The 144,179-nt window shown below is 40.2% G+C and overlaps 1 protein-coding gene across 3 annotated transcripts; it reads right to left on the bottom strand.

Annotated features, from left to right (window-relative positions):
- Nucleotides 1–131,619: 131,619 nt before the first annotated feature.
- On the bottom strand, nucleotides 131,620–135,365 carry LOC147633571 (MND1-interacting protein 1-like). 3 transcript variants are annotated; one of them, XM_086806682.1, is made up of 3 exons: nucleotides 135,071–135,365; nucleotides 132,523–134,892; nucleotides 131,620–132,335 (listed from the first exon to the last, which is right to left on the bottom strand). In XM_086806682.1, the coding sequence occupies exons 2-3, from the start codon at nucleotides 134,863–134,865 to the stop codon at nucleotides 131,817–131,819; spliced, it is 2,862 nt and encodes a 953-aa protein (XP_086662808.1). In that variant the 5' UTR covers nucleotides 134,866–134,892; nucleotides 135,071–135,365; the 3' UTR covers nucleotides 131,620–131,816. The 3 variants fall into 3 exon arrangements, with proteins under 3 accessions (XP_086662808.1, XP_086662806.1, XP_086662807.1); XM_086806680.1 differs by having other exon boundaries at nucleotides 132,523–134,946; nucleotides 135,071–135,296; XM_086806681.1 differs by having other exon boundaries at nucleotides 132,523–134,983; nucleotides 135,071–135,221.
- Nucleotides 135,366–144,179: the final 8,814 nt, after the last annotated feature.

Raw genomic sequence — 144,179 nt, 5'->3', positions numbered from 1 at the left:
ATTTGCATCTGAGGTCGTTTCGGGCTCCGTTTTTGCAATTCAAGTTCTACACAGGTGTTTTCGTCATTTTCTGCAGAAATTTCGACAGTGCAGTTTTCTGCAAAACAGGCATACGTGTTCTATTGTGGACCGTGCTACATAGCACAAGTTGTCTTCTGCTCAGTCTTTGCTTCATTACAGGTAGCTTTTGCATCAGTTTCAGTCAGTGGCCATGGCTGATAACAGCAATGATGTATTTCGCATGTTGTCTGCTGAAGACAAACTGGATGGAGACAACAACTACCCACTTTGGGCATACATGATGCAGCATGTTTTGGTTGCAAAAGGAGTGTGGAACATTGTGCAGGGTATGGATGTACGTCCAGGTTCTGTGGATGTAGGATCTGTTGAGGTTGTTGCAGGTTCTAGCAGCTCTACTGTTGCTGCTGTTTTACCCACTGCTGAACAAGCTCGTTGGGATGGTAAAGATGCGCAGGCTCATGCCTTGATTGCACTTTCTGTTAAACGTAACATCACCCCACATATTCGTTCAGCTAAAGCAGCAAAACAGGCTTGGGATATTCTAGATGGTTTGTATGCAGGTCGTAACGAGGCAAAAATTGCTTACCTGCGTAAAGAGCTAGAATTGAAGATTATGCAAGAAGATGATGACATGAATGTTTTTCTTGCTGAGATTAAAGATCTCAAAGAAGAGTTGATTTCTGCAAGTGAGATTATTCCTGATCATTCTCTTGTGCAGACTGTTCTTGATGCTTTACCTGAGACATATCAGACTTTTGCTTCCACGTGGAGACTTCTTAATGAGGACAGACCTAATGCTGTCAAGTATGATACTTTAGTCAACAAACTCTTGCAAGAAGCGCAGTCCAGGCAAAACAGGGCCAGGCAGCATCAAACATTTATTGCTGCCCAGCAGCAAAGAAGAAGTGGTAAGGCAGCCCCTTCCACTGTTTCTTTTCCTATTAGTAGGTCTACAACTTCTTCTCCTTTCACAGGTAGCAACAATAAGTCTGAGAAGGCTCTTGATAAAATCAAGAAAAAGACAAGGTGCAACTATTGTAAGGCAAATGATCATGTCATTAAGAATTGCCCTAAGCTAAAGGCTAAAGAGGCAAAGAAGAAAGAGTCAAATGCAGCCACAATAGTGGATGCTTCTACAAATGCAGATTCTGCAAATGTTGTGCAGGATACAGAATGGGCGTTTAACGTGTATTGCCAATATGACCCATGTGTACATGATGCATGTTTGGCAGTTTTAGTTGATTCTAATGTATGGTATTTTGACAGTGGTGCTACAAAGCACATTACCTCGCATCGTGATATGTTCACTTGTCTTGAGGCTGTCTCTAATGGGAATACTGTCACATGTGCCAATAATGCTTCTTACCCAGTGAAGGGCGTTGGTAAAATTATGCTTACTGCTGCAAATGGCAGTGCTTTCACACTTTCAAATGCTTTGTATGTGCCAGGGATAAAGAAGAATCTATTGTCTGTCTCTGCGCTTGCTAGACTTGGATTTGTAGTCAAATTTGTGGATGACAGATGTACTGTTCATGATTTGACTTCTGGTGATACGATTATTGCATCTGGCACCTTGTTTCGTGGGCTGTGTAGGCTCAATTCTTATGACAAGTGTGTGGAAGATTTAGCAAATGTAGTTTTTGATGAAAAGGCAGTTTCGGATGCAAAACTATGGCATGCTCGTTTTGGTCATCTGAACTTTGCTAGTTTGCTGCGTTTGCAGAAATTTGATATGGTTGCTTCATTGCCCCCTCTTCAGGCACCATTGAAACATGTTTGTGAAGGCTGTATTTTGGGCAAAATGCAGCGTTCTACGTTTCCAAAGGATGGTTCTGTGCAGGCCACTCGCAAATTGCAACTTGTACATAGTGATGTATGTAGGCCTATGCAAACTCCGTCATTTGGTAAACACTTGTACTTCGTGACTTTCATTGATGATTACTCAAGGCATGCATGGGTATATCCACTGAAGGCAAAGTCCGAAGTGTTTTTGTGCTTCAAACAGTCTTTTCTTTTATGGTTGAAAATGTATCCAATTGTACTGTGGGCACCCTCCGTTCTGATCGAGGGGGGGAGTACATGTCTAAAGAGTTTGATGCATTTCTGGCTAGTCGTGGGATAAAACACCAATGTACAGTGCCGTATACCCCTCAGCAAAATGGTGTTGCTGAGAGAAAAAACAGGTCACTTATGGAGATGGCACGATGTATGGTCAAGAGCCAAGCTTTGCCACATGCATTTTGGCTTGAGGCTGTCATGTGTGCTGCATATATACTCAATAGGTGTCCCACTAAGGCCTTGCAGTCTATTACTCCATACGAAGCTTGGCATGGCAGGAAGCCTTCTACTGGTCACTTGCGTGTCTTTGGTTGCTTGGCCTATGCTTTAGTGCCTGTGCAACAACACAAGAAATTGGATGATAAGGCAGTCTATTACTCCATACGAAGCTTGGCATGGCAGGAAGCCTTCTACTGGTCACTTGCGTGTCTTTGGTTGCTTGGCCTATGCTTTAGTGCCTGTGCAACAACGCAAGAAATTGGATGATAAGGCTGTCAAATGCATTTTTGTTGGCTACAGTGCTAAGAGCAAGGGTTATAGATTGTATCATCCGCAGTCAAAGCGTATCTTGATTAGTCGAGATGTTGTTTTTGAGGAAGATGCTGTGCAGCCTTTGTTATCATGTACTAAAGAGACAGGTGTGAGCTCACGAGATGTATTTGATACATTTTTGCCTCTCTTTACAGGTGGGAATTCAAATGTAAGTCCTAATGAGGCAAATATTCAGCCTATGCAGATTTCAAACGACATCATAGATCAGCCTATTTCTGATGCAGATTTACAGGATGTAATTCATGAGGATAGGGCTAAAAATGAGCAAGCTAGAGGTATGCCAAAATGGCTGGTGCAAACCTTGCGTGATAGTAAGATTGATGGACCTATGACTAATCGTACTCATTCAGGTTTTCAGCATGCCTCTTATACATCAGATTGTTATGCTTTGGCTGTGTCTAGTATGTGTGAAGAGGAAGAACCTCTTTCATTTGATGAGGCACAAAATTCAGAAAATTGGTTGGCTGCAATGCAAAGTGAATATGATGCTATAATGAAGAATGGTACATGGTCTTTGTGTGATTTGCCTATTGGTAAAAAGGCCATTGGATGTAAGTGGGTTTTTAAGTTGAAACAAAAGCCAGATGGCAGTGTTGATCGCTATAAGGCTAGGCTTGTTGCAAAGGGTTATGCTCAAGAAAAGGGCATTGATTTTGATGAGACCTTTGCTCCGACTTGTCGTATGACTACCATTCGTAGCATTTGTGCATTGGCAGCTCATAATGGTTGGAATGTACATCAGTTGGATATAAAGACTGCGTTCTTTAATGGAGATTTGCATGAGGAGGTGTATGTATCGTAGCCTCGTGGTTTTGTTCAAAGAGGGCAGGAAAACAAAGTGTGCAGGTTGAAAAAGGCTTTATATGGTTTAAAGCAAGCTCCACGAGCTTGGTATGAAAAGATACATGCATATCTGACTACACATGGTTTTCAAAATAGTCCAACAGAAAGCACTTTGTATGTTAAACGTGTGGATGATGTACATCTAATCATTGCTCTCTATGTCGATGACATGCTGCTCACAAGACCAAATGAGAGTCATATTGCTGATTTTAAGGCTGACTTGAATGCCTCTTTTGAGATGTCAGATTTGGGACATTTGCATAATTATTTGGGGATACAATTTAAGCAGTGTGATGGAGGTATTGCTTTGTGTCAGACAAAGTATATTGAGACATTGTTGCGGAGATTTGGCCTTGAAGACTGCAAGCCTATTGCTACTCCAATGGAGACAGGTTTGAAATTGAGTCTTCATGATGCTGGAGATCACTTTGATGTCACACTCTATCAGACAGCTGTTGGTTGCCTCATTTATGTATGCATTACGAGGCCGGACATTCAGTTTGCAGTCTCACAGGTGAGCAGGTTTATGCATAGCCCAGGGTCTCAGCATTGGAAGGCAGTTAAATGCATCTTTCGCTACTTGAGTGGCACCATACATCTTGGGTTGTTTTATCCCAAGGGAGGATCGTTGCCACCAGATTTACATGCCTTTTCGGACTCAGATTGGGCTGGCTGCTATGACACAAGAGTGTCCACAAGTGGTTTTTGTTTCATGCTCGATAGCTCATGCATATCTTGGTTGAGCAAGAAGCAACCTACTGTGGCCACTTCTAGTTGTGAAGCTGAGTACAGGGCAGCTTTCACAGCTACGGTTGAGTGTGTGTGGCTCAGACAGCTTATGGCTGATTTGGGTGTTGGGCCACCTCTATCTACACTAACAGTTAGAGCGCATTGGCAGTTGCGAGAAACCCAATTTTTCATGCTCGCACAAAGCACATTGAGGTGCATTATCACTATGTCAGGGAGAGACTCTCAGCAGGAGAGATCAACTTGGCCTATGTGACAACACAGGACAACCTCGCCGATCTTTTCACAAAGGCGCTTCCTTGTGAGAAGTTTGAAGCTTTCCGCAAAGCTTTGGGCTTGCTCCCCTTTGTGGATTGATCTACTTCGGGCATGGCACTCCCCTATACATGAATGCCAGCTCTTGTTCACACCATCACTCCCAGGGGGGATTTGTTGCCATATACATAGGCAGTGATGTGTGTGAACACACTTAGGACCGCCGGGGCACTTTTTCCCTCTTAGGAGGTTTTTTACCCCGGCTTGTATATATGCCCATCATTCTAGGGCTAACTTATCTTTTGTACATTGACACAATCTAATACACTTTTGTGTTGTGTGTATTTTTGCTTCTTCTTCTCCAAGCTTTGTGTGCTTTCCTGCAACCCTAATTCTAACAGATTAGATACAGAGTCCCGAAGGAAAGTTAATAGCAAAAAATGAGGCCCTTACCCATAGGACGAGGTTTTAGAGGTAATAAGAGATGATTAGATACAGAGTCCCGAAGAATAGGGTGGCTTTAGCTGTGGTTGGAGAGTGTGCTACAATGCCATGCTGCTGTTGCACTCAATGTTGGGACTACCTTAGAAAATTTAAGCATGCACTTCTTCTTTTAATGATATCTCAGTTTCCTTATACATTCACTCATAGCACATATGTAATTTTTTGTATGTGTAAAATACACAATAGCAAAATATACAAATTTGGATATACGACTATTCATGGATACAACCATTGAAGATCTAATCAATTAATATTGGGCAACGAGAGCCTGATGTGCCATGTGTTTGTGTCTCCTCCACAATGGCCATCACTGCCACTCTGTGTGCATGGGCAGCTAGAACGCAACTATCCTCAATAAGCCAATCCTTGATAGCCTCCTACAAGCAACCCAACACCATACCTGCTCTAGCACATTCCAATGTGGTTCCTTTTACAAATGGATCTAACAAGGTGCTGGAATAGGAGATTTGGAATTGTGCTCTGATGTGTCTCTGCACCTTTCACAGTTCATGTAGAATAGACTAGTGCTGTTTGTACCTTCGAGTCCTCATTGACCAAAGGCTGGGTATGTTTTTGCTCGGTGCAACTTTTTAACCTATTTTAAGATCTTTGGATGAGGAGGCCATCACAGTCTTCTTTGTCTATGCCATCTATAATAAAATCAGAGACGGATGGCTCAAATGACTAATCGAAAACTTTTTTTAGATATAAAAATCACTACATAATAAGGAAAATGTTTTAGATAAAAATCACAACGCGATAGGCAGACATCCAACACATTTAATTCCCCACATTACATTATACTGAATTCACAATCAAGGAAACTTTAACACATAAAATTGGCTAAAATGACTAATAGGGATTTTTTTGGGGATAAAAATCACTACAACAAGATAGGTAAACATTTAGCACATTCAATCCCCCACATCATCTTGTATTGAAATCAAGGAAACTTCAACATGAAAAATTGGCTCAAATGACTAACAAAGAAAACTTTTTGGATAAAAATCACTATAATGCAAGAGGAAGACATCCAACACATTCAATCCCCCGCATTGTGTTGTACTGAATTCACAATCAAGGAAACTCCAACACGTAAAATTGGCTCAAATGACTAATAAGGAAAACTTTTTGGATAAAAATCACTTTAATGCGATAGACAAACATATAACACATTCAATCCCCCACATCGCGTTATACTGAATTCATAATAAAGGAAACTCCAAAATGCATAATGATGCTTCTACACGTGTTAAACACCTATTTAACAAGTACGTGTACCAAATCAATACAGGAGAACAAGTGTATAGGGTGCTATCCTCATGTTGTAATGATTGTACTAGTGGAAGAGAGGTAATGGAGTCTACAAAAGTATGTAAGAAATTTCCTTATTCAATACAACACAATATGGTTGAACATGAATGCAAAGATCTAGCTACGTTGTGAATTGGACATGTGAGTTATTAAACATTGGATTGAGAAATAAAAACTTACACATCAATAGAAATGTTGTCCACAAGAATGAGTAGATGATGAAGAGTAGACCAAAAAAATGGCATAGATGACGAAGAGTAGACCATAAAAATGGCATAGATGATGAAGAGTAGACCATGCGGATGGATACAAACAAAAATATGATGTGCTGTTTTTAGAAAAGCTTGCTGCTAAATTTGACTAAGGTTTAATAGAAGAGGTCACACCTTAAGTAGGTGTGACACCACACGATGATGTCAGAAGTAATGACATTAGCTACATGTGGCATGCAAATGATGAATGATATCAAATGCATGAGTGATATGTGTCTGTTGGCACACATGTGAAAGAACAAGAGTACCACGAGTAAAGAATAAGGAATAATGCAATTTAACATGCATTATTTATATCGTGACTTTCACTTTCCTCCTCCTGTAAAATAGCGTGATATCTATTATCTTCCTGATATTGATCCATGACAATCTCCACTCCTTTGCAAATTTTAAGGTGTGTTTTTAAATTTAATGGTCTTAGAATGTTCTTTGTCATAATTGAAAAATGATTGTGAGCGTAAGTCCTATGCCTAAGAAAATCATGTATATTGCAATTTAGTGCGAATATGGAACCCTATCACCGGACCATAATTGCGTTGTAATGAAAAATTGTAGTATCCTAATAAGCTTTTAAGCCAGTTGTTAGTGGTTGTTGCATATTTGTGCAACATAGACATTGTATATTGCAATTTAGTACAACGCAATATAAGGCTTCACTCGCCAACATCGACCCTAAATCGCACTGTATTGACTTGAATATAGAAGGTCAGTATAAACATTATCTAGATATCTTGGGGGATACCTTGTCAGGTGTGGAATGCAGACAAAATCATGCTTCTAGAGAAGTAGTTAGTGATGAAAATCTTCAGGCAAGGCCCCGGAGCGTATGCTCTAAGGAGTAAATATCCTATATCGCATATGGATTAACATGTGGGATCAAGGATTCCAATAAGCTAAGTGTGTTGAGATATCGAGCTTAACTAGTGCTATGGGTGGACATTGATTACCTGCATAGGTGTGATAGCTTCCGTAGTTATGCCACTGGCATGGTTGGTGAGATTATGGTCAATACGCTACCTGTGGATGATAGTCTGTGTGACAACCACTTTGGAGTACTAGAGTTATGGCATAGTTATAGAGCCAGCTCATATAGTCGGGTTCACACTATAGACCGACCACTTTGTATGTTGTAGGAGAGTACTTTTACTTTATGAATGTACTCTTATCTTTTAGTTATATGGTTGTAGAGAAGAGAAGAAGAAAGAAGAAAATTCAGCTATCCATATCTCTTGTGTCTTGCACTCTCTTGTGTGTGTGTGTGTGTGTGTGTGTGTGTGTGCTTGCTTGCAAGGAACTCAAGCTCTCTCTCTCCCCCACATTCTCTTTATGGTGTCAGAGCTCCGGTTCGTGTGAGAGCTAAGGACGCAATCAAGAGGCAAGAGCAAGCAAGCAAGGAAGCGATACACGCGTAAGAGCATTATCATCTCTTTCCCTTCTTGGTTTAGGTACAACACCCCTTGGTAGCTCCGGGAGCTACACATCTCTGATTGAGGAGCTATCTCTGCAGGCTTGGAATCTTAGCACACCTGGACCCTATACCAAGTTTCCCTCTTACTTGGTAGCCCGCAACCAGTGCCTCAAGTCCCTAACTCATAGTCCTTGACACTCTCTCTCTATTCGTCCAAGGCTACCTACAAGTGCCTGTAACTTTGACTAAAGTGCTCACACATACATCTACCACATGGCCTACATCATCAGTGGCTCAGAGAGGTGGTTTTACTCTATTGGGTAGGTTACATTGGGTTGTGGGGTTTCTCTCTTTCTCTCCCAAAGAAGATATTCTGACTCCTCTTCCTTAGGAGTCTCCATGAAATTTGCCGATGCCGATCCTTCTTCATTTGATTTGCTATAGTAGTCTCTAGCCATGTGTACTGGCTTCCCACAGTTGTGGCAAGTGAAGTTCCTTCTTCCTCCCTTGCCTCTCTTCCTCATCCTCATCCTCGTGCAAGGCCTTCTTGGGTGTAGAGTGCTTTCTCCTCTCCAGTTGTTGGGTCCAATCCTTTCTTCTCTTTGACCTTGTTCTCTTGCTCTAGTAGAGCTTCTTCTATCTCATGCAACTTCAAATCTGGTACATTCCTTAAGGTTGTCATAATGTTCTCATACTCTCCCTTGTCCACACTCTTTAGAAGCACTGTTAGTTCCTTGTCATCTTCTACTTTCTTCCTAATGGCTGCAAGTTGTTGTTTGATGCTTTTGTATTTGTTCAAGTGTGTGGTTAGAGGTTCACTTTCCTTCATGTTGTCATGTTTGTAGAATTGCATTAGCAAATTTATCTTTGAATTCTTTGCTTGAGTGCCAAATAATTTGTTAAGTTCATCCCATGCATCTTTAGCTTGTTGTATCCCTGCAATTTGGTGAATGATTTCATCATTTAAGCTAAGTGCAATGAGTCCTAATGCTTTCTCATTTCTTCTCTTCTATTAATTCTCCCCAGTCTCCTCTGGACATTCATCTCTTCCCTCAACTAGCCCCCATAGATTCTTCCTCATAAGCAAATACATGGTTTTTGTTTGTCATATATGGAATTGCTCCATGTTGAATTTAGCTACTTCTTGTGCAATACTCATGATGATGTGAAGGGGGCCTTACCTCTTGATCTAATTAAATATTCAAGGGCAATGTCTACCCTTTTACAACTCCAATTTGGTGTTTAATGATGATTACAACAAGTTTACAAACATGAATACACCAAAATTTGCATAAAACCAAGGATAGTTGGTTTTGTACTAGATGGTTGGGACATCAAACCAACTTCAAATTTCAATCTAAATTGATAGAGATCTATATTAGATACCCAATGGTAAGTTTGAACCATAAATTTCACCAAAATTTAGTGATTAGTGCTAATTAATCACTAATTAGTGAGATTAATCTCCTATTTTGTGTGCAAAAAATAGAGTGTATGGAGAGGCCAGATTTGCTGCCTGAGAGTTCAAATGAGCTCAAATCCTTTTAAGGGCATCAATAGCAGCTAGTCGAGTAGAGGATCAAGCTCAAAAATATAATATTTGACCAAATATTGAATGCTTAATCTTTGTTTTACCAAAATCACTTGTAGATTTGATCCAGAGCTTGATGTAGCTTCTACTTGAGGAGTTCAAAAATATGAGGCCACTTGCATGTTTAGCACACCGAAAAACCCCTTAGGCTAGCTCCAATGGTTCCAATTCAAAGGCATGATGGCGATTTTGCAATTTCTTTGAGAAAAAAAGGTGCCAGCAAATTGTGCTTCCCAATCGCATTTGTTGGTGGTTTGAGGTTTTGAAGTGCCACACCTAGGTGCTAGGGTGTTGGCAAGATGGTGTGTGAGTTTTGCAGGCAATGGAGCTATGTGGAGGGAGAGATCTAGGCTCCATTGAGTGTAGGTACTGTAGAAAGTGAAAAAATGGCTGATAAGGCTATTAGCACACCTAATTAGTAATTAAGAAGGTGATTAGGCTTAAAACATTAATTGAATGCTAAGCTAGGCTCTGATACCAAGTTGAATTTGCAACAATGTGATGGGCTATGGTGGATCAAATGCAAGAGTCAACATGATTAGCGAGCAATTAGAGTGATTAAAGCAAGATTAGTGCACAATGAATCTAATAGTATAATGTAGGCATGGATACTCAAAAACCAACAAATTCTCATTATGCCAATGCGTCAATTTATAGCTTTTACATCCACAAGGTGCCAAGCACCCACTCCATTGATTTCTCCTTGATTTGTGCCACCTGCCCTACATCTGGGGGGGGCACCTTTTCCTTGAATCTTTCCACACCCCTATATTCACTAATTCTACTCTTGATTCTCTCATTCAGTAGATTCTTCTCACCTTTTCATTGGTACCCACTCAATTATAGACTCCCTTATACAATCTCTAGCTAAGGGCTTGTTCCCACACACACCCATTCACTTGCATATTTCAACATTTGCTTTGCACAAAAGCTGATGATTCTGCGTTTCATGACAGAAAATGTATTTTTGGAGCGGGTTCTTATTGTGGCACAAAAAAGTTGGTTTTGTGTCCAATTGAGACAAGCAATACATCATTGTTTCTCCGTGTTAAGGTGTTTTAAGACATAGAATGAGTCAACAAGGATTGTGTAAAGAAAAAGAGAAAAGATATCACAGTGGTGCAAATGGGATGTCTAGATTTCATATCCTTTTTCAAAGACAAAATCAAGAGCTTCATGGTGCATAAATTCATCTATAGGTGGCAAGCTCAACACTTCAAAGACTATCTGACAAGGTTTCATGATGATGTAGTGGTATCAGTGATTGACTTTGTAGAGAACTACTCGTTTAAGGAACAAAATGAGATTCAGTCTATGTGTTGGTACTGTGAGTAGGTCACAATATTAGTACAAATTACTTATATTCATGCCAATAAAGATGATGTGAAAAAGACATATCACTTCTATATCTCTGATGATAAAACACGTGACACATTGTTCATATAGCATTGTTTGCTTTTGCATGACAGGTCGCTTAAGGATCAAGGGCATGAGTTAAAATGTCATTGGGTGTAGTTAGATGGTTGTGCAACACAATTCAAGGTGAAGCATCCATTCTATTTTATGGCGAGATACTTTGCCACGACTGGCTTGGAGATGTCGTGGAATTTTCCATGTTTAGGGCACAGAAAGGGAGAACAGGATGTAGCAAGTGCAGTCATAAAACGAGACTTGACACATGAACAACTAAAACCAAATGTATGGGTGCTAAAATGTGCACATGATTGTGCTACTTTCTTGAGGACACAATTTTCTCACAACACAATGATGTGCATAAGGTCTTCTGGGAGATCAAGGTAGGTGATGTGTCATGAGAAAATATGTGGGATTATAAGCGCAGAGACAAGTCCCACTCTATGCATTTAGTGATGGATATTCAACCACCATTCATACATATGCTATAAGATGTCAACCACTATCATGTTTTTGTTATCAATGTATGGATGGGCATTGGACAAGATGCAAGAATAAGCTAGTTGTACACAGAACTGGGAGTACCGCACTATTAAACCCTTGGTTGATGCTGAATAGGATGACGGTAGCTTAAGTGATGAGGATGATACCGATGTCCCATTGTATGTAGGTCACCTAGATGCCTTGTGTGTGCGAGACAACTTTGGTATAAATATGCAGGACATCCAGAATGGTATATATTTCTACATCATTAAGTGCATTGCACAAAGGAAAAACTTGGTAGAGCACGATAATACAATTGGGGTAATGTTTTGGCTACACGTTCATTGGTGATTACATGACACTACTACAAAAAACTCCATGACGATGCTGCTTATAGACAAGCCTCTTGTTTTCATGTATTCACACTTGGTCTTTGGGTCATCAAGTTCCATATGGAGCCTATACTTGGTCATACAGACCTTTATAGGTTGGATCAAAAAATCGATGAAAGTATTTATAATAGCATGCCTTTTAACCTATAGTTTGATCCTACTTGCCTCATGCCTTTTGACCTATATAGTTCTCCTCCTCTTGAAAGTTAGGTGCTTGGACTTCTTTTGTTAGGGTGAAATTTAAGCAATTCTTTTTTGTGCCTTTACTCATGTTTTATCTACTGTGCACCTTGAGCTCCTACTTCATCCCATGTGGGCAGTTTTATCTCCACATGTCTCTCTTGTACAATGATTTGCTTTTAGTATAAATTTCTACTCTTCTTTTAAAAAAAATGATAAATGTGTGAGTTGAAATACACCAAAATCTACAAGGACCAAATTGCCATATATATTCATATCAGTGTAGCAAGTCCTTTACAATCTTCGTTCATATGGAAATTACATAGGTATACAAAGTTGACACAAAAAATGACAGTATAGTCTTTGCAATTAAAATATCATTACCCAGCCTAATGGCTTAATCTCACTTTGAGCATTGCGGCTACTTGTACTTTCAACCTTGCCTCGCTTGGCTTCTCCTTTGCTGGGAATCTCTATAAGCAATCCACTCCTTATAACTCATTTCTAAACCTGCTTCTAGGTTGTTTTCACAGTTTCCACTGTCCTTAATTGTTTTTTATCTGAATGCATACCTCAAGGATCCACCTTTGCCCACTCTCTAGGTTCCTTTGAGTTCACCCACTTGTACAGCCACTACCCCAGATCTTGCATTAATAACTTGCCAAAGCGTTCCTTATCCAAATAAGTCATACCCGGCACGACAACGAAAGTTCCCTCTGGATTTCCAAAGACCTTGTAGAAAGAGTCGTCTACTATTAGGGTACTCGACTTGTTGAACTCTAGCTGATACCTCCAAAACTACTGCAGGTTCTTTAAAAGTATTTACTTACCCCCAGGAAAGGGGAGGCTACACACTCTGCATCTCTCGTGCCCCATATATCCCTACACATATCTAGAGACATTTGGCAAGCAAAGTTGTAACCTCTTCTCCACATTGTACGCCCTTGAACAGCTCCAGAGATGAACACATTGGGAAGCATGCTGGCATGCATCAAGAACTGCTCTACATCTTTCCTCACATAGTACCACTTATGCCCGTCTCTGACCCGAGTGACATCATGAAGACTAAATTCTAGTATAGATTGCTATCGTTGACATCAAATACATACATCAGGGTATTATTCATGTCTACATCTTTCCTCACATAGTACCACTTATGCCCGTCTCTGACCTGAGTGACATCATGAAGACTAAATTCTAGTATAGATTGCTATCGTTGACATCAAATACATACATCAGGGTATTATTCATGTCTATAATTAAAGTCTTGTCTCCCTTCATCATGCCTTCCCTAAACTGCACCAGCATCTCATGCTTTGGCGGTTGCCTATCAAATCACTTCAACTTCAGCCTCTTTCACTTCTTGAATCTTTACCCCTATATAAATACAAAGTATTGCAAATCATTAAGGAAAAAAGCAACATAATTTTTTATGGTGTAGGTGAATGGCTGCATAGAGACATGATATGACCATATTGAAATGACAAGTAAGAGTCCCATTGAATAGGGCCATGCAAGACACGTTGAGCAAGAAACAAAATATTTCATTACATGGTCTAGAAAGAGGCATATGCAAAGGCTGGTTGCTTGATACAAAGAAGATAACCATCAAAGTAGGGGTAGTGAAAACACGACAACCTTAGAGCTTTTTACATGCCCGTGACTTGGGCGGACAAGAATGAGATGCCATAGGATGAGTGGGCATAGTAATTTTTTTTGGTCGTGGAGTAGAAACTCCTGGCTGAGCAGCAGCACCGCATTTGCTGAGTCACGCACACTAACATCTTTCTGGCCTTTCACATCAACAACTTTAGCCTTCTTCGTTGGTACACCTGGATCACTGCTATCATTCGCTCGCTTCTAACTCATCTTGGAAGCCATGTGTCTCTCTGAGTGTGCAGTCTAGCTCATCTAAACTTGTGGGAGATCCAATATCCTTTTCTGTGTTTCCCCCCTCTTTATCTGCACCCTGTTATGTGCCAGTGTCCTGCCCCTTCACCTACCATTGATACATATGCTATAAGATGTCGACCACTATCATGTTTTTGTTATCAATGTATAAACTTCTACTCTTCTTTTAAAAAAAATGATGAATGTGTGAGTTGAAATACACCAAAATCTACAAGGACCGAATTGCCATATATATTCATATTAGTGCAGCAAATCCTTTACAATATTTGTTCATATGGAAATTACATAGGTATACAAAGTTGACACAAAAAATGACAGTATAGTCTTTGCAATTAAAATATCATTGCCCAGCCTAATGGCTTAATCTCACTTTGAGCATTGCGGCTACTTGTACTTTCAACCTTGCCTTGCTTGGCTTCTCCTTTGTTGGGAATCTCTATAACCAATCCACTCCTTATAACTCATTTCTAAACCTGCTTCTAGGTTGCTTTCACAGTTTCCACTGTCCTTAATTGTTTTTTATATCACTGCATACCCCAAGGATCCACCTTTGCCCACTCTCTAGGTTCCATTGAGTTCACCCACTTGTACAGCCACTACCCCATATCTTGCATTAATAACTTGCCAAAGCATTCCTTATCCAAATAAGTCATACCTAGCACAACAACAAAAGTTCCCTCTGGATTTCCAAAGACCTTGTAGAAAGAGTCGTGTACTATTAGGGTATTCGACTCGTTGAACTCTAGCTGATACCTCCAAAACTACTGCAAGTTCTTTAAAAGTATTTACTTACCCCCAGGAAAGGGGAGGCTACACACTCTCTGCATCTCTCGTGCCCCATATATCCCTACAAATATCTAGAGACATTTGGCAAGCAAAGTTGTAACCTCTTCTCCACATTGTACGCCCTTGAACAGCCCCAGAGATGAACACATTGGGAAGCATGCTGGCATGCATTAAGAACTGCTCTACATCTTTCCTCACATAGTACCACTTATGCCCGTCTCTGACCCGAGTGACATCATGAAGACTAAATTCTAGTATAGATTTCTATCGTTGACATCAAATACATACATTAGGATATTATTCATGTCTATAATTAAAGTCTTGTCTCCCTTCATCATGCCTTCCCTAAACTGCACCACCATCTCATGTTTTGGTGGTTGCCTATCAATCACTTCAACTTCAGCCTCTTTCACTTCTCGAATCTTTACCCCTATATAAATACAAAGTATTACAAATCATTAAGGAAAAAAGAAACATAATGTTTTATGGTGTAGGTGAATGGCTGCATAGAGACATGATGAGACCATATTGAAATGACAAGTAAGAGTCCCATTGAATAGGGCCATGCAAGACACGTTGAGCAAGAAACAAAATATTTCATTACATGGTCTAGAAAGAGGCATATGCAAAGGTTGGTAGCTTGTTACAAAGAAGATAACCATCAAAGTAGGGGTAGCAAAAACACAACAGCCTTAGAGCTTTTTACATGCCCGTGACTTGGGCGGACAAGAATGAGATGCCATAGGATGAGTGGGCGTAGTAATTTTTTTTGGTCGTGGAGTAGAAACTCCTGGCTGAGCAGCAGCACTGCATTTGCTGGAGTCGCGCACACTAACATCTTTCTGACCTTTCACATCAACAACTTTAGCCTTCTTCGTTGGTACACCTGGATCACTGCTATCATTTGCTCACTTCTGACTCATCTTGGAAGCCATCTGTCTCTCTCAGTGTGCAGTCTAGCTCATCTAAACTTGTGGGAGATCCAATATCCTTTTCTATGTTTCCCCCCTCTTTATCTGCACCCTGTTATGTGCCAGTGTCCTGCCCCTTCACCTACCACTTGCTTTGTTTTAGTAAGATCCTTATGTGTAGCATCATCCTCTGCTTGATGTAGAATGATGTCTGCCACATCAGCACCTTGTTGTGCATGTCTCATCTCTTCGTTCTCCATTATATTACTCCCATCATCTAACTTTTATGGAGAAGCCAGACCTGGTTCTGGAGTTGGCTGTGGAGTGCATTTTTGGCCCGTTTTTTATAGGAGACTCTTTAACTATTTGAGGCTTCTCTAGCTCTGTACCTATCTACACATTGCTCTTAACTATTACTTCAAAAGAAGTTGCGGTTGTAGTATCCTCCACCAGTGTGTCCATGATTTGCTTGCTCTACTGAATGACTTTTGCTCAAAAAAGTAATGTAAGATTCCTCCCTCCAGCTTTTGAGGTGTAAAGGTGTAAGAACCTCCCCTTCTGTTCTTGTAATTATTCCCCTCTCTGAAATAGAAGAAAGATCTTGTTTTACCTTGTTTTGGTCTAGTGAGAGAAAAAGTCAATCCTAAATTAAGATATCTTTGGATATAAAAATCCTCCTAGTGTCTAAAATGGATTCCCCTGAAATAGAAATTCAAAATGAACTTTCCAATGTGCAATTGGAATTAATTGAAAATGTGTATAAAGGACCTTAGCCTAAGTGTCTACATTTTTAGAATTTTTTGGATTATGGTCCAATTAAGGTTCCAATGGGCCAATTGGATTAATCCAAGTGTGGGGATGAGATAAATCCAAAAGAATAAAAGAAAATATCCAAAAATGAGTAAATTCTCACATAAGATGAAGAGTTGACTGAGTACAAGGTTTATTAGTTAAAAACTATGAGATATTACTAAAAAAATGAGATATTTTGAAATAATGATGCATTTTTGACACCTTAGAGGAGAGGGGGACTCTTGAGGTAGGCGCATATTTCACACATGTGGAAGGGTTTTTAATTCAAAAAAAATTGTGATATTTTTATCTCTCCTCTCTCCTAGATCAAACCAAATTAAAAAGGGAGCCAAACTGGACTAAATCTTGTCTAAATTGAGTCAAATTGAACTTGGAAAATTCTAGAACCCAGTTGGACCTGGTTAGTGGCCTCCCTCACCTATAAATAGATCCTTAGTCTTTTGTAAAAAAATCTATGATCTATACCATGCTAGTATTACATTAAAATAATCATATTTTCTATTATCCCTTAAAAATCCTCTACTTTTGGAGAGCTTGGAGCTTCTCTCTCTCTTCAACTCTTTTTGCTTTCTTCTCAACTCATTAACCCAATTTATTGATTGGGGGCTTCCTTCTAAGATAAAGAAGCAAGCCAAACCTAAAGGTAAGAAGAATTTCAGGGTTTTTTGTTAATATTCTCAATGATTTCACTTCTCAACCCCTCTCAAGCATGAGAAGTCTCTAATTAATTATTTTTAATGCAAATCAAGCTTTCTCTAAAGAGTTTTAATGATTAATCATAAAAAAGTTAATCTTTATGCTTAATTTGAATGCTTTTTATGTATATCTCTCTCTCCCAAAAGAATAGTCATTCCTATGACTAAATCTTTAGCAAATTAATGCTTCTCATTGATAAATTCTTAATTCAAAATCAAACTCTAATCTTGTTAAGCTAGAGGTTAAGAAAATGGTTTTTTTATGTTTTTATGATAATAAAATTATGGTAAAATCTTATAAGTAGTTAAAAACTACTTTAAGTGATTATAAATGTGAAAGAGATAAATCCTATCATTTTGGAAAAAGAAGAATAGTAGAAATAGCCTAATCTAGTAGATTTATCATAATTAAGATTATGATTATGGCTAAATTTATGTTTTAATTCCATAAATTGGATTTAAGTTTATGAATAGATCTTCCATCATAATTGTATTGCAATGTCTTATTATTTTTTAGGAAAATTAAAAACTATGAGTAATACCAGTGAAGCTACGGCAAACATTTTGGAAAATAATACATATCTTATTTTTATGCATATAATGCTAAAAGAGGACTTCCTACCATATTCTAGGATTGGACATCCTATTCTAAAAGAATGATTTTCATCAAATTCATGGGAAACTAATTTTTAGTGTTTATGCATAAATAATTAATTAAAGAAAAGAAGAATTTTTGGTAATTTTATTTTTATGCAAAAGAGGAATTCCCATGATAATGGAGATCCATGTAATTAAATGGAAAAAGAGAAATTTTGGTATATTAAAATAATGGATAATTTTATTAAATTTTAAGAGAAATTTTAGATAAATTTATTTTATGCATGAGAAATATCTAAATGATAAAAGAGGAATTCCCATAACATTTGGAATTCAATCATTTAAATGGTAAAAGTGGAATTCTTGGCACATTTGAAATAATGGATATTTTTATTAAAGAAAAGTGCTCTCTAGGATCCTAAATACAATAAAAAGTGCTTTGGGCACTAGAAAAATTCTTCTGGGCACTACAAAAGTGCTTTGTGCTCTATAACATGCATCCGTGAGACACAATGAATTGCTTTTAGCGACTTTAAATTTATTTTATCAAACTTTTAAAGTGCTTAGTAAAACACTTAGCAGAAAAATCTTTTCAGTGAGAAACTCATAATTTTGTTACATGTAATTCTTGAAACGTGTCTTTGTTGCTAGATAATGTATGTGGATCCACGCCACAGAAGGACAACCCTTTCTCGCATGCTTCGATCTACCCTTGCACGTGCCCTATTTGCACACTATCCGGAGAAGGTGTTGCTCTTATTTCCTCAAGCAGTCTTTTCAAGCTGTCCAACTCAGTCATGAACATTTGTGCCACTGCCGAGGCTCCTTCTTGGCGTAATATGTTGTCTCTCTTTCTCTCATAATCAGCTTTTCAAAGGCTCAAAATTTGTGCTTTCTCTAGAATAGTTTCTTTTGCTCTTTAGTGGATCATGTTTACCTACTGAATTATCTTGGAAGTAGCCAATGCCCGAAGTGGTTTGATGTCCTCACGCTTAGAAGGTCCACCCCCCGAAGTACCCTTCTCTGAGAATGCAACTCCTTAGCTGTGTAGCAAAACGTAGCCAAATGAGGATATTCATAATCCTTTGCCGTCCTCTTACCAGCCCCTGAAGGGAAAACTAGAAGACACCAATCTAGAAGCCAAAAAATTAAGACCTTTAACATGCATGAGCCAAAAAACATCAAAACTATAAACATGTATCACCATGACCTTTAGGAATCAATGTTAACAAAGGAAATACTTGGTTTCGGGGCCTGTACATAGTAGAGGACTTAGGATTGTTCTTCTTAGTTGGAGTCCTCATATGGCAGTGCTGCTGTGGGGGAACTGAGTTAAAGAAGCAATGCTAAATAAGGCAATTAAGGGTCTCAGAAAATAGAGGGATGGAGTCACTCGTGCGTGCAAATTCGAAGGTATCATGAAAAAGTGGCACAAAGTGAACCTTGGTATGGTTTCATGATTACATATGAAACAACTAAAACGTGCGTAGTTATTACATTATTTTTGGTTTTTTTGGTTTTCTATTTGGGGTTTTCAAGGATCCTAAACCACTTTTCTAGAACTACTAAAATAGTGGACTTTTGGTACCACCTAACCATGCTTTCACCCTCATTTGTTCAAAATGGGTGCTTGTGTATCTACTACTTTTTTCCTTTCCTTTAGAGAAGTCATTTACATGTTTTACTCCAACCTTTGATTTTGATGTCCATTGACATGTTCTTTTGTTTCCATTCCTTTGCTTATATTGGGTTCTTGTGTATCTGCTATGAGAGATCCCCCGCCCTCTCAGCGATGCCCCCTCTTCTAGAACTACTAAAATAGTGGACTTTTGGTACCACCTAACCATGCTTTTACCCTTCTTTGTTCATAATGGGCGCTTGTGTATCTACTAATTTTTTCCTTTCCTTTAGAGAAGTCATTTACATGTTTTACTCCAACCTTTGATTTTGATGTCCATTGACATGTTCTTTTGTTTCCATTCCTTTGCTTATATTGGGTGCTTGTGTATCTGCTATGAGAGATCCCCCGCCCTCTCCGCGATGCCCCCTCCGGGGTTGTTGGCAGCAGAAGTAGCAGCATCAGCCTCTCGCATAGGGCGGGGAATTCCCACTTGTTGGGGCCTCACCCACAGATGTCCAGACAAGAGACTAGCCTGACAGTTCCTCCAAAACCGAGCTCGAAAAAACTTCCCTCGCCCGGAAGGCAATGACGATTCCACCAGGAAAATCATCTAATGGGAATTTTACCCAATGAGTCAAGGCCCTAACTAGCTTATCTAATCCAATCAAACCAGTAGGTCACATGGCCAGATCAAGGAAGGGACTTGCACTTGGTTCATAGAAATCATCGCTTTTTTCCCTTAAGCAAGGAACAGCCCGCTAAATTCTTTCCCACAGAACAAGGGTCTTCCTGGGACTTATTCTAGCTAACGTAACTAAATCGTATCTATCTATAATGTAACTAAATCGTATCTATCTATAATGCAGGAATCCACTGATCCACCCCAACCAGCCCATGGGTAAAATCGTATCTATCTATAATGCAGGAATCCACCGATCCACCCCAACCGCCCAACCACTGTATTGGTGGGATCCCTTATATAAAAATTTGGTTATGTTTTGTCCTGGGTACCAGGGAAAAGAGTTCCCAGGCCCCCTAGCCGATGCTTCAAGCAAAATTCAAGGTAGTCACACCACTTACACACCCAATATGAAATTGCCTTTTTCACAGATTTGGCTGTCTTTGAAACAATCTTTTAATGAAACCATAGTATTACTGATCATAATCCTCCAAAATATCCAGTCCATTGATTTACAAAAAATATCATCCGAACTCTCCGTTGAAGACTAGCTAGTCAACCCCAACGAGATCCAATCTTAAATTCCAGTTCACATAGATAATTTCTTTCCAGTCCATCCATATCTTCCTCGACATATGCATGGGTGTCCTAGCAATCACCTGGTCAGAACCCTCTAGGATCCTACTTAGGTGTCCTAGCACTTCACTCAAGGACCGCGTTGTCGATCCTCGCCCATCGTACACCGAAAGCACACCATTTTAACCATACCGAGGTTGGTAAAGACCTCGACAGGCTTTGCCCACGCAAACGACATTCTTTGATGACTCCCCACCAGTTGTTGCACGAATCTCTCCTTAGTTAAACATAAGCCAAATGCTTCCTCTAGCATTCTGGCGTAAAATAGTCCTTTTTCAAAAACAGAGTTTCTATGCAAGTAAGAATTTTTCCGTTTTGAGTTTGATTCCACAAAACCCTTTTCCTCGAAAATCCAACTTTCTTAATGAAGATCCCCAATCTCATGTCAGGGTAATCCACCCATCAATTTTAATGAATTTCTAGTTCAATTCTCTATGATATCGGGTCTAGGAAAATTTCTCTAATTCGACTGATAGTCTATTCTTCGTAAACGAAGATTTTGAATTGGTTACGAGGTTTTGCTTGATTCAGATTTCAAGAGATGGGCAAGTAATTTACTGGCCCACCATTCTCATGGTCGTGGTCTACCCAAAAATTATTCGGTTTACTTCTAACCTTGATTCCTAAGAATTTTTCTTTTAATTAACTTATAAATTAACGGTGACTTCCAACCATAAGGGAAGATCCAATTTTATAAAAATTCATTCTTTTTGACCACAATAGATTTAAAAATAGTTCTATTCGAAAATAATGGGATTTTATAAAAACAACTCTTTTTCCAATACTCCATTTGTGAATCTTCATACATTGATTTATTCGTATAAAAATATCTTAAAATATTATTTTCATCAAATTGATCTTCAACATTAATATCCCATAATTTCCTACATGAAATCATGGTGAAAACTTCTCTTTTACATCTAAATTAATTTATGTATTTTTTTACTTAAAATAAAATGAAAATTTCTCTTTTAAATAAATAAAAATATCCATAATTTAGAATATGCCAAAAATTTCTCTTTTAGCATTAAATGTTTGCATCTAGAATATCATGGGAATTCCTCTTTTTACATCTAAAGTTTAATGCATGACAATAAATATATAAAAAATTTCTTTTTTTTAAATTAAATAATTATGCATAAATACAAAAAAGTATTTTCCATAAATATGATAAAAATCATTCTTTTTGCATAAAATATGTAAACCTAGAATATGATAGGAATTCCTCTTTTTGCTTTATTAAAATTATGCATAAAAATAAGATTTATATTTTTTAAAAGAAAATTTACCATAGCTTTGCTACAATTACTAAGAATATTCAATTTTCTATTTTAAAATGAATACCTGTAATGAAAATATGATAGGAACTCCTCTTTTAGACTAAAATTAAACTATGCATACATAGTATAATTATAACCATAATTATGATTAGTTCTCTTGGTTAAACTAAAATAACAATTCATCATTTCTAAAAATGTTAGCATAACCCTATGAGTTAATATGATTTTTCTATATCGTAAACAAGTTTAAAAGAAATAATCATCCTTTTTTCTAGTTTAAAAAGCATAAAAATAACTAATATCTTTCTCTAGAGTGCAAGCCTAGAGTTTGGATTAAGATAAAGATATTATCATTAAGAATCATCCTTTTACCAAGGATCTAGCCATAAGAATGACTAATCTTTCCAAAAGAGAGATTTTCCATAAGAATGACTAATCTTTTCAAAAGAGAGATTTTCTTAAAGAAAACATTATAATTAAGCATAGAGATTAATCTTATTCTAATTAAATATTATGAATCTTTGGAAAGCTTGATTTGAAGAAAAATCCATTGATTTGAAAACATTATGAATCTTTGGAAAGCTTGATTTGAAGAAAAATCCATTGATTTGAAAGCTTCTTAAGCTTTAGAGGGATTGAGAATAAGAAAATCATTGAGAGAATTAAAAAAAAACCATTAAATTAGGTTTACCTTTCTTTGAATATGGATTGATTATTTGTTGGCTAGAAGTGAATCCCCCAAGCAAGTACTTGGCCACCAAGAGGGGTAGGGTAATCTCCAAGAGAGGATGGAGAATAGAGAAGCTCCAAAGCTCCCAAGAGAAGAGGCAAATTAGAGGGATAATAGAAATATACTAAATTAGAGATAATATTGGCATGGTATTACTCAAAGATGAAAGAACAAATTAGAGGGATAATAGAAATATACTAATTTAGAGATAATATTGGCATGGTATTACTAAAAGATGAAAGAACAAAGGAATAAGGGTCTATTTATAGGTGAGGGAGGCCACTAACCAAGTCCAACTAGGTTCTAGAGCCTTCCAGCTTCAGTTTGGACCCAATTCTGACAAGATTTGGATCAATTTGGCTCCCTTTTTGATCCAGTTTGCACCAGGAGAGAGGAGAGATGAAATATCTTGATTATTTTGAATTAAAAATCCAAACAATGATGATAAAAAAAGGCACCTACCTCAAGTGGCTTTGGCTTCTACTTTTAGTTAAATGGCGTAATGTGGTGCATTAACAACTTCTACCCAATATCAGAGAAGTCAGACAGGGTTTCGATGAAAATTTTGAGTTCTTTTCTACTTCCGTGGTGGCAATTAGTTCTTATGGCCCTTTATCTTACTTATTGAAGATGGTAAAAAAATCTTGAAAGGAAAGACGAACTACTGCGAAAGCATTTGCCAAGGATGTTTTCATTAATCAAGAACGAAAGTTGGGGGCTCAAAGACGATTAGATACCATCCTAGTCTCAACCATAAATGATGCCGACTAGGGATTGGCGGATGTTACTTCGATGACTCCACCAGCACCTTATGAGAAATCAAAGTTTTTGGGTTCCGGGGGGAGTATGGTCGCAAGGCTGAAACTTAAAGGAATTGATGGAAGGGCACCACCAGGAGTGGAGCCTGCGGCTTAATTTGACTCAACACGGGGAAACTTACCAGGTCCAGACATAGTAAGGATTGACAGATTGAGAGCTCTTTCTTGATTCTATGGGTGGTGGTGCATGGCCGTTCTTAGTTGGTGGAGTGATTTTTCTGGCTCCCCCTACCTAGACACTGCACACTTCTCCAACGAGTGTGTGTAGAGGAAAAACTAGAAGTGTGGAGATAGTGTTCGAGTTCCAATTTAAGTGTCGAGTCATACATGGATGAAGTTTTACCAACCCAAAAATTTAGATTTGAGAAATCTTTAGGCTAGTTCAAACAAGCTCCTATATGCCCATTTGGGACACAAATACATTTCCGTGTTTGAATTATGAGTAGCAAGGATGTCAAGGCATCCAATCTTGTTCCAGAGAAAAGTGCCTATTTTTTAGTGAAAGCTAAAAATAGGTTTATCCAAAGGAGATTTCATCTTGGTTCTTCACATAAATATTTATGTGCATCTACCTTACTACCACCAAGATTTTAAAATTTAAGTGAAATTGCTAAACAGTGCAAAAAGTAAATTTTTTTGATTAAACCTTCCCCTACCTGCGTCAAAATTTATTTTTAGACACAAATAGCTTAAAAAGCATATGTAAAAATTATTCCATTCACAAAGCATAACTAGCCATGATTTGAGAAATTAAATTAAATAATTTAAAAGCTTATTTTAGGCCAAAAAAGCATGTTTTTAAGCTAAAATTCATAAAAAATAGTGAAAATTGAGATAAAGGAGGATTTTAAAGAAACATTGGTCTTAAAACAACCATGAGACATGAAAATCAATAAGTTATAAACTTAGCCCATGATTTATGATTGAAAATTCTCAAAAATATATTTTTACTTAAAAAATAAGCAGAAAGATAGTAAAAATCAAGCTATCAGCATGTGTTAAATAGGTGTAGAAGCATAATCATTAGGTTGTAAACAGGCATAGAAGCATAGAGGAAAAAATTTATTTGTTTCACAAAAGTTATAGGTTGAATTTCATTAAAAAATGACATGCCCCTAGATTACCGAAAATGTTTTTTGTGAACATTTATGAAAGGCACCTGATATGTACAGGTAGGAAAAATTCAGCAAATCGATTTGTTTATGGTTATTTGTAAGTGACTTTTTATCAATTTACTCACTTTTCATGTAAAAATAGCTCATGGATTTGTAAAAAATCAAGAAAATTAGTAAAATTGCTAAAACTAGCAAAACGATTTAAAAAATGAATCAAAATGTGAAAACTAATTTAATACCATCAATTAAGCTTAAAAATATTAATTGGCACTCTTAATCCCAAAAATAACAATTGAGCTTATTAAGTGGGTCCCAACTCTAGTTATTAGAATGAGTTGAGACTTGGTAGGATTATTGATGTTGAATAATCAAGGCCTGGTACCACATCTTATGTCCATCAATATTGTTCACATCTTCAATTCTCTCAGTGTTAACGTCCTCGTTGAGTCCCTCGAGTCACAGTTTACAGTTTTTTAACTCATTGTATAGGGGGATTTCTAGCATCTTTTGGAAATATCCAAAAGTATCTTTTACCCAATGGAAGTGACGTTGAGGTAGTTTGAAGTACACTCTAACCCAATATTAATTTCTAGAGGCATCTGATATGTGTAAGTACCTTTTCTAGTCAAGTGTACGTGAGGTTTTTGCTTATGCATATAATTTTGCAGAATTTACACAAATATTGACACAAAAGCAGGGAATTGCTAAAAATAATAATCTCCATTTACCAAAATAGGTCAAGATTTTATACATGGTACACTGTTATCAAGCTATTTATTAAACTAACTCTGTTTGCATGCCAAAAATAGCAAGCGTAGATGTCTAGTAAGGTTTTGGCATGATCTTATGGCAAATTTGTGCCAAATGCCCACTTCAACAATTTTTAAACATGTCTAGGTATGTCCATTTGACTCCCCATTTGATTTGAGGTAAGTTTGGCATGTAAACAACATACCTTTTTGGTCCCCTATAGAGAAAATTGATATCCACAAGGTGTTTTTAGCATGCGTGAATAGCTTGGCTCTTTGTACTTATGTGCAATTTAAGTTCCTAGATAGCTCCTAAATGTAAGCAAACTTCATACACTTGTGATATGTGTTGAAATATGTAAGCTTGGTTTATATGTATGTGTTTATATGTATGTGGGAAATCACTCTAAAAGTGCCAGATATGGGGTTGTGTGAGTTGTGGTCATTCATGTGAAAACGAGAGTGCCACATGTAAAGTTGGATGGGTCAATGGCTATCTATTATATAGAAGCCTCATATGTATGGACATGCATATGCAATAGATTATTTTTGAGTGTGCTACTCTCTCTCTCTCTCTCTCTCTCTCTCTCTCTCTCTCTCTAGCCATGGAGTTCTTGGTGTGATTTAATATACCTTAATCTTATGCTTAATATTATGAGGTTATTTGATTAAGAATTATTTTTTATTTTAATATACCTGGAATGAAGGGATGTAATGCATGAAAAATATGAGTAATCACCATGTAAACATGATGCCTAAGTGTGTTTAGTCTCTCACCAAGAGAATGGAAATAGCCTTCCACAAGCCAAGAGAGAAGCCATGAGCTCCAAGAAACATAAGTTTCCATTTCTAAAAATGATCATCAAAATCCCTTCCCAAAGATTTTGTCCTCAAAATCAATAACATGTACAATCTCAAAGTATGAGACTCTAATGTAATCAATGGGAAGTGGTTAAGAGTTCTCAAGTACATCCAAAGCACATATACAATGAAAATCCGGATGTATACAAGTCCACAAAGCTTCAAGCCCAAAGTGTATGAGTGGGACTGTTATGACAGCCCTTTTAGTCGATGAAGACCCTTGAAAATCCTTCATTTAGACTCCATATATTGGGCTGAAAATGATATGTACACTCAGCCATATGTAGCCCACATCATAATCTTTCATTAGGATACGCCATGAAGCTTGTTGGAGTAGAAAAATAGGCCCAATAGTAGACCTTCCCAAAGCTGTCCAGAAATTACAGCATGTATACTTCTCCTCATATTACCCAATTTGCTCAAGTAAACCATACCACTTGGTCACGGAAAGTCATCCACAAGTAAGCCATGTTGTTGGACATACTCCAATGATTGCCAAGTAGCCTCATCCATGGGTAATTGCTTCCATTTGACAAGGTATTCATCAATATTCCGATTCCTCAACTCTCTTGTCCTCTTGCCAATAACCCTCTCCGGCTCATAAATGATCTCACCTTCTTCATTCATGGGTGGAAGCTCTTCCATCTCTTGAGGCAAAGATCCCATAAACCTCTTAAGGTTAGATACATGAAACACATTATGGATCCTTGTCGAAGAAGGCAAATCCAACTTGTAGGCCAAATCACCAACCCTCTTGATAATCAAGTATGGTCCATAATACCTATGAGCCAATTTTGAGTTGGTTACACCTTTGAGAGTGTTATGCCGTCTCTTGGGAAGCTTCAATAGCACATAATCACCCTCTTGAAACTCCACATTCCTTCTATGAACATCCGCATTAGCCTTCATGACATCTTGAGCCTTCTTCATATTGTCCTTGCAAAGTTGAAGAAGTTGTCTCATTCTTTCCAACTCTTCTTTTGCCAATGGATTGACCACTTTGTCTTCATGGAAGGCTATCGATGGCACATGTACTTGATATCCATAGAGAGCCTCAAATGGTGACATGCCAATACTCAAATGCTTGCTTGAATTATGGCAAAATTCAGCAAGATAAAGCCACTCATCCCAAGATGTTTGCATGTCATGACAATAGTGCCTCAAGTACACCTCAAGCCATTTGTTTGTGCACTCCGTTTGCCCATCCGTTTGAGGGTGATAGGCCGTAGATGGAGTGATTTGAGTACCCAAGCTCTCATATAATGACCTCCAAAAAGTCCCCATGAACTTGGTATCTCGATCACAAACTATGTTGAGTGGCAAGCCATGTATCTTGAATACATGTTCCAAAAATTGCTTGGCAATATGAGATGCTCCATAAGTGGTCTTTGAAGCAATGAAATGGGCTGATTTTGTAAGCCTATCAATCACCACAAATATTTGATCCCATCCATGCTTTGTCTTTGGTAGACCCGTGATGAAGTCCATAGAAATGTGAGTCCATTTACCATCCGGAATAGGTAATGGATGAAGTAAACCACTTGGGAGTTGATGGCTATCCTTATTCTTTTGACAAGAAGCACATTCCATCACAAACTTCTTCACATCTCCCCATATACCTTTCCAATAAAAACTCTTGCTCACTTTATCATAGGTTTTGAGTACGCCAAGATGGCCCGAAAGTGGTGAAGAATGCATCTCATGAAGCACCTTTGGTATGTAGAATGAGGTAGGAACCAAATACACCTTATCCTTGTACCACAAGAGACCATTGTGAAGCTTGTAATGAGGAAACTCTCCACCATCACCTTGCTGTAATTTGGTATAAATATGGGCAGCACCTTCATTGATGAGGTATTCCTCTTGAATCCCCTTGATCCATTCACTATATACCTCCATGATTGAAGTTGTAGCGCATGCCCACATTCTAGACAATGCATCCGCCACTACATTGTCCTTCCCGAGTGTGTAGGATATCTCAAAATCATATCCTTGAAGTGTGGCCAGCCATCTCTTTTGCTTTGGAGAAAGATTTGGTTGGGAGAGGAAAAATTTCAGCACCCTATGATCACTTCTCACCTTGAAATGAGCACCATAAAGATAGTGATGCCACTTCTTGATGGCATGAAGTATGGCTAGCATCTCTTGCTCATAAACATGAAGCCCCATCTCCTTTTCGGTAAGCTTTCTGCTTTCAAATGCAATGACTCCATGCTCTTGATACAAAACTGCCCCAATTCCTCTACCACTTGCATCCGCCCTCACATAAAATGTCTTAAAATCCGGACATACAAGTATAGGGGCTGAAGTGAGCAACTCCTTGAGCTCATTGAAGCTCTTGTTGGCAATGGAATCCCAAAAGAAAGCCTCCCTCTTGAGCAAGTCGGTAAGAGGTGCCGCAATGGATGCATAATGTTGCATGAATCTTCTATAGAAAGAAGATAATCCCAAAAATCCTCTCAATTGAGTTGTATTGCTTGGTGTTGGCCACTCTTTGACACATGCCACTTTCTTAGGATCAGCCCTTATGCCATTCTCACCCACCAAGTGTCCAAGATATTCCACTTCATTGACCATGAATGTGCATTTGCTCTCCTTTGCATAAAGCTTGTGCTTCCTCAACACTTCAAACACTTGCTTCACATGACATAGATGTTCCCCTTTGCTCTTGCTATAGATCAAGATGTCATCGAAGAACACTAGCACAAACTTGAAAAGAAGGGGAGCCAATATCCGATTCATCAATGCTTGAAAAGTGGCCGGAGCATTTGTAAGACCAAAGGGCATCACCATGAAGTGAAACAATCCCCTTTCCGTCCTAAATGCTGTCTTCTCTTCATCACCTTCCTTCATCCTTATTTGATGATATCCCGATCTCAAATCAATCTTGGTGAAGAACTTTGCCCCTTTGAGCTCATCAAGAAGATCATCAATGCGAGGTATGGGATACCTATTCTTGATTGTGACCTTGTTCAAGTCACGATAATCAATGCACATGCGAAAGGATCCATCCTTCTTCTTCACCAAGAGAACGGGAGATGCAAATGGAGATTGTGAAGGTTGAATAAGACCCATAGCAAGCAAATCTTGCACTTGCTTAGCCACTTCCTCTCTTTCTACCTTAGACAAACGGTAAGGAGGCTTGTTGACAACCTTTGCATTCGGTTCAAGTACTATGGCATGGTCAATCTCCCTCTTAGGTGGTAGACTCTTTGGCACTTGCAAAATATCTTCATACTCCTTAAGAAGAGTTGCCATTTCCTCATCTATGTGCTGTCCACTGCCATCCATCCCCTCTTGGGTAACATGTAACACATAGATAGTGCCAAAAGCCTTAATCTCTTTCTTGAGTCGCCTTGGAGTGATCAAAGAGAGCTTCTTAGGTGCATTTGCAGCAAGTACCACTTGTTGCCCATGATGTAGAAAGCTCATGAAACCCTTGTTGAAGGTTCATGTGAATGTCACCAAGTGAAGCCAACCAATCACACCCCATGATAATGTCGATGGGACCCATATCCAAAACCACCAAATCACCTTCCCAAGTATATGAAGAGGATAAAACCACTTTTGTAGAAGGGCAAACCAAGCTAGTCTTCTCACTTTCCCCATTTGCCACTTGCACTTGGAACGTTGTAGGTGTCTTCTTTGTGTTGAGTTTGAGAGAGTTGATGGATTTAGAGTTGATGAAGCTATGAGTGCTCCCGGAATCCACAAGAATATGTGCAACCCTCCCATTGATGGTCCCCACCAACCTTAGTGTGCTTGGGTTCTTGCAACCCGCCAACAACTCTTGTGAGATAGAGCATATGCAAGCTGAAATTTCTGCATTGGTAGGCATGTCTCCGTCCACAAGGCTTTCCTTAACTCCACCTCCCGGATCAAACGGAAACTCACCATCCTCCGTGATGAAAGAATGGTCTTCAAGTGACTCCTCATGTGCTTCTTCATTGCAATCCTCCCATTCCTCAATGTCATGAGAGTCATCCTTGTTCTCTTCCTCATCCATGAGGATCATAGTGGCCACAATCTTCTTTGATTTGCACACATGCCCGGGTGACCACCTTTCTTTGCACTTGAAACATAGCCCTTTGCTTCTCAACTCCTCAATCTTTGGATCATCCATTCTTTGAGTCTTCTTGAAGGGTTGAAAGGGCTTCTTCTTCATGAAGTCACTACTCTTTTTGGCATCAAATTGATGTATCCCATTCTTTGGCTGTCCACCCCGAAATGATGTAGGAGTTCTTGGATTAGAGGATGGTAATGTAGAGGTAGGACCTTTCCCAAAATTGTAAGAAGTAGTGGTTGGTTTGAGTGTGTCTTTGGTGAAGGTCATGGGCTGAGACCTCTTGTACTTTGGCTCATAGAGTTTGGCTAACCTCATAGCTTCTTTGAGAGAGCTAGGCCTTTGAGCCGACACATCCGCCTTGATGAAGTGTTCAAGCCCATGCACAAACTTTTTCATCTTCATGTCTTCACTCAAGCCTTCCACGTACATTGAAAGCTTCAAAAATCTCTTGATGTAACCTCTCACCATCATCCCCTTTTGAGAAAGCTCATACCATTCTTCATGGTATCGGTCGAGCACTAAGGGTGAAATGAAGGCCAAGTTCATCTCCCGCTTCAATCCTTCCCAAGTTGATGGCGTGTTCCCTTGTTTGACCAAGTGCCTCCACCATTGATGAGCATAATCTTCAAGATGTAAGGAGAAAAATTGTACCATATCACGCTCACTTTTTGGGTAAAGTTGGAAATAGGTGTCAAGCTTGGTAGCCCACTCCTCCAACTCTTGCGGAGATGACCCGTCACCTTTGAACTTTGATAGTGAGATTTTGTCTTTGACATCCTTGGAAGATATGTGGGATGGGTTATCATATTGGGTAGAGGGCTTGAATCTTTGCATCTTCGAGTATGACTCCATAAATTATGCAAAGTCTTTGTAATCCCTCTTGATGATATTCGACAATTCCATCCACTTCTCGTGAGCATCCCTTTGTCTTTGGGCAAAGGACATTTGATTCCAATCGAGTGCAATCTCCTCATCATTCACAAACACCTCATCCTCTTCCCTTGAATGCATTGCCCTAGAAAAGGTAGGACCCTTTGATGCATTGAGGTGAGACAAACCCGAATGAAAAGAAGGAGGAAACATGTCCTTGACAAGAGGTCTCCGTGCATCCGCCATGAATCCCCGAGTGGATGCTCCCAATGGATCCTCTTGTACGGCCTTCATGGAATCCTCATTCAAGATGCCCTTGCCTTTTCTTTGCTCATAGTCACCATAATTCCCATGCTTTTCTTGTGCTTGAGACTTCCCAAACTTGTCCTCCATCACACCAATCCGTGAGGATAATGTTTCAAAATGAGAATCAAGCTTGGAGTCTAAGGTCTCCAACCGTTGTACAAGCATTTGCATGAGGGTGTCATGGTTAACCGCCGCTTGTGTCCCTTGAGAAATTTGATTATGTACATTGCCCCCATTGTCTTCATTGATGAATGCATCCCTTGCATCCATATTACCTTCCATGTCCTCATCACCAATGATCATTTCTTGCACAACATCCCCACCCTTGCGTGGTCTTCCCTTCGGCATAGTGAAGAAATGCAAGATGTTGGTAGAATGCCCAAATGATGTCGGAATTGGACAAAAGAAGGTTCTATGGGTAGGTAATGGTGTCTACTATCCTCCCAAATGAACACAGTAAGAATTAGGTGTGGGCAAGTACTCTCTGTTTTAGGGTTTGTGCGGGACAGCTTAAAGTAGTAATTTGGCTCTAAAACGCAAAATATATGTCGAAATTAGGATTTTGACGGCTCTATAGAAAGCTAACGGAAGATAGAACCTATCCCTAAAAGCATTTTGATTCAGTCAAAGTGGAAGTATATTCTGTTTGACTTTGACCAGAAAGTCAACATGACTACTTTGACCGAGATTGTGATATCCGATTAAGGGGTTCTATGGCTCATTTGAAAACTCTCAAGGAGTAGAATAGAGTCATGTAATCACTCGGACCTAATCCCAAAAACCCTAGGATTGAATTAGGGTTTTGTAAAATCCCAGAAATTCTCAAAATTCGGTCCCAAAGCTCAATCCGGCTACAAATGATTGGTGTTTCTCCCCTTGGTAGTTGTGAATAACTCTTCAAGTGTATGCATGGGGTAAATCTCCAATCAATAAGCTTGTTTGGCTCCCTTGTTGGAAAAATTCCGCCAGAGTCTCCTTTGTAATTGGAACCAAATCTCAAATGAAAATGCAACTTCTCAAATCACAATGCAATACTCTTTGTATCCCACAATGTCATGAAAGATCATATGCACTCTTTGTCCATCAAAGCATTTGCAATATCCACACAATATGACAGAAAAGGGGCCCCATTGCCCAAATGCATCCACAAAGTCGATGGTGAGGATTGTTGAGGACGCGCGTTGAAGCTTGCCGATCTCCCAGCCAAGCTCTTCTCACCCCTTCACCGAGTTTTCCTCCAAGGTGAAGGTTGAGGCCATTTCTTCACACCGGTGTACCTCATCCCCCTTAGTACCGCTTTACCAAGCAATCACGGCACAAAGAGTTCAAGCCATTCTCCCCTTGGCCTCTCCAACCAATGCCAAGGTACCCTCACACATTGCTAGATTCTATAGAAACTTGAAGTGGTAGCAATGGTGAGTGTAGGTACAAAATGATGTGGATAATATCAAATGATAGAACAAGTTTGTTGGCTTACAAGTATTGAGCATGACTCATGCCCTTTTACAATTTAGAACTCATCAATAAAGCATGGACTCATGCCTCAATCCATCATCCAAAAGCTCCAACACAAACCAACAATTCATAATGCCCTCACCATGGCATTTGCATAAGCATTTGTTAACCACAATCAAGGCATTTGCAATTGCATTCCAACAATCCCTTTCACATCATATTGACAAATGCATGCTTCCAAAACTTATGCTCTCTTATGCCCATGTGTAAAACATAGCATTGGCATGGCTATGTATAGCATCCATAGTGTCCATATGGCATCAAGATGAGCATGAGGGACTCCAAAAACATTGCATAAGCTTGCTATTCCATCAATGGCATGCCAAATGAGACATAATGAAGAAAATCCCCCAAAATGTGATCTATGAATTGGCCAAGCTCATGTGGAATCAATTCCTTTCACCATTGCCATCAATAATGCATGGAGAAGCAATATTGGCATGTGAATGGTCAAGATTTAATGGTTAATTTCTGAAAATTAGGGGAGTATCACTGATCATAATCCTCCAAAATATCCAGTTGAATCCTAATTTCCAATTTTTCCTTCATCGATGTACCTACGGCATCATTGGCAACCAGAATGCTCACCTTCTGTCCACTTAGGGGCCTTTTCGATAATTCCTATCTCATAGTACCCGACAATATATTCACTTATAAAAATCAAATTGGAATCTCCTTTGAAGATCACCAAGATCAACCACCAACAGATCCATATAAAAGAGCCATGGACTCATCCGTTTGAGGACCAGCACGGTCAATCAACCAGATCCATGCCCGAATTCAGAAAACAACTCTTACTCCTTGATCCAAATATCTTCCCTGATGCACGTGTGGGTATCTTCGGCGACCCAGAGCCCGAGCACCGTATGGTCAGCACCCTCTAGGATCCTTCGCAGGTCACCTAGAGCTTCACTCATAGGCCGCTTCCTTGGTCCCTCATCCACCGTACTGGAATCTCACCATTTAAATCAAACCAAGGCTGGTCAAGACCTTGGCCAACCTTGCTACGTGAGACGTCCTCCATTGACTCTTCGTCAGCTGTTGCAACTTTCTCATATTAGGTCTCCACGACCTCATTCACAAGATGGTCAAAATGCTTCCCCAACATTCTTGACATAAAATAGTCATTTAAAAACAGGTCATAAATACAGTTTCTATAATGAACGCTCGTCTTTCCACATTGTTCCACATAAATCCTCATTTATTTTATATGTATTCCCATTCTTATCACATCATTTATTTCATATGTATTCCCATTCTTATCACATCATTTTTCATCTCATCACATCTTTCCTCATTTATTCGCATCAGATCTCATCCACTTACATCTACCCATATCCACATCTCATCACATCATATTCATTCACATCACATATCACTCACATCTATCCCAATTTACATCACATCTCATTCACTCACATCCCGTATCACATGACATCACATCTCATTCATTCACATCCCGATTCACATCACATCACATCTATTCACATCCATCACATTCATTTACATCACATCCATCACATCACATTTATTCATTTATATCCATTCTTCACATACACATTCATATCCATTCTTCACATACACAGTCACATCCATCACATCACATTTATTCATTTATATCCATTCTTCACATACACATTCATATCCATTCTTCACATACACAGTCACATCCATTTTCACATACATATTCACATCCATTTTCACATACACATTCACATCCATATTCATCACATACACATACACATCCATATTCATCACATACACATCCGCATCCATTTTCTATGCAAGTTTTCGGTTTGATTTTTCTTTTGAATATAAGGAGTATTTCCTGAATCAATATCCCCAAACTTCTTGATTGGAATTCTGAATTTCATACCAGAATTCCTTGAATTCTATAACCTTGATCCACATATCAATTCAAAGAGTGTCAAACTTAGTTTCAGATTTGGCGGGTGTTTTGAGTATATTTTTCTAAACTGGTCACACCTTCTTTCCTCAAAACTAACAAAAGAGTTTGGTCTTGGTCATAGTCTGATTCAAGGTTCGAGTCGGATAAGATTTTTCCTGAACTATTTTTCTCGAAAAGGTTAGGTAATTCAGTTACTATTTTACTGAATTTCTTTCTTTGAATATTCATTTAACTGATTTCTAAAATAGTTACAAATTCCAATGAGGAATAATTAATCATTTATTTGAATATTTAGATCTCGATAGATTTCTTGAATTTTCTTTTTACAATCCGTGTGAATATAAAACGATAGAAATTTCTCTCTTAGAGTATTTAATTATTCATTTATCAAATACTCATAGAATTTAAACATAGAATTTAAGAGAGTTCTAATCTTGATATAAAAATTCTTTATGCATCTATTTATGCATAAAAATCAACTTCAATGGGAATAACACTTTTATAAAAGAAATCCTTTTATGCATCTATTTATGCATAAAATCAAATTTGGTAGGAATAACACTTCTAAAAAAAGAAGAATTTCTTTATGCATCTATTTATGCATAAAAACCAATTTTTATAAGAATAACGCTTTTATAATAATAAAAATTTCTTTATGCATCTTTCTATGCATAAAAATCAAATTTAATAAGAATAACACTTTTGTAATAAAAAAAATTCCTTTATGCATCTTTCTATGCATAAAAATCAAATTTAATAAGAATAACACTTTTATGATAAAAAATTATTTATGCATCTTTCTATGCATAAAAATCAAATTTAATAAGAATAACACTTTTGTAATAAAAAAATTCCTTTATGCATCTTTCTATGCATAAAAATCAAATTTAATAAGAATAACACTTTTATAATAAAAAAAAATTTCTTTATGCATCTTTCTATGCATAGAAATAAAATTTAATAAGAATAACACTTTTATAATAAAAATTTTCCTTTATGCATCTTTATATTCATAGAAATCAAATTTAATAAGAATAACACTTTTATAATAAAAATTTTCCTTTATGCATCTTTCTATGCATAGAAATCAAATTTAATATTCCTTTATGCATCTTTATATGCATAAAAATCAAATTTAATAAGAATAACACTTTTATAATAAAAAAATTCTTTTATGCATCTTTCTATGCATAGAAATCAAATTTAATAAAGCACCATTATCAATAATGAATCGTGTATATCATAGCATGTCTCCATCACAGTATCGCCTTTTTATGCGTACGCGATTGAGGTAGTGACTTTTGGAGCCGAGACGCTCTATGTATATATCAAAAACTTTTGATAATAAATGATGTTTTACAAAAGATTCTAAATTATTTTCGTGGCTATGAATATTGGTTAATAAAATTATTAGAGTGAATCTTATTTTCAAGAATTATGATGAAATATTTATTTATTTAAGAAATAAATCTCAAAAATTAAATAATCATAAATCTGATGACAAAGTTAAGTTGACAAAAATCTCGTTTCTCAGAATCATGAGGCGCGTGGCCTATGGTGGGTAGGCAGCCGGATCCTCTTACCGATGGGGTGAAGACTTAGATTCGGACGTTCGTAAAGCCCTACACCAATCCGGACGTTTGTAAAGCCCTACACCAATCCCAACCTGGTCCATTCAAGGGTGAAGGGAAACAGTTAGGAGAAACAGTGGAAAAATGGATCGAGGCAATGGAAGAATATTTTGATGTAAGTGGTTATAATGAGAGGAGCAAGATGTAACTGGTTATAATGAGAGGAGCAAGATGGCTCTTACCAGATTGAAAATTATGGAAATGGCCAGGGGGGTCGCACGGATGAACCATTGCAAGACAAACTGTCTCGACCGAAATACCCAGACGACCTGGTCAGATCTTAAAGCTACCTTAGGAAGAGGTTCTGGGCTTCCTGGAAACCAAAATGAATGAGTTCTTGGAACTGAAGCAAGATAGCCGGACAATTGAAGAATACCATCAGGCATTTGCCCTTCTCCTCAAATATTCTCCACTTTTGGATGAAGAGTAGCAGATTCATTCAAGGGATGAACAAGCCATTGGACACTTTAGTACATGCAAGATAGATTCTTTGGCCCTGTTGCTACCTACTTATGCAAGAAAGCAAAATTCCTTAGGAGTTGAACCGAGTTCAAGGGTACAGCCTGGATAAAGGAGTTATGTATTATAATAGCAGGCTATGCATTCCCAATGATGAGGGAACTAAGGGTCAAATTTTGAATGAAGCCCATGATAGCCTTATAGCAGGACATCCAGGTTTTATCAAGACCTACATGTCTGTAAAGAAAAGCTTCTATTGGCATGGACTAAAAAAAGGATGTACTTAACCATGTACGTCAATGCTTGATTTGTCAGAAAGTCAAAGCAGAGAGAGTAAAAATGCCTGGGAAGTTACATCCATTAGACATCCCCTAGATGAAGTGGGAATGTATCAGTATGGATTTTATTACTGGACTACCTTCAGTGCAATCAGGTTACAACTCCATCTTCGTGGTAGTTGATAGACTAACCAAAGTTTCCCATTTGATTCTAGTAAAAGAAACCTACACTACAGTGGATGTGACCAGAGTGTTCCTCAAAGAAATCTTCATATTGCATGGCCTACCCAGGAGAATAGTAAGTGATCGAGATCCCAAGTTCACGTCAAGATTTTGGATTGCATTCTTTGAAGTAGTAGGAACTTTCTTGGATCTCAGCATAGCTTACTACCCCGAGACCTCTGCACGTAGTCGAGTTCACCTACAATGCTTCTTATCACCGAAGTATTAGGATGAGCCCCTTCAAAGCTCTGTATGGACAAGATTGCCTAACACCATTAACTTAGTCCGATCCATTAATTAGGATCGAGATGTCCGGACAGATGCTTGATGACATGGAGCAACAGGAGATGCAGTCAATCCGCAAAGATATAAAAGCTGCCCAGGATAGACAGAAGCAGTATGCAAATAAGAAGAGGTCAGATAGAAAAATCAAAGAAGCAGATATGGTCTTCATTAGAGCATGCCCCAAAAGAAGTTCTCTATCTCTTGGAAAGTACAAGAAGTTATCCCCCCAGATATACTGTGGGCCATATCTAATTTCAAAGAAAGTAGGTGACTTAGCTTATGAACTTCTTCTGCCTCCTCATCTCAAAGTACATAATGTATTTCATGTTAGCTTACTTAAGAAGTATGTACTGAGTCCAAATCATGTGCTTATTAATGATGAACTCTTAACTTCTTTAACCCAAGGGCAGATGGAACTCTAACTTGAAGAAATCCTTGATGTTCGAGAGAAGGTTCTCAGGAATAAAATTTTGAGAGAATTATTAGTCAAATGGAAGTTCTATCCTTTTGAAGACGCCACCTGGGAGAAAGAAGCCGAACTGATGCAAGATTACCCCCAGTTTGCGAGATGACGACATCTCACGTTTTTCAAGTGGCAGAGGATGTAAGATTCCTTCCGAGCCCCTCAAGATGTCCAGTTTCTTCCCCTGTAATCAATCCCCTTTTCAGAATAATAAAGGATCTTATTTCTACCTGAGAGAGAGAAAATATTCTAGAGAGAGGTAATTTAGTTTTTAGATATCTTTGGATGGAAAAATATCCTTTCTTATTAAAATAAATTTCCCCGAAAGAGAAGTTTAAAAAGAAATTCCTAAGGTGCATTAGAAATAAATTCCTAAGGTGCATTAGAAATAAATTCCTAAGGTGCATTAGAAATAAATTATGATCTACACAAAAGACCTTAGCCTAAGGGTCCAGATTTTTTGAAAATTTTGGATTAAGATTCTTATGGACCAATAAGATTAATCCAAATGCAGGGGAGGAGATAAATTGAAGAATAAAAGAAAAACCCCCCAAAAATGAGTAAATGCTCACATAAGATGAAGAGTGGACTAAGGGCCAAATAAAACTATTAAAAAAACTGAATTTTGACACCTCAGTGTGGGGGATCTCCCCTCATGAAGGAGGCGCCTATTTCACATGTGTGGAGGAGTTTTAAACTAAAAAATAATAAGATATTTTCATCTCTCCTCTCTCCTATTTCAAGTCTAGTTCCAAAAAGTAAGCTGAACTGACCCAAAAATGGTAAAAAATTGACCAAACTCATCTGGAAAATTCTAGAACCAGTTTGCTTGGTTAGAGGCTCACTTTTTCCTATAAATAGAAGCCTCCCCCTTTGTAAAAGCTTAATGGTGTTTATGCATTGTTACTCTACTCCTACCCAGAGCCATTTACATTGAATTTTCTTGATAATCCAATTGTTTTTGGCTTAATCCTCTCCAAAGTAATTGGTGGCCACTCTTGCTTCAAACAAGAGTAGAACCCTCAATCCCTCAAGCCAAAGGAAAGCTTACATCTACATGTAAGTTAAATTTTCTTACTTTTTTAATTTTAAATCTATGGTTTTCTTGATTATCTTGTTTTATAGATGATTGAAGTAAATTCTAATGCTATTCCTTGATGAAAAGGCCACCCCCTTCTCTTCTTTACATTCCAGTCTTTCTTTATCCTAGAATGATTAACAAATAGATTAATTAAACTTTTCTTATTATTTACTCTCTTGATTTCTAAAAATTGACTAGATTAAAGTCCTATACATCTAGATTAGGTTAATTTAAGTTGATATTAGAATGATAAAAATGAGAAATGGTCAGCCATACAAAGGAGGTTATGGTGGTAAAATTTTCCAGAATTTTATGGAAAAGAAAGTTTGTTTTTATGTTATTCCAAAAGAGTAATTCCCACCGTTTGTGCATTCTAAAAGAAATATTCTAATTTATTCCATGTACATATTCACCTATGAATATGCATGGATATCCCTGATATTATTAATTATTAAATTTAATTTCTATGCATAGAAAGATGTATAATGAAAAATTTCTTTATTATAAAGGTGTTATTTTCATTGAATTTAATTTCTATGCATAGAAAGATGCATAATGGAAATTTTTTATTATAAAAGTGTTATTTTAATTGAATTTAATTTCTATGCATAGAAAGATGAATAATGGAATTTTTTTATATTATAAAAGTGTTATTTTCATTGAATTTAATTTCTATGCATAATGGAAATTTTTTATATTATAAAAGTGTTATTTTCATTGAATTTAATTTCAATGCATAGAAAGATGCATATTTTTTATTATAAAAGTGTTATCTTCATTGAATTTAATTTCTGTGCATAGAAAGATGCATAATGGAAATTTTTTATATTATAAAAGTGTTAGTTTCATTGAATTTAATTTCTATGCATAGAAAAATGCATAATGGAATTTTTTTATTATAAAAGTGTTATTTTCATTAAATTTAATTTCTATGCATAGAAAGATGCATAATGGAAATTTTTAATTATAAAAGTGTTATTTTCATTGAATTTAATTTCTATGCATAGAAAGATGCATAATGAATTTTTTTATTATTATAAAAGTGTTATTTTAATTGAATTTAATTTCTATGCAAAGAAAGATGCATAATGGAATTTTTTTATTATAAAAGTGTTATTTTTATTAAATTTAATTTCTATGCATAGAAAGATGCATAATGTAAATTTTTTATTATAAAAGTATTTTTTTCATTGAATTTAAATTCTATGCATAGAAAGATGCATAATGGAAATTTTTTTATTATAAAAGTTTTATTTTCATTGAATTTAATTTCAATGCATAAAAAGATGCATAATGGAATTTTTTTATTATAAAAGTGTTATTTTCATTGAATTTAATTTCTATGCAAAGAAAGATGCATAATGGAATTTTTTCTTTATAAAAGTGTTATTTTCCTTGAATTTGAATTTATGCATAAATAGATGCATAAAAGGATTTTCTTTTATATAAAAGTGTTATTCCCATTAAAGTTGATTTTTATGCATAAATAGATGCATAAAGAATTTTTATATCAAAATTATAATTCTCTTTAATTCTATGTTTAATTTATATGAGTATTTGATAAATGAATAAGTAAATACTCTAAGAGAGAAATTTCTATCATTTTATACTCACAGATTGTAAAAAGAAAATTCAGGAAATCTATTGAGATCGAAATATTTAGATAAATGATTAATTTATTCCTCATTGGAATTCATAACTAATTTAAAAATTAGTTAAGTGAATATTCAAAGAAAGAAATTCAGTAAAATAGTAACTGAATTATCAAACCCCTTTTCAAGAAAGATAGTTCAAGAAAAATCTTATCAGACTCGAACCTTGAATCAGACTATGACCAAGACCAAACTCTTTCGTCAATTTCGAGGAAAGAAGATGTGACCAGTTTAGGAAAATACACTCAAATCTCCCGCCAAACCTAAAACTAAGTTTGAGACCCTTTGAATTGATCTGTGGATCAAGGTTACAGAATTCAAGAAATTCTGTTATGAAATTCAGTAATTCGATCAAGAAGTTTTGGGGATATTGATTCAAGAAATACTCCTTATATTCAAAATAAAATCAAACTGAAAACTTACATAGAAACCCTATTTTCTTAAAGGACTGTCTTACGCCAGAATGCTGGAGGGAGCATTTGGTATATGTTTTTCTAAGGGAAGTTCGGTTGCAACAGCTGGTGGGGAGAGTGTTCAAAGGATAGCTCATGCGGTAAAGCCTACCCAAGTCTTGACCAGCCTCGGTACAGTTAAAATGGTGCGCTTTCCGGTGTACGATGGACGAGGGCCGATGAAGCGATCCTCCCTGAGTGAAGTGCCAGGACACCTAAGGAGGATCCTGGAGGGTTCTCGCCAGGTGATACACGGGCTTGCAGTGCTTAGGACACCCATGCGTATGTTGTGGAAGATATGTATAATGGACAAATGATTATTGTAATCTGTTCCTGGATCTCATTGCTGACCAACTAGTCTCAATAGAGAGTCCAGAGTGATACTATTTTTTTGAGAAACAAGGGACTGGATGGAAATTTTGAGTTATGACATCTGTAAAAACCAATAACTATTTGTCAATGGATTGTTTTATAAATTAAAGTTTTAAAGAGGAGTGTGTGCGTATCTTTATTCGAAAGCAAAAGTATGGGTGGGTGAGTAATTGTTTGGTTTTACCGATTCCAGTGGTTGGGTGGTGGCTAACCCATGGGCCGGATGGCTGGAATCAGTGGAGTTTTAATAATGAAATCGAAATAATAGGAATATGCTTAGAATTCGAGTAGTTAAATAAAAACCTGAAGACTTTCTCAAATGATTAGATCAATGGCTGTGCCTGATTTCGGTTAGGAAAAAAGCGTTGATGCTTCAAGTTAAGTCTGTAATAGTTTTCCTTCTATCTAGTTTAATTAGGTGAAGGATAGTTTAGTTCTCTTGACCCCGTTATAGAAAATTCGTTAAGAAAATCAAAAAGGTGGAATCGTCCTCATTTTTCGGGCAAGGAAAATTTTCCCGATTTTGGTTTCGAAATGACCACCAGATTAGTCTCGTGTTCGGATATTTGAGGGCGAGGCCCCGAGTGGGAAACCCTGCCCCGCTCAAGAGGAAGCTACTTCCGCTGCTAGCAACCGAGAATTCGGTGCGCGGAGGGGGCAGATGGGTCTCACAATATCTATGTGCATTCAATGCTCAAGAAAAAGAAGTTGTGAAGCACATGGATTGGCAAAATTATAATAAGGAGACATGTATTTGGCATTTTGAGATGTAAATAGCAGCTTGGGAGCAAGCACAAGCATTGATTTAAAGCCATTTGATGCATTGCAAAAGAGGTAAATTTGCAGGTTTGGAAGCCTCTACAAAACACTGGGTATATGCCCAAAATTGAAGCCATTGACGGGAGATTAATGCAAAAATGGAAGCTCACCAAGGTTCATTGCTAAGCATTGTGCATGCTTGGTTGTGTGCACAAGCACTCCAAAAACCCCACAGCAGTAGGCGGCATGGAAAATCCAAGACTAAGGAGCCAAAGACAACCACCCAGCTTGTCTCTACCCCACCATCAACTCCCCTTTATTATGGGAGTCAGCGGATCTAGAGGACCTCATCGCATGAGTTCAAACCCGTTCCTTCCTCCAATCCTCCTATTCCAAAAAGCACGTAAGAGAGACCATTCCCATGAGCTCTTGAGAGGATGTAGACACTACAACTAAGTGATAGAAAAGAGAGGACTCCCATCGCAACAATGAAGAGCCATATAAGTTGTAGACACTACAACTAAGTGATAGAAAAGAGAGGACTCCCATCGCAACAATGAAGAGCCATATAAGTTGATCTAGTTGTAGCGCAAGAAATGGATGATGCCGTAGCAAAATGGGTAGTAGTTAATGAGCTGGAGAAGGGTTAAAACCAACTAGAGGAGTACTTGAAGCAAGAGGAGCAGGAGGCCTATGAGATGGAGTCCTATGTGTCTAACCTATGATATCCTCTCTTCCTAGATTATGGAGCACAAATTTCACATGCAAGCCTTTGACAATGTCTTATTTAAAAAACATGTACTTGTCACTACAAAATTGAATGCACAACTGATGGTGGAAAAGATGGATCACAACAAAAAGGAATACTTACGTCAGCGGCCAACACAACTCTATCTCAACAGGTGCAAGAGCTTCTCAATCAGCTTGAATCCCAAAGATAGGAAGCAAAGAGGAAGAAAAGGCTCGCAATACACAATAAAACTTCAAGTGGAGAATATGGAGGAGAAGCATAGAACCAAAGTGGTCGAAGTACAAGTTAACCAGGTGTTGGATCTCTAGTCCAAGTTATCCAATGCCAATGGTGGTTGCAAATCCCTAAAACACTACTTGGAAGCAAAAGACAAAGAGTTAAAGACCTCTAAAGCTGGGTTACAGGCACACATGGAGGCGTTACAAGGGCAGCTAGGGTAGGACAAGGATATATATGAAATCATTTGTGCCAACTATGACATACAGGTTAAGGACGTGCAGGTGATATTGTAGGAACTACAAACCAAAAAGGTGACTAGGTTGGCTAGCCACCAATAAGTCATCTCTCATCTTAACAACAAGTAGATAATGGATGCCCATACCATCCCATCAAGACTACGAGCTAAGATGAGAGTGCTGCAACAAGACAATGATGGCCTCCTCCTCCAAACTCTTTAACTGCAAGAAGCTCACCACCAAATGGAGTTACAAGTTTCCCATGCTAAGTAAGCTCAAGAGGATAAACTTACTGCCTTTCAACAACAACTGCAGAAACAAGTAGAACCTACTACTACCAAAGCAGTAGAGGATGATACATATAGTAAGCTCGTTAGCCCCACTAGTGGCTGACCTTCAAGTAGTTCCTCGAGCCCCTCAATGAACTTTCTCCCTATTGTTTGCTTTATTATAACACTCTATTTATGCCAATACAATATTAACTTAAGTCAGGAACTAACTAGGGGGACTTAGCACTAATATGACAAAATACTACTTAATATGTTGACCCCATCATTATTATGGCTATATTAACCCGGGGGGGAGGGGACCTCAAACTTAATGAGCTCAATCCATGTATATCTACTCCCTACACCCTATAGTGCTAAATTTCCAATCAATGTGCAAAGTACTAATTAATTTTACTAACTTTAGTGAGGGGGATGAGCATATTGACTTAATGAAACCATCGATTCCCAACTCTTTTGTAGTTCCCCTTCCTAAACTTCAAGAGAGCCTAACTTGGATTCTCACAAATAGCTAGGTGGAAGCTTTGGAGACCCACTAACACATTCTCTTACATAACAACAATCTTTATCATTCTTATGGTGTTCTCCACCTTTTTGATATTATTTATGCACTCCTACAATCATTATTAACAACATTAGTATATGACTTTAACCATGTGCACATTGAATATCCCACATGCCCTGAGGAAGAAGATTTACATGCATTACATGATTTCTTTATCACCAAGAAACCCCCTCCACCTTCCAATGATGGGGAAGGAGATAAAAAGGATGATGTAGAGGACAACACGTACTCAGTGTTTAGTCTTATAACTTCTTACTTATCTACTCTTTATGAAAATAAAAATAAGAATAAGGATGACACTAACCCACCATTAAAACCAAGAGAGATTTCATGGGATCTTCTTTTGATTTTTCCACTCACCCTCTTGGTGTCTTACAAAAGCGGTGGGTATTACCAATGGAGCAGGAAGTAGTGCTGGCTATTGAAGCCCATGTAGGAGTTGCTGGTAGTCACTTCGCGGGCCCAATTATGGCTAAGAAAGTATTGCAAGCCGGACTGTGGTGGCCATCTGTACATGCAGATGCACAAAAGTTTGTCAGGAATTGTGATTCCTATCAAAGATTAGGGCAGCCAATATCCAAGGACCGGATGCCGCTCTAACAATCGGTATTACCATTAGAGCCTTTTCAAAAGTGGGGACTGGATTTGTTGGGCCAATTAAGCCAGCAGCACAAAGAACTGGAAATAGGTATATCTTGACAGCTCTACGGATTATTGCACCAAATGGGTTGAAGCTTGGATCTTGCGGGATAATACCGTAGAGAATCCATAGCCAAGTGTTTGTACAAGGATCTGCTGACACGGTATGGCTGTCCGGTTGAGCTTGTTAGTGATAGAGGCACACTGTAAGATTCCTCCCCAGCCCCTCAAGATGTCCAGTATCTTCCCTTATAATCAATTCCCTCTTCAAAATAATAAAAGATCTTGTTTCTACCTATTTTGGCTTAGAGAGAGAAAATATTCTAGAGAGAGGTTATTTATATTTTAGATATTTTTGGATAGAAAAATATCTCTTCTTATAAAAAAAATCCCTCGAGAACAAAAGTTTAAAAAGATTTTCAGAAGGTGCATTAGAAATAAATTATAATCTGTTCAAAAGGCCTTATTCTAAGGGTCCAGATTTTTAAAAATTTTAAATGAAGGTTCTTAGGGGGCCAATCAGATTCATCCAAATGTATGGAGGAGATAAATTGAAGGAATAAAGAAAATCCTCCCAAAAATGAGTAAACACTCACATAAGATGAAGAGTGGACTAAGGACCAAAGGAAATACTAAAAAAATAAATTTTTGACACCTCAGAGTGGGGATTCTCCCTCATGAAGAAGGCGCCTATTTCACATGTGTGGTGGAGTTTTAAATTCTCAAATATTGAGATATTTCATCTCTCCTCTCTCCTAATTCAAGTCTAGTTTCAAAAAGTAAGCTAAACTGATCCACAAATGGTCAAAAATTGACCAAACTGATCTGGAAAATTCTAGAATGAGTTTGCTTGGTTAGAAGCTCACTTTTTCCTATAAATAGAAGCCTCCCCCTTTGTAGAAGCTCAATAGTGTTTTATGCACTGTTACTCTACTCCTCCCCAGAGCCAAAAACAGTGAATTTATTGATTATTCATTAGTTTTTGACCTTTCCCTCTTCAAAAGAATTGGTGGCCACTCTTGTTGCAAACAAGAGTAGATCCCTCAAACCATCAAGCCAAAGGAAAGCTCACAGAAATTCATGTAAGCTAGAAATCCTACTTTTTCTTTATTCCTTTTAATGGTTTTCTAATTTTTGTTTTCTTTAGAATGAAAAAATGATGTTATGCCTTCTCTTTCATTCTTAAATTCAGCCTTTCTTTATCCTAGATAAGTAATCAAATTGTTAGAATTAAACTTTTCATATTGATTCTCTTTTAAAAGTGGAATTTGATTAGTTTAGAATGCTTTAAACCATTTGGGATAATTTTTAAGTAACTTGAGGATTAAAAAATTAAAAAATGGTCAACCATACAAAGGAGGTTATGGTAAAATTTTCTTAAATTTTGTGAAATAAGTTTTATCTTTTTTTATTCAAAAAGAGTAATCCCCACCATTTGTGTACTCTAAAAGTGTTATTTTCATTCTAGGCATAGAAAAATGCATAGTAGAAATATTTTTATTATAAAAGTGTTATTTCCATTAAAAATTCAATTCTATGCATAGAAAGATGCATATTGGTTATTTTTTTATTATAAAAGAGTGATTTTCATTAGATTTAAATTCTATGCATAGAAAGATGCATATTGGTTATTTTTTTAATAAAAGAGTGATTTCCATTAAAATTTAAATTCTATGCATACAAAGATGCATATTGGTTATTTTTTTATTATAAAAGAGTGATTTTCATTAGATTTAAATTCTATGCATAGAAAGATGCATACTGGTTATTTTTTAATTATAAAAGAGTGATTTTCATTAGATTTAAATTCTATGCATAGATAGATGCATATTGGAAATAATTTTTTTTATTATAAAAGTGTTACTTTCACCAATATTGATTTTTATGCATAAAGGTGATGCATAAAAGAAAATTTTTTATTATAAAAGTGTTACTTTCACCAATATTGATATTTATGCATAAAATGATGCATAATTTTTTATTTATTTTTATCAAAGTGTTACTTTCACCAATATTGATTTTTATGCATAAAAGAATTTTTTTATTATAAAAGTGTTACTTTCACCAATATTGATTTTTATGCATAAAATGATGCATAAAAGATTTTTTTTATTACAAAAGTGTTACTTTCATCAAAATTGATTTTTTTTACATAAATAGATGCATAAAAGGATTTTCTTTTATATAAAAGTGTTATTTCCATAAAAGTTGGATTTTATGCATAAATAGATACATACAGAATTTTTATATCAAAATAAGAGTTCTCTTTAATACTATGTTTAAATCCCATGAATATTGGTAAATGAATAAGTAAATACTATGTGAGAGAAAATTTTACCATTTCATATTCTCTAGGATGGTAATGAGAAAATTCAGAAAAACTATCGAAGTCAAAATTTTAGATAAATGATTGATTTATTCCTCATAGGAATTCATGATTAGTTTTAAATTCAATTAAGCAAAATACTCAATGATTGAAATTCAGTAAGGGTAATTGAAATATTACCCTTCGAGAAAGTTAGTTCAGGGAGAACCTTTCCAGACTCAAACCCTGAATCAGACTATGACCAAGACTTAAACTCCTTCATTAGTTTCAAGAAAGGACGATGTGACCAGTTCACGAAAATTTCACTCTTCTCAAATCACCCACCGAATCTGAAATCAAGCTAAGACCCTTGATTCTGATCTGAGGATCAAGGTTATAGAATTCAAGAAATTCTATTGGTTTTTTAGACCTATGATCTAGAAGTATTGGGATAGAGATTTAAGATATACCCATTGTATTCAAAAGAAAATCAAAACTTAAAACTTGCAAAGAAACCCTGTTTTCTTAAAGGACTATCTTACGCCAGATTGCTGGTGGAGGGAGCATTTGCTATATGTGTTTTTCTAAGGGAAGTTTGGTTGTTGCAACAGCTGCTGGTGGGGAGTGTCAAAGGATGGCTCACGGCCCCAACCTGCCCAGGTCTTGACCAGCCTGGGTATGGTGAAAAATGGTGTGCTTTTGGTACGATGGGCGAGGGGCGACGAAGCAGTCCCTGAGTGAAGTGACAGGACACTTAGGGAGGATCCTGGAGGTTTCTGTTTAGGCGACGCACTGGCTCACAATGCTTAGGACACCCATGCGTATGTTTTGGAAGATATATTTATGTATGATGATGAGAAAATTATGATAATCTGTTACTAGATCTCGTTGGTGACTTGCTGGTCTCAACGGAGAGTCCAGAGTGATACTGTTTTGTGAGAAACAAGGATTGAATGGAAATTTTGAGTTATGACATTTGTAACTAATAATTGTTTGTCAATGGATTGTTTTAAAAGTTAAAGTTTAAAGAGGAGTGTGTGCATATCTGTATTCTAAAGCAAAAGTTAAGAAAGGCATTCAATTATGGGTGGGTGAGTACTTGTCTGATTCTACCAATTCCAGTGTTGGTAACCCATGGGCCGATGGGGTTAGGTTGGAATCAGTAGAGTTCTAATAATAAAATTGATTAATAGGAATACGTTTAGAACTCGAGTAGTTAAATAAAAGCCCGAAGACTTCTCTAATAAATAGATCAACGGGCTATGCCTGATTCAATTAGGAAAAAAGCATTGATCCCTTCAAGTTAAGTCTGTAATAGTTTCCCTTCTATCTGGTTTATTCAGATGAAGATTAGTTCAGTATCTTGACCTCGTTAGAAAAATTCATTAAGAAATTCAAAATGGTGGAATCGTCCCCGTTTTTCGGGCATGGAAAATTTTCTCGGTTTCAGTTTTCGGAATGACCACCAGCTTAGTCTCGTGCCCAGACATTTGAGGGCGAGGCCCCGAGTGGGAAACCCTGCCCCGCGCATGAGGGAGCTGCTTCTGCCTGCCAGCTACCGGGAATCCGGTGTGCGAAGGGGACAGTGGGATCCTATAGTTGGTATCAGAGCGCTGTTGTAAATATACGTAATAGCAACAGAAATTGCTTACAATTTTAAAGTAAATCTGGGAAATAATGTTTTCACTTGTTCATATTTAGTTGAATGAACTTCAAAAATTGAAAACTCATAAATTGAATTGGAAATTTATAGATGGATTCCCCGAATCTATCTGGCATTCTTGAACTCTCCCAGAGTCAGGATATGATAGCCTTTGCATTCGAGCACCTCATCAACTATGCTACGACCGAAGTAAGCAGAGTGAGACTCACACGTTATTTTGAGAGTCTTTACTTTCCTGATCCTATTGAGTGATGTTGGTATATGTGGTTCTTTGGAGGACGATGTATTAATGTCAGTACCAGTCAACGTCAGAGGCTCAGGCAAAATGTCGGTATATGTGGTTCTTTGGAGGACGATGTATTAATGTCAGTAATAGTCAGCATCAGAGGCTCAGGCAAAATATTTCCTTAGCCATGATTCTGATAAGGCTGGGGCTTGTTCAACATGTACAACTCTTTGATCATTCACCCACGAACTTTAGAATTTCATGCCGAGTTTTTAGGCTTCTGCTTTATCCCTAGAAGTAGAATTATAGCACCTCTTTTGTAATGAATCGTGTGTACCATGGCATGTCTCCGCAGTTTTGCTTCTTTATGCTATCGAAAACTTTTGATAATAAACGATGTTTTACAAAAAAATTCCAAATTTTTTTCATGATTGTGAATATGGTTAATAAAATTATCAGAGTAAATCTTGTTTCATGAAGTATGATGAAATAATTATCTCTTTAAAGAATAAATCGCAAAAATTAAATAATCATAAATTTGTTGTCAAAGTTAAGTTGACGAAAATCTCGTTTTGTCAGAATCATGAGGCGCGCGGCCCGTGCAAGGCAACCGGATCCTCTAACAAAGAGTTAGATCCGAATGTTCAAAAAGCCCTGCACAGATCCCAACATGGTCCCTTCAAGGGTGAAGGGGAGCAGTTAGGTGAAGTAGTGGAGAAGTGGATTGAGGCTATAGAAGAATACTTTGATGTAACTGGCTATAATGAGAGAAGCAAGATGGCTCTCGCCAGGTTAAAGATTGTGGAAACGGCCAGGGTCGCTTGGAGGAATCACCGCGAGAGACTAATCGTCCGACCAGAATACCCAGACCTAGACTGATCTTAAATCTTACCTCAAAAAGAGGTTTTGTTCTCCGAGCTTTCTTGAAACTAAAATGAATGAGTTCTTGGAACTAAAGCAGGATAGCCAGACAATTGAAGAGTACCATCAAGCTTTTGCCCTTCTCCTCAAATATTCCCCGCAATTGGATGATGAAGAGCTGGCCAGATTCATTTGAGGAATGAACGAGCCATTGGACACCTTAGTGAAGAATGCCAAACCTGTCTCAATGGCCGAAGCTGTAAGAATGGAAAAGGACTTTGCCAAAGCCTTTGTTGTTAAGGTCCTGCCAAAGCCTACACCCTCTAACTTTAAAAGATTCCAAACCCCAGGAAGTACTTTAAACTTTCCTCCCCCAAAGAGACAGCAAGGCCCAAATCAGAATCAGGATACTGGGAGATTTAGAAGTGAAGGAAGACCCTTCCCACATCACACTTTCTCAGGAGCCCCACCTCTTTCAAGGATTCAGAGGGATGAGCTCAGAAGTGAGAACCAGTGTTTTGGATGTCAGGGTTTTGGTCACCAGCTGAAAGACTACCCGACTCCTGCCATGTCAAGGGGACGGGGAAGTCAAGGACCGAGAGTGCAGAGACCATCCCCTTCCTATCAGTTAAATCAGGGTCCATCTTTCAAAATCAAGGCGATCCCACGAGAACTCCAGCTCAGCCATCTGCCTCTATCTAGAGTAGCCTCAGAACTCCTTCCCAGAACTGGGGCAACCAAAGAGAAAGAGTTTCGCCTCAGACTGCAGCAGCCAGAGCAGTCTCACAATAGCAGAAGTAGTGGAAGAGAAAAGAGGACAGATTTATGCAGCAATTGAAAACCAAGGGCCAAATTGCCAATTCTTCGTCATCTATACTCTAGCTGAGTATCAAGGTAAGCCTTTTAAGCTTTTGATTGATTTAGGCAGTACTCATTCTTTCATTTCCCCAGGATGCTTGCGTAAGCTAGTCTTAGAACAAAAATCAGGGAAACCTATGCAAGTTGAATTGGCTAGTGGGGAAGATTCTTTTCACTCACCTTGAGACAGATTGTATTCAATTCAATCTAGATGGGAATTTAACTGACTGTCAGTCTAGAGTTATCAGTCCAGAGTTATACCTTTGGGAGTTTTCGACGGGATCCTTGGAATGGATTGGCTCCACAAAAATAAAGCTGACATTCACTATCATAATGGAACCATTTCCTTTCGTGACCTTCACGGAAATAAAGTTTAAGAAACCAAAATTTTAGGATCCCCAATTCTGCAGTTAGTAAAGGCTTCTAAGTTACTAAAAGGACTTAGAAAGAAGCAACTCATTTATGTTGTCAAAATGAATCCAATAGACACAAAGTTAAAAGCTAAAGAACCTGAATGGTTAGGTGATTATGATGATTTATTTCCAGTAGAATTAACAAAGATGCCTCCAATTCGGGAAGTAGATCATGTGATAGAATTGATCCCCGGAGCTCAGCCACCAGTAGCCTTGCGCACGTACAAAATGCTAGTTCCTGAAGCCATCGAGCTCAAGGAACAGCTTAGACAGCTATTAGAAGAAGGGTTTGTAAGACCCAGTGTTTCACCTTGGGGTGCGCCAGTTCTCTTTTAGAAAAAGAAAGATGGAACGCTAAGACTCTATGTGGACTACAGAGGTCTCAATCAGCTGCTCTGCTGACAGTTAAGAGAATAAGTATTCTATCCCCAGAATTGATGAGCTTCTGTATAGGCTAAGTGGAGCCCAGATCTTCATAAAGATAGATCTCAAATCAGGGTATTATCAGATAAGGATTAATGAGTAAGGTATCCCGAAGACAGCCATCAATACTCAGTATGGGCATTATGAATTCATTGTCATGCCATTTGGATTGATAAATGCCCCAGCTACATTCAATAGCCTAATGCAGGACATTCTCAAAGAATACTTGGATGATTTTGTTCTTGTTTTCTTTGATGATATTCTGATTTACTCAAAGAATGTAGTTGACCATGAAGCTCATGTCAGAAAAGTTCTTGAGATTCTAAGGAAACACCAACTCTTTGCAAAAAAGAGCAAATGCACTTTCTCTGCCGACCATGTTGAATACTTGGGCTTTCTGGTATCCAAAGATGGAATTTCTCCAGATTCTGCAAAAGTCCAAGCAGTCATAGATTGGCCTGAACCAAAGACAGTGAAAGAAGTCAGAGGATTCTTGGGATTGACTGGTTGGTATAGAATTTTTATACCAAAGTATGCTCTCATAGCTTCCCCCCTGACTAATCTTCTCAAGAAGAATATCCCGTTTTAATGGTCTGCCAGGTGCCAGAGTGCTTTTGATAATCTGAAGATCGCATTGATAACCAATCCTGTTTTGAAGTTACTAGATTTCTCTCTACCCTTTGAGGTAGTAACTGATGCCAGTGGTTTTGCCCTGGGAGGTTGCAGGAAGGTCATTCAGTGGCCTATGAATCCCAAAAACTCAGAACGCATGAGAGAAATTATGATGTCCACGACGTGGAACTACTTTTAGTAGTATATGTCCTGAAGTTGTGGAAACATTACCTACTGGGTCAAAGATTCACTTTGATGAGACAGATCATCAGAGCTTAAAGTGGATCTTCACTCAGAAGGATCTGAACATGCGCCAAAGAAGGTGGATGTAGACCATGCAGGAATTTGATTTTGAAATCAAGTACCGCCCAGGCAAAGAAAATGTGGTAGCAGATGCCCTCAGCAGAAAAGCCTCCTTGCTTGCAATTACTATAGTGTCAAATCCTTTTATTATTAAAAAAAGAGAGAAGATCATTCTTTGGCCCTATTGCTACCCTACTTATGCAGGAAAGCAAAACTCCACAGGAGTTGAACCAAGTTCACCCTTGAACCAAGTTCAAGGGTACAGCTTGGATGATGGAATTATGTATTATAATCACAGGCTATGCATTCCCAATGATGAGAGAACTAAGGGTCAAATTCTGAATGAAGCCTATGATGGCAGCCTTATTGCAGGACATCCAAGTTTCATCAAAACCTACATGTCTGTGCAGAAAAGCTTCTTTTGGCCTGGTCTAAAAAAGGATGTGCTTAATCATGTATGTCAATGTTTGACCTGTCAAAAAGTCAAGGTCGAGAGAGTAAAAATGCATGGGAAGTTACATCCATTAGACATCCCCCAAATGAAGTGGGAATGTATCAGTATGGATTTTATTACAGGATTACCTTCAGTGCAATCAGGTTACAACTCCATCTTTGTGGTAGTTGATAGACTAACCAAAGTTGCCCATCTGATTCCAGTAAAAGAAACCTACACTACAATGGATGTGGCCAGAGTGTTCCTCAAGGAAATCTTCAGATTGCATGGCCTACCCAGAAGAATAGTAAGTGATCGAGACCCCAAATTCACGTCAAGATTCTCGACTGCATTTTTTGAAGCAGTAGGAACTTTCTTGGATCTCAGCACAGCTTACCACCCCGAGACCGATGGTCAAACTGAAAGGGAAAACCAAGTAATCAAAGATATGCTTCAGTCATGCTGTGGTGGCAGGGAATCCAAGAAGTGGCTAAGCTATCTGCACCTAGTCGAGTTTGCCTACAATGCTTCTTATCACCAAAGTATTGGGATGAGCCCTTTCAAAGCTCTGTATGGACAAGATTGTTTAACTCCATTAACTTGGTCCCACCCATTGATTAGGGTCGAGATGTCCAGACAGATGGTTGACGACATGGAGCAGCAGATGCACTCAATTCACAAAGATATAAAAGCTGCCCAGGACAGACAGAAGCAGTATGCAGATAAGAAGAGGACAGACAGAAAATTCGAAGAAGCAGATATGGTCTTCATTTGAGTACGCCCCAAAAGAAGTTCTCTATCTCTTGGAAAGTATAAGAAGTTATTCCCCAGATATTGTGGACCATATCTGATTACAAAGAAAGTAGGTGACTTAGCCTATGAGCTTCTTCTGCCTCCTTATCTTAAAGTACATAATGTATTTGATGTCAACCTTCTTAAAAAGTATATACCAAGCCTGAATCATGTGCTTGATGATGAAATCTTAACTTCTTCAACCCAAGGCCAGATGGAACTCCAACCTGAAGAAATCCTTGATGTTCGAGAAAAGGTTCTCAGCAATAGAATTCTGAGAGAATTATTGGTTAAATGGAAGTTCTATCCTTTTGAAGATGCCACCTGGGAGAAAGAAGCCAATCTGTTTTTGCGGGATTACCCCCAGTTTGCGAGATGAGTATATCTCGCATTTTTCAAGTGGGAGAGAATGTAAGATTCCTCCCCAACCCCTCAAGATGTCCGGTATCTTCCCTTGTATTCAATTCCCTCTTCAGAATAATAAAAGATCTTGTTTCTACCTATTTTGGCTTAGAGAGAGAAAATATTTTAAAGAGAGATTATTCAGATTTTAGATATTTTTGGATGGAAAAATATCTCTTCTTATTAAAATAAATTCCCATGAAACAGAGGCTCAAAAAGATTTTTAAAAGGAGCATTAGAAATAAATTAGAATCTGTTCAAAAGGCCTTATCCCTAAGGGTCCAGATTTTCTAAAAATTTTAAATTAAGGTTCTGAGGGGCCAATCAGATTCATCCAAATGAGCAGATAAATTGAAGAAATAAAGAAAATCCCCCCAAAAATGAGTAAATACTCACATAAGATGAAGAGTGGACTAAGGACCAAAGGAAATACTAAAAAAATGAAATTTTGACACCTCAGAGTGGGAATTTCTCCTCATGAAGGAGGCGCCTATTTCACATGTGTGGTGGAGTTTTAAATTCTCAAATATTGAGATATTGCATCTCTCCTCTCTCCTAATTCAAGTCTAGTTCCAAAAAGTAAGCTAAATTGACCCAAAATGGTCAAAAATTGACCAAACTGATCTGGAAAATTCTAGAATGAGTTTGCTTGGTTAGAAGCTCACTTTTTCCTATAAATAGAAGCCTCCCCCTTTGTAGAAGCTTAATAGTGTTTTATGCACTATTACTCTACTCCTCCCCAAAGCCAAAAACAGTGAATTTATTGATAATTCATTAGTTTTTAACCTTTCCCTCTTCAAAAGAATTGGTGGCCACTCTTGTTGCAAACAAGAGTAGATCCCTCAAACCATCAAGCCAAAGGAAAGCTCATAGAAATTCATGTAAGCTAGAAATCCTACTTTTTCTTTATTCCTTTTAATGGTTTTCTAATTTTTGTTTTCTTTAAAATGAAAAAATGATGTTATGTCTTCTTGGAAAGGCTTTCCCCCTCTCTTCATTCTTAAATTCAGCCTTTCTTTATCCTAGATAAGTAATCAAATTGTTAGAATTAAACTTTCATATTGATTCTCTTTTAAAAGTGGAATTTGATTCGTTTAGAATGCTTTAAACCATTTGGGATAATTTTTAAGTAACTTGAGGATAGAAAAATTTGAAAAATGGTCAGCCATACAAAAGAGGTTATGGTAAAATTTTCTTAAATTTTGTGAAATAAGTTTTACCTTTTTTTATTCAAAAAGAGTAATCCCCACCATTTGTGTATTCTAAAGGTGTTATTTTCATTCTAGGCATAGAAAAATGCATAGTGGAAATATTTTTATTATAAAAGTATTATTTTCATTAAAAATTAAATTCCATGCATAGAAAGATGCATATTGATTATTTTTTTATTATAAAAGAGTGATTTTTATTATATTTAAATTCTATGCATAGAAAGATACATATTGGTTATTTTTTTATTATAAAAGAGTGATTTTCATTAAAATTTAAATTCTATGCATAGAAAGATGCATATTGGTTATTTTTTAATTATAAAAGAGTGATTTTCATTAGATTTAAATTCTATGCATAGAAAGATGCATATTGGTTATTTTTTTATTAAAAGAGTGATTTTCATTAGATTTAAATTCTATGCATAGAAAGATGCATATTGGAAATAATTTTTTTTATTATAAAAGTGTAACTTTCACCAATATTGATTTTTATGCATAAAATGATGCATAAAATATTTTTTTTAATTTAAAAATGTTACTTTCACCAATATTGATTTTTATGCATAAAATGATGCATAAAATAATTTTTTTATTATAAAAGCGTTACTTTCACCAATATTGATTTTTATGCATAAAAGAATTCATAAAAAGATTTTCTTTTATATAAAAGTGTTATTTCCATAGAAGTTGGATTTTATGCATAAATAGATGCATACAGAATTTTTATATCAAAATAAGAGTTTTCTTTAATCCTATGTTTAAATCCCATAAATATTTTAGGAATTTGGTTATATTTTACCCCGGGTACCAGCAGGGAAAAGAGTTCCCAAGCCCCCTGGCCAGCGCTTCAAGCAAACTTCAAGATAGTCACACCACTTACACACCAATATGAAATTACTTGTTTCACATATTTTTCAGTTGTCTTTAAAACAATCCTTTAATGAAACCGTAGTATCACTGATCATCATAATCCTCCAAAATATTTAGCTTGAGTTCTGATTTGCAATCATTTCTTCATCGGTGTAGCTATGGCATCATTGGTAACCATAACACTCACAACCTATCCACTTAGGAGACTTTTCAATAGTTCCTAGCTCATGGGGACTCTCCGTTGAAGATCTGCACAAGATCAACCAACAACAGATCCATATAAAAGAGCCAAGGACTCATCCGTTGGAGGACTAGCAAGGCCGATCAACCAGATCCATGCTCGAGTTCAGAAAACAACTCTAACACCTTGTTCCATTTTCTTCACCGATGCATGTGTGGGTATCTTTGTCGACCCAGAGCTCGAGCACCATCATTCACATCCATCACACTCATTCACATCCCACATTCATGCAATTCTCATCACATCCATCCTCATCTTATCACATCCATCCATATCACATCATCTCATTCATTCCATCCACATTACATCACATCCACATCTATCCATATAAATGAATAAGTAAATACTCTGTGAGAGAAAATTCTACCGTTAGATAAATGATTAAAATATTCCTCATAGGAATTCATGATTAGTTTTAAATTTAGTTAAGCAAAATACTCAATGATTGAAATTCAATAAAGTAGTAATTGAAATATTACCCTTTGAGAAAGTTAGTTCAGGGAGAACCTTTCCAGACTCAAACCCTGAATGAGACTATGACCAAGACTTAATCTCCTTTATTAGTTTCAAGAAAAGACGATGTGACCAGTTCACGAAAATTTCACTCAAATCACCCACCGAATCTGAAATCAAGTTAAGACCCTTGATTCTGATCTGAGGATCAAGGTTAGAGAATTCAAGAAATTCTATTGGAATTTTAGACCTGTGATCTAGAAGTATTGGGATACGGATTTAAGATATACCCATTGTATTCAAAAGAAAATCAAAACTGAAAACTTGCATAGAAACCCTATTTTCTTAAAGGACTGTCTTACGCTAGAATGCTAGAGGGAGCATTTGGTATATGTGTTTTTCTAAGGGAAGTTTGGTTTGCAACAGCTGGCGGGGAGTGTTCAAAGGATGGCTCACGCGACAAAAACCTACCCAGGTCTTGACCAGCCTGGGTATGGTGAAAAATGGTGTGCTTCCGGTACGATGGGCGAGGGCCGACGAAGTGGTCCCTGAGTGAAGTGCCAGGATACCTAAGGAGGATCCTGGAGGGTTCTGACCAGGCGATGCACGGGCTCGCGGTGCTTAGGATACCCATGCATATGTCATGGAAGATATATATATGTATGATGATGAGAAAATTATTATAATCTATTACTAGATCTTGTTGCTGACCTACTGGTCTCAACGGAGAGTCCAGAGTGATACTGTTTTGTGAGAAACAAGGATTGAATGGAAATTTTGAGTTATGACATCTATAACTAATAATTGTTTGTCAATGGATTGTTTTAAAAGTTAAAGTTTAAAGAGGAGTGTGTGCGTATCTGTATTCTAAAGCAAAAGTTAAGACAGGCATTCAATTATGGGTGGGTGAGTACTTGTCTAGTTCTACCAATTCGAGTGGTTGGGCGGTGGCTAACCCATGGGCCGCCAGATGGGGTTAGGCTAGAATCAGTAGAGTTTAAATAATAAAATTGATTAATAGGAATACGTTTAGAACTCGAGTAGTTAAATAAAAGCCTGAAGACTTCTCTAATGAATAGATCAATGGCTGTGCCTGATTCAATTAAGAAAAAAGCATTGATCCCTTCAAGTTAACTCTGTAATAGTTTCCCTTCTATCTAGTTTATTCAGATGAAGGTTAGTTCAGTATCTTGACCTCGTTAGAAAAATTCGTTAAGAAATTCAAAATGGTGGAATCGTCCTCGTTTTCTGGGCATGGAAAATTTTCCCGGTTTCGGTTTTCGAAAATGACCACCAGCTTATTCTCATGCCTAGACATTTGAGGGTGAGGCCTCGAGTGGGAAACCCTACCCCGTGCATGAGGGAGCTACTCTTCTATTGCCAGCTACCGGGAATCTGTGGTGTGTGGAGGGGGCAGTGGGATCCTACACGCACATTTTGTCAATCAAGTGGTACGAAGGATGATGGCATTCTTTATGGTAATTCACAAGAAATCTTCTCCATATCATCCACAAGCAAATGAGCTAGCATAATCTACTAATAAGACATTGGGGAAAATGTTGACCAAGCTCATAGCTACTCATAGTAGGAAGGACTAAGATAGTAAGCTACCACAGCAGCATTATGGGCATATCGGAACGCATTCAAGGTAGCCATAGGATTGACACCGTTCAAGTTGGCATTTGGGATGGAAGCAGTCACACCGTTAGAGTATGTGGTTCTGAGTCTTCAGATTGCGGTCAAAGATCATTTACTTCTAGAAGAATCTCTACAGTTTCAGTTTGCAGATTTTGAAAATCTGGAAGAAGACTGGCTACATAGTTTTTATTTGTTGACAAAGTTGCAGAACCGCAAGAAAGCTTAGGTGGACCGGCTGTCTAGGAAACGTATTTTGGAACGAAGGCAAGCAGTATTGGTTTTCAATACTCGGATGGGTAAGCTGCCGGGAAAGTTAAAGTTTCGCTCGGTAGGACCATTCTGGATTTTTTGCAATATCGGAGGCAATGCTTTCCAGCTGACGGATATGCAAGGTCGGCTACTATCGCATACTGTTAATGGATTCCAGTTGCGGCCTTATCATGCAAAAGATTTGCGGTGTCCTTTTCCCATTAATGAAGAAGTGTAATGAAGAAGTGGCAGCAAATCGGGTGGCTTTTAAGGTGCCAGGTCATCTCGCGAGTCCCCGGTTTGAGAACAATTATTAGGTATTCAATTTGGGAGTAATGCACGCCAATTATGGTCGGGAGAGAGTAGTTATGATGCCAAAGAGGGTGTAGCTGCTATGATGGGGCACTGCATGCAAAACAAACAGGAAAAGCAGTTTGCACATTCACTTGCTTCGCCACGCTTTTGGACTTTGCCTTCTTGCTTCCTCCCCACTTCTCCCTTGCAACCTCCAACAATCTCTGTGCAGTTCGTAGAAGGTTCCTTCCAAAAGGCTTATGGTGGTGATGGCACTTATTTAGCTCATCCTTGTGAGGCAGTTGCGAGCTCTAGTGGATAACCAGCTGGTGCGGCATGGCTTCACCACCAAATGTGCCTCTCTAGGAGTTCTCGATGCTCGACTGGGCATCAATCCCTGTCCATCCCCTAGCTGTTTCACTTGCACAAGAGTTAGCTGCGGGCTCGGGGGGGTCACTCGTATAAATATGTAAGTATCACGTGGGTTCAACAGAAGGACATTTTAAATATTTAAAACTTACAGAAATATATTTACAGAGGGGATTTATTTATTGTATTTTTAAAAAAAATTACAAATTTGAATAAGAAAGGATACATTATATTCACTAAAAAATTCACAGATAAGGGACTTTTTAAATAGGCCTTGAACGCACGTGATATAGAGGATTTACATATAGTGACCCCCCCGAGGCTGCGGGGGATGTGGTGCGCCTCAGATGATAGCACCGTATACTAACAAAGGAGAGGGTGCACCACACCCTATTCCTACTGTTGGGGATGGCACCACCATAGTGGCAAACACCCCTTCTGGAGAGGAGATGGAGTGCGTCTTTGGAGCCAAGGATCTATTTATAGGTGAGGATCTATTTATAGGTGAGGAAGGCCTCTAACCAAGTCCAACTAGTTTCTAGAATTTTCCAGGTTCAGTTTGGCTGAATTTGGACAAGATTTGGACCTTGTTTGGTTCCCTTTTGATTTGGTTTGATCCAAGAGAGAGGAGAGATGAAAATATCACAATATTTTTGAGTTTAAAACTCCACCACACATGTGAAATAGGTGCCTTGAAGAGCCCCCTTCTCCTTACCAAGGTGTCAAAATTGAATCATTATACCCAAAATATCTCATTTTTTTATAGTATTCATAGTTAACTTACTAATAAACCTTGTCCTTAGTCAAATCTTCATCTTATGTGAGTATTTACTCATTTTTGGGGGTTTTTCTTTTAATTCTTCAATTTATCTCCTCCCTACATTTGGATTGATCCTATTGGCCCATAGGAACCTTAATCGAACCATAGTCCAAAAATTTCTGAAAATCTAGACCCTTAGGCTAAGGTCCTTTTTACCTATTTTCAATTAATTCCAATTGCACATTGGAAAATTCTTTTTGAATTTCTGTTTCAGGGGAAACCATTTTCGACACTAGGAGAATTTTTATATCCAAAAATATCTCAATTTTGGATTACGTCTCTCTAGACATTTTCTCTCTCCAAGGCAAAACAGAGTAAAACAGAATCTTTCTTTTATTTCAAAGAGGCGAATAATTACAAGATCAGAAGGGGAGGTTCTTACACTTGTACACCTCAAAAGCTAGAGGGAGGAATCTTACATCCTATCCCACTTAAAAAACGCGAGATGTCCTCATCTCGCAAAATTAGAGGACAACTCTTTTCCTTAAGATCCAACTAATTCTGGGGTTCCTTATAGTCTGGTGAACACAACAGAATTCTGGGATAGAGATCCCTTATATAGAACTTATCATCAGATAACAACTCACTCAGATCATATCATTTAAATCCTTATCACAAGAATGGTCCATTAGACTAAAATTTTCATCTGAACAGTTCTCCATGGGAATTTTCAATTTTACAGATTTTTTATTTGACATCCCTTAACTTGATCCACTGGGTCAGTTGTTAACAGCAGCAATTTGTCAGCACAATCCACCAATCTCATAGTGATTTGTTAAAGTCATTAATGTCATTCCAGTACGAACATCATCACAGGGACTCGTCCCATTCATCCTCATTGTGGTTTTGCTCAGCTTATTACATTTCAACCAAAATTTAGGAATCATCATTTTTCAATCAAAATCCAGATCAACTCATCAGTTCTCAACCAGAATTTTAAAATCATATCAACCACATTCAAATTCATCATATGGATAGCATTTTTGCTCATAATTTCAAGTCTTAGATTTACTCGTATATACTGCTAGTAAAGAGCTACAGTTATACCCTCCGTATATACGGGTAGTCACGGTCCTTGGAGTTATAAGGTAAATACCATCATGACTAGGCCTTAAGCAAGTCAGGGATTTGCATACAATTGCGGTACTTCATCTGAAGGCCCACTTTTAATTTTATGAATCTTCATTTTGAATATCAATTTGTATGAATTTTATCATTCAATTACAACTTTTTACTGTTACTTCACAAATTTTTGACATTTATGGCTTTACAGTTGATCCACTTTAGTCAATTCGCTCTGATACCAGCTCAAAGATCCCTGCCCCCTCCACGCATTGGATTTGGGGGTATTAGCAATGGAAGTAGCACTTCTTACACGGGACAGGATCCCTCACTCGGCGCCTCGCCCATGGATATCCGGACAAGAGACTAATCCCTTGGTTCTTCAAAAACCGAACCCGAAAAAACTTCCCCCTACCAGAAAGCACGGGTGATTCCTCCAGGATATTTGTACTCTAACGTACTCAGGGTCATTACTGACCAAACTGATCCAACCGAACCTGTGAGTCACTTGGTCAGATCAAGGAAGAAGCTTGCACTTGGATCATAGAAACCAATGCTTTTTTCCCCATCGAGAGGCACAGCTGTTGATTTTTTTTCCATAGAACAATTACCATTCAGGATTTACTTCATCTATCGGACTATAACAGAATTGAGTCTCATTTTACGGATCCATCAGTCCAGCCTAACCCCATCCAGTCCCATGGATTAGCCAACCGCCCAACCATTGTAGTGATGGGATCCAATTAGGAATTTGGTTAGGTTTTGTCCCGGATACCAGGGACGACCTCATTCTCAAGATGGTCAAAATGTTTTCCCAGCATTATTGACATAAAACAGTCATTTAAAAAAAGGTCATAAATACAGTTTCTATAATGAACTCTCGTCTTTCACATTGTTCACATCTGTCTACATTACTTAATCCATATCCACTTCATATGTATTCCTATTCTCATCCAATCACATCATTTTTCATCTCATCACATCTTTCCTCATTTATCCTCATCACATCTCATCCACTCGCATCTACCCATATTGACATCCCATCGCACCTCATTCATTTACATTACTTAATCCATATCCACTTCATATGTATTCCTATTCTCATCCAATCATATCATTTTTCATCTCATCACATCTTTTCTCATTTATCCTCATCACATCTCATCCACTCGCATCTACCCATATTGACATCCCATCACACCTCATTCATTTACATCACATATCATTCATTCACATCTATCTCAATTTACATCACATCTCATCACATACACATCCACATACATTCTTCCACATACACATTCACATCTATATTAATTTACATCACATTCATTTCACATCTCATCTCATTCATTCTTATCCCGATTCACATCACATCACATCTCATCCATTCACATCCCATATCATTCATTTACATCCGATTCACATGACATCACATCTCATTCATTCACATCCTGATTCACATCACATTACATCTCATCTATTCACTCACATCGACATCACATCCTTTCTCATACACATCCACATCCATTCTTCCACATACACATACACATCCATTCTTCCACATACACATCCACCATCCATTTTTCACATACACATCCACATCCATTCCTTCACATACACATCCACATCCATTCTTCCACATACACATCTACATCCATTCTTTCACATACACATCCACATCCATTCTTCCATATACACATCCACATCCACATACACATCCATTCTTCCATATACACATCCACATCCATTCTTCCACATACACATCCACATCCATTTCCATTACATCCACATCCACATCCATTTCCATTACATTACATCTTATCACATCTTATTTTCATCTTATCACATCCATTCACATCCTATCATATCTTATACACATCTTATCGCATCCATTCACATCCTATCAAATCTTATACACATCTTATCGCATCCCTTTTACATCTTATCACATTCTATTTTCATCTTATTACATCCATTCACATCTTAACGCATCCTATTTACATCCATTCACATCTTAACGCATCCTATTTACATCTTATCACATCCATTTCACATGCTATTCTCATTTAGTAGCTTTTTCTAGGTTGATTCCGATAATGGGACTTTTTCTAAATTTCCACCAATTGCTTGGTCTAATTAAAGGTTCCTTTTCTCGAACGACTATTTCTATATTCCTTCTTAATTCCTCAATTGAATTATATTCAGTATTCCTCTTTTGAATCAAAGAATTCATGGGATTTATAGAAATCAATTCTACCCATATTTCCACATCTATCTCAATTTACATCACATCTCATCACATTCATTTCACATCTCATCTCATTCATTCTTATCCCGATTCACATCACATCACATCTCATCCATTCACATCCCATATCATTCATTTACATCCGATTCACATGACATCACATCTCATTCATTCACATCTTGATTCACATCACATTACATCTCATCCATTCACTCACATAGACATCACATCCTTTCTCATACACATCCACATCCATTCTTTCACATACACATCCACATCCATTCTTCCACATACACATCCACATCCATTCTTTCACATCCACATCCACATCCATTCTTCCACATACACATCCACATCCATTCTTTCACATACACATTCACATCCATTCTTCCATATACACATCCACATCCGTTCTTCCACATACATATAACATACACATCCACATCCATTCTTTCACATACACATCCACATCCATTCTTCCACATACACATCGACTCCATTCTTCCACATACACATCCACATCCATTCTTTCTCATACACATCCACATCCATTCTTTCACATACACATCCACATCCATTTCCATTACATCACATCTTATCACATCTTATTTTCATCTTATCACATCCATTCACATCCTATCATATCTCATACACATCTTATCGCATCCCATTTACATCTTATCACATTCTATTTTCATCTTATTACATCCATTCACATCTTATTACATCCATTCACATCTTATCGCATCCTATTTACATCTTATCACATTAATTTCACATGCTATTCCCATTTAGTAGCTTTTTCTTGGTTGATTCCGATCATGGGACTTTTTCTAAATTTCTACCAATTGCTTGGTCTAATTAAAGGTTCCTTTTCTCGAACGACTATTTCTATATTCCTTCTTAATTCCTCAATTGAATTCTATTCAATATTCCTCTTTTAAATAAAAGAATTCATGGGATTCACTGAAATCAATTCTACCCATATTTCCACATCTATCGCAATTTACATCACATCTCATCACATTCATTTCACATCTCATCTCATTCATTCTTATCTCGATTCACATCACATCAAATCTCATCCATTCACATCCCATATCATTCATTTACATCTGATTCACATGATATCACATCTCATTCATTCACATTCTCATTCACATCACATTACATCTCATCCATCGACATCACATCCTTTCTCATACACATCCACATCCATTCTTCCACATACACATCCACATCTATTCTTCCACATACACATCCACATCCATTCTTTCACATACACATCCACATCCATTCTTCCACATACACATCCACATCCATTCTTCCACGTGGACATCCACATCCATTCTTTCACATACACATCCACATCCATTCTTCCACATACACATCCACATCCATTCTTCCACATACACATCCAAATCCATTCTTCCACATACACATCCACATCCATTCTTACACATACACATCCACATCCATTTTTTCACATACACATCCACATCCACATCCATTCTTCCACATACACATCCACATCCATTTCCATTACATCACATCTTATCACATCTTATTTTCATCTTATCACATCCATTCACATCCTATCATATCTCATACACATCTTATCGCATCCCATTTACATCTTATCACATTCTATTTTCATTTTATTACATCCATTCACATCGTATCGCATCCTATGTACATCTTATCACATCCATTTCACATGCTATTCCCATTTTGTAGCTTTTTCTAGGTGAATTTGGACAAGATTTGGACCTAGTTTGGCTCCCTTTTGATTTGGTTTGATCCAAGAGAGAGGAGAGATAAAAATATCACAATATTTTTGAGTTTAAAACTCCACCACACATGTGAAATAGATGCCACCTTGAAGAGCCCCCTTCTCCTTACCAAGGTGACAAAATTGAATCATTATACCCAAAATCTCATTTTTTATAATATTCATAGTTAACTTAGTCAACTTAGTCAACTCTTCATCTTATGTGAATATTTTCTCATTTTTTGGGGGTTTTTCTTTTAATTCTTCAATTTATCTCCTCCCTACATTTGGATTGATCCTATTGGCCCATAGGAACCTTAATTGGACCATAATCCAAAAGTTTTTGAAAATCTAGACCCTTAGGCTAAGGTCCTTTTTACCTATTTTCAATTAATTCCAATTGTACACTGGAAAGTTCTTTTTGAATTTCTGTTTGAGAGGAAACCATTTTAGACACTAAGAGAAGTTTATATCCAAAAATATCTCAATTTTGGATCACCTCTCTCTAGATATTTTCTCTCTCCTGGGCAAAATGGTGTAAAACAGAATCTTTCTTTTATTTCAAAGAGGGAAACAATTACAAGATCAGAAGGGGAGGTTCTTACACCTGCACACCTCAAAAGTTGGAGGGAGGAATCTTACATCCTACCCCACTTAAAAAATGCTAGATGTCCTCATCTCGCAAAATTAGAGGACAACTCTTTTCCTTAAGATCCAACTAATTCTAAGGTTCCTTATAGTCTGGTGAACACAACAGAATCCTGGGATAAAGATCCCTTATATAGAACTCATCATCAGATAACAACTCACTCAGATCATGAATCCTTATCACAAGAATGGTCCATTAGACCAAAATTTTTATCTGAACAGTTCTCCATCGTAATTTTCAATTTTACAGATTTTTTATTTGACATCCCTTAACTTGATCCACTGGGTCAGGTGTTAACAGCAACAATCTCAGCACAATCCACCAATCTCATAGTGATTTGCTGAAGTCATTAACGTCATTCCAGTTACGAACATCATCACAGGGACTCGTCCCATTCATCCTCATTGTGGTTTTGCTCAACTTATTACATTTCAACCAAAATTGAGGAATCATCATTTTTCAATCAAAATCTAAATCAAATTTTAAAATCATATCAACCACATTCAAATTCATCATCTGGATAGCATTTTTGCTTATAATTTCAAGTCTTAGATTTACTCGTATATACTGCCAGTAAAGAGCTATAGTTATACCTTCGGTATAAATGGGTAGTCAAGGTCCTTGGAATTATAAGGTAAATACCATCATGATCAGGCCTCAAACAAATTTTTAGTGTTACTTCACAAATTTTTTGACATTTTTGATTTATCAGTTGATCCACTTAAGTCAATTTGCTCTAATACCAGCTGAAAGATCCCTGTCCCCTCCGCGCAACAGATTTGGGGGTGCTAGCAGCGGAAGTAGCACTTCTTGCGCGGGGAAAGATCCCTCACTCGGGGCCTCGCCCACAGATATCTGGACAAGACACTAATCCCTTGGTTGTTCAAAAACCGAACCTAGAAAAACTTCCCCCTACCGAAAAGCAGGGGTGGTTCCTCCAGGATATTTGTACTCTAACGTAGTCAAGGTCATTACTAACCAAACTGATCCGATCGAACGTGAGTCAGTTGGTCAGATCAAGGAAGAAACTTGCACTTGGATCATAGAAACCAACGCTTTTTTCCCATCGAGAGGCATAGCCGTTGATTTTTTTTTCCATAGAACAATTACTATTTGGGATTTACTTTATCTATCGTACTATAACAAAATTGAGTTTCATTTTACGCATCCATCAATCCACAGTCCCATGGGCTAGCCAACTGCCCACCAATGACTGTAGTGATGAGATCCAATTAGGAATTTGGTTAGGTTTTGTCCCGGGTACCAGGGAAAAGAGTTCCTAGGTCCCCTAGCCGGGTACTCATGCAAATTTAACGCGAGTCACACCACTTACACACCCAATATGAAATTGCCTTTTTCAGAGATTCAGCTATCTTTAAAACAATCATTTAATGAAACCATAGTGTCACTGATCATAATCCTCAAAATCTCCGGTTGAATCCTTATTTCCAATTATTCCTTCATTGGTGTATCTATGGCATCATTGGCAACTAGAACGCTCACCACCTGTCCACTCAGGGGCGTTTTTGATAGCTCCTAGCTCATAGTAAGCGACAATATATTCACTTATAAAAATCAAGATGGAATCTCCATTGAAGATCAGCAAGATCAACCAACAGATCCATATAAAAGAGCCATGGACTCATCCGTTGAGGACCAGCAAGGTCAATCAACCAGATGAATGCTCGGTTTCAGAAAACAACTCTTGCATCATATGGTCAGCACCCTCTAGGATCCTTCACAGGTGACCTAGCCCTTCACTCATAGGCCGCTTCCTTGGTCCCTCAACCACCGTATCGGAAGCTCATCATTTTAATCGAACCGAGGTTGGTCAAGACCTCGACCGACCTTGCTACGTGCGAGACGTCCTCCGTTGACTCTCTGCCAGCTCTTGCAACTTTATCAATTAGGTCTCCATGACCTCATTCTCAAGACGGTCAAAATGCTTCCCCAGCATTATTGACATAAAACAGTCATTTAAAAACAGGTCATAAATACAGTTTCTATAATGAACTCTTGTCTTTCACATTGTTCCACATATGTCTACATTACTTAATCCATATCCAATTCATATGTATTCCTATTCTCATCCAATCACATCATTGTTCATCTCATCACATCTTTCCTCATTTATCCTCATCACATCTCATCCACTCGTATCTACCCATATTCACATCATTTTTCATCTCATCACATCTTTCCTCATTTATCCTCATCACATCTCATCCACTCGCATCTACTCATATTTACATTCCATCACATATCATTCATCCACATCTATCTCAATTTACATCACATCTCATCACATTCATTTCACATCTCATCTCATTCATTCTTATCCCAATTCACATCACATCACATCTCATCCATTCACATCCCATATCATTCATTTCCAGTGGAAGTAGCACTTCTTGCGCGGGGTAGGATCCCTCACTTGGGGCCTCGCCCACATATATCCGAACAAGAGACTAATCCCTTGGTTCTTCAAAAACCAAACCCAAAAATACTTCCCCCTACCGGAAAGCACGGGTGATTCCTTCAGGATATTTATACTCTAACTTAGTCAGGGTCATTACTGACCAAACTGATCCGACCAAACCTGTGAGTCACTTGGTCAGATCAAGGAGGAAACTTGCACTTGGATCATAGAAACCAACGCTTTTTTCCCATCGAGAGGCACAGTCGTTGATTCTTTTTCCATAGAACAATTACTATCTGGGTTTTACTACATCTATCGTACTATAATAGAATTGAGTCTCATTTTATGGATTTATCAATCCAGCCTAACCCCATCCAGTCCCATGGGCTAGCCAACCGCCCAACCACTGTAGTGATGGGATCCAATTAGGAATTTGGTTAGGTTTTGTCCCGGGTACCACGGAAAAGAGTCCTTAAGCCCCCTAGTCGGATATTCATGCAAATTTAACGCCAGTCACACCACTTACACACCCAATATGAAATTGCCTTTTTCAGAGATTCAGCTATCTTTAAAACAATCATTTAATGAAACCATAGTGTCATTGATCATAATCCTCAAAATCTTCGGTTGAATCCTTATTTCCAATCATTCCTTCATCGGTGTATCTATCGTATCATTGGTAACTAGAACGCTCACCACCTGTCCACTCAGGGGCGTTTTTGATAGCTCCTAGCTCATAGTAAGCGACAATATATTCACTTATAAAAATCAAGATTGAACCTCCATTGAAGATCAGCAATTGAAAATTAGCAAGATCAACCAAAAGATCCATATAAAAGAGCCATGGACTCATCCGTTGAGGACCAGCAAGAGGACCAGCAAGGTCAATCAACCAGATCCATGCCCAGTTTTAGAAAACAACTCTTACTCCTTGTTCCAATATCTTCCGCGACACACGTGTGGGTATCTTCGGCGACCCAGAGCCTGAGCATCGTATGGTCAGCACCCTCTAGGATTGTTCATAGGTGACCTAGTGCTTCACTCATAGGCCGCTTCCTTGGTCCCTCATCCACCATACCGGAAGCTCACCATTTTAATCGCTGGTCAAGACCTCGGCCCCGACCTTGCTATGTGAGACGTCCTCCGTTGACTCTCTGTCAGCTCTGTTGCAACTAATCAGTTAGGTCTCCATGACCTCATTCTTAAAATGGTCAAAATGCTTCCCCAGTATTATTGACATAAAATAGTCATTTAAAATCAGGTCATCAATATAGTTTCTATAATAAACTCTCGTCTTTCACATTGTTCCACAACTGTCTACATTACTTAATCCATATCCAATGTATTCCTATTCTCATCCAATCACATCATTTTTCATCTCATCACATCTTTCCTCATTTAATTTCATCACATCTCATCCGCTCGCATCTACCCATATTCACATCCCATCACACCTCATGCATTTACATCACATATCATTCATTCACATCTATCTCAATTTACATCACATCTCATCATATTCATTTCACATCTCATCTCATTCATTCTTATCCTGATTCACATCACATCACATCTCATCCATTCACATCCCATATCATTCATTTACATCCCATTCATATGACATCCCATATCATTCATCATATCCCATTCATTCACATCACATTACATCTCATCCATTCACTCACATCGACATCACATCCTTTCTCATACACATCCACATCCATTCTTCCACATACACATCCACATCCATTCTTCCACATACACATCCACATCCATTCTTTCACGTACACATCCACATCCATTCTTCCACATAGACATCCACATCCATTCTTCCACATAGACATCCACATCCATTTTTTCACATACACATCCACATCCATTCTTCCACATACACATCCACATCCATTCTTTCACATACACATCCACATCTATTCTTCCACATACACATCCACATCCATTCTTCCACATACACATCCACATCCATTCTTTCACATACACATACACATCCATTTCCATTACATTACATCTTATCACATCTTATTTTTATCTTATCACATCCATTCACATCCTATCATATCTCATACACATCTTATCGCATCCTATTTACATCTTATCACTTTCTATTTTCATCCTATTACATCCATTCACATTCTTATTGCATTCTATTTTCATCCTATTACATCCATTCACATCTTATCACATCTTATTTTTATCTTATCACATCCATTCACATCTTATCGCATCCTATTTACATCTTATCACATCCATTTCACATGCTATTCCCATTTAGTAGGTTTTTCTAGGTTGATCCCGATAATGGGACTTTTTTTAGGTTGATTTCGATAATGGGGCTTTTTCTAAATTTCTACCAATTGCTTGGTTTAATTAAAGGTTCCTTTTCTTGAACGACTATTTCTTTATTCCTTCTCAATTCCTCAATTGAATTATATTCAATATTCCTCTTTTGAAAAAAAGAATTCATGGGATTTACAGAAATCAATTCTACCCATATTTCCACTTTTGATAAATAATCATAAATTGACTTATACTAAAAATTCCTCTTCTTTCCATTTAATTTCTTGGATCTCAAATACCATGGTAATTCCTCTTTTTTGAATTGAATTATTTGCATTCCAATGTCATGGGAATTTCTCTTTTATCATCAATATTTCTCATAATAAAATAACCATTAATTCAATATGCTAGGAATTTCTCTTTTCCCATCTAAATGATGGAATTCCAAATGTCATAGGAATTCCTCTTTTACCATTTAAATATTACTCATAGATAAAATAAATTTATCTAAAATTCATCTTTGAATTTAGATAAAATACCCATTAATTTCAATATGTTAAAAATTACACTTTTCTCATTTAAATATTTGAATTCCAATATGGTGGTAATTCCTCTTTCATCATTTAAATCTATCTATGCAAAAAGATAAATTTAACTAAAATCCTTCTTTAATTTTTAAATAAAATATACATTATTTTAGCATCCCAATTTTTCTCTTACTTCATTGGAATACATGGATTTCCATTGTCATGAGGATTACTCTTTTAACATAAAAAAGAATTACTAGAAATTTCTCTTTTTTCTAATTAACTATTTATGCATAAACATAAAAATTAAAATTTTCATGATTATAATGAGAATCATTCAATTAAGCTAGGATGATTAATCCTAGAATATGGTAGGAAGTCCTCTTTTCATATTATGAATGAAAATGATTTATGTGTTAATTTTTTAAAAATTTTGCCATAGCTTCGGTGCTATTACTGAGAATTCTTAAAAATTTTGAAAACATAAAGTTTAGTAATATCATATGATAGAATAACCATTAATTGGATCAATATCCAATTATGGACTTGATTCCTAATTTTTCCATGAATTAAATAGCATAAAAGCATTAAAAAGCCACTTATTTGGCCTCAATTTGACAGGCATAGAAATTACTTTTAGATTAGAGAATTGCTTCATGATGAGAAGCAGAGAATCATTTGGAGATTTAAAAAAAAGACCATAAACCACACTTTACCTCCTAGATTGCTTGATTCTTTAATCAATGTAGAGGCCCCCAACCAATCAATTGGTTTGCTATGTTGATGAAGACTCCAAGGAAGATTAAAGGGAGAGAGAAACTCCAATCTCTCCAATTTGTAGAGGATTTTTAGAGGATAATAGAAAATATCATTATTTCAGTATAATACTGGCATGGTATAGTTCTCATATTTTTTTACAAAGGGCTAAGGAACTATTTATAGGTGAGGGAGGCCTCTAACCAAGTCCAACTAGTTTCTAGAATTTTCCAGGTTGAGTTTGGCTGAATTTGGACAAGATTTGGACCTAGTTTGGCTCCCTTTTGATTTGGCTTGAGCCAAGAGAGAGGAGAGATAAAAATATATCAATATTTTTGAGTTTAAAACTCCACCACACATGTGAAATAGGCGCCTCCTTGAAGAGCCCCCTTCTCCTTACCAGGGTGTCAAAATTGAATCATTATACCCAAAATATCTCATTTTTTATGTAATATTCATAGTTTTTTACTAATAAACCTTGTCCTTAGTCAACTCTTCATCTTATGTGAGTATTTACTCATTTTTGGGGGGTTTTTCTTTTAATTTTTCAATTTATCTCCTCCCTAAATTTGGATTGATCGTATTGGCCCATAGGAATCTTAATTGGACCATAATCCAAAAATTTCTGATAATCTAGACCCTTAGGCTAAGGTCCTTTTTACCTTTTTTTTTTTGAGAAAAGATCCTTTCATTAGTTATATAAAAACGCCCGTAGGGCTACAAAAGATCTCTCCTGCTCATGAGAGAAACAGAGTAGTGAATACAGCAAGGGAGCGTGGGAGACTCTCCCTAGGTGCTGCAAAATACAAGCATCAGTACTACAAAGGACTGAGGGGCTAAATCATACAATAGGGGGGGAAAGCCAAACAGGTGGCCTGTAATGCCAACGGGGGGATCCCGTGTGTAAGGTATAGAAGGGGCCACTGCGCCAAGTGGTGTGAAAGGCCTGGCGCCACAAGATCGCCTCATCTGAGTCGCCGGACGTGGTCATACTGTCCTCGCAGGGTGTGGATCAACTCCTGCCAAATCCCCTGTACAGTCTCTGCTGGTGGCTCCAGTCTCCCCTCAAAGGCCGTGAAACACCGGGCCCTCCAGGTGAACCAGATGGTGAGGCTGCTGAGGAGCTCCCATCGTAAATCCCTCTCTTGTGTCCAGCTGTGGACAGACGAGAAATCCAGTGCCGGAACCAGGCGAGGCTGGCCCCTAATGAATCTGATGGCCTGACTGTCCTGCTCCATCTCAAAGCCCATAGTAGCAGGCCCTGACGAAGTCGACCAAGCAGCGGCTCCCCACGTAAACATACCCTCTAGAGAGAGGGAGGCTAGAATACGCAGCATCTACAGCCAAATCTGCTATGCCTGAGGGAAATCCCAAAGGCAATGTCTCTGTGTCTCCATAGGGTGGCCGCATTGGACGCAGGCCGCCGGAAGACTGCTGTAAACAAGCCAAGTGCCAACTGCTGAGCCCCTGTGGGCGACCACACTGGAAAGTCGAGATCCTGCAGGCCTATCAACTAGCCCAGAGCCGAGCCCAGAAATCCTCCAGGAACTCCTGTGAGAGTCCCTGTAGTCGCCAATGCCCCGCTGTGCAGCTGGAGAGACCATCCTCCTCGCCCCGTCAAAATATGCCGCCCCAGCTGAACTGTGTACTGGAAAAAGGTGATCTCTCTGGCCTCAAAGGATGCATAAGGATCATGCCACTCGTACTCCCCAGGGTCCCACTGTAGCCGGGCCAAGGAGCACACTGCATATGCCCATATGCGCCAATCCGGGAGCACATCTGCAGGGTCGGGGTCAATATGCCACTTCCGAGAAGCGGCGGCCACTACCCGTATCCTCTGAAAGGTGCACTCTGCAACCAAAGGCGACTCCACCTCCACTCTCTGAAGTCTGCCCTCATCCTGAATCTCATAGTAGAGGCATCTGCCATCCTTAGTGCAAGCTCTGACAGCAATCAGGATCTCCAACTGAGTAAAGGCTCCCATCCACCGTGGGGCCACTGGCTCGAAAGGTGTGAACCACTCCTCTGTGAGTGCCTCCTGAATATCATCCCTCATAATCAACCCCCCTTTGAAGTGACTCAGCCTCTCCACCTGGATCTCCTCTGTGGGAGACTGTAGAAGGCCTGCCAGTCTCCAAAGCTACGTGCTGGGCCTGCCGCTAAAGGTCCCCAGGCTAGACGAGGCTGAGAACCTAGCATATGACCCTGCTCTGTGCGAACCCCTGGGCTCCAGATGAGCGGCTGTCTGGCCCGCTCCTCAACACAAGAAGGAGGTCACTGAGAGAGCCCCGGTCTTAGCAGCTCCCAAGCTCTCAGGATGCTCAAAGCAAATCTATCCTCCCATCCTCTACTGAGGCCTGTCCTCCTCATCTCTATGAAGATCCTCTACTGAGGCCTCTCCTCCTCATCTCTATGAAGATCCTCTACTGAGGCCTCTCCTCCTCATCTCTATGAAGATCCAGCAAATCTCTGGTGCCCAGGTGCCCCCTACTGGGGGAGCCCGAGCCTGCAGCCACTGCAAGAGAAGCTCTTTCCAAGGCTCAGCGCCTGGAAGCAGCCCCCGAACAATGAGCTTTCCCAATAAGACTCTACTTTGATCGACTGGATCTATAATGCCCAAGCCTCCCTGAGCCAGCGGAAGTGTAATAACTGCCCATGCAACCTTTGCCCGGGCTGGCTGACCGTCCCATCCAGACCAAAGAAAGTTCCTGATCAACCTCTGTACTGGCTGATGCAAGAGCTCGAGAAGATCCAGCAAGACGTAATGTACCACATGGTTGCTAACAGCACCTGATTTGCCACCACCACCCTCCCAGGCAAGGATAGTCGAGCTGTACTCCAATACAAAAGCTTCTTCCGAATGCTCAGAAGAAGGGGGGCAATCTGCTGCTCAGGTGTGACAAATCTAGTCCAATCTGGCATCCCAAATACCGCACTGCTGTGCCAGGAGGAATCCATCTAGAACCGGGGTCCGGGCTCCATGCCGGAGTGGGAGCACTACTGATCCAAAAGGCCACTGTCTTGCGCCAATTGATCAATGCTCCCGAAGCTGCACTAAAAACCTGGAGCGATTGCTCTGCCCGAAGAAGATTGGCCTCTTGGCCATGCAAAAATAAGCCCGTGTCGTCTGCAAACTCAGCATCGAGCAGGTCCTCCCCCCGGACTGGGAGCTGGAGTCCTCTCAAACCAACCTCCTCTGCCGTCAAATACATGCTCATAGCCTCCGCAAAGAAGAGAAAAAGAAAAGGGGCGAGGGGACACCCCTGATGGACTGATCTGGTGAGCTCAAAACCAGCTCAAAACTCGGCCCCTGTCCTCCTGCATTCAACACCTGGCTACGAGCTGTGGAATACAGAGCCACCACCCCTCTCATCCATCCTGGCTCAAAGCCTAGGCGAAGCATAGTGCCCTCTAAGAAACCCCAATCAACTCTATCGTATGCCTTCTCAAAGTCGAGAAGCATCACGACCAAGTCCTCACCAAGAAATCTAGCTCCGGCCGTCGCCTCCTAGAAAGTAAAGATGTTGTCAAGGATACTGCGCACCTTGACGAATCCTGTCTGGGTAGCATGAATCAACTCCCCTAGGAAGGGCTGGATCCTCAAACTCAAGGCCTTTGCTAAGACCTTGTAGACAGTATTGAGGATCGTAATAGGCCTCCAATGCCGAATATCATCTGATACTCCCTCCCCCTTGGGGATAAGAAAGATCAAGCCCTCTGAAAAGCTCTGTGGCATCACCCCAGTGTCCAAAACATACTGAAAGGCCCTGCGGAGGTCTGGCCCCAAAAGGTCCCAATAGCGCATAAAAAAGGCCGGCATCAGTCCATCCTCCCCTGGGCAACTATGTCGCGGCGACAGGACCCTCAAGGCCTCGGCAAGCTCAATCTCTGAAAGAGGCGCACCAAGAACTGTACGCATACGGTCTGTGACCCTCCTCTGCACATGGGCCCACACAGTCTGTCTGCAAGCATCTCGATCCTCAGTGGCTGGCTCCGCTGAAAGCAGGTCTCTATAGAATGCAGTGGCGATGGCTCTGATCTCCTCGGGCTCAGTAGCTACCGATCCATCCGGCCAACCAAGCTGACGGACTCCTGCTCGAGCATGGTGGGGTCCAGTGATCTCAAAAAACTCCCCAGTCACTCTATCACCAAGCTGACATGTTGAGATATCGAGCTCGTCTAGTGAGGCGGTGGCCACTGATGACCCACCTGCTGGGGCCACCTGGGGGATAGGCCCCACACTTACACCACTGGCATGGTTGGTGAGATCTTGGGAGATATGCGGCCAGTGGGATGACAGGCTGTGTGATAGCCATTCTAGAGATTGGCATAGTTATAGCGCCAGCTCATTTAGTCGGGTTCACACTATAGAGAACCCGTGTATGTATTGGTTGAGTACCTTTCATATTGTGTGTATTCTTATCTTGTATATGGTGTGTTGAGTGTTGAGTAGAGAAGAAGAAGATTTTCAGCCTCTCACCTTGTGTGTTCTCTATTAGGGTTTTGTGAGTGTGTGTGTGTGCTTGCAAGAGCTCAAGCTCTCTTCCCCCTTGCATCTTTTCATGGTATCAGAGCCTGGTTCGTGCTAAGGGCTGAGCTGCAAGCAAGAGAACCACAGGAAGCGGTACGAGGGTAAGAGCTTCAACTACTCTTCCCTATTGTGTTGGTGACTACACCCTTGTCGGGAGCTCTACGGGAGGCACCGGCAAACGGTCTCTGATTGAGGAGCTTTCTTCGCGGGAGTAAAGCTATAGGGAAACTATATGGAAAAATTTGCGGGCCAAAAACGCGATTCGGGCGAGTCTGGACCTCTGTTTTTCAGAAAGCAGGCGATTTCGAGCACTGCGGGTAAGTCATCGATTCTCTGCAGAACTCTGTTTTAAGTATTGCAGGAAGACAGATTGACTGTGCAGACACTGTGGGTGCTGCAAAGAGGTCTACAGTTGCCATTGGGTGTATGTATGTGCATTGAGGTCACTGGTTGTGACATTTGAGTGGATTGCAGTACCGCTGTGCAGAAAATACAGCAGTTGTGCAGGAAAAACCAGAGTGCAGTTTCTGGTAAAATTGTGTGTTTGGCAAGATGTCTAATGATGGCATAACATAGATTGTGGCTGAGAAGCTGGATAAGAATAACTTCCATGCTTGGAGGTTCAGGTTAACAAATTTCCTGATGGAAAAGGCTATTGGGACTACATAGAAGGTGAGCATGAAGAGGCACCGGAGATACCGGATATAAATCCGACTGCTGCAGATGTGAAAGAGTTTAAAGACTGGAACCAAGGAGCCAGGAAGGTTATGTATTGGCTATCCATTAGTATACAGGACACCATGATTGGGCACATTCAGGATGCCAAGTCCCCCAAGGAGGCGTGGGACACCTTGGTAAAGCTTTATGAAACAAATACCAAGGCACGTAAGATACAGTTGAAGAATGAACTTCATACTGTGGAGAAAAAGAGCATGTCTGTGAATGACTATGCGCTGAAGATAAAGGGTATTGTGGAATCCCTTGCATCTATTGGTGTGTCAGTAGATGATGATGACAAGGTGGAAGTCTGTCTACGTGGTCTCGGGCCACAATACAAGGCGTTTAAGACGTCTATTCAGACTCGGGAAAACATTCCCAACTTTACAGATTTGGTGTCTATGCTGATTATCGAAGAGAAGAACTTGGGTGAAGACCAACAGTCTTCACAAAGTAAAAACAGTTCAGAGCAACAGGCTTTCTACACGAGTTCAGGAAGAGGACGAGGTAGAGGAGGCCGTGGACGCGGTCAAGGAGGTGGCTGAACAGGTAATCAGAATTATGGCCAGCAGCAACAACAACAGTCCCAGAATCAACAACAACAACAACACGCAGGTGGAAGAGGCAAATTCAGAGGCAGGGGGAGTCAAAGAGGCCGTGGAAATTGGCAAAGGCAATATAATGATGCACGTGAATGCTATTATTGTGGTAAGCCAGGACATGTGCAGGCAAAATGTTATAAGAAGCAGGCTGACATGCAAAATGGGAAAGTGCAGCAAAACAACTATGCATCCTCAAGCAGAAATAATGAGGATAATGAGAGGTTGTTTGTTATGCAGCATGTCGTGAATGCCATGTCTGAAAATGTTGATGCAGCACAAAAAGATAATGTATGGTATGTGGATTCAGGCGCTTCGAACCACATGACGAGTCATGGGGAGTGGTTCAAGGAGATGAAAAACTCGGAAAGACCAGGTTTTGTGGAAACAGGGGATGACACTGCTCATCCAATTGCCCATGTTGGAGATGTGCCATTGTCTATGCAGGATGGCAAAGTGAAGTACCTTGCAGATGTACTTCATGTACCAAACATAACAAAGAATTTGGTTTCAGTTGGCCAGATGATTGAGCAGGGTTTGCAGGTTCGGTTTAACCCTGATGGGTGTTATGTTGAAGATTTTAAAGACAAGTGCAGGTTGGTTGCAAAAGGCAACAGAGTGGGCAGAATGTTTACGTTGGATGTAGACATGCCTGAGATGAGTGCTGCGATGTTTGCAAACGGTTCAGGAATTGTTGCAGACACAGACATATGGCATAAAAGAATTGGACATGTGAATGTGCAGAGATTGAAGTCTATGCAGACAAAAGGAATTGTGACAGGGCTGCCAAAATTTAAAGTGGAAGGTATGCATAAAATCTGTGAAGCATGCCAAACAAAGCATGTGTTTCCACGTAACAGATATGTGAGCAGAAATGCATTAGATGTTGTGCATTCAGATGTATGGGGTCCTACGAAGACCATATCTATGGGAGGCTGCAGGTATTATGTGACTTCATTGATGACCACACAAGGAAAGTGTGGGTATATTTCATGAAGGAGAAGAGTGAGGTGTTTACTCACTTTCAGAATTTCAGAGTTTTGGTTGAAAAGCAAACAGGGAAATATGTAAAGTGCCTAAGGTCAGATGGAGGGGGAGAGTACTTCTCCAATGAGTTCTCTGAATATTTGAAGAAGAATGGTATTCGGAGACAATATACATGCAGATACACTCCGCAGCAAAATGGAGTTGCTGAGCGGAAAAACATGCACATTGCTGAGATTGCGCGAGCATTGATGGAAGAGAAGAATATGCCACATTGCTATTGGGCTGAGGCTGTTTCTATAGTAGTATACATCATGAACAGGACTCCAACTGCAGCCATACATGATGTAACTCCAGAGGAGAGGTTCACTAGCAGAAAACCAGATTTATCTCATCTGAAAGTCTTTGGATGCATTGCATATGTGCATGTGCCAGATGAGCTGAGAACCAAGCTGGATCCGAAAGCTGAAAAATGTGTGTTTATTGGATATTCCCTTGAGCAAAAGGGATACAGGTGTTATAACCCTGCTACACGTGAGTTGAGGGTAAGCAGGGATGTTGTCTTTGATGAGATGAGCAGCTGGTATGCTGCTGAAAAAGAAGTTGTTGGGGCTGATGTGAGTGGAAGTGTGGTTGCACAGAATGCAGGTCAACAATCACAGTCTTTGAGTGGACCAGGAGAGTCCTCATCTAGTGGGTCTGTTGATAGACCATGGAGTGGCAGGCTGCGTCATAATACCAGTCCTGCAAATGTGATTACTACATCACGTAAAGGAAAAGAGAAAGTGATTGAGCCCCTTGGTATGCCTGACATTTCTGCAGGGCATTCTCATGTTGATGGAGAGTCTAGTGGCTCAGATATGAGCCTTGATGAGGAGCTTGGGATCCCAGCTATGAGAACACCTGGTGTAAAGAAGGCTATGGAAGCCATGAATGAGAAGCTGCGAAGATCTGGGAGAGTGAAAAATCCTGTGCAGAGATTTACCTATGATGGTTATGTGGCACATCACTATGCATATATGGCAAAGGTTGTGCAGGTTGTTGAGCCCACATGCATTGATGAGGCTGTTGGAAATGTGTGTTGGGAGAAAGCTATGGATGAGGAGATGGATGCACTATATGGAAATGAGACTTGGGATTTAGTGCAATTGCCTGAAGGCAAGAAAGCCATTGGATGCAAGTGGGTGTACAAAGTTAAACATAACAGTGATGGAAGCATAAACAGGTACAAGGCTAGATTGGTAGCCAAAGGATATGCGCAGACATATGGGATTGATTATGAGGAAACTTTCAGCCCAGTTGCCAAGATGGCAACGGTGAGAGTTGTGATAGTAGTGGCTGCGTCAAAGCAATGGTCTTTACATCAGATGGATGTAAAGAATGCATTCTTGCATGGGGATTTGCAAGAAGAGGTGTATATGTTGCAGCCACCTGGTTATGAGGATGTGGGTCACCTCGAGCATGTTTGCAGGTTGAAGAAAGCCTTGTATGGCTTAAAGCAAGCACCAAGAGCATGGTCTGACAAGATTTCTGAATATCTTGTCACTATTGGCTTTCATGTAGCCAATGCAAATTTCTCATTGTATGTGAGACATGGTGATAAAGGAGTTGTGCTTGTTGTCATCTATGTAGATGACTTGATCATTACGGGGGACCATGATGCAGAGATCTTTGATGTAAAGATCTTGCTTAGACAGAAGTTTGAGATGAAGGATCTGGGGGAGCTCAGATATTTCTTGGGCATTGAGGTGATTAGGTCACCACATGGTATTGGATTACTGCAGAGACAGTATGGCTTGGACATGTTGTCCAAGTATGGTATGACAGGCTGTAAGCCTATTTCTGTGCCATTGGATCAGAATGGCAAGTTGAGTGCAGATTCAGGAGAGATATTGGAGGATCCTACTATGTACAGACGCATAGTAGGAAGTTTGATCTACATGACGATCACCAGACCAGATTTGAGCTATGCTGTTGGGTTGGTGAGTCAGTTTATGCAGGTTCCACAGAAACCGCATTTGGATGCAGTGAGACGCATACTGAGGTATGTGAAGTCTACTTTGCATTGTGGACTATTCTATGAGACTGGGACAGAGATATGTGTACATGGGTACACAGATGCTGATTGGGCTGGTAGTATCTCAGACAGAAGATCTACCAGTGGATTCATGTTCTCTTTGGGGAGTGCTGCTGTGACTTGGAGCAGCAAGAAGCAGCCTACGGTTGCTCTATCGAGTACAGAGGCCGAGTATAGAGGAGCTACTATGGCAGCATGTGAGGTAGCTTGGTTGAGAAAGCTACTTGCAGATGTGGGTCTATCAGTGGATAGACAAGTTGTCATTTTCTGTGACAACATTAGCAGTATACAGTTGGCCAGGAACCTAGTCCTTCATGCTCGTACGAAACACATAGAGGTCCACTACCACTTCGTCAGAGAGAAGGTCTTGGCAGGAGACCTTGACCTTGTTTATGTCAGCACAGAGGATCAGGTAGCTGACATCTTCACCAAAGCATTGGGTACAGAGAAGCTCCGCAAATTCAGGGCTTTGCTTGGTGTACATGAGATGGAGTTGAGCTCGAGGGGGAGTGTTGAGATATCGAGCTCGTCTAGTGAGGCGGTGGCCACTGATGACCCACCTGGGGGATAGGCCCCACACTTACACCACTGGCATGGTTGGTGAGATCTTGGGAGATATACGGCCAGTGGGATGACAGGCTGTGTGACAGCCATTCTAGAGACTGGCATAGTTATAGCACCAGCTCATTTAGTCGGGTTCACACTATAGAGAACCCGTGTATGTATTGGTTGAGTACCTTTCATATTGTGTGTACTCTTATCTTGTATATGGTGTGTTGAGTGTTGAGTAGAGAAGAAGAAGATTTTCAGCCTCTCACCTTGTGTGTTCTCTATTAGGGTTTTGTGAGTGTGTGTGTGTGTGCTTGCAAGAGCTCAAGCTCTCTTCCCCCTTGCATCTTTTCATGACAGACTCTTGCTTGAGCATGGCGGGGTCCAGTGATCTCAAAAAACTCCCCAGTCACTCTATCACCAAGCTGCGTCCACTGAGAGGCCTGACGACGATAGTAAAACTCATGTCTCTGCTCCTCTGCCTCTTTAACCTCCCGGCATGCCTGGCTCAGCTGTGATGCCACCCACTCACATGCAGGCTATTGCGCCTGAAGGCGCTGTAGCGAAGCAAGGCTGCGTCTCAGCGCCGATGCTCCCGCTCACGAATCTCTCCCACTCGTGTCAAAGCTGCAGCGTGCAAAAAAGAGCGAAGCTCGATGAGTCCCTGGGCACACTGGCATGCTACATCCTGGTCAGAAGCACTGACTATCATGCCAGATCCTCTCAATGTCCTCAGTGAGACTGGGATCTGTAAGAACCCTCTCTGGGATCCTCAACTACTGCAAGCTGGGCTCCCGTGTCCTTTCCTCCAATGTTAAGATAACTGGCGAATGATCTGAAAATGAGGTGTCGCCCACATAAAAGCGATCAATCTGTGATAGATTAGTCCCTCCCTGTTCTGCCGCGGCGATCCGACCGAGAGAAACTAAGACTGTCCTGAGAGCGGGAGAAGGCCCCATGTTGCCATGCATCAGTGATCCTTAGTGACATGCAAAACCGGTCTAAAGCTGCAAGCTCCGTGCCGTGCACTGTAACATGACTGCCTCCCACCCTATCGGCCGGGTCCTCAAGCATGTTGAAGTCTCCCCCCCCCCCCCCCCCCGACACACCAATGTCCAGCCTCTGGCAATGCATCTGTAACCTGGGTCCAGAACTGTGCTCTGGCACTAGCATGATTGGGCGCATAGACGTTGCGCCCAATAGCTCATCATGCATCCTCAGAATGACATACTGTGCTCTACCAGGCACAATGATCCCTCGATCCACAATGGCCTGCCGCCATACATCTGCAATGACCATGCATACTCCTCCCTATCCACCCAAAGGACCAAACCCTGCAGACCAAAAGGTGTCCCATCTACCAGGCATCACCGAACCGTATCTCCGGATCCTGCTCTCACCCAAGTGGTGCTCCTGCATCATCAAAATATCAATGCTGCCACTAACCAGGCATCTCTCTAAAGCTCCTGCCTCAAGCTGTTGAAATTTGAGCATAATGATGAGCTATGGTGGATCAAACACTAGAATCAACATCATTAACAGTGATTAGCAAATGATTAAGATGTAATTAGCAAATGATTAAGACATAATTAGTGAATAATTAGCAAATATATTAATGTAGGCATGGATACTCAAAAACCAGCAAATTCTCATTAGGGCTATGCCTCAATTTATAGAGTTTACATCAAGCATCAAATCCCATTGATTTCTCCATGATTCACTCCCAGAATATCTCCACCTCTTGCCTGATTCTCTCCACCTCTTCTCTTTTCCCTGAATATCTACCAGAATAACTCCACACTCCTAAATTCTCTCATGCTACCCTTTATTCTCTCCCAATAGATTCTTCTCACCTTTTCACAGGTTCTTTCACAATTACATCTGCTCTTTTACAGCCTCTAACCAAGGGCTTATTCCCACACACACCCTATTCACTTGTATATTTCAACACCTCCCCTCAAGTGAATAATCTTAGCACACCTGGACCCTATATCAAGTTTCTCTCTTACTTGATAGCCTGCGACCAGTGCCTTGAGTCCCTAAACTCATAGTCCTTGACACTCTCTCTCTATGTGTCCAAGGCTTACTATAGTTGCCTGCGACCTTGACTAAAGTGCTCACACATACATCTACCACATGGCCTACATCATCAGTGGCTCAGAGGTGGTTTTACTTTGTCGGGGCAGGTTACATTGGGTTGTGGGGTCTCTCTCTCTCTCTCTCTCTCTCAAAAAAGATGATCTGACTCCACTTCCTTTGGAGCCTCCATGAAGTTTGCCGATGCCATTCCTTCTCCACTGGGTTTGCTGTAGCAGTCTCTTGCCATGTGTCCTGGCTTTCCACAGTTGTTGTGCAAGTGAAGGTCCTCCCTCCTACTCTGCCTCTTCCTCGTCCTTGTCCTCGAGAGAATCCTCCTTGGGTGAAGAATGCTTTTTTCTCTCCTGCTTGAGTCGAGCCCTTTCTTCTCTTTGCCTCTGCTCTCTTGCTCTAGTAGAGCTGCTTCTATCTCGTGTATCTTCAATTCAGGTACATTCTTTAGTGTTGCTACAATGTTTTCATAATCTCCTTTGTCCACACTCTTCAGAAGTACAACTAATGCTTCATCATCTTCTACCTTTTTGCCAATAGCTGCTTAATGCTTTTATATTTGTTTAAGTGTGTGATTAAAGGTTCACTTTCCTTCATGTCCAATTTGTAGAATTGCATTAACAGATTTATCTTTGAATTTTTTGCTTGTGTACCAAATAATTTATTGAGTTCATCCCATGCACTTTTGCCCACTATATCCCTGTGATATGATGAATGATTTATCATTTAAACTGAGTGCAATAAGTCCCAATGCTTTTTCATTCCTGCTCTTCCACTCATTTTCCCCTCTCTCTGGGCATTCATCTCTCCCTTCAACTAATCCCCACAGATTTTTCCTCATCAGCAAATACATGGTTTTTGTCTGCCATGTATAAAACTGTTCCCCATTAAATTTGGCTATTTCCTGTGCTGAACTCATGGTGATGTGAAGGGGGTCTTACCTCTTGATCCAATTTCAAGATTCAAGGGCAGTGTCTACCCTTTTACAACTCAATCAAGTGTTTAATAGATGATTACAACAATTTTATCAGCATAAAATCACCAGAAATTACACTAAATTAAGGGTAACCAATTTGTACGGGATGGTTGGAGTATCAAACCAACTCCGATTTGCAATCTGAAGCTATAGGGATCTGTATCAGATACTAATGGGTACTTTGAACCCTCAATTGCACCAAAATATAGTGATTAGCACTGATTAATCATTGATTAGCAAATTAATGCTCTGTTTTGTGTGCAAAAAACAAAGTATGCGGGGAGTCCAGATCTGGTGCCTTCCACTTCAAATGAATCACAAGGCTTTCAAAGGCATCAATAGCAATGAGTCTAGTAGAGAATTAAGCCAAGAAACACAAGATTTGACCAAATATTGAAAGCTTAATCTCTGTTTTACCAAAGTCACCTGCGCAGATTTGATGAAGAGCTTGGATCTCACTGTAGACTTGATGAAATTGAATTCTGTCACCAGCTTGTAGAGCATGCTTGATTACCCCTTGGGCTAAGAGGAATTAGAAGGATTTGACTTGATGAAGTAGCAATGGCAAAATCTGCAGAGAAAAAAGGCGCCGACAAAAAACGCGATATCTCCTTCGTTACTTGGCGGTTTGCTGCGCCGTTTTGATGAGCTTGTAGCCAAGTGTGTTGGCTACCTTGTGTTAGAAGCTTGTGCTCTAATTTTATGTGTGCAAGGTGCTAGAGATCCTCCACTGGCTGGGGGTGAAGGGGAGAAGTGAAAACTCACTAAAAATTTAATTTTTTTGTTAAATCCTAATTAATTAACTAATGGGCTCATAAACCTAAGTGATTCTAGGCATGGCTCTGATACCATGTTGAAATTTGAGCATAATGATGAGCTATGGTGGATCAAACACTAGAATCAACATCATTAACAAAGTGATTAGCAAATGATTAAGATGTAATTAGTGAATAATTAGCAAATAGATTAATGTAGGCATGGATACTCAAAAACCAGCAAATTCTCATTAGGGCTATGCCTCAATTTATAAAGTTTACATCAAGCATCAAATCCCATTGATTTCTCCATGATTCACTCCCAGAATATCTCCACCTCTTGCTGATTCTCTCCACCTCTTCTCTTTTCCCTGAATATCTCCCAGAATAACTCCACAGTCCTAAATTCTCTCATGCTACCCTTTATTCTCTCCCAGTAGATTCTTCTCACCTTTTCATAGGTTCTTTCACAATTACATCTCCTCTTTTACAGCCTCTAACCAAGGGCTTGTTCCCACACACACCCTATTCACTTGTATATTTCAACACAAGGAACCACGATAGCGTATAAAATGTGCTCCGCCAAGGCCCTGTACATTCCATGAGATGATCCTCATGGATGACCTGCTGAGGTGGATGCTGTCTCAACCGTACGGCGGGCCTTCGTAAGCGGCTTGGATGGAGAGTAGTCCCCATCCGTGCGGCTGCGAATCTGCCCACCCGGTGTACTGCAAGAATCACGGATCAGGCGCCAGTGGTGGTTGTGGCCCATGGCGACTGCCTCCCGCTCTGACAGAGCAACCTCATGTATACATACATATCCACCAGGGTCACGTGCTAAGTCTGCCACTATGCGAACAACCAAATGATGAATCCCTGAGGCATCCACACTCCTGGGATCCAAGAAAAAATGAGCCAACTCCCATAGTCGGCCTATCACAGCTGTCACCTCCAGATCGCTCACATGATGAGAAAACTCAACTGCCCGAGTCTTCAAAGTGCTAAGAGCGAGCTCTAGAGTCCACTCCCGGTCGCAAGGGCCACATAGAGGGAACGAGAAGGCCACAGCTAAATCAAGTGCCTCCTCCCCGCGGGTCGGAGGTATCACTACATGAACTCGGATGGGTGGTGCTGGCTCATGGGGGCTCTCTGCTCCAAAAAGCCGTGTGAAGGCATAATCAAAAGCCTCCTAATGCACCGAGGCGACTCAGCCGACTGCGGATAGATGATATCCGTGAAGCCCGAATCGGCATGGTAGGTCTCCTCTGTGGTGCTCGAGCGAGATCGGTGCTCAGCGCCCTCCGGACTGCAGGTGAACGCCAGGGGACTGCCAGCGCCTCCCGGGAAGGTGAGGCGGGCGGGGGGGAGGAGGGGGGGCAAGGGGGGTGGAGAGGGAGCCGCTGCCGAAACCAGAGCGGGGACGGGAGGAGGCGAAGGTGGAAGCGAGGCGATGGGAGGAAGTAGCACTTCTTGCGCAGGGCAGAGCCTCTCACTCGGGGCCTCGCCCAACGGATATCCGGACAAGAGACTAAGAACCCAGTGAGGCTGAGACTATGGCTGCTGCTACAGCGATCTCTGAGCGTACTGCTGCGGCTGTCTCCCTCGGTGGCGCCCCTGTCCAGGCTGTCACTCCGAGGTCTCTAGGCTGCCAAGCTGCATCTGTGGGCGGGCCATTAGGGGCCTGCTAGTGTTGTGGTGAGGGTCGGGGTCTCTTGTGAGGGCAGGCCTTGGCCAGCAGATGACCGCTGACCTGCCTGCAAATGAAGCACTGGTTCGGGAGCCCCGAGAACTCCACCCTCTGATCAATCCATCCCCCCTATCCTAGGTAGCTGAATGACCTTAGGAAGGGAGGAGATGTCAGACACCAAAACTCTGACCGAAGGTAGCCCAGCTGCTCTGGCCACCACTGAAGCTGCTGTGGAGCCAGTCTCTAGTACCGAGCCCACCAATGCTCCTAGCCTAGACAGGAGCGGAAGATACTCCCGGTGGAGTCCAAGGAAGCAAACTATAACATGAAAAAGGCACTCTCCCTGCTCAGCCTTGCTGGGTCAAAGCCATGCTGCCAAGGTCTGAAGAAAGCTCGAGCACCCTTGATATCAAGGGGACTCATGGCAAGGACCTTGGCACTCTGGGTGGTCTCGAACTCGATTTGGTAATGTCCTTGTACATCCAGGATCTCGAACTCGATTTGGTAATGTCCTTGTACGTCCAGGATCTTGCCCACATCTGCAAGAAGGCGGGCCTGGAGAAGATCTCGGATCTCCCCTCTGCTAGGGCGAGTGCCGACTATACGGCAGATGGTGGAATGAGCCTGGAGGCATTCCACCTCTGTGGCGGTGAGGCTCGCTTCCTCTTCTAGCGAAAGAGAAAGCCTGATGGGGGTGTCCTAAGCGGGCGGGGGGGTTGCGGATGAGTCCCTCTGAGGCGGGCGAGAGGAGCCTCCATTAGAGTCTGAAGCTATGGCGAAGGCGAGGCGAAAGCAGAGATCCTGCAAGAACCGAGCTGCACACAGAGAGGCAGAAGACGAAGGCCGGAGAAAAAGGAAAAAACCCCCTGCTGGGGGTGGAAGTCAGCAAGAAAAAGGAGGGGGGGTGAAACGGCGAAGGAGAAACCCTAGGGGGGGCGGGAGCTGCGTGCAAGAGGGGAGGGGTGGAGAAAGAGCTGGCGGAGGGGGGGGTGGGGCACTGCAGAGTGGAGGTGAGCGCAACAGAAGGGGGGTTCGCTAAGGCAAGGAGGGGTGGCGGGCAATGCAGCGAGGGACGGAGGCGCAACAGCGAAGGCAGGCGGGGGGACAAAAGGAGGGGCAGCGGGCAGTGTAGCGATGGAGGGGGGCGCACTAGAGCGAAGGCAGGCGAGGGGAGAAGCGGAGGAGCGAGGAATGAGGGGGGCGCGAGGAGAGAGCAGGCAGGTAGGTGGGGGGAGCAGGTGTGCAGGTAGCGTGAGCAGGGAGGGGGGCGGGAGCTTCAGCGAGCTAGGTCCTTTTTACTTACCTATTTTCAATTAATTCCAACTGCACATTGGAAAGCTTTTTTTTGAATTTCTGTTTCAAGGGAAACCATTTTAGAAACTAGAAGGATTTTTATATCCAAAAATATCTCAATTTTGGATTACGGTCCTCTCTCTAGACATTTTCTCTCCTAGGCAAAACAGGGTAAAACAGAATCTTTCTTTTATTTCAAAGAGGGAAATAATTACAATATGAGAAGGGGAGGTTCTTACACCTGCACACCTCAAAATCTGGAGGGAGGAATCTTACATCCTACCCCACTTAAAAAACGCGAGATGTCCTTATCTCGCAAAATTAGAGGACAACTCTTTTCCTTAAGATCCAACTGATTCTCGGGTTCCTTACAGTCTGGTGAACACAACAGAATCCTGGGATAAAGATCCCTTATATAGAACTCATCATCAGATAACAACTCACTCAGATCATATCATTCAAATCCTTATCACAAGAATGGTCCATTAGACCAAAATTTTCATCTGAACAATTCTCCATGGGAATTTTCAATTTTATAGATTTTTTATTTGACATCCCTTAACTTGTTCCACTGGATCAGGTGTTAACAGCAACAATTTGTCAGCACAATCCACCAATCTTATAGTGATTTACTGAAGTCATTAACATCATTCCAGTTACGAACATCATCATAGGGACTCGTCCCATTCATCCTCATTGTGGTTTTGCTCAGCTTATTACATTTTGCTCATTGTGGTTTTGCTCAGCTTATTACATTTTGCTCAGCTTATTACATTTCAACCAAAATTCAAGAATCGTCATTTTTCAACCAAAATCCAAATCAACTCATCAGTTCTCAACCAAAATTTTAAAATCATATCAACCACATTCAAATTCATCATCTGGATAGCATTTTTGCTTATAATTTCAAGTCTTAGATTTACTCGTATATACTGCTAGTAAAGAGCTGCAGTTATACCCTTGGTATATACGGGTAGTCACGGTCCTTGGAATTATAAGGTAAATACCATCATGACTAGGCCTCAAGCAAGTCAGGGATTTCCATACAATTGCGGTACTTCATGTGAAGACCCACTTTCAATTTTATGAATCTTCATTCTGAATTCCAATTTGTATGAATTTTATCACACAATTATAACTTTTTAGTGTTACTTCACAAATTTTTGACATTTTTAGCTTTTTTGATCCACTTTAGTCAATTCGCTTTAGTCAATTCGCTCTAATACCAGCAGGCAGCTGAAAGATCCCTCCCCCCTCCACGCAACGGATTTGGGGGTGCTAGCAGCGGAAGTAGCACTTCTTGCGCGGGGCCCTCCTCTAGGCAAAACAAACAAGTTTTAGTGCATGGCGTGCCACCATGACCTCAACCTCTTCCACCACCTCGTCCACCACTGATGAACGAGCTACCCTGGAATTCCTATTGCAGCTGGGTAAAAGACACCGTCGGGTCAGAAGATTCTATACCCTACCATCCACCTCTGTCAACCTTCCATGCTCGACCATTATAATGGCAATCTTCCGTATTATGGGTAGAAGATTTACAAATCTCACACCAGTGCTGATTCAAAGCACATTCATGTGCGGGGTGACCAAGATTCTTGTAGGTAACACACCAAATGCCCTTATCGATGTTCTTTCCAGTCTCACTTTGACTTGGGGAGCTTTGCGAATGCTCTGCATGATGCTCATGTTTATGGTCTTTCCCTTTCTTCGACCCTTTCTTAGACTTTTGGGCTTCCTCATCCATCTGAGTCCTCTCACTGTCATCCAAATCAGACTCTGAATCATCATCAAAATCTTCGTTGTTACTTTCCTTACGCTTTCTTTTATGGTGTTCCTCTTAATTTTAGTTCCCTCTGAGTCCTCTCACTGTCATCCAAATCAGACTCCGAATCATCATCAAAATCTTCATTGTCACTTTCCTTATGCTTTCCTTTTCCGGTGTTCCTCTTAATTGTACTTCCCTTGCCTTTCCCATAAGTGTCTAATGAGTGGCCTGCCCTGCTCGCTTTCTCAATGACATCCTCCAAGGGTACAATTACCATATCTACTGTGGCCATTGCCGTCTCCGCAAATCCTTTGTGAGACCTGTCACAAAATATGAATTCAACACCTCCAGGGCTGGTCTCTGAGAGCCTCTCGAACCCTCTGCAACAACAAGATTCTGAAACAGGCTGCATAATTCTCCACATCCTTTCGGCCTTGCTCTAACTCCCGCGGGCCCTCTAGGATTTGCGGCACTATCTTCTATTTCCTAAATTGTCACAAAAATGCCCGTTCTACCTCATCATAAGTTGGAAAGTGATCCACTGGATACTCTGCCAACCGCTCGTGCTGCTTTCCTTGCAGCGTTATCTCAAACACCGCCTCCTTATGTGCGGCGCCCACTGCCCCCAGGCACGTTTAATGCATATTGTTTGTCGAACTGTCTGACATGAGCATCTGGATCTTTCGAGGACTTTCCCCTGAATTTGTTGTATCGAACGGGTGCTACAGCCACCATCACTACCAGAAGGCGAAAATAATTGCCTCGCCACTCCAACTGGTGAACTAGGTGCCGGACTATGCCTTCGTGGGGGCTCAGATCTTCTTACGACAGGCACCAATCGAGCTTGTTGACGATTGAGGGAGGGCACCAATTCATCCTCACTGGTTTGCAGTTCCCCATCGAAAGCAACACCATTACGCTTCGCACGAACGGGACTGAGGCCTCTTCGATGACGCGGTTCTTCGGTATGTGGAACAATCGACGGCGGGCCTTGAGAACGCGTGCGCATGCAATCATCAAGGATCCGATGATCGTGGTCACCACGTGTTATCCATCATAATTAATGATAGGATTAATATGGATAAATGATGTTAAACATAAGATTAAAGACTGTGTAATTCAGAAAGAACAAGCTTCAAGAGTAAAATATATGGTAAACACAGAACATGGCTAAGATTACACAAACACACAAACAAGATAACTCCTCGATTGATTTATTCATGTATTCCATACAATTTATAATAGGCTAACCAGCACCGCTTGATGTTCCAGTATGACTAGTTGCGATCCATTAATTCCAATATGCTAAGAATTCCACTTTTCCTATTTAAATGATTGAATTTCAAATGTCATAGGAATTTCTCTTTTATCATTTAAATATTTCTTATGCATAAAATAAGTTTATCTAAAATTCATCTTTGAATTTAAATAAAATATCCATTAATTCCAATATGCTAAGAATTCCACTTTTCCCATTTAAATGATTGAATTCCAAATGTCATAGGTATTCCTCTTTTATCATTTAAATAAAATTACTGTAATTTTCTATTTTCTTAATTATTTAATTATACATAAACCTTTAAAATTAGTTTTCCATTGAATGTGATGAAAATCATTCTTTTAGCCTAGGATATTCAATCCTAGAATATGGTAGGAAGTCATCTTTTCAGGTTATGCATAAGAATAAATTATGTATCAATTTCTTAAAAATTTTACCATAGCTCCGCTGTTGCTATTACTGGCAAATTTTAATATTTTTGAAAAGAATAAGACATAATAATGTAATTATGATAGTATAACTATCTTTTAGCCTTAAATCCAATTTATGGATTCATCTCATAATATTACCATAGTTTTCAAGCATATAAGTATAAAAAAACATTTTCTTAACCTCTAGCTTCACAAGCCTAGAGTTTGATTTGTAAATTAAGAATTTATCCATGAGAAGCATCAATTGAATAGAGAATTGGTCATAGGAATGACCATTCTTTGGGGGAGAGAGAGATAAACATAAAAGCATTCTAATTTAAGCATAAATGTAAACTTTTCTAATCTAATTTAAGCATAAATGTAAACTTTTCTTAATTATTCATTACAACACTTAAGAAAAGCTTAATTTGCATTATAAAAACTTAATTAAGAAACTTCTCAAGCTTGAGAGGGGTTGAGAAGTGAAAACGTTAAGAATAGTAGAGAAAAACCATAAAATTATACTTTACCTCTTGTTTTTGCTTGCTTCTCTATCAAAGAAGAAGCCCCCAACCAATCAATTGGTTTGTGTGTTGAAAGGAAAGCTCTAAGGATGGTTGAAGAGAGAGAGAGGCTCCACTCTCTCCAAAAGTAGAGGATTTTTAAGGGATAATAAAAAAGATCATTATTTTAGTATAATACTGGCATGGTATTCACATATTTTTTACAAAGGACTAAGGATCTATTTATAGGTGAGGGAGGCCTCTAACCAAGTCCAACTAGGTTCTAGAATTTTCCAGGTTCAGTTTGGTTAAATTTGGATAAGATTTAGACCTAGTTTGGCTCCCTTTTGATTTGGTTTGATCCAGGAGAGAGGAGAGATAAAAATATCACAATTTTTTGAAGTTAAAAACTCCACCTCATGTGTGAAATAGGCACCTCCTTGAAGTCCCCATTTCTCCCTACCAAGGTGTCAAAAATGTATCATTATACCCAAAATATCTCATCTTTTTAGTAATATCTCATAGTTTTTTACTAATAAACCTTGTACTCAGTCAACTCTTCATCTTATGTGAGAATTTACTCATTTTTGGGTATTTTCTTTTATTCATTGGATTTATCTCCTCCTCACACTTGGATTGATCCTATTGGCCCATAGGAACCTTAATTGGACCATAATCCAAAAATTTATGAAATCTAGACCCTTAGGCTAAGGTCCTTTATACATATTTTCAATTAATTTCAATTGCACATTGGAAAGTTCTTTTTGAATTTCTATTTCAGGGGAAACCATTTTAGACACTAGGAGGATTTTTATATCCAAAAATATCTTAATTTTGGATTACCTCTCTTAGGCCAAAATAGGATAAAATAGGATCTTTCTTTTATTTTAGAGAGGGGAATAATTATAAAATCAGAAGGGGATGTTCTTACTCCTTTACACCTCAAAAGCTAGAGGGAGGAATCTTACGAGAGAGAGAGAGAGAGAGAGAGAGAGAGAGAGAGAGAGAGAGAGAGAGAGAGAGACCTATTGTATTCGCAATTGGAGAGGAGAGCTTGGGAAAAAGGGGGAGAGAGAGAGAGAGAGAGAGAGAGAGAGAGAGAGAGAGAGAGAGAGAGACCTATTATATTCGCAATTGGAGAGGAGAGCTTGGGAAAAAGGGAGAGAGAGAGAGAATCTTATTGCAAAGGTTGGTAGGTCGGACAAAGAGGGAAACATGATGGCAATAATAGTAATGAGTGAAAGAAATGATTTTGATGTGGGTTGATGATGTGGAATGTGGGGGGAATTTTAAATACGACTATTAAAGTCGAGTAAATTAGATTGAAAGTGTAGATATTAGTGGTAAGTTTTGAGATAAAATGTTCTTGAAATGAAGGAAAAAATATTTTTACTATTTTTCAGGCCCCCTTATGTACGACGAGAATGATTATGCTAGTAGAGGTTTTGATAGCTAGAAAGAGAATCCTAGAGAGAATTCTAGTTTGAAAGTTAGAGAGATCCCCTACTTTTAGGCCCAAAAGTAGGCTTCATTATGAGTTTTGTTTCCTTAAGCCTCAATAAAATTAGTCTTACTTCCTTGAAATTAGGGATTCTTACAACGCCCTTTTTATGCTCAAATGCCCCCTAATGAATAGTGTGAATAAAACACAATATAGACTAAGGAGGCCACACCAACATGGCCTCTTGCACAACAAATCTTTGAAAAGCAAAAATTGTAAGAAGAACATGATGGAGTCTCAGAAGCACCTGAAGGGAGGGCAAGAAGGTGGCTTCGACTTGCGTAGCATGGTGGAGGTCATGGGGTTAAGTGCTATCCCTTGAAGATGAAGTAAGGCTTGTAGTTAGGGTTATGATGATCGATAAAAATGAAGATGAACGATGGAGATGAGGGAGTGATGCTAATATATTTTGTTTTAAAAAAACACAAGAAAATTGTTCTGGCTGCTCATTTTTTGGCTACTCTACTGATGAATGATTTTTGGGGGTTCGCTTTTTTTTGGATTAACTTTCCTTTTAGATTAATTTTGGGGATTCTCTCATGTTTTTGGTGATGATGTAAAACTAATCCCTTGTGGTGGAGGTGCCTATAAAAATTTATTGAGACAATAATGACAAATGGTGAGGTTTACACCATCCCTTTGTTTACCCACACACACAAATAAACACACATACACATACACATACTCCCACACACCTACACATATGCACATATACATATGAGCTGATACACACACGCAAACAAATAAACATACTTACACATTTATCTAAACCCACGCAACATACTCATATACACTTTAAGACCAAAAAAATAAATAACTTTGCGAGTTCAATTTCCAAGGCATAAGTGCATGGAGCATTGTACTGATTGGTCCAATTTATTTTGTCTCAAAATGAGTAGGACAAAGAGCTTTTGATGTGAATTGATATATATGTGTCACTTAGAACATATATCTCATAATCAATTGCATTGAATACAGGCGACCATTATTATTAAGGATCAATTATTTATCATCATTCTATATTATATTTTTTTTTTTGGCACCGTATCTTTGAATATTGGTTTTGGAAAGATATAGTAGCTTGGAATTTTATTGTATTTGTTTTCGACCGAGTATAAAATTTATATTTTTAGTTTTTGCATACGTGTTTGAAAAACTTACATAAGAAAATAACTTAATGGATTTTGTTCTTGTCTTGTATTTTCTAGTTTTGTTCTCATTCCCCTGTAGTCTTAGTGACCTGTATAGTGTTTTTCTTTTGTTCTTGTGACCTTGTTCTTGCAGTTTCCTTTGAGAACAATAAGTAGACACATCACTATTTATGGACCTTTGCCTTGACAGAAACTTTCGCTAGTTTTTAAAGGCAGATGGAAAGAGCTCAAGCTTGACTGTGCTATAAATTCAAAAATCTTTCCTTTTTTCATCATTTTGCATCATGTGCTCTAATGCAAATCGGCTTCCATCGTACGTTCCCGCAATCGATCTTGTATTGCATCCCTGCTTACTCTAACTCTAATTGACATTCACACATTAAGGTGGGAGCTTGGTGAAAAGATGCAGGGGGGAAGAGAGCTTGAGCTCTTGCAAGCACACACACTCACAAAACCCTAATAGAGAACACACAAGGTGAGAGGCTAAAAATCTTGTTCTCCTTCACTCAACACTCAACACTCAACACACCATATACAAGATAAGAGTACACATAATATGAAAGGTACTCAACCAAATACATACAAGGGTTCTCTATAGTGTGAACCCAACTAAATGAGATGACGCTATAACTATGCCAGTCTCTAGAATGGCTGTCACACAGCCTGTCATCCCACTGGCCGCATATCACCCATGATCTCACCAACCATGCCAGTGGTGTAACTGTGGGGCCTATCCCCCAGGCGGGTCATCAGTGTCCACACCGCCTCACTAGACGAGCTCGATATCTCAACACCCTCCCTTGAGCTCAACTCCATCTCATGTACACCAAACAAGTGAAGCCCTGAATCTGCGGAGCTTCTTTGTACCCAATGCTTTGGTGAAGATGTTAGCTATCTGATCCTCTGTGCTGACATAAATAAGGTCAAGGTCTACTGCCAAGACCTTCTCTCTGACGAAATGATAGTGGACCTCTATATGCTTCGTGCTTGAAAAACTGGGTTCCTGACCAACTGTATACTGCTAATGTTGTCACAGAAAATGACTTGTCTATCCACTGATAGACCCAAATCTGCAAGTAGCTTTCTCAACCAAGCTACCTCACATGTTGCCATAGCAGCTCCTCTGTACTCGGCCTCTATACTAGATAGAGCAACCGTAGGCTGCTTCTTGCTGCTCCGTCACAGTAGCACTCCCCAAAGAAAACATGAAGCCATTAGTAGATCTTCTATCTGAGATACTACCAGCCCAATCAGCATCTCTGTACCCATGTACACATATCTCTGTACCCATGTACACATATCTCTGTCCCACCACAATGCAAAGTAGACCTCACATACCTCAGTATGCGTCTCAATGCATCCAAATGCGGTTTTCGTGGAACTTGCATAAACTGACTCACCAACCCAACAGCATAGCTCAAATCTGGTCTGGTGATCGTCATGTAGATCAAGCTTCCTATGCGCCTATACATAGTAGAATCCTCCAAGATCTCTCCACTCAACTTGCCATTCTGATCCAATGGCACGGAAATAGGCTTATAGCCTATCATACCATACTTGGACAGCTTGTCATACCATACTTGGACAACATGTCCAAGCCATACTGTCTCTGCAGTAATCCAATACCATGTGGTAACCTAATCACCTCAATGCCCAAGAAATATCTGAGCTTCCCCAGATCCTTCATCTCGAACTTTTGTCTAAGCAAGATCTTTACATCAAAGATCTCTGCATCATGGTCCCCCGTAATGATCAAGTCATCTACATAATTGACAACAAGCACAACCCCTCTATCACCATGTCTCACATACAGCGGACGAGAAATCTGCATTGGCTATATGAAAGCTAATAGTGACAAGATATTCAGAGATCTTGTCAGACCATGTTCTTGGTGCTTGTTTTAAGCCATACAAGGCTTTCTTCAACCTGCAAACATGCTCGGGGGTGACCCACATCCTCATAACCAGGTGGCTGTAACATATACACCTCTTCCTACAAATCCCTATGCATCCCATGTTAGCAAGGTTATGGTAACACTTGGTGATCATGGTGGGACGAGAAGATTTGATCTTCTCCTCGCCCAACTTACTCTCTTTCTGCTTGGGTCCTCCCTCCATATCTTGAAGCAATGGCTGCCCCCAATCATGAAATCAGGCTGCACAGAGCTATATGTAGAAATTCATAGTGTTTCTAAACACCATGCTGGGGTCCAAAAAGTAAGAGCTGTGTAGTATGAGCACAAACTCCCTCACCTCTACATTCAAAGACGAAGCTCTACTAAATGAGCAATGTGGCTCACTAGTCTGAGCATCTTTGGCAACACAAACAACAATCTACAGCTTGATGGATAGTGCTTGAAGTCTAATGCTCTTCCATACCTTGATGATGTGGAGTCTTACTGAACGATGGTGTCCCTGTGCGCTAGCTTCATGTTGTAGCACCTCCATGGACGATGAAGGTAGCCCCACACACTCTCTATCGCCCATATACAAGCCCAAATGGGCCCAGAGTTTTCAACTAGGCCCTGCTTTTGGTCTCCATCTACATGTTCACTGGTTGCCTGCGAAGGCTGCATGTGTGGAAATCTAAGAGAGCAGATGGTTGTGGGCGTCAGGCGCGCCCGATTGGCCATGTCTTCTTTTGATCCTACTTCTTCTACCTCAACAAGTACTACGAGTTTCTGGTCATCCTCATTCTGGTCCTCAAGAAGCACACACCGATAGCTCGCCACATGCAATGATGATCGTCACGTGTTTCTTGCAGCTTCAATTCTCACAGTCATTGCAGATCCTCACGTTGCTCTCTAACACGAGCCTTTATGTGGTCATGTACCTCTACTTCTTTCTATGCAGCCTCAGTTGGGCGCACCCCCATGGTGCCTGCAACTTAGTTCGCTATACTGCTGCCAAATCGCCCGGTTTGTGGCTATTTTGCTGGCCTCCTTGGGCATCTCGACTCTTCATTTCACCAAAGAAGGCTGCAATGGCATGGGCTCCTGGCTCTTCAGTACCATCCTCTATCGCATTTGATGATGATGCTCTCCCATTTCTGTGGAGGTATTCATGAGGTCGCATGGTGCATACTCTACTCATAGTGGCCAGATTCTATTATGCAGATCCATGGGGATGCTTCACTCTGTAGTAATGGACGGTCCTCAATTTGTACACATTAACGAAATAGGATGTCAATGGATATGATAAGATGTAAATGGGATGCGATAGGATGTGAATGGATGTGATAAGACGTAAATGGGATGTGATAAGATGTAAATGGGATGTGATTAGATAGGATGTGGTATAATGAAAATGAATGTGGATGAGATGTGAAGTAAATGGATGTAGATGTGAATATGAGATGAGAATGAGATGAGAGGATATGTGAAAGGGTGAGATGGAAAGTAAATGGATGTGGATGTGGATGTGGATGTGTATGTGAAAGGATGAGATGGAAAGTAAATGGATGTGGATGTGTATGTGAAAGAATGTGATGTAAATGGATGTGGATGTGTATGTGAAAGAATGGATGTGAAGAATGTGATGTGATGTAAAGGGATGTGGATGTGAATGTGATGTAGATGTGGATGAGATGTGGTGTAATATAAAGAGATGTGGATCTAAATGTGATGTGGATGTGGATGTGGATGTGGATGAGATGTGATGTGCTGTGATACAAAGAGATGTGGATCTAAATGTGATGTGGATGTGGATGTGGATGTGGATGAGATGTGATGTGATGTGATGCAAAGAGATGTGATGTGATGTTAATATATGTGGATGTGAAGTGATAGATGTGAATGTATGGATAGATGTGGATAGTCATGCATGTGAATGATTGGATGGATGTCGATAAATGAGGTGGGATGTGTATGAAGGAGATATGATGTGGATGTGATGTGATGTGATGTGATGTGAGTCAGATAAGTATGAATGGGTGAGATGTGATGTGGAATGGATGAGATGTCATGTCATGTGAATTGGGATATGAATGAATGATATGGGATGTGAATGGATGAGATGTGATATCATGTGAATGGGGATGTGAATGAATGATATGGGATGTGAATCGATGAGATGTGATGTGATGTGAATGAATGAGATGTGATGTGAAATGGATGTGATGTAAATTGGGATAGATGTGAATGGATGATATGTGATGTGAGGTGATGTAAATTGTGATAGATGTGAATGGATGATATGTGATGTGAATGAATGTGATGTGAGGTGATATAAATTAGGATATATATGAATGGATGATATGTGATGTGAATGAATGTGATGTGATGTGAATCGGGATAGATGTGGATGAATGAGATGTGATGTGAATGGGATATGAATCGGGATAGATGTGAATGAATGAGATGTGAGGTGAAATGGATGTGAGTTATGTGGATCGGGGTAGATATGAATGGATGAGATGTGAATGAATGTGATGTGATGAGATGTGGATATGGGTAGATGCGAGTGGATGAGATTATTGAGAGGTAGCGATTGCATTTGTGCAATGCTACAATGATATGGATGATGGGTGATGTGTGATTTGTGGAACACCTCGATTAAGAGGGGGTGTTGAGAGATGTAATCGTGGTGTTGTGTGTATGTAGGAAAGCACCCTAGAGGTGCAAGATATTGTGGCAAGATAAGAATGCCACATGGAATATTGTATGGTGTATGAGTATTGACCAAAGAGTGGAAAAGGGAGTGCCACATGGATGATGATGTGTAAAGTGGGATAAGGCTAGAGGGCCTATATCATTGTATGGTTCATTGTGATATGCAATAAAATAGAGATCTTGTGTTGAGTGTGCAATCTCTTTCTCTCTCTCTCTCTCTCATGGAGTTTTTAGTGTGGTATAACCCACCTTGATTATGTTGCTTAATCTAGTGTCTATCACCATGATCAATCCCATTTTTGGATTGTTAACATGGTATCAAAGCTTGGGTGGACTCTTGGTCATGGTGAATATTTATGTATAGATTTCTTGGTTATGAGTTCTTTGATTAAGCATTATTTTCAGTTATTATGAAAAAAAAATTATGCACACTCATATTATCATTTGGATTTTGGATTTGCATTTGTGAGGATTTGAGAGAAAGAAAAAGCGGTCAACTCCACAAAACACGACCATGACCTCCACAGGTTTAGGTCCTGTGCGAAGGCTGCATCAGAAAGGTGTAGAGCTCAAAAGAAGCAGATCACAGCTGCAGCATCTATAGCGTGCCTCACAGCAGTGGACTGATCCAGTAAGCAGTGCAGGTCCATCCAAATCGCAGATGCCAAAAAAACGATAAGGCTGTTAAAAATAAATAAAAAATAAAAAAACGTGAGCCCTTCACTTCTCTGCCCGCGGCAAGCCGCCACTATTGCACTCCTCTTGAGCAAGGATAAGGTTCAAAAGTAAGTCTTAAAAAATTGCCTTACTAAGCCCCCATTCATAGAGGCCCTTGTAAACACTTAAAGCCTTGTTCACATGCATAAAAGATGCAGCATGTGTTTGCCTTATTTGTATAAGATATCCATGTATATGTGTTCACACATGGGTTCGCTATCCGGCTTCGGCCAAAATGAGTTGTATTTTTTTCTCTCTCGAATGTCCTGAAATAGCGGGCAAATATCAGCTTTGGTAGCAAAAGTCGTGGATGTTGATCATTATTTTTTGAGACGGGTTCCCTGCCCCTGCATAGCGTATAAAAAGGTTTGTAAAATCATCTCACCTAGATTTATGAAGGCAACCATGCCTGAGCTTGCATGCTCAAAATGAGATGTATATTCACCCATTGGTATCAGAGTTCCCCTACTACCCGAGCTCACCAAGAAGCTCAAAATGGTTGTCATGATGTGTGCATGAGAGCGATGCACGTGTGAGGTACATGCGCATGGGTTGGTTCCCACCCGAACTTATATGTTCAAATTGGACTCAGTGGTTCCGCTGTGAGCGAGTTGGCTCAAAACGGACTTGGTGTCTAAGATGGTAGACACGTGCACACATGATTGGTTGATGGACGTTCCAATGTATCATTGAGGGGGAGTGTTGAGAGGTAGCGATTGCATTTGTGCAATGCTACATTGATATGGGTGAGTTGTGGAACACCTCGATTAAGAGGGGGTGTTGAGAGATGTAATGATGGTGTTGTGTGTATGTGGAAAAGCACCCTAAATGTGCAAGATAAGAATGCCACATGTAATATTAAATGGTGTGTGAGTGTTGACCAAAGAAGTGGAAAAGGGAGTGCCACAAGGATGATGATGTGTAAAGTGGGATAAGGCTAGAAAGCCTATATCATTGTATGATTCATTGTGAATGAATGCAATAGAGATATTGTGTTGAGTGTGCAATCTCTCTCTCTCTTATGGAGTTCTTAGTGTGGTTTAATCCACCTTAATTATGTTGCTTAATCTATGTCCTTCACCATGATCAATCCCATTTTTTGGATTGTTAACATGGTATCAGAGCATTCTTGATAATACGAAATAGCCTTCTCTGTAGCATTCTTGATAATATGGGATGTATGCAACTCTTGTATGAAGGGAAGCTCAGCAATTGGAGTTTGTTCGTGTGCAGAAGGATCTTGCTGTTTTTCTCAATTTGATGGCATACCATTAAGTAGCAAGCAAGCTTCTGCAAAGAAGGAGAAACCAGCTGGCACGTGAGCAACAGTAAAGGAAGCGATAATGTTCCTTGATATTTTAAAAAAAAGTGGGAGGATAAAGAATCAAAAGGAAAACACATCAGGCGAACATAGTAAATGCCAGCTTGAAGACGACAGATGGGGGTGGCTACGGCAAGAGGGTTGGAAAGAAATGCCAGTTGGAGCAGTTTATGGCAGTGAGAAATTGTAGCAGCATGTCAGACGAACTGAAGTAGGCAGACTTCATGGTAGAAGCAATTGAAGCTCAGCTATGGTGAATCTGAGCAGCATAAAGCTCAAGAAGAGCTGGCTATGGCGGTGGTTGGAGAGAGAGAAACCAGTGACTCAAAGAAGAAGACGACTCGGTACTTTTGAGCGAGACCCAGGCTACAGACAAAAGGACAATTCAGTTGTAGTGAATGGGCGACATGTGGTGCCGAGGAACTTGTATAGTGAATGGGCGATGGGCAGCAGTGCAGGTGTTGTGCTAAGAACTTTAATTTTTTAAAAAGAATTTTTTAATTAAGGTTTTAAGGGAATATCCACACACATCCCTTTCTATTATAAGTCCTCATTCACATGCTTTTGAGTTGTGGATGAATTTCTCAACGTGGATCTGATGCCTGGCTATACGGCTCCAAGCTACGGCCAAAATGCTCCGTGATCTTTTCACCCATGAATGATAAGGGTAACCGTACTACTCGAGCTTGAAGCTCAAAACAAGGATTTTTTTTATAATCACCCATTGGTATGAGGGTTTCCCTGCCCGAGCTCATCGAGAAGCTCAAAATGGTTGTTGTGATGTGTGCATGAGCGATGCACATGTGAGGTGCATGCGCATGGGTTGGTTCCCACCCAAACTTCTATGTTCAAATTGGACTCAGTGGTTCCGCTGTAAGCGAGTCGGCTCAAAATGGACTTGGTGTCTAAGATGGTAGACATGTGCACACATGATTGGTTGATGGACACTCCAATGTATCATTGAGGGGGGGAGTGTTGAGAGGTAGCGATTGCGTTTGTGCAATGCTATATTGATATGGGTGATGGATGATGGGTTAGTTGTGGAACACCTCGATTAAGAGGGGGTGTTGACAGATATAATCATGGTGTTGTGTGTATGTAGGAAAGCACCCTAGAGGTGCAAGATATTGTGGCAAGATAAGAATGCCACATGTAATATTGTATGGTGTGTGAGTGTTGACTAAAAGAGTGGAAAAGGTAGTGCCACATGGATGATGATGTGTAAAGTGGGATAAGGCTAGAGGGCCTATATCATTGTATGGTTCATTGTGATATGCAATAAAATAGAGATCTTGTGTTGAGTGTGCAATCTCTCTCTCTCTCTCTCTCATGGAGTTTTTAGTGTGGTATAACCCACCTTAATTATGTTTCTTAATCTATGTTCTATCACCATGACCAATCCCATTTTAGAATTCTTAACAGAGATGTGATGAGTATAAATGTGGAAAGATGTGATGAGATGGAAAATGATGTGATTGGATGAGAATGGAAAATGATGTGATTAGATGAGAATGGATGAAGGACGATGGGAATACATATGATTGGACTTGGATTAAGTAATGTGGATTGATGTGGAACAATGTGGAAAGACGAGAGTTCGTTATAGAAACTGTATTTTTTATGATCTATTTTTAAATGATTATTTTATGTCAAGAATACTGGGGAAGCATTTTGACCGTCTTGTGAATGAGGTCATGGAGACCTAACTGATAAAGTTACAACAGCTGACGGAGAGTCAATGAGGTCATGGAGACCTCACTGATAAAGTTACAACAGCTGACGGAAAGTCAACGGAGGACGTCTCGCGTAGCAAGGTCAGTCGAGGTCTTGACCAGCCTCGATTTGATTTAAAGGGTGAGCTTATGGTTACAGTGGATGAGGGACCAAGGAAGTGGCCTATGAGTGAAGCGCTAGGTGACCTGCGAAGGATCCTAGAGGGTGCTGACCATACGATGCTCGGGCTCTGGGTTGCCAAAGATACCCACGCATGCATCGAGGAAGATATTGGAACAAGGAGTAAGAGATGTTTTTTGAATTCGGGCATGGATCTGGTTGATTGACCTTGCTAGTCCTCAACAAATGAGTCCATGGCTCTTTTATATGGATCTGTTGGTTGATCTTGCTGATCTTCAACAGAGATTCCATTTGGATTTTTGTAAGTGAATATATTGCCAGGTACTATGAGCTAAGAACGAAAAGGCCCCTGAGTGGACAGGTGGTGAGAGTTCTAGTTACCAATGATGCCATAGGTACACCGATGAAGGAATGATTGGAAATGAGAATTCAACCGGATATTTTGAAAGGATTATGATCAGTGATACTATGGTTTCATTAAAAGACTATTTTAAAGTCAGCTGAATCTGTGAAACAAGCAATTTCATATTATGTGTGTAAGTGGTGTGACTATCTTGAAGTTTGCATGAAGCGCCGGCTAGGGGGCCTCAGAACTCTTTTCCCTCTGGTACCCGGGACAAAACCTAACCAAATTCCTAATCGAATCCCATCAGTATAGTGGTTGGGCGGTTCGCTAACCCATGGGACTAGATGGGGTTAGAGGCTGGACTGATGGATCCCTAAAATGAGACTCAATTCTGTTATGGTACGATAGATGAAGTACATCCCGGACAGTCCTTGTTCTATGGAAAGAATCAACAGGTGTGCCTCTCGAGATGAGGAAAAAAGCATTGATCTCTATGATCCAAGTGCAAGTTTCTTCCTTGATCTGACCAAGTGACTTATAGAATTGGTCGGATCAGTTTGGTCAGTGATGACCTTGACTACGTTAGATTAAAAATATTTAGAGTAAAAATATCCTAGAGGAATCACCTGTGCTTTCTAGGCAAGGGAAGTTTTTCTGGGTTCGTTTTTGGAAGAACCTAGGGATTAGTCTCTTGTCCGGACATCCGTGGCGAGGCCGCGAGTGAGAGGCCCTGCCCCACGCAAGAAGTGCTACTTCCACTGCTAGCACTCCCGAATTTGTTGCGCAGAGGGGGCAGGGATCTTTCATCTCTCTGCCCCCCGCTCCCATTGTGATACAATAGGAAAGCCCTATTGTAAATACAATAGGACAACCCTGAGTCACTTCAGGATAGTCTCTTCCATTTTTCGAATGGCACACAAAGAAATTTCAGATTCAACAAGAGTGTGGAAGATGGACTTCCATGTTCGTATATTGAATGAATATGCACCAATAAAAAAAGAACGTATGAATGCACAGGAGAAGCATGCACGAAGACAATAGGCTCAAACTAATGTGGATATTTGGGTTTATGGATATTTATATCCTAATGATCCTTATTCACATTGTCCTCCACCCTTCATTGATCTCCCTTCATTTATTCAGTTTGTTGGAGAGGGTGAGAATGGGATGCTTGGTTATTGCAGAAGGTTAATCATGAGTGATGCATGGAGAGTCCAATTACTCCACTCACAAATACAAAGCTTACAAAGCACTTTGAGTAGTGTGCAACATGCACTACAAGATGCACAAAATAATATTGTAGGGCTGGAGAAGAGAGACAAAGAGAAAGAGGCTCGTATATGAAGAGCACCCTTGTGGGAGCAAGAGAGCAAAAGAGGATAATCAATAACATTCAAAAACTCATAGTTCGTGGTGGTGCTCGCACGCGAAGAATCCATGCAGTAAGGTTTGTTTTTTGTTCTTTGTCTATTATTGTTGCAAGTAATTTTGATTAAGGTATTTCTGGTTGTTGTGGTTGTTGTAAGCAATAGTTTAAGGTGTTTTGGTAATCTTCATTGGTTTGTGACAAGAACTTTTTGAAAGAAGCATGTGGTGATAATGATCCTCAAGATTTTGGAAAAATATTACATAGTTGTGTGAGGAGGCATAACATTCTTTCCATCATGCTACAAGAAGATACGTCAGGTACTCGTAAATGAGATAATGGATGACATTACCAATCTTCTAAGCAGTGAGAGGAGGTTCAAAATGCATGCGATTATGTGGACATTAGTACAAAAGGATATTAAGCCCTCCATCAATTGTAAAAGATACACTCCACAAACAAGGCATCACAAGGAATATTTTTCTAGTCCCCAGAAAGATAAGATTAGCAAAGAGGACATGCAATGATGATGTGCAACACAAAATTGGAGAATACTATTGCATTCAATGATACATTAACCATTGGATCTTGGGGGAAAAGGCAAGGCACAAATGGTAAGATCATGTATCCCTACAATGAGTTCAACAATATACATTAGGAAAACTTTGGACATCTTTTGGGCGCATTGCTGACCTTCATGAACCAATAGGAAGAGAGGAGTGTGCACATTTGGTCTCCTCCAAAAGTAGGGGGCAACTAGGCTTGTCTCCCTCATTACTACATTTGTGGGGTTCAAAACGTAGGGAGTGGCCTTCATAAATTAGGGAGGTGGAGTGCAAAAAGTAGGAGGGTGACACAAAGCAAGGGGGTAGCTTATAAAAAGTAGAGAGCTCCATCAAAAACCCTAAAAATAGGATTTTTTTTTAAATCAAAAGTGCATTTTTCCTTCTTCTCAAAACCCAACCCAAACCATATTATATCAAAAAACTTCTTTTTTCACCTTAGATTTCTCTCCCTACACATTATTCTTCCCTCCAACATCATCCTCTTCACCCCAAACCTCAAATATCCATAGCTCATTCTCTCTCTACTGTGTAACCTTTTCTCTCTCTATGTCTCTCTCTCTCTCTCCTACTATGCAACCTTCTCTCTCTCTCTATACTGTGAGTAGACCTTCAACCTATCTCTCTAATGTGAAACTCTCTCTCTCTCTCTCTCTCTCTCTCTCTCTCTCTCTCTCTCTCTATCTATCTATCTATCTATCTATCTATCTCTCTCTCTCTCTCTCTCTCTCTCTCTCTCTCTCTCTCTCTCTCCTATGCTCAGATTTGTAACCTTCTCTATCTCTATTATGCGCGCGCGCACATTTTAATCTCCTCACACCCACATTTACCTCCTTCTCCCAACCAATCTCAAATCTGTACTATGCAACCTTCTCTCTCTCTCTCTCTCTCTCTCTCTCTCTCTCTCTCTCTCTCTCTCTCTCTCTCTCTCTCTCTCTCTCGCCTCCCCTAAAACCTTTCTAGCAGAACACACCATGGAGGGTAGTGCATCTTTGTCCAAGGAGGAGGCCAAGGGATGAGGTTGGGGCTCTTCTCATGCACAATATGAGGGACGAACACGATGCTTGGGTTGAAAAATAATTTCAAAAAGGAGATTGGGTGTATTTGAAGCCCAGTGCCACTAGACCGCCGCATTGAGTTCGACGTCGAGATGTGGTTGAGCACCATTGGAAGGGGCGTCTACTAGGATTCAAGGAAACAAGGCATGATGGATTGGTGGCCCTAGTGTAACATGTGTACTCGGCATCAAACAAGGCGTGATGGATTGGTGGCCCTAGTGTAACATGTGTACTCGGCATCAAAAATTTCTTTGCCCCCACATCTTCATAGTCCTTGTTTCCCTTACAACTATATGCTTTCACTTTAGTACGTTAGTGTACATGGTCTATGAACTATACTTTTCAACTTTATGAGACAGTTTTCTCATTTTTAGATATTTTCCCTCCCAATATCATTGAGGAGAATCCCATAAGGAGCCTGATAGGAACATTCTATGCCATACACGCACACATTGGGGATGGTGTATTCTTTGAAAGTTCCCCTTCGAACCTTTCTAGTCAAAAGATTTTCTTCTACACCCACAACTATGTAGTCCCGACACAGGTCAACGGGTTTGGTAAGCTTGAAGAAGTCCCCTCTCCTTCCCTCTCTAGTGATGAATAGCCAATGCCTTATGTTTGGACTATTGTTGCTCTTAAAGCAAAGATGGCCAATGATATACATTCTTCTTTGAAGGACACAAAGGCCTCAAGATCGGTTGGACTTATTTGGGCATGCCCTGTGCATGTGTTTGCCCACATGTTTTGGGCCATTACTTGCACACAAACGCCAACAATGTACATGTGCAAGGTGCTAGACATTGAAGAGATTTTTAATTTGCTTGGCCAAGGGTGGGACATTGTGGAGGGGGAGCGCAAAAGATATAATTTCAAGTGCAATGTAGTGCGTTGTAGTGTCTTCTTTCAATTCTTTTTGAGCTCATACCACTTTGTGTACTCGTTTCTGTTACGAGCAGTGGATGAGGAAGAAGGGTGCATATATATCTCTCTATAGGCCTACCTAATGTGGGGATAGAGATTGTCCAAGCAAGTAAGCATTGGAGCCTTTTGAACGTCCGTGATCACCTACGCATTTTGGGATTTGAGGGAATCAATAATGCTTGCGTCAATATGAAGGGTAGGAAGGTAAGGATTGTGTGACATTTAAACCTTTGTATTTGCTCACCCCTTTATGGAGTCACTTACTATGTTGGGTGTTTGGATAGGTTGGAAGGAGGATGGAAGCAAACACCAAGGTGTCCTCGGATTGGGGGCCGGATGATGTCACCTTGGTTCAAAGAATCTAAGCTATGAGTGTCCACTGGAGCAATTTTGTAATATCCCTCCATCGGAGTTTTGTATTTTTCAAAAAAAATCTGAATTACTTCGGTGTTTAAAATGTGTTGTTTGGTTTCTTGAAGAGGCGGTTTCGTCTTTTAAAAAATCAACGTTTTTTCATGTTTTTTGGTCCAGTGTGAAATGGCCGATATCTTGTATAAATAGTACTTTGAAGGCTTGATGTGTCATTTTTGCACTCATTCTCAAGAGCACAAGGTACCTCCCCACTCGAGCTTCAGAGCACACGGCTACCTACTACTAGGATCGCTTCATGGACTTCCTTCATGAGAGCGAGTTTCCAAAGGCCACACACTTGCATGTAATGTTCACTCGCGAGATCGATTGGATCTCCAAACTCTGCCTCTATGAAGAATCATTTCTTAGACACATTATCATACATGGACACCCACATCAAGTTGCACTCTGTCTCTCTAGCCAACAATGATAGATTGTGGGTGCCCTCCAACCTCCTAGAGTACATCAACCACAATGAAAGACCCTTCCACCAAAAGCGGTTCAAAATATTTGAAGCAATGGCAATGAAATCTAGACACTTCCTAGAGCTTGACAAGAAGCAAGTATGCAAGCTCAACAGAGGTGCAATTGGCCATCAATTTCTATCATGGCTGGCCTGCTTTGTTTTCTTCCTTTCTGAAGGAGAGGAGGAAGAGGAGATTAAAATGCCGCAAGTGTGCCTTGGAGGATTCATCCACAACAAGGAAGAGCCTTGGAGTGCAGCGCACAGGGTGTAAGTGAAAGCCTGATCATCGCACAACAATTTCCAGGAGGTGCGCTAGGGCTCACAGAAAATTCGCATCGCTTTGAGGCTAGCTGAAGTGGCATAACAATTGAAGATGAAGATGAATCTATCCCCCTTCCTGAGAGATAGAGATTGACTCTCTATGTCCGATGTTGTGGTAGGGGGGAGCTTTTCAATTTTTTGCGTGATATTGAAAAGTCGTGTGGCCTCCGCATGGATGAGTGCTTGAGCATGCTCAAGGTGAAGGCGAAGTTCCCATTGGATGACTCTAACACAGGTAACATGGAGGATAACCTCCTCCCACTCACAGACTCAGTGGAGGAGATGGTGGTCATTGCCCTAGAGGTAGCTAGGAATGCAGAGCATGCAAATGTCACTAAGGAGGAGTTCCAAGTGGCGTAACAAAATGTCTCACATGCAATCGTGCCTTGGAAACCAACTCCAACACAAAATATCGATGAGTCCAAGTCCAACATTGACTTGGAGCAAAAGGCTGATGTAGACAAGGATGATAAGCAAGAGAACATGCTAGACTATGCAAGATGGGGGGACGCGTGCTACTACAGGACCATATTCGGCTCTTGGCCACTACATTGGACACCATATCCGGATCTTGGCCACTACATTGGACACCTCCCAAACAATGACTGTGTGATTATTCACAAAGAATTCACACCCAATGCCAGCTTCCCCCTTTTTGCATTAAAGACCTTCTCAAAGCAACTCTGCATGGCCACTATTGACCCATTGGTTAGTTTTTAATCCTAGTTAAAAAGTCCCTAGTTATGACCACTTTTGGGAGTGGCTATAGAGGCAAGGTTCTTGCCCAATTAGGAATTTCCAAGTCGCTTGGCCCATGACTCACCCACGAGAAATGCCCACTGCTATTCTAACCGGTGAGATCCTCGTAGAGCTAAGAAGCAACAAACCTCTCTTATAAAGAGTATTCCCAAATCCCACATGTAAATTTTTATATCAATACAATGTTGAAAGTGCTTTTAAGTACATGTGAGTGATTTGTAATCTAAAAAAGAGGAGGGCCAGAAGGGTGCAAGGGGATGTCCAAGGGCCCCACATAGGGCATTTTTGCACCCTTCTAGCCATCATGAAGAAATATGTGCCATTTAACTTTCATTGGTTTTCAAGTGAAATAAACGTGTTTTTTGTTGTTGATGACATGGACACAGAATTTGTGTAGTCTTTGTATAAGTGACTCGTGGAGAGAAAATCTTTAAAACAAGGAAATCAAACAAAATGTTAAGCATTCCCCATAAATGAGCACAGAACTAATGCGTGCAATGTTCCAAAAGGAAACCCATAGAACAATATCTTTGCCTTTTGTAGCTTTCACATTTCAACAAAAATGTTGTTGAACTCATTGAATTTGAATGAAACATTACCATCCACAATCTTCTTCTTCCCCCATGCTGCAATAATGCAGTGTATCGTTGATGTGGTAGTAATCCCCAATCCTACATTTTACATCTTGATTTCTCACTCCCTTTGCTAGGTAATGTAAAATTTTCCACATCCCACATGTAAATTTTTATATCAATACAATGCTAAAAGTGGCTGTTAAGTACATGTGATTGATTTGTAATCTAGAAAAGAGGAGGGTGAGAAGGTTGGAATAAGGGTTGTTCGAGGGCCCCGCATAGGGCATTTTTGCACCCTTCTAGCCATCATGAAGAAATATATGACATTTAATTTTTGTTGGTTTTCAAGTAAAATAAACATGTTTTCCGTTGATGACATGGCAACAGAATGTGTGTAGTCTTTGTAAGTGACTTGTGGAGAGAGAATCTTCAAAAAAAAAGGAGGGCTAGAGGAAAATTGTAGTTTAACCCCAACAAATTTTAAGGGATTTAAGTTATAATTTTGATTTTAAAAAAACCTTTAAATTTTAGGAAAAAACCTACAAAATTTGAGGTTGAAGGTTTTTTGAATTGTTGGGAAAAATGTTTTTTGCAAACACTGCACCTATTGCTCAAAATAGTCCATTGTTTTCTGAGTCTTCCGCCTCCACCCCCCAGCTCCACCTACCACCACAAGATAATATGCCACACAAGAAAGGAGGGCCAGAGGGGTGCAAAAATGGCATGTACAAGGCCCCCGTACACAGCATTTTCCCACCCATTTGCCATCACGACTTTCCAAAGATACAAATGGCAACACACTTCTCTATAAGTATGACCTTATGTGTATTGTAAGGGATAAAAGAATAGCCCATATACCTAGATAGTGTCTTGAGTGTGAGAAGTGGAATTTCAGCATCACTAGAATAGTTGTTATGGTAGAGAATAGATATTTCTTTGTCAATAGATGGGATGTAGTGTGCAACAGCGGCATCTTGCCCAACTCTTGCATGGGCAACACCTCCACATCCAAGGAAACCATCAACATCATCAAGCTCTATCTACATTGACAAAGAACTTGGCTTTCACATAAACTCAGTCAATAACATAAACTCACTCAAGTAAGAACAAATAAATTACCTTCTAGTTCTCATCCTCTTTCAACTTGGATGCATCCCAAAGGTTGATGGAGCCTTCTTCATTTCCTTTATCTATCTCGAGCAAGGGCTCTCTTCCCATTTTAGTAATTCCCATCTCCTCTCTTGAAGCCTTTGAAACTCTAGCTCTGTGGGAAGAGAAGATTCAATCTCCTCGGCTTTGTCAAAGCACAATGACATGGCCCTAAGGGCTTCAATGAAGTTCTCTATCACCTCGGTGTCCAACTTAAAAAACTCCTCTTTGATGAAAAACAGGTAGAGGGAGAGGAGACACACACACAAGAGCAAACCCTAATGTATTAAGCAAACCCTAACCATAGAGAGAAGCCATCTCCCTTCTCACACAATGCATAAAGCCATAATCCATAATCTACAACACACTACTTGTGTTATGTCCACACATAGCTAACCCTAACTAATGTCCACACACTATGACCAGCCGCCGCTGGACACGGTCATTTATGTCTTACACATGTTACTATCTAACGTGCCAGCACATAGTGCAACTGGCACAAGCTGACATCGAGCTTGAATCTCAACAGCCTCTCTCAAGCTCATGATGTACTGCCATAGATGAAGATATAGATGAGCTTGGGCTATCAAAGCTCTCAACACTCCCCCTCAAGCTCATCCCATGTACTCCCAACATAGTACGAAAGTACTCAAACTTCTCCCTGCTAAGTGGCTTTGTAAAGATGTCGGCCACCTGCTCTTCAGTCTTCACATACTACAAATTCACTGTACCATCCAACACTTTCTCTCTAATAAAATGATAGTGGACCTCTATATGTTTGGTCCGCGCATGAAAAACTGGATTCTTGGCCAACTGCATGCTGCTTATGTTGTCACAATGAATGACAACCTTGCCATCAATAGGCTCACCCAAATCAGCCAAGAGACTCTTTAACCATACTCCTTCACATGTAGCAATGGCTGCACCCGTGTATTCATCCTCTGTACTAGATAAAGCAACAGTAGGTTGCTTCTTACTGCTCCAACTCACCACTGCACTTCCAAATGTAAAGGCATAACCACTAGTAGACCTCCTGTCATACGAGCTACCTGCCCAATCTGCGTCTGTGTAGCCGTGTACATCCAAGCCTTTACCATGCTCATAAAGAAGACCATAATGTGTAGTGGTCTTTACATAGCACGTAACGCAACTCACTGCATCCAAATAAGGTCTTTTGCATAAATTGGCTTACTAGCCCCACAGCATAACTGAGATCCAGTCGTGTGATAGTCATGTAAATAAGACTGCCAACCATCTTTCTATACATAGATGGATCATACAACTCTTCACTAAAATCAGCCCGCAGCTTCACATTCTGCTCCAAAGGTGTACTCATTAGCTTACACCCTGTCATTCCATATTTTGCCAACATATCTAATGCATATTGGTGTTGCACTAACCATGTCCCTGCATGGTCTTTGATCACTTCAATCCCAAGAAAATATCTCACTTCACCCAAGTCTTTCATATCAAGCTGCCCACTCAATGCTTTCTTGACATGCATAACATCTGTAGCATGATCTCCTGTGACAATCAAGTCATCTACATAGATGACAAGCAAGACAATCCCATGATCTGTTTTCTTCACATAGAGTGAAGAATCTGCTGAAGAAACCTGAAATCCAAGGGAGATAAGATATCGGCTTATCTTATCACTCCAAGCACGAGGTGCTTGCTTCAAACCATATAACGCTTTCTTTAACTTGCATACATGAGTGGGGTACCTCGGGTGTACATATCCTTCTGGCTGTGCCATATAAACTTCCTCTTGTAATTCACCATTTAGAAATGCATTTTTCACATCCATTTGATGCATTTCCCAACCATTTGTTGCTGCTGCTGCCATAGCAATGACTGCTCTCACTGTTCCTATCTTTGCAACTGCACTAAATGTTTCATCATAGTCCAAGCCTTGGGTTTGTGCATAACCCTACAACGCTTTATGGCACTCAATGGAACCATCTGATTTGCATTTCACCTTATAAACCCATTTGCAACCAATGACATTTTTGCCTTGTGTTAAGGCAACCAAATCCCAATTTCATTATGGACCAATGCATCCATCTCAACATCCATTGCCTTCTCCCATACATGCTTCCCAATAGCTTCTGTATAGCATGTAGGTTCCACATACTTCGCCAAAGAGGTCATATACGTGTAATGCATAGTAAAGTCATGATATGCCAACCTATCAACTAGATACTTGACCCTTTGGAACCTCCGCGATGCATGCGGATCACTTTGAACACCTGTCACTCTTGCACCTGGTGTGCGTAGTAAAACTGGTACGCCAAGTTCCTCATCCAAACTTTTTGAACTTGACGACTCATAACCTATAATGCCAATTCCTTCAACCTTCTTTTTCCCTTTATCCACAACACTACTCCCAGTGCTCACACTCTCATGTCTCAAGCGTCCTGACCATGGACGTATAGTGCTCACACTCTCATGTCTTAAGCGTCCTGACCATGGACATATAGTGCTACTCTCAGACTCTGCTGGCCCCAGACATAGAAATAGAACTTGCTTGTGGCAAGTTCACATGCACATCAGCATCAACGGAATCAATGACACCCTCATCCTTTGCCTTGTACCAACTAGCAAGTTCATCAAACACCACATCTTGTGAGATAACCACTTACCTAGTTTGTGGATTGTAACATTTATATGCCTTGCGATCCTGTGCATACCCAACAAAAATGCACTTTTCTGCCTTAGGATCCAACTTCTTCCTTCTCTCATCTAGCACATGCACATAAGCTATGCTACCGAACACTTTGAAGTGTCCAATGTCTGGCCTAAAACCTGTAAGACGCATCTCTGGCGTACGTCCATGTATGGCTGCTGTGGGTGTCCTATTAAGTACATACACCGCTGTGGCACATGCTTCTGCCCAATAATAGTCTGGCATGCTCTTTTCATTGAGCATTGCCCTAGCCACATCACAAATGACTCTATTTTTCCTCTCAGCACAACACCATTTTACTGAGGTGTGTACCTGCAAGTTAGTTGCCTTCTTATGCCATGCTTTCTCAAGAAATTCTCAAAAGCATGTGAGGTTGTATTCACCACCTCCATCTGTCCTCAAATATTTTATCCATATTGCTTCTTTGCAAAAGCTTTGAAGTCCATAAACTTTCCCAACACTTCACTTTTCTCTCTGAGAAAGTAAATCCAAGTCATTCTGCTGAAATCATCAATGAAATACTTGAATCTAGGCAGCCCACTAACAATGCCTCTTGCCTGCATGTTCTTTAACTTTGTATGTTCACATGTCCAATCCTTTTATGCCACATGTCAATGTCATGTACCACATTTTGGCTTTTAGAGAACATGGCTGATTTCAACTCAGGAATCCCAGCATCCAACTTAAATAACCTGCCTTCTTTCTTGCCTTTGGCAATGACTCTACATCCATTTTTGAAATCCTCAACGAAGCAACCATGCTCGTTGTGAAAAGAACCTGTAAACCCTGTTCCACAATTTGACCAACTGAGGCCAAACTTTTTGTAATAGAAGGCACATACAAGACATCTGCCATAGACTTTGTTTCACCATTGTGCATCACCAATGGTACACTTCCAACATGTGTGATAGCATGTTGGGAATAATCTCGTCTCCACATAGCCTTTCACATCCATTGGCTTCATATACTCAAACCATTCTCCATGACAAGTCATATGGTTTGATGCTCCAGAGTCCATATACCAAGTGTCATCACTATCACCATTTGTCATCATAGATCCCATGGCATGTTTCATGTGGCAAACAAGTGATTTGTGACGCTGCCATCATTACTGCTTGATGCAAAATTTCCACCATTTGCATAATTTCCACCATGTTGTGCATAATGTCCACCATGTTGTGCTCTACCCCCTCTCAAATCATTTTGTTTGCGGTAACAATCACGTGCCATATGACCAAACTTCCCACAGTAATGGCATTCCTCATTTTGCATAGATGCTTGTTGGCCTTGCCAACATCCTCTTCCACGAGGATTACCTCTGCCTCTCTGAGGTGTATATCCACGACCACCTCTGGCACCATATGTAGGCTGAAAATTCTATTGCGGTGACCTATCCTGCCATCCACGACCATTACCACGACCTCATGATGCAAATCTCCCCCTGCCTCTAAATCCCCTTTGTGAATAGAAAGCCTGATTTCTGCCATTATCATCATGGCTAGTAGATGCATCATGAAAAGAGTCACTGAGTTTGATTTTCTCAACAAGCAAGAGTGAAACCAACTCATCAAAATCTGGTAAACCTGTACTCCAAATAGAAATAGATGTATCAAAAGACTTGTACTCCTTGCCAAGACCATGCAAGGCAATGTCTACCAGGTCATCATCAGGCATAGGGGCATTGATAGTTGCCAATGCATCTGCATACTTCTTTATCTCTTGTACATAATCATGAATACTCCTTCCTTTTTTGCTTCACTATGAATCTCTTGTCTCAACTGAGACTTACGAGCACTAGTATCTGTATCAAACAGCTTTACCAATGCATCCCATGCATCCTTGGGATTCTCAGCATCATGTATATGTATGAGTATAGCATCCGAGATACATATAGATAAGTAATGCAAAACTTTATATGCTCTCTCTTATGAGCTACAACCTGTTGTTGTGTACGTTGTCGGGGTAGTTCCGCGGCCCTGGCTCCGCACCACCTGACAAGGTTCCAAAATCCTTCTCCCTTCAGAAAGCTTTTAATCCTATACTTCCATGCCTGGAAGTTCTTTCTATCCAACTTCTCACCCACAATCTGTACTGGGTTGTCTAACAACCTGTTATTGTGTAGGTTGTCGGGGTAGTTCCGCGGCCCTAGCTCCGCACCTGTAGTAACAAGGTTCCAAAATCCTTTTCCCTTTAGAAAGCTTTTAATCCTATACTTCCATGCCTGGAAGTTCTTTCTATCCAACTTCTCACCCACAATCTGTACTGGGTTGTCTAACATATTTGCTCAATGTAAATGCACCTTCCACACACATCCAATTCTGTAAATGAATCTTCCTCAGCTCAACCACACTCTAATAAGTGTTCCAGATACTCCAAAGTACTCAACGAACTTCACTGTTGATGTACAAATTCACTCTGATTGCATTCAAATTGAGCTGGCATACACAGTCCAAAGTATCCTATTTTGTCGTGCTTTCTAATGCTTCAAATTGCAATGTAGTGGTTCAATCAAGTGTGGATAACTTGCATTGACACCTAAACAAGCTCAATGTTGCATATCAACACCAACCAAGGTGCATACATACCAAAAATATCAAATGCCCTTCTCTGTTTTGAGAAAAACCAGTAAAAACCAATAGTAAACGTGCTCTAACTCCTTTGATTCTTGTCCAAATTGAGAGACCAGGCATTCATTAGCTTAGCAATGATGCCTACTAACTCCATGTAAAAAGAATTAGACCAATTATCTAAGTTGAGAGAGTAACTAGCTGATTAATGACTCTCTATTTCACTAATCACTGTAGACAGCCTGTTTAATCAGCTCATAATCAGCTCCATAATGCATAATTTTTCCAACCAACCACATAGGAACCTTCTCAAGTGTGTGTACCACAAAATTTCTAAGGAGATTTTGGGATTAATCAATCACAAGACTTGAATTTGGCCTCCACCTGGCATAGTATTGAAAATTCTACATTGTTTCTTCCCTACAGTTTGCGTCGCCTGCTCCTGAGGAGAATTGGATGATTTGGTGTGGATGGCAAGCTTCACAGCTTCTTCTCTCTCTTCTCTTACTCACTCATAAACCCTAATAGAGAGCACCAGGCTCTAATACCATGATGAAAAATAGGTAGAGGGAGAGAAGACACACACACATGAGCAAACCCTAATGTATTAAGCAAACCCTAACCATAGAGAGAAGCCATCTCCCTTCTCACACAATGCATAAAGCCATAATCCATAATCTACAACACACTACTTGTGTTGTGTCCACACACAGCTAACCCTAGCTAATGTCCACACACTATAACCAGGTGGACGCGGTCATTTATGTCTAACACATATTACTATATCTAACATGCCAGCACATGCCAGCACATAGTGCAACTGGCACAAGCTGACATCGAGCTTGAATCTCAACACTCTTTATGTTCATTCTTCACATCATGCCAGCACATAGTGCAACTGGCACAAGCTGACATTGTAAGATCCCTGTTCCCACCGAGCAACAGATTCCGGATACTAGCAGCGGAAGTAGCACTTCTCGCGCGGGACAGGGGTCCCACATTCGGGGCCTCACCCACGGATATCCGGATAAGAGACTAATCCGTTGATTGTTCCAAAACCGAACCCGAAAAAACTTCCTTTATCGGAAAGCACGGGCGATTCCACCAGGATAACTTTTTACTCTAACGTAGTCAAGATCATTTCTGATCGAGTTGATCCAATTGCATCTATAAGATACTTGGTCAGATCAAGGAAGAAACTTGCACTTGGATCATTGGGATCAACGCTTTTTTCCCCATTCAAGAGGCACAGCTGTTGATTCCTATCCATAGAACAGTTACTGTCTGGGATTTATTTTATCTATCGTAAAAACAAAAGTTTGAGTCTCGATTTACGGATCCATCAGTCCATCCTAACCCCATCCAGTCCCATGGGTTAGCCAACCGCCCAACCACTGTAGTGATGGGATCCAATTAAGAATTTGGTTAGGTTTTGTCCCGGGTACCAAGGAAAAGAGTTCCAAGGCCCCCTAGCCGGATGTTCATGCAAAATAAAACTAGTCACACCACTCACACACCCAATATGAAATTGCCTTTTCACAGATTCAACCAGTTTAAAACAATCCTTTAATAAAACCATAGTATCACTGATCACCATCTTCCAATTTATCCAGTTGATTCTCAATTTTCCCATCATTCCTTCATCAGAGTATCTATGGCATCATTGGCAACTAGGACGCTCACCACCTGTCCACTCAAGGGCCGTTTCCTAATCCCTAGCCCATAATACTCGACAATATAATCACTTATCAAGATGTTGAAGATCAGCAAGATCAACCAACAGATCCATATAAAGAGCCATGGACTCATCCATTGAAGACCAGCAAGGTCAATCAACCAGATCCATGCCCGATTTCAGAAAACAACTCCTACTCTTGTTCCAATATCTTCCTCGACGCACGCATGGGTATCCTGGGCAACCCAGAGCCCGAGCACCGTATGGTCAGCACCCTCTAGGATCCTTCGTAGGTGACCTAGTGCTTCATTCATAGGCCGCTTCCTTGGCCCCTCATCCACCGTACCGGAAGCTCACCATTTTAATCGCACCGAGGCTGGTCAAGACCTCGGCCGACCTTCAAACGCGAGACGTCCTTCATTGACTCTCCGTCAGCAGTTGCAACTTTATCAGTTAGGTCTCCACGACCTTAATCACAAGATGGTCACAATGCTTTCCCAGCAATCTTGACATAAAACAGTCATTTACAAACAGCATTTACAAACAGTCACAAAATACAGTTTCTATATTAACTCTCATTTTTTTCACATTATCCCTCATCAATCCACATTGCTTATTCCACATTCCAGTTATATGTGTACTCATCCCATCACATCATTTTCCATCTCATCACTTCAGATTCTTCACATCACATATCATATATTCACATCCATACATATATCCACATCCACATCCATACATCCACATCTACATCCATGCATCTATTTTCACATCCACATCTACATGCACATTCATGCATCCTCATCCATACATCCACATCTTCATGCTCATTCACATCCATACCTCCATATCTATATGCTTACATTCACATCTACATGCATACATCCATACATACACATCCATACACCATTTCCTCATTCCCATTCAGATAACCCCATACGCCTTCTCATCTATTCTTTTTCATCACATCCATTCTCACCCTATCACAACCCATATTCATCTTATCTCATCACATACACTTCTTATCTCATCCCATACACATCTTATCACATCTTAACTCATCTTATCACATCCTAACTCATCTCATATACATCTTATCTCATCTTATCACATCTCATACACCTCTTATCACATCCTAACTCATCTTATCACATCCTAACTCATCCTTTATGCATATCTCTATGCAAGAATTTCAATTGTGATAAAAGTAACACTTTTACAATAAAATAATCATTTTTTTTGTAATACTTTTATAATAAAATAATAATTTATTTATTTTTTTCATTTCTATGCACGAAATTCAATATGATGAAAATAACTTTTTATAATAAAATAATCATTTTTTTTCTTTATAGTTTTATAATAAAATAATAAAATATTTGAGATGGGTTTTTGGAGGGAAAAGTGACTATTTTGGGGAATCTTAAAAATTTCACATTTTTAAGGATTTTTTGAGCCACGAGAATGGTGGGATTACACCTACCCTAACCCCCCTACTTTTTGAAAGGGACAAGTGTAATTATTAGTGTTGAAAGCCTAGTCCCCCTCCCTACTGCCTAGACTCCCTCCCTATATTCAAAGGAGACCAAATGTGCACAATCCTCTATTCCTATCGGTCCGTTGCTAATTACTTTCATTAGCAAAAAGCCCAAAATATGTTCAAATGCTCCCTAATGTGTTTGTTTATTTTCAATATCTAAAGCTCTTTTTTTTCAAAGATTTGCTATGCATACTAGTCCATATTGTGTTTCATTCACACTGTTGTTCTTTTTTTTTCAATATCTAAAGCTTGTTTTCTTCAAAGATTTGTTGTGTAGGAGGCCATGCTTGGCGTGGCCCCCCCATATTAATCCATATTGTGTTTTATTCACACTGTTGTTCATTTTCTTTTTCAATATTTGAAGCTCATTTTTTTCAAAGATTTGCTGCGCATATTGGTCCGTATTGTGTTTTATTCACACTGTTATGTTCATTTTTTTTAATATTTGAAGCTTGTTTTTTTCAAAGCTTTGATGTGCAGGAGGCCATGTCGGGTGCAGCCTCCATATTGGTCTATATTATGTTTATTCACAATGTTATTTGTTTTTTATTTCAATATCCGAAGCTCATTTTTTAAATATTTGCTCCTCGTTTATTTCTATGATGTGCTAGATCGTGTGATGTGGTCATTTGATGAGCCTTTGATGTGTGTTTTCATGGCCATGCAACAAAAACATGGCCATGGGAGGCCTCCCATGGCCATGGGAGGCCTCCCAGGGCCATGTTTATATTGCACGGTCATGGCTTTGACATGGCCATGAAGCAACAAAAACATGGCCTTTGTTGGCTTATCATTGATGCAATGTCATCTTCTTGATGCGTCACAATACAATATCAGGATGCAATGGCATCTTCTTGATCATTTCTATCGCCTTATCTATATGTCCTACATGACCAAGGAGATCAACCATGCATGTGTTATGCTGAAGACTTGGGATAAAACCATAGTCATTTCTTATGAAAGCGAACCACACTTAGCATACATATTGACCAAAATGTTGCCAACAATGAGGAGTTCTCTTTCCTATGAAGATGAGGATTCTGCTTCAATGAATGCAAAGGGGGGATTTTGTAAAAACATGGCCATGACCTTGCTTTATGGCCATGTCAAAGACATGGCCATGCAACAAACACATGGCCCTGGGAGGCCATGCTAGTGCGGCCTCCCAGGGCCATGTTTTTGTTACATATGGGAGTGACAGAACTCTTTGATCTCAATTTTGGTCTGTACTCTACAAATTAGTACTAGCATAACCAAAATCAAGGTGCAATAATGGCCACTTTGATAGTTTCTTTGAACATTTCCTAAATTTTTTATGCAATAGGTTTATTTCTCTTTTTAGTTAGTAAATTAAGTTACTATTTGTATTACTTTTATGCATAGCTCCTTGCACACATAGCTTAGATGCATGCATAGTTTCAATACACATGGCTATTCAAAAATGTAAGAGTTTGATTAGGTTTTATGCACATACATGCATCTAGCTTTCAATAGCCATGAGTTGACTATGTAGATAATTATTAGGATTTATTCTAGTTGGGAATTATTATTCTTGGGAGTATCTATGAGACCTTGTCATTCAAACAAATGAAAGACCAAGCCCACAAGATGTGCTTTTTGTAGTTATGTATAGAAAATGGGAGCCTAGAAATAAATGCAATGCCCATGAGAGATGGCCTACTACCATGTGTATCAATCTTGAAGTTCTATGTGGTAGTGCTTATACATCAAAAATTGGCTATGGAATGGATAATATTAGTAAAGATATAATAAATACACTAAGAGTGTATAAGGCCATGCATTTTAATTTTTAATTCCATGATTCAATTGTCTCTAGGATGTGTATGAAATTCCTGGCTATGGAATGGATAATATTAGTAAATAATAATAAATTCACTAAGAGTGTATATGGCCATGCATTTGAATTTTATATTACATGATTTAATTGTATAAGAGTGTATAAGGAGTTAGAAGTGTTGATGATCTAATGTGGATTTATGTTTGTGTTTAATGATGTAAGATTGGAATGCTTTGATGTACATTTATGTGAGATGTATCCTATGTTACATTCAAATTTCAAATTCAGAACTATTCATAACATTTGAATTGTGTCTATCATCTAGGAGAGGTGGAGGCAAGAGTGGGAGAAAGGCAAGAGGGGAAAGGAATACAGACCACGATCATCTACCCTCATAGAGTTTGGAGGAGATTAGTCGAGTGGTTGAGACAGATTTCCAAGAAGTACAGGATGTAGGTGAAGAGGTTAAAACCATACTATTGATGGTTTGGTTGCAGGTAGCAGTCATGAGATGGACGATGAGCTAGTACCAAAAGAGGCTAACATGCTCAGGGGTTCACCTAAAAATATGTAAGTATACCACGTGAGTTCAAAAATAAAGGGGTTTTTTAATTCAAAATTTTAAGGCAAATTTACAGAAATGTATTCACAAAAAGGGGGTTTTTTATTGATTTTAAAAAAAAACCTGTAAGTTCATAAAGAAAAAGGGGTCATTTTATTCATGAAAAATTCAGAGGTAATGGGGTTTTTTAAAATACCTCGTGAACGCACGTGCTACATAGGGTTTCTTCATAGTGCACCCCCCAAGCTAACATGCAAATTGTTCTTTATGTTATGAGAACTGAAATTCCTCTTCTAGATGATAACAGGGATGAGAACAAAATTTATATGGATAGGGGAGAAGATATAATGCAAAAAACTAGGCTTTTTAGTTGTTTTCAATGTTCGATGATTCCATTATGTAGGCTTATTCCATATGCAAAGGTGAGAGGATTGAGAGATGATAAGCCGGGTTTGAAGAAATCTTTTGGTAAGGAGGGGTATGTGCCAAAAAAGGGTGCCTTTATAGTGTCCATGTGGACATGTGCTAGAGAGAGCACAATGATTAGTGAGGAGATAATGGCAGACTGGGATCCTATTTGGCAAGACATCAATCGACATCAACAAGGAGTTTGAGGAGGATTTTCAAAGAATCCAACAATTGCATATGCTTACAGAGGATGCTTTATGTTTGGGAAGGGAACACCATACAGTGTTTTGGAAGGCTGCAATAAAAGAGAGATTTTCAAATACAAGGGCAAAGCATCACCGGGTTTTGTGTACAATCATAGATCTCACAAAAGTTGTTGCCATATATATATAGGCAGTGATGTGTGTGAACACACTTAGGACCGCCGGGGCACTTTTTCCCTCTTTAGGAGGTTTTTTCCCCCGACTTGTATATACGCCCATCCTTCTAGGGCTAACTTATCTTTGTACATTGACACAATCTAATACACTTTGTGTTGTGTGCATTCTTGCTTCTTCTTCTCCAAGCTTTGTGTGCTTTCCTGCAACCCTAATTCCAACAATTGGTATCAGAGCAGGCATCGGCTCCCAGGGCTACGTCGCCAGCACCCTCCGACTCACGTTCTCCGATTGAGGTGAGTTTTCACGAGCGCTTGCAGGTCCCTATGCTCTGCAAACAACCCGTAAGGCCGGGCGTTCTCAGAATTTGCATCTGAGGTCGTTTCGGGCTCCGTTTTTGCATTTCAAGTTCTGCACAGGTGTTTTCGTCATTTTCTGCAGAAATTTCGACAGTGCAGTTTTCTGCAAAACAGGCATACATATTCTATTGTGGACCGTGCTACATAGCACGAGTTGTTCTCTGTTCAGTCTTTGCTTCATTACAGGTAGCTTTTGCATCAGTTTCAGTCAGTGGCCATGGCTGATAACAGCAATGATGTATTTCGCATGTCTGCTGACTGGATGGAGACAGCAACTACCCACTTTGGGCATACATGATGCAGCATGTTTTGGTTGCAAAAGGAGTGTGGAACATTGTGCAGGGTATGGATGTACGTCCAGGTTCTGTGGATGTAGGATCTGTTGAGGATGTTGCAGGTTCTAGCAGCTCTACTGTTGAGGATGTTGCAGGTTCTAGCAGCTCTACTGTTGCTGCTGTTTTACCCACTACTGAACAAGCTCGTTGGGATGGTAAAGATGCGCAGGCTCATGCCTTGATTGCACTTTCTGTCAAACGTAACATCACCCCACATATTCGTTCAGCTAAAACAACAAAACAGACTTGGGATATTCTAGCTGGTTTGTATGCAGGTCATAACGAGGCAAAAATCGCTTACCTGCGTAAAGAGCTAGAATTGAAGATTATGCAGGAAGATGATGACATGAATGTTTTTCTTGCTGAGATTAAAGATCTCAAAGAACAGTTGATTTCTACAGGTGAGATTATTCCTGATCATTCTCTTGTGCAGACTGTTCTTGATGCTTTACCTGAGACATATCAGACTTTTGCTTCCACGTGGAGACTTCTTAATGAGGACAGACCTGATGCTATCAAGTATGATACTTTAGTCAACAAGCTCTTACAAGAAGCGCAGTCCAGGCAAAACAGGGCCAGGCAGCGTGCAGTTGATCAAGCATTTATGGCTGCCCAGCAGCAGAGAAGAAGTGGTAAGGCAGCCCCTTCCACTGTTTCTTCTCCTATTAGTAGGTCTGCAACTTCTTCTCCTTCCACAGGTAGCAACAATAAGTCTGAGAAGGCTCTTGATAAAGGCAAGAAAAAGACCAGGTGCAACTATTGTAAGGCAAATGATCATGTCATTAAGAATTACCCTAAGCTAGAGGCTAAAGAGGCAAAGAAGAAAGAGTCAAATGCAGCCACAATAGCGGATGCTTCTACAAATGCAGATTCTGCAAATGTTGTGCAGGATACAGAATGGGCGTTTAGCGTGTATTGCTAGTATGACCCATCTGTACATGATGCATGTTTGGCAGTTTCTGTTGACTCTCATGTTTGGTATTTTAACAGTGGTACTACAAAGCACATTACCTCGCATCGTGATATGTTCACTTCTCTTGAGACTGTCCCTAATGGGAATACTGTCACATGTGCCAATAATGCTTCTTACCCAGTGAAGGGCGTTGGTAAAATTATGCTTACGGCTGCAAATGGCAGCGCTTTCACACTTTCAGATGCTTTGTATGTGCCAGGGATAAAGAAGAATCTATTGTCTGTCTCTGCGCTTGCTAGACTTGGACTTGTAGTCAAATTTGTGGATGACAGATGTACTGTTCATGATTTGACTTCTGGTGATACGATTATTGTATCTGGCACCTTGTTTCGTGGGCTGTATAGGCTCAATTCTTATGACAAGTGTGTGGAAGATTTAGCAAATGTAGTTTCTGATGAAAAGGCAGTTTCAGATGCAAAACTATGGCATGCTCGTTTTGGTCATCTGAACTTTGCTAGTTTGCTGCGTTTGCAGAAATTTGATATGGTTGCTTCATTGCCCCCTCTTGAGGCACCATTGAAACATGTTTGTGAAGGCTGTATTTTGGGCAAAATGCAGCGTTCTGCGTTTCCAAAGGATGGTTCTGTGCGGGCCAATCGCAAATTGCAACTTGTACATAGTGATGTATGTGGGCCTATGCAAACTCCGTCATTTGGTAAACACTTGTACTTCGTGACTTTCATTGATGATTACTCAAGGCATGCATGGGTATATCCACTGAAGGCAAAGTCCGAAGTGTTTTTGTGCTTCAAACAGTTTTTGCTTATGGTTGAAAATGTATCCAATTGTAATGTGGGCACCCTCCGTTCTGATCGAGGGGGGGAGTACATGTCTAAAGAGTTTGATGCATTTCTGGCTAGTCGTGGGATAAAACACCAATGTACAGTGCCGTATACCCCTCAGCAAAATGGTGTTGCTGAGAGAAAGAACAGGTCACTTATGGAGATGGCACGATGTATGGTCAAGAGCCAAGCTTTGCCACATGCGTTTTGGCTTGAGGCTGTCATGTGTGCTGCATATGTACTCAACAGGTGTCCCACTAAGGCCTTGCAGTCTATTACTCCATATGAAGCTTGGCATGGCAGGAAACCTTCTATTGGTCACTTGCGTGTCTTTGGTTGCTTGGCCTATGCTTTAGTGCCTATGCAACAACGCAGAAAATTGGATGATAAGGCTGTCAAATGCATTTTTGTTGGTTACAGTGCTGAGAGCAAGGGTTACAGATTGTATCATCCGCAGTCAAAGCGTATCTTGATTAGTCGAGATGTTGTTTTTGTGGAAGATGCTGTGCAGCCTTTGTTATCATGTACCAAAGAGACAGGTGTGAGCTCACGGGATGTATTTGATACATTGTTGCCTCTGTTTACAGGTGAGAATTCAATTGTAAGTCCTAATGAAGCAAATATTCAACCTATGCATATTTCAAACGACATCATAGATCAGCCTATTTCTCATGCAGATTTACAAGATGTAATTCATGAGGATAGGGCTGAAAATGAGCAGGCTAGAGGTATGCCTAAATGGCTGGTGCAAACCTTGCGTGATAGTAAAATTGATGCACCTATGACTAGTCGTACTCGTTTAGGTTTTCAGCATGCCTCTTATACATCAGATTGTTATGCTTTGGCTGTGTCTAGTATGTGTGAAGAGGAAGAGCCTCTTTCATTTGATGAGGCACAAAATTCAAAAAATTGGTTGGCTGCAATGCAAAGTGAATATGATGCTATAATGAAGAATGGTACATGGTCTTTGTGTGATTTGCCTATTGGTAAAAAGGCCATGGATGTAAGTGGGTTTTTAAGTTGAAACGAAAGCCAGATGGCAGTGTTGATCGCTATAAGGCTAGACTTGTTACAAAGGGTTATACTCAAGAAAAGGGCATTGATTTTGATGAGACCTTTGCTCCCACTTGTCGTATGACTACCATTCGTAGCATTTGTGCATTGGCAGCTCATAATGGTTGGAATGTACATCAGCTGGACATAAAAACTGCATTCTTGAATGGAGATTTACATGAGGAGGTGTATGTATCGCAGCCTTGTGGTTTTGTTCAAAGAGGGCAGGAAAACAAAGTGTGCAGGTTGAAAAAGGCTTTATATGGTTTAAAGCAAGCTCCACGAGCTTGGTATGAAAAGATACATGCATATTTGACTGCACATGGGTTTCAGAATAGTCCAACAGAAAGCACTTTGTATGTTAAACGTGTGGATAGTGTACATCTAATCATTGCTCTCTATGTCGATGACATGCTGCTCACAGGACCAAATGAGAGTCATATTGCTGATTTTAAGGCTGATTTGAATGCCTCTTTTGAAATGTCAGATTTGGGGCATTTGCATCATTATTTGGGGATACAATTTAAGCAGTGTGATGGAGGTATTGCTTTGTGTCAGACAAAGTATATTGAGACATTGTTGCGGAGATTTGGCCTTGAAGACTGCAAACCTATTGCTACTCCAATGGAGACAGGTTTGAAGTTGAGTCTTCATGATGTTGGAGATCACTTTGATGTCACACTCTATCAAACAGCTGTTGGTTGCCTCATTTATGTATGCATTACGAGGCCGGACATTCAGTTTGCAGTCTCACAGGTGAGCAGGTTTATGCATAGCCCAGGGTCTCAGCATTGGAAGGCAGTTAAACGCATCTTTCGCTACTTGAGTGGCACCATACATCTTGGGTTGTTTTATCCCAAGGGGGGATCGTTGCCGCCAGATTTGCATGCTTTTTCGGACTCAGATTGGACTGGTTGCTATGACACAAGAGTGTCCACAAGTGGTTTTTGTTTCATTCTCGGTAGCTCATGCATATCTTGGTTGAGCAAGAAGCAACCTACTGTGGCCACTTCTAGTTGTGAAGCTGAGTACAGGGCAGCTTTCACAACTACGGTTGAGTGTGTGTGGCTCAGACGGCTTATGGCTGACTTGGGTGTTGGACAGGAGTCTGCCACCTCTATCTTCACTGACAGTCAGAGTGCATTGGCAGTTGCGAGAAACCCAATTTTTCATGCTCGCACAAAGCACATTGAGGTGCATTATCACTATGTCAGGGAAAGACTCTCAACAGGAGAGATCAGCTTGGCCTATGTGCCAACACAGGACAACCTCGCCGATCTTTTCACAAAGGCGCTTCCTCGTGAGAAGTTCGAAGCTTTCCGCAAAGCTTTGGGCTTGCTTCCCTTTGTGGACTGATCTACTTCGGGCATGGCACTCCCCTATACATGAGTGCCAGCTCTCGTTCACACCATCACTCCCAGGGGAGATTTGTTGCCATATATATATAGGCAGTGATGTGTGTGAACACACTTAGGACCGCCGGGACACTTTTTTCCTCTTTAGGAGGTTTTTTCCCCCAGCTTGTATATACGCCCATCCTTCTAGGGCTAACTTATCTTTGTACATTGACACAATCTAATACACTTTGTGTTGTGTGCATTCTTGCTTCTTCTTCTCCAAGCTTTGTGTGCTTTCCTGCAACCCTAATTCCAACAAAAGTGAGTGAGATTGCATTTCTATTGAGCTTGCATTGGGAACTAGTGAGTATATCTTTGTCTTTGTTTATTTATGAACTATAAAAATATTTAGAAGTTCACTCAATCATTTTGCATACATTTCCAATGCAAGCTTCAATGGAGAGCTTAAATTTTGCTTACTTTAGCTTCCAAATACTTGCAATCCACAAGGAAAGGATCTATTTAACTCACCTCTTAACCAAGCTCTATGATTTACTTCCAATTTCCACTCCAATGGTACTTCACAGCTTTAATGGTGACCTTCACAGCTTCAATCTCTAACCAACTTCAAGTTTAGGGTTTCCACTCAATATGAGAGCAACCTATGCTCTGATACCAAGTAAATAGAATGGGGATGTACAAATAATACTTGTATAAATCCTAATTAGCTCTCACACAACCATAGACAAGAACATGAGAAGCCATTGTTTCATTTCATTCTCCTTCACGCTCTCTCCATCTTCAAAATCCACACACACATAATGATAAGTTCACACCATACTTATGTAACACCCAATGTCCACACACTTAGCCATTGGGCACAGCCAATTATTATCCACACTTCTATCACTGCTAATGCACACCACACGTGTCACACCAACACCATCTGGATGAACTTGCTATCTCAACATGGCATACCTAGGACCATTGTATCACATCGTGATGCCAAGTTCAACATTCATTTTTTTGAGGACATTGTTTGATAATTATGGTACTAAGTTAAATTTGTCCAATGTATTTTCCACCCACACACAGACGGCTAGACAAAGATTTACAATCAGTTGACATTTGATGTGCTAAAGTGTTATATCCATGATAAAGAAGATAAGTGGAAACAATATTTTCCTTTGGTTCAAACTGTTATGAATTACTCTTTTTCTTCAACTATTAGCAGTATTCCATATGAGAGACGTTTGGAAGATCGTCCGAGTCATTGTTGACCAAGACATCATCTTTTGTGCCCAACCGTAACCGATTAACGGAGTCTTACCACCAAGAGATTTTAGTGCCTATGAAGGACAGGTTGTGGCCAAAGCACAAGAAGCCTAAATCGACATGCCAACAAGGACAAAATGGATGTGAAATTCTCAAAAGGAGATTGGGTATACCTCAGGATTATGAAACAAAGGTTGAAACAAGTGGGCAAGTGATGCCCGAAGTTGTTATTTCGGAATTTCGAACCTTTTCCCATTTACCTTCCAGCTAGACTATGCATGATTGGTTCATGTCACTTGGCTAAAGTACTATGCCCGACCTCCTCCCATAGTTGTCCAAGATGATTCAGAACGAGATATTGTCGATAAAGCTGAAGTGATGGTTCCAAAACATCTTTTGCATTGTCTCAATGCATGGCTCCAATAAGAAAGAGCATAGTTCCTCATGAAGTTTCAGGATGGAGGGACCCATAAAGCAATTTCACTCGACAAAAACTTCTTTGAAGACTATCCGAAATTATTGGCGGACTATTTGAAGGTTATGAAGCTTCCGTCAAGTTAAGCAAAAGGGGATATCACGTGCATTCCACACTTGGATGCCACATGGACATATATGTATAGCAAGTGCAGGTCTTAAGAGTAGTAATTGTAGGATCCACTATAGAGGCTCATGGTCAGGTGTGCATGTCTCACACATGACGTCCTCATGTTTGTGTAACCCTCTAGAATGATGTAGAGGTGTATCGGGCATTTATTGGACGTTCAACCAAATGCACGAGCACCAGTCTAGATCAAGAGATAGGCTTTGAAGATTCTTTCTCATGGATAACCATGTAGGACTTGTCCAAGAGCCAAAGCAAGTAACCGACTACTTGGTCCACTTTTAAAAGCTGATACTTCAAATCCATAGGTCCACTTTCAAAAGCTGATACTTCAGCTCCATAGGACCATCGGCCATCCGAGCATGCAGACAAGTTCGTGGGTTGAAGCCATCTTTGCATCCGCTTGTTCTCTGAAGCTCACTTTATATCACAACATTTCTATAGCGTCCCGAACTAGGAACACCATGCTAGCAACATAAGGGCAAGGATATTTCTAAGGGGCAAGCTGTAAGACTAAGGATGTTAGCACAAATCTAGTGGGGGTGTGTCAAAGCGGCGACTCTATCAAGAAGAGTTCCACCCAGTAACTCACGAGGCAATGTTTTAATTTGTGACTCCACCAAACACACAGCAAAAGATTGTTCAACACACACAAAGCTGTCCAAGGAGGCAGCTATAGGATGATCATGGAGGAGATACATATGCAAGTGTCTCCGCTCTCTTCATTTCTAGGATTGTTGCACACTAGGGTCTAGTATTGTGTCAAGCCAACATGTGCTTTCAAGGGACACTTTTGTGTGATAGAATGTGCAGCGAAAGAAGGGAAAGTGGAAACACAAGAGAGAGAGAGTGAGAGAGATGGAGAGGGAACACAGGTGAGAACCTACTCTCAATATCATCATCCAAAGGAATACATGTCCCGAGCAAGAGGGGAGAAAACCTCGTATGTGAGGGACTGCAACAAACAATGCTAAGCAAGCAATGAGAAATGAGGGAGGCAAGCCAGCTATATATATGCCCATGTGTAGGCAGCCGACTAGAGATAAAATCCTCCACAATTGGGGAAAATACCCAAGACTCCATAAAATGGGGAATAATATGGGGAAATATATGTGAGGGGTGACCAGCCCCTCTAACTAACATGGTCAACCCTAGAGGCTATAATAGGACACCAAACAAGAAGCCAACAAGAAGGGGATGATGTCTAACATTGTGAAGCCGCATAAGTAATCCAAAGAGTATGTGCCAAATCATGCCAAGTGGATGGCAAAGGCTAGAGTGGTGGGAATCTCCCATAGGGGTAACACCTCAACCACGATTGCAGGAGGATGAGTTTCCAACTTGGTGGAGAGCATGCAAGTTAGAAGAAACACCAAAAGAACTTTTTTGCTGAGATCATAGCACAGCAAGACAAGTTAAGAGATTTGTGTAAAGGCCTAATAATCAGCAATATATCTTTCTGATTGTAGTAAAAACAAGACAAATCTGAGTGCATGAGCTATGGCCTTAAGCCAGATATTTAGTCATTCCAATAAAGAACTTCAAGAAAAAGGCAAACAGCTAAACCGAAAATGACACTAAGAACCTCAAGAAATTCTTATTCAAGAAGCTAACCATTGAGAGATACACACAGAATAAAGCCTACACCACACCAGTTTTATGCTGGGGTTTCCTGAATTCTAGTGATGACCCATCAAGCAGTTGCTTCTATGCCCAGCTACCCCTTTCCTAGCACATTATTTATTCACAAGTGACCAGCCTCCCTGCTGCTACGAATTCACACCGTAGACTCGGATGCGCTGCTGAATGGGGGTCCTACAAGATGGGCAGTCTGTAAGTCCTTGTTTGAGGTGTAAATTATTGCACTTGATGCATATCACCTGGTGTGCACAAGGCAGGAACACAACTGACATCTCCTCATTCATACACATGACACACTCATGGTCACGGTGGATATCCCTTTGAGAGTCCTGCAGGTCTGCTATCTCAGACAATAACTGTGCATTGATCTGTTTAAACTTTTCAGCACTGCACGTCATGGTACTGTCGGGGCATGTCTGAAACCATGTCATAGCCGGTTGCAATCCAGCCGACAATTTCAACTGACTAATTTTGCATTGAAGTTTTTGCACTTCATCACGATAGTGCTGGGACTCGATCTCCAATTTTCTTTGTAGTGTTTCTTCCCGCCTCTTAGAAGAAAGCTCTACTTGCTCTTTAGCTCGCTTCTCTAGTTCTGCATGTGCTAGTACTTCCTCCTTTGACTTCTTCTCTTGTCTCCACTTTACCTAGAGACACAAGAGACATCCATCCAATCAAAATAAAGGGAGAGGATATACGGCTGGATACACAACCAACCCCTACCCATCAGGGGGGCCATCCAGGCCACCTGTAGGATCTTGCCTGTTCCACCTGCCTGCCAGCCATCATGCGGGAAGGTTGTGTATCCATCCAGGAAGAGTTCTTGATACTAACCTCTGCTTGTTGGTGCCGATCTTGGGCCTGTGACAGTTGCTGCAGAAGACCAGCCAGCTTCCGTTTCTCCTCAGTCAGCTCATCTTGCAGCTTCATCTTCTGCTTCTCCCAAGATTGAGCTTTCTTCATGGACTCGTTCTCCCTCTTGGCCACCTCTTGGCAAACAGAAACATACTCAGCAGCTGTCAGTTTGGCTGCTACCATCTCCGCTCTGGCCTCCACGTTCTCAGCTTTCAACCTTCGTGCTGTCGTGTTTGCCCAGTCCACTTGACTTAGGGCTTTACGCAATGCATTCTCCATCTCCGACAACTTCTTCTTGGTGCTTTCTTCCAAAGTTTGCTTCTCCTTTTTAAGACGTGCATACTCATCACTCGCTAGCCTTAGAGCTTTGAGCTCCACACTATCCTTCTGTAACATTCCAACAGCTTGCATGACCTTTTGCTGAGCCCATCTAGACCACCCTTGAAGATGAGATTCAAGATATGTTCTTCGGTCAATCAGCTTCAAGAGAATTTCAGTCTTTCTTTGCTCTCTATCCACATCCGTCCGTCCCAAAATCCTATCAACTGAACCACCATGACACACACTACCACTTACAGAGGCATCTTTACAATTCTCAAGCTGCAAGCTGCTTGATACTTCAGTGCTTCTGCTCAAAGCTGTCGGACTTGTAACCAGAGAAGGCTCTGTTTCAGTTGACCGCAAGCAATTCATGGTATCCAAACCCAACCAGGTTCCTCTTGGAAAACCTGTAAAAGCTCTTCTTGTGCCCTTCTGTAGGTCTGTCTTCACTGGATTCTTATCATCCACATTGGAACAACTGTCCCCACGGTTCAATCTACCAAGGGTAATATCAGGTTGGGAAGCTGCTTCCAGCAATGCTGCTTGCCCTGAAAAGACACTTTGGCTTGTGGACTGATAAGACTGGTAAAGACATTGACTGCTCAGAGGCTCCAGAATTTTCTTTTCCTTGCTCAAAAACGAGCATATCTCCGCAGTCTTTACACTCGATGCAAGATGCACCCCACCAGGAGGGTTACTACACGGGCCACCACCATTAGCACACTCAGAAGGATACAATCCGAGCTTCATTTTTTGTTCCTCTGATACTGGTATCCTAGCTGGCACAACTTGGCACAGGCTTGGATTATTCAAAGTCTGCACTTGTGGTTCTTGATTTGAATTCCCCATCTGACCGTGCAAGACAGTACCAGGGGGCTGCACATTCCTTGAAAGTGTGGACTTGCCAGAATTCCCTTGTTGGTTTGCAACTGCAACCTTCCCAATCGGTGATGAAGAGAAGCTCGGAGTGGAAAAGGCTGACCGATTGTCCCTGGAAGGGTTTGCCAAACCACTCAAAGGTTGCACGCAAGCCTGGGCGAGACAAGGAGCTTGTTGAGGCAAAGGGACTGCATTAATTGGCACATTATGCAAGGAAGGGCGGCTTGAGTTTTTCAACTCTGATGGAGCAGTCGGCGGCGGTGATACATCCTTGATAGGAGGAGACACAGCATTATTCTCCATAGCACAGGCAAGGAGTAGATTCATGTCACATACAAGCAAGCACCACATGGCATCTCCCTTAGTCAGAAAGGGGCGGAACTTTCTGAGCAAGTAAACCATCTCTGCTAGAACATGCTCCTCCATCTCCTTCAAATCCGAGAAGGCCAGCTCTCCTCCTCTGGAATCACAGCTTCGCAGCCATGTCAGAGAGCTTTCCACGACACTGGTGAGTGCATCTTTGCCGTTCCATCTTCCGTTCTTTAGCACAGCAATGAGGGCATCCTTTTCACTGAAGCCCACCGACACAATCTTCTCCACCGCATCTTTGTAAAGCACATCAAGCATGTTGAGAAGAATTTCCTCCAGCTGTGATTTTGAATAATGGTCCCAGTCACGCTCCTGCAAGTCATTGTACTCTATACCTTCTTTGTAGCAGGGCTGGAAACCAGTGCAGCAGCCTGTTGTATTGATGCCATAAGTGGTGGTAGATGGCATGTTGCCAGGACCAGAAACATTGACCTGCTGCATCATGTGATATTGGAGCATGTTGTAGGTATCCATGCTTAAGCAAGAAGTGGTATTAGTGGTGCCAGAGGTGACATCTTCACTGTTCAAAGAGCAAGGATCCTTGGCCCAGATGTTGCCACATTCACTGCTGCCCCCACCACTTGTGTCTTCACCATCACCACCATCAGTCTGCGGTGGCAAAGACAGGGAAGGCTGCTGAATATTATCTGTTCTAAACTTTCTCTTGTTGCGGATGCCTTTGTCCTGCGCACTGGAGGAGCTGGAGGCAGAGCATTCAGAAGAAGGACAGGGATTAAGGAAGCCACTACGCATGGTCGGATATGGTGATGATGGTTACCCCTGGCAATCAGATCAAGGAGGGGCCATTCGACAAAAAGGCCAGATGTGCAAAATCTGTCCACGTATTGCTCACATACGTTTGCAAGAAGATCTAGAAGAAAGATGAAGAAAGGGATACAAACACACACAGACAAAATCCATAGCTAAGGAGACAAGAGATCAAACGATCAGAGCTTACCTCGTATAGTGATGTGCTGAGGCTTTTCAGCAGAGAAGGCTACGGCTGAGCTGATCCTTTTGCTGTCCTGCTGTTGCCATTGCTTTGCATGCCTTCTTCACATTGAAAATTTTGCTCTTTTGATCTCCTCCTGCATTTTACCGTTATCTTTGATACTATTAATTAATGCACGTGAATATATATCACCGCCGGCATCCTGTTTTACTTTCCATGTTTACCGCCATCTAAATTTTATTTGGGGACCAATAGATATCTATTACATATTAACAATGGACAACCAAGGCACAAGGACACTACAGACAAAAGAAATCCTAGCACTTCCCTAAGGCCCCTATTTGCTCCAATTCCTTTTCATTAGAAAAATCTTGATATGGATGTTGGATAAGAACTGTTTGTAAAGGTTTTCTTTTGATTAATACTATATATATATATATACTTTCCAAAAAAAAATCTTGGATTTCTAAAAAATAAGAGGAAAAAATTCCTTCGATTGATCCTTTGTATTCCAATTGACCCTTTGTATTTTGGCTTCCATTCCTACGTTTCGCTTCTTAATGTCTTTTACATACTGCAGCAACGCACGGGTTGAGTACTAGTATATATTTATTCAACAAAAAGCAACTTTACATCTCCAACCCATCCCTTAAGCCCATTCTCCTTCTCAAACCCTCCCACCTCATCTTTTCTTGACCCATCAAGACACTACTTCCCCCACACCTATCCCTCTGCTTCTCAACCATGTTAAAATCCCCCATAAAGACACATTGACATTGAATATTTAGGTTAGCAATCCATTCCCAGCATCCCACTTCTAATTTTATGATTATGGGCACCATAAATATTCACTAGCCACACTCTTTTCCCATCTATTATTATTTCCACAATCAAAATCCTACCATTAGGGTGGTTAGCTATAATATTAGGCTTCAGGCTACTTTTACAATAGTCATTACTCCTCTAAATCTCCCATTCACACCCCAATACAACAAAACCCAATCTTTAAATCTATCTTTTGAGCCCAAACAAGTTATGCTCTTGTATAGCCAAAATGGAGAGTCCCTACTCCTTGACTAAATCCCAAAAAGCACAGTTTTTTTTCTTGTCTTTGATTCCCTCAACATTCCATGTAGAACCATTAATCTTCAATGACTTACTCATGTTAAGGCAGTTTCAGGTACCATGTCTACTTCCTCCTCCTCCTTCTATATCTCTTTCCAGGCTTCATCCACCTGCCAATTAAATTTTTGGACATAAGAAGTCCCACTATCCTCCTCAGATTCAAGTATAACAAAGGACTTAGGCTACCTGAAGGTTTAAATCCCTAACCACCTCTTTGTTAGAGGTTTTCCTAGCCTCGTCTTTAGCCTATCTCTCGGGCTAGTTTTCCCTTTAACTTTTTTCCTCACCCCCTTTCCTGAAGAATCCCCTTCATTGAATAAGATCCCTTTTCCTTTACCTTCTTCAGCATTATCCATGCATGTCTCCTTTCCCTTAGCCATATTCTCTCACCTATTTCACCTTTCTCCTTAGCTTCATTGTTTGATTTAGCATGTGCCCTCCCCCTCCCCCCAAGTAGTTTCTTGCAATGTGCCCAAAGCCACCACACCTAAAGTAAGCACCCAGAAAATGGCCCAAATTTCAAGTTTAGTTCCAGTTTACCTAGCTCCCCAAGATCAACCTATATTGTTTTGGGGGTTTCTACCATAGTATTTTAAGAAATGCGAACATTATTAGCCGGACAGCATCCAGCATCTTCTTTAGGCAAGTATAACACCGTCCAATATCACTGGCTATTTCGTTGCTCAACACAGGCCTTAACCAAGGAGGTAACTCCACTATCTCAACCCAAACCGGGCATGCATGACTTTTGTTTATGTCGAAGAAAGGATCAAAAGTCATTGCATGCACTAATTTTAATCCATGAATAAAGGTTCTTTAGCAAATAGCTCAAAGACTGCTTGACCCTTGGTAAACAAAATGTTGAAAAACCCTTTTCCTAGATAAAACCTGAGATACCACTCTATCATGAAAGATATTGTCTTGCAACCATTTACCAATATCAGCTTTAGAAGAAGGCTTACCAGAGCAAAAGATGCACACTACATGAGAAAAGACTAACTTAGCTCCTAACCAGGTTAGGAGAAACTTTCAAACATACCTTCCTACCCCTCACCTGAGGTCTCTAGGATTGCGCGATGAGTCTCTTTGCTACCCACTCCGGAACAGCTCTCTTCCGCTCCCTCTCCTCATATTCTTGAGCACGCATTCGTTTCATGTCCTCAATACCCTCCGCTCCCTAGTCCTCAATACCCTCCGCTTCCTAGTCCCCCCAGCCTCCCACATACTCGTATGAATGTTACATCCAAGTCTCCTCCATGCATGCAACCGACTGGCATACGGTGACATGCACCTCACACACATGAGGCGATGCCCACTCGCCCACGTCTACCTATAAACATGCGCCTTACCTATTAATAATAACTCTACTTAACTCAACTCAACTCGACTCGCCAACTCTCTCTCTCTCTCTCTCCACGCCAACACACTCGCCCACATCCACCACCCAAAAATGTGTGCCTTACCTATTAATAATGACTCTACTTAACTCAACTCAACTTGACTCTCTCCCAACTCTCTCTCTCTCTCTCTCTCTCTCTCTCTCTCTCTCTCTCTCTCTCTCCCCTCCACGGTGTGGCACATTAATGTTTGTATTAAGTAATCGTTAAGATTTTTCGAAGGAAACAACGTGTTTCCAAGGTTCCATGTATAGGATAATAGTATACCATTGAATGTTCCCCTCAACCATTTTGTAAGAAAATTTGAAGTGGTGTGGCCTGACATGCCTAAAATTGAACGTCCCCCCTCCCGTCCCCAACAACATGGACCATGACCAAACCTGTACATGTAATGAACTGCACACTTCCATATGGTGTTCATTCAAAGGAGACCATAAGAACTACCGTCTTGTGCATAGCACCATCATTCTTGCCCGAATAGGTTTTGATGAGTATAGATCTTACTGAATTGAGGTTCTCAAGGGCGTTGATTCATTTGTGGTTGTGCAAGATGCTCTCTCTCTCTCTCTCTCTCTCTCTCTCTCTCTCTCTCTCTCTCTCTCTCTCTCTCTCTCTCTCTCTCTCTGTGTTACGATCAGTGCTAAAATACTATGGTATCTATGTGTTACGATCAGTACTAAAATGTGAAGCCTCAGAGAGCATCAAATGAAAGAAATCAAGGTGGGAAGAGATTTGAGCCATTCATAATATGAAACATAACTGCATTGCTTCATAACCAATGTGAGTGCTACATGGGCTTTATATAGCCTTTGGATCCAATCTTGGATGACATCACTGAGACGATGTAGATGAGCTAGATGCTTCTCCTAAAGATGCTCCACGACTCCTTTGCTAAGTTGCATTATACGTTATATGAGTTATATGTTATACACAAATAAGGGCATATTTAGTCAAATACACTTAAAATACGATCGCATTATTCCATGCCACGTCGGACATTAGCCGCTTAATGTTTTAGTCCCAGCAAATCAATCGTATGGTATTCGATCAAATGTCATATGATTGAATATGATACGATCGAAAGGTATTCTATCGTATGTCTTTCGTTCGAATTCAATTCTATCGAAACAATGACTATTAGCTATATAAGCTTGCTTACGGGCTGCATTGTCATTGTACAATTCCCCGAGTTCCTGCAAAAGGAATCTGCCTCTTGCCACTTGTGGTAAGAAAAAAAATCTAATTTAGTTAGAACTATTAAATTAGGCAATTTAGGTAGGTTGAGACCCTTTTGTTTCAACATAGTTCACACTAGGGTAAGTGAGTCTAAGTAGTTAGAATCCCTTGTGTTTGAACATTAGGGTTTAGATCAATTAAAGTAGATAGAACTCCTTGTGTTGGAACATTGTTCACACTAGGGCTTAGGTCAATTAAAGTAGTTAGAATCCCTTGTGTTGGAACATTGTTCACACTAGGGCTTAGGTCAATTAAAGTAGCTATAATCCCTTGTGTTGGAACATTGTTCACACTAGGGCTTAGGTCAATTAAAGTAGCTAGAATCCCTTGTGTTGGAACATTGTTCACACTAGGGCTTAGGTCAATTAAAGTAGCTAGAATCCCTTGTGTTAGAACATGGTTCACACTAGGGTTCCCTTGTGTTAGAACATGGTTCACACTAGGGTTCCCTTATGTTGGAACATTGTTCACACTGCACTAGGGCTTAGGTCAATTAAAGTAACTAGAATCCCTTGTTTTGGAACATGGTTCACACTAGGGTTTAGGTTAATTAAAGGAGCTAGAATCGTCTATGTTGGAACATTGTTCACACTAGGGTTTAGGTTACTTAAAGGAGCTAGAATCCCCTGTGCTGGAACATAGTTCACACTGAGGTGTAGGTTATTAAATTGAAAAAGCTAGAATCCCTTGTGTTCGAACATAGTTCACACTCCGAGTCTAAGGGGTGGGACATTGTTGATAGACCGTGTTAGAAGCTAGCTTCATAAATGGCATTGGGATAATAGGATTCAATAAGTGTGGATATTTGTTGTTATTTGTATTTGCTTCTTTGTTTATGTATACAATTATTTTTCAATATGAATTCAGAATTAGAAATAGAAATTTTAAAGTGTAGAATGCATAATGGTAGATGTGTAGGTTGTTTTATGGCATCAATAATCATTTATTAATGTAAAGTTGCTCATGAGTCATTTTGTGCTTTAAACAGCTTAAGATTACGATGGGTGGATCCTGAGGGTGTGAGTGGGACTACATAGAAGAGTTGAAGTGTGGTAGATACACATCTCATGTTAAGTGTAAGTCTTGTGGGCCATGAATTTCATGGCAACAACGAAGGTTAAGGAGCATCTATTCAGAGTCGGTGTTAATGTTTCAGCTTGTTTTGATCTGCCACCTAATGTTAGCACTAAGTTATATAAGTATGCTGCAAAACTAAAAACCAAGGCAGTATTCATGGCAACCAAAGGTAACAAATATCACCACATATTACAAGAATCATGCTCTCAAGGATGCATTGGTTAGGATGAGGATGCGATATGTCCACAAGTGAATGCGTCAGTAGCATTAGAGAATGCGCCAGTTTAGTAAGAGAATGCGTCAGCTCAGCAAGAGAATGCTCCTTCGCAAATTGGGGAACCCTCTAACATGCACTCGACGCCTCCTGTGTGCACTGTTGCCTCAAGACGAAGTAATGGTGTGAGCAAACAGTCTAGTCCACTATATTCTGCCTTTGATCAAACTGTAACATTGGAGATGTATTTGAAGTGGACACAAGTGTTTGTTGCTTGTGGGATATCATTTAATGTCATGTGTAACCTTGTATTTCAAGATGCGTTGTTTTGCATAGCAAAAGTAGGATCAAAATTTACTATTCCACCTTACAATAAAATGCACACAAATTACTTGGATAAAGAATAGCATACAATGGAGCAAAGCCTTGCACGTACAATGCTTGATTTTGTGCTAGGCTTTGGATGTACTATTGTGCTGGCTGGATGGACAAGTTGTAAGAAAAAACCATTAATTAACATTATGTTTATATGTCCAAGGGGCACAGTTTTCCTAGACACAATTGATACTTCACTTAAAGAGAAGGCAAATTCTTATCTTGCTAAACTATATGAAAGGGCTATTGCCCGTGTGGGTGGTCCAAAATATGTAACTGCAATATGCACTGATAATGCATCAAACTTCAAAAATGCTGGCCTTTTGAGAGAAATATCCTAAGATTACATGGGTGCCATGTGCTATGCATACATTGAATTTGTTGTTAAAAGATATTGGAAAGATGAGTTTTGTTTAGCCAACTCTTATAGAAGCTAACCATATTGTGAAATTCATTCGCGAACATCAGTTTACTTATGCACTCTTTTGTACTAAGAGTGATAAGTTCTTGCAAATATTCTGCACCACCAGATTCGCGACAAGCTATTATGTGTTATAAAGGCTTCTGTTGGTTTGAGCTGCTCTAAATGAAACTATGGTAGATCGACGTTTTCAGGCGTGGACAAGCAAGCATGCCGCTCATACTGTGGCTGCCACAAGATGTGTCAACTTAGTGACCTCGACTTCTTTTTGGAGTAAGGTACAAATAATTCAAAGTGTGGCTAAACCATTTGTGGAGTTGCTACGCATTGTTGACACTGATAAATTTGTCATGGGCAAGGTGTACTGGCCGCCGATACCTCAAGCTATCAAAACTATTGAATCTCATGAAAAACTTACAACAAGAGAGCGAAAGGAGATTTCTTTTTGCGCTACAGAGAGATGGACTATGATACGTACTCCACGTCATGGTGCGGCCTTTGCGTTAGATCCAGCCTTTTAAATGCATGAGCAGTCTAGCAACAATGAGGTCATGGCTTACTTCAAAGAAGTGTGTAGCACATTATTGCCAGGTGACGAAGGTAAAGATGCTTATCACCAGTGTGTTCAATTTAGCAATAGAATTGAAAACTTTGGTGATGAATGGTGTTTGGATGCCATCAAACACTTAAGTCCCCCAATGTGGTGGAAAGAACATGGCAGTCAAACATTTGAATTACAGCATATTGATGTGCATGTGTTGAGCATGGCTGCATCATCAGGTAGTTACGAGAGAAATTGGTCAGCGTACAATTTTATTCATAGCAAAAGACGTAACAGATTAAAGGCAACAAGAGCTTCGGCACTTGTGTACTGCTTTTACAATATGAGGTTGCTACATAATCCCCAATCCATTGCAACCCGAGCAGTAGAACAAGATATATTACAGGCTCCAAAGTAAACACATGAAGTGATTGCCGAGGAAAGGGGAAGTGAAGATGAAGAAGAAGAATGGGAGATAGACTTGAACGCCTCTGCTGATGTATCGGAGATCGATGATATAGCTCCTGTTTTTCTTCGGGATGATTAAAATGACAAGACTCAGTACTTCAAAACTTTTGTTTTTAAACACAAGCCATAATCAATTAAAAGAACACCAAGTACTTTTCATTACACACAAAATTTTGGTGCAGTTACAAAATTTGTAGTAAAGTTCATGTCTACAAAACTTTAATATAGGGGAATCAATGTTTATAAAAGTTTAATATAGGAGGATCATGTCTACAAAATTTAATCATCGCCTAAGTTAACAGGCGATGGTGAAATGGACCTGTTAAGAAGATTGTTCAATGGTTCTCCTTAGCTCTTCGTTCTCTCTTCGCAAGGCTTCATAGTCTTACAATAGTTGTTGCGCTGTCGTACCTTGAGTTGCTAGCAGAACTCCTTCCACGGTAAAAGATTGAATGTTCATGTGCTTGTGAGGTGTGAGCACAAGAGGCTTCGTTCGTTGTACTTCTCTCCCCTCCATCTTTGCTCTCTTTTTATCAACTGGGTGACCTTGAGCCACACCCCCTTGTGGTGGCTTATCATCCCAATTGACTTGCTTGTTGAGGAACTCCTCACAAAAAAGTTACTGGATGAAGTATAGGGGCACTTGATGATTATTTGGTATCGTTTTAGTTTTCTCCACAAATCTCTCCAAAAGAATGGCAGAAAGTCCCACATGCTGAAGATCTGACAGCTTTGGTGGGTACACTCGTTTTGGATTCTTTTGATGGGTTCTGTCCACTGGTCTAAACAAATGTGTGCGCACAAAAGAGTCAGGGACTAGCTTCTTGCATTGCTCCAAGCTGAGTGGGGGGGCCTCAAGTCCCTCTTTTGGAGGTTGCACGTATTTGAGACCCTTCTGTTGCTAGATATTCTTGCATCCTCATCCTTGAGGATGAGTTGTGCTTCTTTGTGGTCTAAATCTTCTGGAACTAGGTACATAATTGTAACATTGGGGATGTCCTCTAAATCCTCCCATTCTTGATTTGCCTCCATTGCAAAACAATGAAATCCGGCAAGGTGATAGGGTACACTGAAAAAACAAAATAGAGAGCTAGAATGAGAACCCTTGTACTGACAATTAGACACTTTCTCTTCATTCACCGAGACAATAGACAATCAACGATACCTTAAACATTCACTGGGAAATGAAAAACATGAAAGAGATATTACACATTCACCGAAAATTGAATCACTTTAAAGAGATGTTACACAACCAATATCCAAATCACCAATTACTAGATTTGTTTACAAAGTATAATTGACTTAGTCAAGACTCGAAAGGGCGTAGGCGAGCATGGTGAGGTAGAGATACATCGTATTGGGGGGACTTTGGCTAAACACATCACCAACTCATAGGTCGGCGGCCTTTTATTTGGGTCTTCATCGGTGGCTCTCTCACACGCAAGCTCTGTGTGTCTCAGGAAACCTCTCTTTGGATCAGATGGCGGGGAAGAAACCACTTGGCACAATTTGGATATTACATATCCCAAGGAGAAGATATCTTGTGCTTTGCTGAAGGGAGGTGGACACATACATAGGCTCTCAGGTGCCATCCAAGGCCAATTTTTTCTGGCCTCTGCCTTTGCTAGGGCAGTGTCTTAATTCAAGGGAACTTGTATGCTTGCGTGTCAGGGACTGTGTAGACCTTCCCCAATCTCCGATACCAGCATAAACTTCATCATTTGTCATCGAGAAGTGAAAGAAGACATTGCCGACATGCAAATCGTTATGGAGTAAATCAATGTTGTGCATATATTCCATTGTGTGCATTAGGGAATTAATAATGTGGAGGATATGTTTTTGGAAGCTCACCTTGTCATTTGGATCCCTGGCTAAACTCACAAAATTCTTGGGGGGAGCTCTTTTGCCATCTGCGGTGCATACCCACATGAGGTTACCACTGTTCCAGTGCGCTTGAAAATGATCATGGGTTCTTTTTCATCACAGCATAGTCCAAGAGGATTAACTATGCCGCAATGAATGATGTCCACTACGGTGGCCTCAACAGCTGATGCATTATCTCTTCCTATGTTCTCTTCATCAGTCTTGATTACCTTGCAAACATACCACTATTTGGGAAAGTTATTGTCATGAACCTTACATTTGGTGGCATATACAAAGGTTCCCTCCCCCAGTCACAGTGAAAGGACATCAAACTCTATTTGATTTTGTTGCAAGATAAATAAGGTAGGAGCTCCAGACATTGCGGCTCCATGAAATGA

Source organism: Cibotium barometz, chromosome 12, assembly GCF_041138505.1.
Source record: "Cibotium barometz isolate CiBa-2024 chromosome 12, ASM4113850v1, whole genome shotgun sequence".
NCBI lineage: Eukaryota > Viridiplantae > Streptophyta > Polypodiopsida > Cyatheales > Cibotiaceae > Cibotium > Cibotium barometz.
This window is presented reverse-complemented; position numbering and strand designations above follow the sequence as displayed.

Excerpts from the sequence above, each read along its gene's own strand:
- LOC147633571 (XM_086806682.1), bottom strand. The coding sequence starts at position 134,865 with ATGCGTAGTGGCTTCCTTAATCCCTGTCCTTCTTCTGAATGCTCTGCC. Across the intron at positions 132,336-132,522 it reads ATCGGCACCAACAAGCAGAG|GTAAAGTGGAGACAAGAGAA; the intron begins GTTAGTATCAAG and ends TTGTGTCTCTAG.